At 39.3% G+C, this 126733-nt stretch overlaps 1 protein-coding gene across 1 annotated transcript; it reads right to left on the bottom strand.

Annotated features, from left to right (window-relative positions):
• Positions 1-6671: 6671 nt before the first annotated feature.
• On the bottom strand, positions 6672-56538 carry SGMS1 (sphingomyelin synthase 1). Its single transcript, XM_049764673.1, is given in 9 exon segments — positions 6672-8276; positions 9299-9465; positions 12024-12177; positions 38029-38146; positions 52368-52381; positions 55887-56006; positions 56008-56058; positions 56060-56086; positions 56088-56538. Coding segments are annotated over 9 exon segments (1242 nt in total). The 5' UTR covers positions 56499-56538; the 3' UTR covers positions 6672-8096.
• Between the last annotated feature and the right edge of the window lie 70195 nt (positions 56539-126733).

Genomic DNA, 126733 nt, shown 5'->3' with positions numbered 1-126733 from the left:
ATCCCTGGGAGTGGTATTGCTGAGACATATGGGAGCTCAATGCCCAATTTTTTGAGGAATATCCATATTATTTTCCAGAAAAGCTAGACTAGATGGCATTCCCACCAGAAGTGAATGGGAGTTCCTTTCTCCCCACATTCCTGCCAGCACTGATTATTCTTTGTGATGTGTACCAGTCTTGGTGGCATGAGTGATAGCTCATTCTTGTTTTGATTTGCATCTCCCTGATTAGTGATGTGGAACATTTTTTAATGTGCCTTTTGGCCATCTGTATTTCTTTTTTGAGAAATGTCTGTTCTCCCCATTTTTTGATGGTGCTAGATTTTTTTGTTGTTAAGTTCTGTTAGTACATTGTATTCTTAGATATTAGTCCCTTATCTAATGAATGTGGGTGAAGTTATTGTTGAATTTAATTGATGATTTAGGCCTGAACACTTTGAGAAATTCAGCCAGTGTTGATAACCCAGATCTACAGGAAGCTGAATTGTCACAGTTCTCCGTACTTGTCATGTGTTAAACTGACATTTCAGTTACCTTCCAATCTAATTCTGGGAACTTTTTGTTTGAATTCACACTTGGTGAATGTTAATAGTATGTGGGGGTTATGTTTGTAGAATATATTGACATTTTCTTTCCTGAAGAACTGAATTCCTTACCACCTCGAACAATATTTGCTGTGTGTTGAGTATGATTGGTGCGAAGGATTGGGCAAGAACAAGAATGAGGAACCAGACCCCATGGGTGTATAGTCCTTTGCTGTGTGCTTGGTTCTCTTTAAGTGGCAGGCATAGGCCTCAGAAAACATGGGCCCTTGGGAAACCTCATGAGGTAACCACTTGATTTGAGAGGTTCTTAGTGCTAAGCTGTAGGTAGACAGATGTCAACCTTTATGGAGACTCCGGGTGTCAGCTCATGAGCAAGACCAGCTTCAGAATTGAGGGCTAGTGACATTCTCTTAGCAGATATGTACCAGCAGTACTAATTGGTCTCAATTCCTTTCCAAGGTATTTGCTTTATATGTTCATTTTAGAGCCTGTGATAAAGTGGAAACACATGCAATTTAAAAGCCTCTGCTTTGGAGACTGTAAGGCTCCAGAAAGTTGCTGTAATATTGCCTGCTGTGAAAAGGAAGTTTGTATAGCTAATAAATGACACACCATGCCCCAACTGTTATCAGAATGGAACACCAGCAGGAGGTTCCAAAACCATCTTGGCTCAGGCTGGAGGATACTACAGCAGGTAAGTGTAAGGTACATGTTGAAGCTGACATCAGTTTAACCCTTGGCATCACATATGGGCCTCTGATCCCTGTCAGGAATGCTCAGGGGGGCACAGAGCCAACAGTAAGCCCTGAGTACTGCTGGCTGTGACCTAATTCCTGCCAAATGAAATCAACTTGGTACATGATATCAAAACCAAACAAGCAAAGAAGCACCAAAAACAACAAAGGCTCCCTGGGTCCTTAGAGCTTGTAATGAACATATCCTGCCCCAATGATTTCAGTAAGGCTTTCCAAACATTCATTTTTAATAGTCAGATCATGTGATAAAATTTCAAAACATCCTTAAATATTAGAAACTGCTGCATGTCCCTCCAAAGAAATCTGGTAATGCCTTTCCATAAGGGGAATGAGAGAGAGCGAGAGAAAGATAGAGAGGAAGTGAGGGATAGAGAGAAAATGCTTCTGGCTGGAGAGAAAGCACAAGAGTCATGGTACTTGTCTGCATACCCAACTCCATTTTGAACCCTGGCACTGCATATGGTGACCTGAGCACCACCAGGAATAATCTAAGTTTACACTTAGGTGTATGATGAATATTACCTGGACTGATCCAATACACCTGTCCCCAAATTAAAACATTTAAAAGAATGTATAAAAGACAGATTGCTTTGACTAGTTTCTTGCCTGCCACTTCTACTACACACAGTACAAGGAGAAAGTGAAAACAATACAGCTCTTCCATGGAACACACATTAGCTGACTCCCAGTGTCAAAAAAATCATGGTAGCCCTGCATTTTCTGGTCCATGGTTGCCCTGCTCTGTCATCCAAGATGAGTGTCATGCTCTTTCAAGTTAGCCATCTTCCCAATCATGAAAAAATTTGTACTCGTGATTTAGAAATAAAAGGGTCTGCATCCTCTGTCATTTTGCGCATACTTGACAGATGTTCAGAATGCCAGAGCTCAGAGCAAATTTGGCGGTGGTTGGGCCACACCCGGTGATGCTCAGGGGTCACTCCTGGCTCTTCCCTCAGAAATCGCTCCTGGCTTGGGGCACCACATATGGGACGCTGGGGGATTGAACCATGGTCGGTCCTGGGTCAGCCTTGTGCAAGGCAAACGCGCCACTGATGCGCCATCGCTTTGGCCCTCAGAGCAAGTTTTTTTGTTTTGTTTTGTTTTGGGGTCACACCCGGCAGCGCTCAGGGGTTACTCCTGGTTCTATGCTCACAAATCGCCCCTAGCAGGCACAGGGGACATGTGGGATGCCGAGATTCGAACCACTGTGCCACACCCCACTCAGAAAGGACACACACCAAATAGTGTAGTGTCCTCCTGAAAAGGAATTATTTGCCAAAAAGGCCCGCTTAGAGCAGTCAAAATCACTTGACCCTTTGCGTGGAGGGTTTGGCAATAATTCTAAATATGTGGCTGTAACTATCTCTCTCTTTATTTTTAACCATTATTAGAAATCAGGCCTTAGTAAATTCTTTCTAGGACAGTACTAATCCCGCCAAAAATCTCCCACTTAACAGCTCCCTGTAATTTTTGCTACCTTGGCGCCAAGAAACAGATTTTTCCATAACTTAGCTCAAAACAAAGTAATTTTCAGTCCCCCCCCCCCCCAAACTCTGAAACATTCCTCACATTCCACCTGATAATTACCTTTTCCTTCTGTTTTACCCAAAGCAAAGCGAACCCAAAACAAGCTGCCTTGTCACCTTCAGTATTCAGCTCTTTAATATGCTAATCTAAGCCATAGTCCTCCTTTCTCTCCCAGTTTCTTTGATGTCTAGAATTTGCACCCGCTTTTCCCTGCCTCTACCTTTTAAAAGCTGCCAGCTTAAAAAATAAAATTGTCTCTCGTTCCTTGTAAACGTGAGTCCCCATACTATCTGTGTGGTTTCATTCATTTTTACAATATATTTCCGTCATTCACCATTCCGCGTGCCCACCTTTTCCCGTGGAATTTTTCCCGAACTCCACGAAGGATTTGTTTGCAGGTGCTGTAGACTGCAAACAAAATTTGGCTCGCAGCACCACTGTCCTTCTGCCTTACCTCCATGCTATCTCTCCGGCCCTAGAGCAAGTTTTTTTGAAAGGCAATGATGCCCATACTGTCAAACTGCTATTAATGTCTATTCTGATAGTCAAATAAAGGCTGAGTCTGGACTTGACTTCTTATCCAAGACATTTTGCCTTTGAGAACATTTGTCAAGAGGCAAAGAGCTAATAAGCAGATCTGAAATTCCCAACCCTGTCCTAAAAACATCATCCACAAGTCCCCTCTCTCTATTTAATATATACTAATGGTTGTATATGTTCACATACATGTACATAAGACTATTCATTTATTGATTCTTTCAATGATTAAGCATTTCAGCACTCTACTGATAGCATCTTACATATTTCCCCAATTTGACTATAAAACTGGTTTATCAAGTTTCTAATTTCAGTGTCAATGTAAGGAGCTTGGGAGTCACCATTCCTATCCTTAGAACTAGAAAAGGCTGGGCACACTAAAAAGCAATTTTTCTTGGTCCTACAACTAAAATTGGGTGACAGGTCCAAAAGTCAGTTTCGGCTCTGGAGAGGCAGGTATTCCCTTCCCAGCTCTTCAGCTCCTCCGCTGGGATTTGCTTGGGTGCTGAAGCAACTAGAGCCATGGGCTGGTAGGAACACTTGCAATCCCATCTCTTGCGGTTCCATGGCAACTATTTCTCAATAACTAGATGGTAAACAGTACACATTCATTGTGCCGTGCCAGAGCTCAAAAGCTAAATAGATTTCTCAAACACACATATGAACTCATGAGAAATCCACAGCAATAGTTATTCTCCTAATATGCTACCTTATTCACTATCTAAAATCCTCTTTATGCTGAGTGAAATAAGTCAAAAGGAGAGAGATAGAAAATGAATAGTCTCACTCATCTATGGGTTTTAAGAAAAATAAAAGCCATTATTGTAATAATGCCCAGAGACAATAGAGATGAGGGCTGGAAGGACTGGCTCAGGATATGAAGTTCGACACAAAGAGTGGTGAGTGCAGTTAGAGAAATAACTACACTGAGAACTATGGTGACAAGGTCAATGAGTATGAGAAGTAAAATGCCTGTCTCGAATACAGGTTGGTGGGGAAGGAGTAAGATTGGGGGCATTGGTGATGGGAATGTTGCACTGGTGAAGGGGTTTGACTGAAACCCAACTATAATTATGTCTGTAATCAAAATGCTTAAAGATGTTATTTTAAAAAAATTCCTCAAGACTAGAGTGCTTCCTATCTACTCTTAGTAGCTGTCTTGAACACACCCATCTCAGACTTCCTCATAGGAGTTGATATTTGGGCCCTAGTTGGACAGAGGTAGCTTAAATTTCTTGAGTTGTACTGTAAAACAGCTGATAAATATTCTAAGGTTTTGATAAGCAGTTCTTCAAGTCAGAAGTTTTGATTTTCTTTTCCAACTGAAGAGGGAAGACAAGAGAATCTCTCTCAGTTTCAGGAAATTGAGGCAGCACATTCTGCATCCTAAATTCAAAAGTTGATTTTGTAAATGATGGTCATATAAAGCATGTATTCTCATTTTCTGCAATATCAAGTTTGGAGTATTTATTGACTAAGTTATTTGTTTGAGATGAGGAAACTGGCAAAAATTATCTCTAGACTTCATGGTGTGAATTGCTTGGCTCATTTCAAGACTCACTTTCCCAAGCTTTCTCTCTCTCTCTCTCTCTCTCTCTCTCTCTCTCTCTCTCTCTCTCTCTCTCTCTCTCACACACACACACACACACACACAAAACAACAACAAAAACACTTGAGTTTCTCTCACTGCTCATTCTTCCTTAGGAGTTTTTGAAAGTTCCCAATATAGAAAAGTTAAGTCCTCTAATCAGATTTTCACCTCTTAGTGGTTTCACACTAGGGATACTTTTTTTTTTAAACATTTATTTAGTTAGTTAGATTTTGGGGCCACAACTGGTGGCACTCAGGGATTACTTCTGGCTCTGTACTTAGAGGACCACGTGGGATGCTGAGAATTGAATCTGGGTCTGTCTCAGGTTGGCCACATGCAAGGCAAATGCCCCATCACTCTGCTTTCTCTCCAGCCCTGGGAAAGATACTTAACATATTTGAGTTACTTCCCTTTCAGTGGGGCTCATAATATCTATAAAAAAGTCTAACGTGCTATAAGAGAAAAAGTGAAAAAAAAAGCCATATTACTGTCTAGGGTTTTGCAAAAAATGCCCACTTCCTCAGGTGCTATCAAATGTACCACAGTTCTCCAGAACAAAGACTTCTGCTTTATTCTTCCTGGGTCTTGCCGACTAGACATAAGATAGGTCAATTAATAAAATAGTGCAGTTGGACAGGAAGAAAAAGCAGCAATTGAAATTCTTGGTACTTACAAGTACATTTGGAATACTAGCAGTTATTATTCCAATTATACTTGGAATAATAAATTCCTTTTTTATATTCAACTCTTTAAAGGTGGGGTAGGAGATCTTACAGCATGCAAATATTCCCTATTCATTGCTCATGAATATGTAGTAGTTACTAAAAAATCTGGGTAAGTTGCATACAAACCTATCCCTTTGCTTTAAGAAGCTGCTATATGAGCCAGAGATACCACAACACGTAAGGTACTTTCCTTGCACATAGCCATCTGGGTTCAACTTTTAGCACAGCATATGGTCTGCTAAGCCCCATCAGCAGTGACCCTTGATATCCTGAGTACCATGGATGTGGCTCCAAACCCAAAGCAAACAAAAAAAAAAAGGAAGTTAACACACTTTCTCTGAGTTCCAAATACAAAGGTTCACACAGGTCATCTCAGTTCTTTTGGATTGCTAGCTTTCTTGAGCATATTATTTGATAAAGGCAGAGGATTACTATCAATGTTTCCTTCCTTTATCAAATCAGGGATGTTTTTCTTTTGCATCACCAATGATTGCTAAAGTATTGTTGTATTGTTGTTATAGGTTTCACTTCAGATTTAGTTTCATTTCCCTCTGTAACAGCAATTACCACTTTCAGTTGCAAGGATAAAAAGAACAGCTAGCAACTAAGAATTAGAACATTTACAATTAGTGGTAAAGAGTCCTGCAATGTAAACTTACCTGAAATTCTTTTTATACATTTAAAAATATTCAACTGCTAAAGGTAGATGAAGCTTTTAATAAATATAATTATTAAAGATACCCATAAAAGGTGCATGTCAAAAGCACTATCTCAAACTCAGTTAAAAAAATGCAAGGTCTAATTTTTGAAGTTGCTTGAATGACTTCATTTATAACTTTCATGAAAACTGAACATACTAGAAATAATAGCCAGTTATTTCTGATATCAGTTTTTATTAAAAAGTGCATATTTATTAATTTATGATCTAGATAAGCTGTTAAGATATCAGCATACTCTGTCATAATAACCTTACAAAGATTTAAACAAACAAAAATTTAAAAGCCTTTTTTATTTCCTTCACCATTATTGTTTTACAATACAAATATCACCTTGTGAATATACACACACACACAAAAAAAACCTACAGAAGATAAATTCTGCTGCACATAAAATACAGAATGGATATATATATATATATTTCTTCATTCTTAAAAAACTATTTTGATCTCCATATTGGCAAGTATAGAATAGAATACTTCCCCCAAACATACTTATGTTAGGAGTAAAACTTAGAGTTACATGCAGTTTCTGCACAAATATATTTTAAAGAAATAGATATCATTTTTGTTGTTACCAACAAAATTGTCATGAGAGTATGGAATAACTAATGTATAGCTTTCAAGTTTTAGTTAAGTAATCATTTTCAAAACTCTCTTTTAAAAAAGTATTCATGGCTGTGTTTATTGTGTAGTTAAAATCGAACTACCAAATAGATGATAAAATAATCGAGTGGAATTGTCACCTGCTCACAATATGGGAACAGGCTCGGACTTACGAATTAACTCCCTGTTATTTAATTCATAGCGATCGAAAAACCACAAGCAGTCTTCTGATTTAACTCAGCTACCAATGTGAAATTTAGTTGTGTATACATATTTATATTTTTATGGAATACTTTATTTTTAAATAAAAACATTTAAGATTGCCTACTGACCATACAATCAAGACAAGAAAGGCACTAGAAACATAGACAAATTTCTCTCCCAAAACATCTTTCAATTTCAACTCTCTTCTCTCAAACACGTAAAACCCCTTAAATTTGGTTTTCATAACATCATTTTGAAAAATAAAGTTAGGAAATACTTAGAAAATCACTTTAGAACAGAAATATTTTTTTGCACTTTTGGACACACTAGCTCTGCTGATTTTTTACAAAAACCCAAGGTTACCAAACCTTTCTGTGTCTATCATTTTTAGTTGAATAACGGTGCAATAGGTAAAAAGATTTCAGAATTGAACCCCATTCAGGTACTTAGAAACCTTCATAGAGACATTTCTAGAAAATGGCTTACAGCCCAATCTTTGGGGCAAGAGATATGAAAAGTATGTTTTCCCAAGAAAATAAGACGCTTTATTTCCAGGTGTGACTGGAAAGACCAGAACTAATAATATAAAAGCTTACATTTATGTGTTGCATCATATACAAAGGAACAAGGTGGTCTGCAGGGTATGTAAATCCCAAACTTATGAACAGGAAATGTGTACAGTGCATGATAAGTTAAATTTTCTTTATTGTTGTCCAACGCAGGTCCTTTGGAGAGAAAAAAAGATCACAGTGCTGATCAGGTAACTCAATAGGTTAAGTCAAGGTAACTGTTGAAAGAGAACGGGATTGGGGAGGTGTTTATTTTATGGCATCTTCTCTTATGGAGTTCTTAGCACTTCGGACAGTTCTTTCCCTCACTCTGTTCTGCTGTTATGTGTCATTCACCAAACGGCTGTATTTAACTTGTCTACCGAGGTGGACGACCGGCCAGGGGAAAGGCCAATGGTAAGAACGAGGTACAATTCCTTGGACATTCTTTTCAAAGTACTGAAACGGCCTGTACCACCACACTCTGGCCAGGAGGTTCATCTGGGAAGCTTCTTTTAGCACCTAAAAAGGGAGCGAAGGAAGAAAAATCAGGTTTAAAAGAACCATTTAATTGTTTCAACTTTAAGAGAAACAGGTATATATGCCTTTCAAATGAGGTGTCACTTATTATTTTATGAAGTTCAAATATTTTTTCCTTTTTGGGTTCTGGGCCACACTAGTGGTAGTTAACGGGTGGTTTCAGCAATCCTTGGGGGGTATCTTGCTATACTGGGGGGTCAAACTTGGGCTTTCTTTGCATAGAACATGAAATCAGTCCGTTGAGCTGTCTCTCAAGCCCCAGTTTAAATATTCTTCATGTTGAAATTGATATAAAATAAAAAACCCTGGTCCATCCACATTCACTGACATTTCCTGGACTCTTTACTATGTCTTCATCTGCAAAGTAGGCTCCTCCCTAGTAGAAAAATCACCCAATCTCAGGATGTATAGGGCAGATATGTCTTACTCTGTCTCTTTTCTATAAATAAAAACCTCAATTAGTTTTTTTTTTTTTTTTTTTGGTTTTGATTTTTTGACTTTGGGCCACACCTGGCAGCTCTCAGGGGTTATTCCTGGCTCTGTGCTCAGGATCACTCCTGGCAGGCTCTGGGGGCTACAGGTTGCCAAAGATCGAGCTCTGGTTGGCAAATGCTGTACTATGGCTTTGGCCCCACCTCAATTAGGTTTTAAGTTACTCACTTGTCTATAATGAAAATGAACAATTAAATATGATACATTAAGCTGCTAAAGAACCAAAAATAAGTGTAAGACTGATCATTACAGCTTAGAAACTAGTTTTCAGAGACAATGAGAGTATGACACTTGTTTCAGAAAAATGGAGTCTCCCATGTCTTTATGCTAATACATTTCTTATTCAATTTTAAATCAAAAGTGGATCAACATCAAAGTCAACATACTGTTAGTTGATTGCCCCATAGGAGAAAACAGACATTTGGGGGGATTCTTTGTCTAGTTCCTATGTCATTCCAGCTACCCCAGGCCAGGAGCAGTAGAAGTGAAAACTATCCAAAGGAGAAACTCACTTGCTGATTAGCCATAGTGTGGTACCACCAGAAGAGTCTTGTGGTGATGTAATATGCCACCACCACGTCCACAGTGTAGTGGTCATGCGCTAAAAGAATACAGAAGATTCCTACCACGCTGAGAAGCCAGCAGATCCAGTGGTACCACCAGAGTCGTCGATGAGAATCTGAAAAAGACACATTTTTAAGAGTCCTATTATTTAAGATTATCTTTAAAGGAACACACCATACTTCTACTATTTCTGAATCCAAATTGCTGTAGTCTTTTTCCTTGGATGGACATTCCAAATGATACCAAATCTAAATTTGTATGTAACCACGAGCAGAATTTGGAAGGAGCTTATTTTATGAAGTGTTTCTATTCACAACAATAATTTACAGCTGATTATAAATTGGCTCATATAATAAATACATTTTAAATGATAAATAATGCTGGAATGATAGTACAACAAGTAGGACTCCTGCCTTGTGCATGGCTGACTCAAGATTTCAACCCCAGCATCCCATATGGTCTCCTGGGCTAGCCTACTAAGGGTTAATTCCTGAGTGATGAACCAGGAGTTGCTATGAGAACAGCTAGGTATGTCCCCAAAACAAAATAAGTTTAAAAACTTCACTATTTAAGTCAATTTAATAATTCAGTATTATTACATTAAATAATTTGAGGTTTAATAATTATTTTAAAAATTAATATTTTGTTTGCTTGTTGGGGGGCACACCTAGCAGTATTCAAGGCTTACTCCTGTTCTGTGCCCAGAAATCACTATTGGTAGGATCAGGAGACCATATGGAATTGAACCCAGGTCAGCTGCATGCCAGGCAAATGCCTTACCAAATGTACTATTGCTCGAACCCCCAAATTAATAGTTTTTGCTAATAGATCCTTATACTATTATAGCTTAACAGTATACTGTTTATATTCTGTTTAACTATATATAATCAATAATTTTTATGTATCAAATACTTATATATTTAACATATAAATATGTCAAATATATTTCATATATATCAATAGTTTTTGCTAACAGATCCTTATAAGGATATATATTTGATATATATAAAACTATTGATATATAAATCTATATATAAACAGTATAAACTTATACTGTTAAACTTGGTAAATTGATACATGTGTCCCATCTGTTTTCCAATCATGTAATCATAGTATCTGAAAGGCCTTAAGAGATTTACTTCTCAAATATAAATGATTCAAATACCTAAATTTAGTCTAAAAAATCATATAAAAGAGTATCTAAGTATATTCCCAAAGGCAGGGTAGTATCTGCGAAATACTTGTATTTCACTGGAAAGTTATCAAGAGCACTCTTCTCTCTCTCTCTCTCTCTCTCTCTGTTATCAAGAGCACTCTTTTCTCTCCTCTCTCTCTCTCTCTCTCTCTCTCTCTCTCTCTCTCTCTCTCTCTCTCTCTCGTACTCTCTCCATCACCCAGTAAAATGACACTGAATGACACTGCTCAACTAGTTAGAGCCCCTCAGTGGGACTCTATTTCCATCAGAAGGCAGTTTAGACTCCATTTCATGGCTCAAGACTTGTTTCACAATATGATCCCCATGTTAAAGTTCACTAATCTTGTTTTTCATTCTTTTTTTTTGGAGGGGGGGGCACACCCGGCAATGCTCAGGGGTTACTCCTGGCTGTCTGCTCAGAAATAGCTCCTGGCAGGCACGGGGGACCATATGGGACACCGGGATTCGAACCAACCACCTTTGGTCCTGATCGGCTGCTTGCAAGGCAAACGCTGCTGTGCTATCTCTCCGGGCCCTTGTTTTTCATTCTTAACATCACTCTCTAAATTTCAACAACATGATTCTTTGTCCATGTTCCCAAGATACTGCTAGGAAGCAATGTGTGTCCCTCCTGGTGGTCCTAGAGGCTTTACTCTCAGCAAGAACTACATTAAAATTACCCATATAATTTCACCAAGTAAAACGTTGAGGACAGCTGAATTTTCTAAAAGTAGAGAAATGAATAATCTGTAGTTCATTTATAGGAATGAGCTACTAATAGCAATTAAATTGAACCCATCTCATATCTCAGCAATGGACTGAGATACCATATAAATAGTATATATACATAAATGTAAAAAATAAAATCACTGACATCACAATCTGATGATAAACAAGTACTAAACCCATGCGTGGAGATAAAAGAGAAAAGTTGAAGGGTAAAAGGATGAATGTTTTTAATCATATCTTAACATTTAAATTAATTTTTAAAGGGTTTTCTGAAATAGATATAGTAAATTCTAATACGGATTAAATCTGAGTGAATTTGCTATAGTATACAAGGGTATCTGTAATATTATTTTATATGTTTCATAATAAAATATCTGGAGAACATGTCTGAAAGGAAAGTCCCCATAGAGAGAGTTTCCATCACTAAATGAACACCAGTTGCACTTAATATCCCTGAGTCTGTACCTCCCCGAGGAATGAGACATCATCAAGTCACCACTTTCTCTTCAGTTTGTAGCTGAGTGCCAGGCACTTGGGTAAGTGGCTAATGTGTGAACACAAGATCTACCACCACCCAGGCCCAGCGGCTTTAAAGCTCCCAAATATTACACCTGACATTTAAGAAAATAATCCTGCCAGAAAGCAGTTAATTCTTCTCACCAGGGTTTCCCAGATGCCCTGTGCTGCCCTCTACGGGCTGTGGGCAATATGTATATATTCCACATGCTTCCATACTAGTTAGGACTTACACTCTTTGATAAATAGGTAGGTAAGCGTGAGCATGACTGTGTGACCACTGTACAGATAGTCTCCACACATGTTGTGTGAGCCAGTGATAGACAGGCCTCCACCAGCAATGAGCTTCATGATTCTCCGCAGTTGGGCTTCCCAGTCTCCAAAAAGCTGCGGGGGAAGAGAAGACAAAAGTCATGATTAGCCCACAGGAATATGCTCTGTGACTACTATTTTTAGGCTTTGTGACATTGTGACATAAGAAATACACATCTGGCTTTTGTCCTTGTTAACTAGCACAGAGCTTCCCCAACTTTTGGAATTTCCAGAGAGAGGAAGGTGGCTTGTTGTGGTTATTTATAACAACCCCTTTTCGCCACACTTGAGTTTACTGAAAATAAGGGTGACTTTTGGAAAGACCTTAAAGATGGGACTAGCTGGTGAGTAAGCAAACAGGTTACTAGAGGGTAGACACTTTCAGCTCCACTTCCCTCATCTGTAGGGAACAAGAGGTGCTGGAGGTACAAGCACTTAGCAGGGGTCATTACTTTATTAAATCTTCTTATCTAGTGAGGCTGCTATAAAAATGCTAAAAGAATGGGGTTTGGAGAGTGTTCTGGGTGGCAGACATACGATTCTGGGGAACACAGTGCCTGTAAAGAGAGCATGCAAGGTCTGTGCAATTTCCCCTTATCTTGCTCTATGCATCTTTTCTGTCTGTTCCTCAGTTACAGTCTTTTATAACAAACAGGTAATCCAATAAGTAGAGTGTTTTCCTGAATTCTGTGAGATGCTCTAGCAAATAAGTCAAAGTAGATGAAGGGGATCATCGGGCTGGTACCCTCAGGCTGGTAGCTAGTTGGAGAGAAGTGCAGGTGACATTCTGAACTTGTGACTGAGGTCTGAGGTGGGGATGGAAAAGCAATAAGACCAAGGAGACCTTAATTTGGGAAATGTGATGCTCTTTCCAGTCAGATGGTGTCAGAATCAGTAAGAGTTAGAAAGAAATTTATTGAGGATCCTGGAGCTATAGCACAGCAATAGGGCATTTGCCTTGCAAGTGGCCAATCCAGGTCTGAACTTGGTTCTATCCCTGGTGTCCCATATGGTCTCCAAGCCAGGAGTGATTTCTGAGCACATAGCCAGGAGTAATCCTTGAGCATCACTGGGTATGGCCCAAAAACCAAAAACCAACAAAAAAATATTGAATCACTGTGAAATACAGAGACAAAAAGTTATTGATAGTTGAGTTTCAATCATACAATGTGGAAAAATATTTTGGTATGTAAGAACATACAGAAGGGGTTTTTATTTACAACCTTATTTATCAAATAATATCTTCATCATGAAGTCTATTTACTTTCCCTATAGTAATCCTTGAAATGTTCTTAGCAAGAGTATTGTCCTAGACATAAAGCACAGGTTTCAAAGAGGTCAGTTCTAAATACTCAAGCCAAAGTCAATGGCAACAGAACCCAGAGAACCAAACTATATCAAACTAAACACAAAATGGACCTGTTACATGAGTAGTCCAGGGAGCTTGGTGTGGGTGGAGTTTGGGATGCATGCTGGGTACTATGGTGGAGGAGGTCAACACTGGTGGTGAGAATGGCCCTAATTCACTGACACTAAACACCTGAAATACAACTGTGAAAGACTTGTAATTCACAATGACCTCAATAATAATAAAAAAGTTAAGCACACAGGGCCAAAGCAATTGCACAGTGGTAGGGCATTTGTCTTGTACACGGCTGACCTAAGAAGGACCTCAGTTCAATCCCCCGGTATCCCATATGGTCCCCCTAGCCAGGAGCAATTTCTGAGTGCATAGCCAGGAGTAACCCCTGAGGATTACCGGGTGTGCCCCCCACAAAAAAGCACACATCTCAAAACCTTCCTCAGATGCCAACATGTTTTCTAGAGCATGTCAACATGTCAGCAGGTATTTTACCCATATGACAAATAAAATGACTATCATTATGAAAAGCAGCTCTAGGTAAAGCTCAGATATTTATTTCATGGTTGACCATAAAGAACAACTATTCTACTAACTTAGCTAAAGAGGTGGAGATTGAGGCGATCAGATATATGATCATTTTCTGCCACGTGATTTTGAAACCACATTGACACAAAGGACTGACGAGATTATGTCTTAAGTCTTCTGAGATTATGTAGAATTGTCTATTTTTCCTTTTACTGAGACTGAAAAGAAGCAAGCTCTGCTACTAATTTGGGCTCAATATTAGAGAAACAAATGACTTGAACTTTTAATTTAAGTTCATTGTGACTTTCAGTTGCTCTTTGAAACAAAGCATGCAACTATGATGGTCTATTCTTATATATGTTAGTACTCTCAAATTCCGATGAGCCAATATGACTGATCACCATTTTCAATATTTCCTTTTCAATATTTCCAATCACCTGGAATGACAATATTCCAGGTGTTGGGAAACAGGTTTCATTACAATGTCCCTTGGATTCCAACCTTGATGGACTAAGCCCACACTTTGCTTATGGGAGGCCCAGGTTTGATTTTTAGAAGTGCTTTGATCCCTAGAGATGCCAAGCACAGATCTGGGAGACCCTGAGGATTGCTGGGTGTGACCCCCATATGTCATTATCATCATAAGTAAAGATAAAATAAGGATAAAATTAAGCTATGAAGTGTTAAGGATAAAATTAAGTTATTGGGAAGTGAGCATCCTGCAGGGGAGCCAGCGCTCTGAGGAATAGCTAGAAATGGGGGTGCATGAGCAAGAGGCACAAGGAACAGAACCCCCATGAGGCTGCACTGACAGGAGAGTCACAGTGAGAAAAACTAATAAGGAACAGTAAGACCATTAACGCTCTAGGAAGCAAAAGGAAAGGGAGGGGCCGGAGAGATAGCATGGAGGTAAGGCGTTTGCCTTTCATGCAGGAGGTCATCGGTTCAAATCCCGGCGCCCCATATGGTCCCCCGTGCCTGCCAGGAGCAATTTCTGAGCCTGGAGCCAGGAATAACCCCTGAGCACTGCCGGGTGTGACCCAAAAACCAAAAAAAAAAAAAAAAAAAAAGGAAAGGGAACCTCAAAAAAATTATGGCTCTCTCACTAATGATCATGCCACCCTTGGTCGCTGAATGAACCAAGGTTAGCCCCAATTTTCTCATCTACAACATGGGGAATAATATATTTCTCACATCCATCAAAGATCTTGGCAAAAAAACCATTGACATTAGCTGGTTAGTGAGCTGACAGTCAGAGCCTCTGACTCTGCTATATTGCTGACTCAAAGAAAGGCTAAGGAAAAAAAAAACAGTGAAGAGATATGGAAATATTTTTTAAAAATCTGTATTTTTTCATTTACAACATTATAAACAAAGCACCACAACTTCATTTTTGAAAAGCAGTAAAGTGGAAACTACCTGAATAGAAATTGTTAAATAAACATTCCTTGTCGTTCCAAGCCAGGAGATATCTCAGGGACATTTGGAGTGTGCTATGAATACACTCCTGAAACTGACTGCACAAGAGAGTCTGAGGACAGTCAAAAGTACAGAAATATGATTTAAATGCACAGACATAGACTATAATGGAGGGAACTGAAGAAGGGAGCATCTGACAATGGTGGAGGGAATGAGTCACCCTGATAGAGGGTGTGGGCTGGAATGTTGTATACTCGAACCCCTATTATAAAGAACCAGTATTGCAAATCATGGTACCCTAATATAAAGAAAAAGTATAAATCAAGGTAGCCTTAATATAAAGAAGCAGTTATTATAAATCATGGTACCCCTACTATAAACAACATTGTAAATCATGGTATCTTAAATAAAATTTAATATAAAATTAGAAGAATATACCACAAGTACCTTCAAACTAAAAAACAAACTAAAACCAGTTCAGGATAATTACTGAGTTCAAAATATATATTTTTTGCAGGGGGCACACCCATTGACACTCCTGGCTATGTGCTCAGAAATCACTCCTGGCTTGGGGGGACCATATGAGATGCTGGGGAATCGAACCACGGTCTGTCCTAGGCTAGTGCTTGCAAGGCAGATGCCTTACCTCTAGCACCAGCGCTCCAGCCCCTAAAATATTTTTATTAGGAGAAAAGAATTTTAAAAATCTTGGTGTAGCTACTACTTTTAAAAAACATGCACAGCAAAGGTCTTGAATAGACATGTTATAGGTTAGCAAGGTTTGTTGGAGATAGGCTTTGTCCCCAGCCCATTCAATTCCAGCTCATTGGATTCAAGAGATCTTCTCAGGGGTTCCACAGCTGTGGGGTTTAAGTAGCTTTGAAGTGCAAGGAGACAAAAGAAACAGTCACCACTGTTGGATTTTTCACACTTCTTTGGTTTCTTTCCCCAATGAAACCTTTCAGAGTTCTCAAATAGTAGCAACAGAGGAACACACACACACACACACACCTCTAAAACCACACATTCACTCTCTCTCCTCTCTCTCTCCTGTCTCCTCTCTCTCTCCTCTCTCTTTCCTCCCTCCCTCCCTCCCTCCCTCCCTCCCTCCCTCCCTCCCTCCCTCCCTCCCTCCCTCCCTCCCTCCCTCCCTCCCTCCCTCCCTCTCTCTCTCTTTCTCTCTCTCTCTCAAACCACACATTCTGCCTAACACTTATTCTGGGTAGCAGAGTAAGAAGTAAGAGATGCTTGGTGGTCCTAATAACCTTATTAACCTCCTCTCCACTGAAAGTGGACTGTTAGTGAAAGTCCCTTTTCCTGAAAACAGAGCTATTTGCTGGGCATTGACATAAATTCTTTCTCAGTGGAAACTATCATATTATGTAACAAGGTTTCAGCTCTAAGTCGCTATTTGTCACAGACAAATCTGCTTTCAGGGCAAAAAAAAGAAGGCAATTTTCTTCCGTTTCGAAAGAATGGACAAGAAATTATGTAAGCTGGTCAATCCGTTCAGCAATAAATACATAGAAAGAGAAAGCAGGAGAGGCTTATTTTGATTCAGACCCCAAGTTCAATCCTCAGCACAACACGGTTCCAACAAGCAACAGTGGGTGTAGTCCTGGCGTAACCCTCCCTCCTGCCCTTCTTCCTACCATACACTGCAGGAATCTGAGCACAGAACTGTCAAGGTCCATACTCCTGGGTCAGTATCACTGGAGCTGGTCTGAAGCCCCTCAGCTCTGTAAGGGGTGCTGTGCTCCTCCCCCTCCCCCAAGCAAAAAGCAGGTTCCCTGGAGTATCTGAAGCAATGGTCTGACGAGTCTGTTTACCATCACAGTTTGCTGGTGGCCAATGGTGCTTGTGCTTTCTTCCAAACAGTACTAGCAGAACAGGGATATTCATTTGTGTTTGGCTGATGCTTGCAAGAGAGGGAGAACCCAGAGCTAAAAGCACAGTGAATAAAGTCAGACAATTCACCAGCTGGTATATACCTTCAGTGGAGCTTGCAGAGGAGTGCTGCAAGAGCAGAAATGCTCTGTAATATAGTCCTTGCCCCTTACTCACCCTTCATCATTGCAGGAGCCCTGAAAACGAGCAAGATAGGGCTGAAACTCATCCAGAGTGCAGGAAAGTAGTGATCAGATGCCTGGTTTCTGCCTTCCTGTGAGTGTTCTCTGCCACCCGTGCACTGCCAGGCCCTTCCAAGCTGGCTGAGCCCAGGAACTGGATTACATAGTAAATTGCATGAGCATTCGGGGTGCTTTTTAGAGGTCCTACCTGGCTCTCACACTCCATTCCAGCCACTGTAAATGGCCAGGTATCTCTTAAAGTCCTCATCCATTCATTCAATCTATCTATTACCACTGGACTGATATTCTCTTGTCTTGTTATGAAAGAAAAATCTTCCTCCAACACGGAAAATTCCCATTCTCAAAGACCTGCATACATCCCGACCACATCCAGAAGTGAGAATCAAGCATCCAGGAGCAGAAAGGTTAATGGATTCCCTGCCAATCCCACTCTGAGAAGCTTGCAACTGAGAAACACACTCTGCACACTAGGTTTTCTCTCTCATCTTTAGCAATCCCCACCCCCTCCAAATGACCAAGGCCCAAACCAGTGAAACGACGATGGCACCCCCACTGCATTCCAAATAGCATGTAATCCTCCAGAGCAACAAATTATGACACCAAGGAAGAAATGGCTTCATAAGGGGCTGGAGCGATAGCATAGCAGTAGGCCATTTGCCTTGCATGCAGTCAACCCAGGGCGAACCTTGATTCAGTTCCCCGGCAACCCATATGTCCCCCGAGCCTGCCAGGGGCGATTTCTGAGCACAGAGCCAGAAGCAACCCCTGGGTGCTGCCAGGTGTGACCCAAGCTCCCACCTCCACCCTCACCCCCCCCCAAAAAAAAAAAAAAAAAAGAAATGGCTTCATGTGTTACTGTGAAGTTCCCAACGTAGGCAATAGTGTTTCCAAGTGTGATGAATTCATAGTGGAAGCAAGAAGCTAAAAACTATCCCTTATAATTTCTCATTCCCTTTACATTGTCGAGGATGGAAAGACAAGGATAGTTTATTTTTTTTTTAACATACTGAACATAACCTACCATTGGAATGGAGATTCCAATTTATTTTTAAATAGAATTTTCCAATAACTTCTCCATATCCTCAAAAATATGTCCAGTGGCTAGAGCAGATGTTATTATGACCATTTTATAGATGGACAAATAAACAGAAGCTGCTTCTCAGTTTCACCCCATGACTCAGCTGGGATCAGATCTATAAATGTCTAACCTCTAGGAAAGACTCAACTTCTATCAACAAACCTCTTCTCACAAATGACAATAGTTAAGACAATGTCTCCAGGCTCATATCATATCTGCTATTGTAGTTAGTTCTAATAAAACTTGAATCATATATTAGTTACAAAAACCACCTTAATAGCTAAAATAGTATTTATCTATTATTCATTAAAGATCGATTTTTCAAGAATTTCCCAGTGTTTTTGTATTGTTTTGTTGTTTGTTTGTGGACTACACCCAGGAATGCTCAGGGGTTACTCCTGGCTCTGCAATCAGGAATCCGGTTTTTTTTTTTTTTTTTTTTTTTTTTCAGAAACCTGAATGATTACAAAAAAAAAAGGGCAGAATATATAATTAAAGAAATAATACATAAAAGTTTCCTTAAATACAATTTGAGTGTGAGAGTTTGGAGAGGTTAATTTTTGTTTTTGAAATAAAGATAAATTATAAAAAACCCAAAAATATAAAGATAAATTATAAACAAATGCCAAGTTAAAAAAAAAAGGTGTTTCTCTTTATAGCTGCTTAATATTTTTTTCAATTTCACAAAACCATTACCCAGTGTTGTCATGGAATAGACATTATAGATTCTAGACAGCAAATATTCTTTCTGAAACCAATGTTAAACCAAAAAATATAAAATAGGAAATTATATTACATTTTTGGATCTAATACACTAAAAAGAGTAAAACCTAGACAAAGCAATCTACCATTTTACAGAGGAAATTCAAGACCTGAAAAGGCTGATTTTTAGTTGTATAATATTTTACACATTGTGGATTTGTGGCATCTGCTAACCTGAAAGCAGACACATACTGTATTTAGCAGCTCTACCCTTATAGCCTAGATTTCCACCCCTCCATCCCCAACAACTAACCAAGTGGATATAAGAACAAGTTATCCCAGAAAATTCAGTGAATAACGTCAGTGTAATGCACCAGTATGAAGTGTGGAATTAAAAAAAAATTAAAAATTTACTCCCAAGACAATGTAAGTAGATCAATGACATTTAAAGTACACATTAATTTACTCATGGATTAAAAAAAGAAAAAACTGTACTCAAGATTAGTACTGGTTACGAGTCTCTTCCCTATAAAAGTGATAAAAACAGTAAGACCCAAAATAAGAAAAATTCCAAACAGGAGATGCATAGGCAAAGTATCATAAATGGTACAGCTCAAAATGTCTTGGGACCATTAGATACACATCCTTTTTCTCTCCTTTAATGATGTGGTCTGTTTTCTCATCAAATAATATAACCAAAGCAAGTGAGGGACACCCAAAATACAACTAATTAGACTTTGGATATTGTAAGATGGAAGCAGGAATAGCCAGAAGATGGGACCATTTCTAGATGATTCAACTATACAGAATATAACGGGAATGTAGTCCACACTACATTTGTAGCGTGAAACAACTTGACCTTTATGATTTAATAGTTAGGGGCTGGAGAGATAGCATGGAGGTAAGGTGTTTGCCTTGCATGCAGAAGGAAGGTGGTTCGAATCCCGGCATTCCACATGGTCTCCCTAGCCTGCCAGGAGTAATTTCTGAGCGTAGAGCCAGGAGTAACAAAAATTATTCTTCTGGATGGCAATCACTTCATTTCTGGAAATATTTGGCTTCAACCACAAATATTCTAACCACTCAAGTAGAGTCACTACGTACAACCTCTTAGAATTTACATACACTCCACTATATTTATAAGAAGTTTTTTTTTGTTTTGTTTTGTTTTGTTTTTTTGCTTTCACTAAACTCTGAAGGATTTGATTCTTGGAAGCTCTGTATCCACTTACAGGCATTCTAGATGGGATAGAAGTGGAGGTTTCAAAGTAATCATCAACAACAAAAACTAATCCCCAACCAGATTCTTTTCTCTCAGTAAGAACTTACAGTTTTCATGGCATCCTATAAGGAGATTTATCAAAAACTTCATAAAATCCTGTCAACTATGCATTTCCATCTATTCCTTCCTGTCCATGTTTGTCATATTAAAGAAATCCAGCATTTGTCCAACAAGATTTCCATTTACCAAAATTATATTAGCTCTAGAGTTGAGAAATTCTGGGTCAAAGTGCTAGTACCGCAAATAGGGTACTTGCCTTGCAGGCAATTGATCAGGGTTGGATCCCAGTATTCCATAAGGCTCCCAAGTACTGTCAGGATTAATTTTTGAGTTCTGGGTCAGAAATAACCCCTGAGGATCGCTGGGTGTGACCCAAACCCATCTCCCCTTGAAAAGAGTTAAGAGATTCTTTAAGCCTACTTGGTCATTGATTAAAAATGAAACAAATAAAAACTCCATATACAAAATATTACGTAATCTTTTTCCTAACCTGAAGAAGAGAATAATGAATACCCATACACCCTTTTCTTAGGTTAAAAGATGTTACAAGCATTCTGTTTCTCCTCTCTCTCCCTAGCATTTTTCCAGGGACCAACTGAGAAAAAGCTGGACATTTCACTCACAAAGAGAAAAGCAAAGACATCAACTTCTCTAATCAGACATGAAATTTAACAATATAACACTGTCTCAGGTAACAGACATTCTTATTCAGACTTTCTAATGGTCTCAACTATGTCCTTTATAGAAGACCCCTCCTCCACGTTCTAAGATCCAATCACAGAAAACATGCAAGTTATGTGTCACTTTCTTTCCCTTTTCTTAATTTATTAGTTTTACAGATCCTTTTCTTTTAATGAAATAACTCTTTTTGTAAACTCCAGTCTAATTTCCGTAAAGAATGACCCTCAATTTAGTTTTATCGAGTTATTTCCAATGTTTAAATTCAAGTTAAATTTTTTTTTTTTGGTTTTTGGGCCACACCCGTTAGACGCTCAGGGGTTACTCCTGGCTATGCGCTCAGAAATCGCCCCTGGCTTGGGGGGACCATATGGGATGCCGGGGGATCGAACCGCAGTCCATCCTACGTTAGCGCTTGCAAGGTAGACAACTTACCTCTAGTGCCACCTTCTGGCCCCAAGTTAAGTTCTATAATCACAGAAATAATGTATCCTGAAATCTTTCCAGGTAGTCTGATTCAGGTTGATCCCTGTGGGAAGTTCTCAGAATGGGTGGGGGCAAATTCCCTTTCACCCAAAGCTAAGGCAACCTACAACCAAACACAACACCCCCTGACAGAAATAAGGTCTAGCTCCTCCACTAAACTGAAATAATATGAGTACCTGTACCTTCAAAGGTAGGACCAGACTGTAGACTGAAAACTCTGGGATATTCTTGGAGTGGGAGCCGGCTGAAGCCCTCCCGTCAAACCCTGCCACCAGAAAACCAACAGCCTTTGTCCACATTACCCACACCCACCATTTTCCTGGAAGAGAAATAGTCCAGTTCCTCTGCCACGCTCAACTCTAAAAGAAAATAATGGCCATGATACCCCCCAAGTAGACTTGTCTGGGCTGATACCTCTGGAGTATTCTCAGAATGGGTGGAGGCAGATTCCCCTTTCTGCAGGAAAGCACAGCAGCCCAGTGCTATACCCTAAACCCTCCAACAGAAACAGCCAAACTCCATAACTTAAGCTCATCAATTTGCCAAACCACCAAATTTTTTTCAGACCTATAGGCCCTGGGCATTGGCCTTGAGCAGCCATGTGACACCTCAAGACTTTATAATAGTGTCAACCCAAAATGATCACAGGAAATTTGATGGAAAAGCTACAATGAAAACCACCAAGCTCCGTGAGCCTAAACAGTAAAACAGAAGACTCAACTAGCACCAACTACAGCCCAGTAAATCCTTAACCTTGGTGAAATATAACAATGATTTCAATTTGACTTTTACTGATCTAAGTCTTGCTAATTCCATTTGCCTTTGTGTTATAACACATAATATGCAATGGCACAGGCTAGGGTGGTAGGTGGGAAGTTAGGGACAGTAGTAAAGGAAAGGTCACACTGGTGGTGGGATTGGTGTTTGAACACCTAAAACAACTGATTATGACATAATATTATGGCACATCATGGTATTATAATAAAATATTAAAAATAAAATAATGTGGGGCCCGGAGAGATAGCACAGCGGCGTTTGCCTTGCAAGCAGCCGATCCAGGACCAAAGGTGGTTGGTTTGAATCCCGGTGTCCCATATGGTCCCCCCGTGCCTGCCAGGAGCTATTTCTGAGCAGACAGCCAGAAGTAACCCCTGAGCACTGCCGGGTGTGGCCCAAAAACAAAACAAAACAAAAAAAAAACAAACAAAAAAAAATAATGTACCCATCTCAGTGTATCACGTTATCTGATGTCTTTTGTCCCTCTGTTGCTTTTATCTTTTGTCTATGAAAACGTCTGCCAGAATTCTTCACTGACTATATTCCTTTGTCCTTTACAATTATTTTTTTGTTATTACATAAACAGTATGCCGTGCAATCTTTCATTGTTCCAAATTATTATCATGGTGGTTAGGGTAAGTTCCTATTTTCATATTTCTCTGATACCTATAAGTTTCTTCTCCACATATAATATATGTTATATATTGTTATAATCAGTTACTGTCATTAGTCATTTTAATTAAACATATTTGAGTCCTCAGATATGGACTCAAACATAACCAATAGGAGTCACTTAAGGCAATGACATGGCTTTTGGATGGCATCCACTGACTGATAATGTCTCTGTGGCCCTAAAGCTCTTATTCTAAAGGAAGTCCCATTGTCCACATGCCTGTACCCCAACAACTGCAAAGTGCTTCCGGTGGGGTTGAATACTATCACCCCTGATGCTCACAAAGTAAATGTTTTCTCTTCTGATAACTTCATACTACAAGACTGATGTCATTAGAAACTCTTTAACTACTACTATCATCTCCCTTACATAGTTTATACCCTGCTGAGGTCTTGTTCATCTCTAATTCAAACAACCATAAAAAAGCACTCTCAACTATCTCCCTCAAACCAAGCACAAGAATACATCCATGGCCAAGCTTCTCACCTCTGTCATTTAATACCATTAATTCTGGAAGATAACTGACAATTCTCAACAAATCGTCATTTCTTCCCACACTGTTTTGAGAATTAAATGAAAACAAAAATCCAAATCATGTCTTTCACAAAAGAGGTACAAATAACTGACACCACGTTGAAGATATCTTGCCTTCCTTGGCCTCCCAAATAGTCTACTTCCTGGACTTCTGAAAAATATCTTGCTTTTTCTTTTGGATTTTGGGTCACAGTCATCTGTGTTCAGGACTTACTCATGATTCTGAACTCCGAAATCACTCCTAGTGGGATTTAGGGGACCATATGTGGTACCAGGGAATGAACTCAGGCTAGCCACATTCAAGACAGGCACACTACTGGCTGTACCACTGCTCCAGTTTGAGAGGTGAGATCTTTATTTCTTATAATAAAGTATTAATTGAATGAGATACACAGTTACAAAGTCGTTTATGATTAAGTTTCAGTCAACCAATGAACAACACCTCTCCCTTCACTATAGCACATTTCCCACCACCACTATCCCCATTTCCCTCCCATCTTCCTCCCTGCCTGCTGATAGGGTAGGCATCTCTCTCCTTCTCTCTCCTCCTTTTTCCTTTTAGACACTGTGGTTTGCAATATTATTACAGAAGGGTCATGATGAATATCACTTCACCTCCTGTCAGCATCCAGTTCTTGTCCAAAAGGATGATTTGCATCTATCATTGTTACAGTGGTCCCATACAATCTTGCCTTTTCATATTCCATAAATGAGTCCAATCATTCTGTCTATCCTTTTTTCCTCTGACTCATTTCACTCAGCATAACACTCTTCATACCCATCTATTTAGAAGCAAATTTCATGACTTCATTTTTCCAAACAGCTCTATAATATTCTATTGTGTAGATGTACCAAAGTTTCTTTAGCCACTCATCTGTTCTTGGGCACTTAAGATTGTTTTCAGATTCTGGCTATTGTGAATAAAACTGGAATGTACATAGGTGCATAGATGCTTTTTCAACATTGTTTTTGGATCATTAGGGCATATTCCAAGAAGTAATATCACTGGGTCATATGAGAGCTCAATTTCTAGTGTTTTGAGAAATGCCCATGTTATTTTCCCAAAAAAGCTGGACCAGTCTACATTCCCAACAGCAGTGAATGAGAGAAATATTTTAAAGAGATGATCACAAAATACTTTCTACAAAAATATTTTTCTGGATTCCTATACTCAACTTCTTACTAGACAAAAGCCCTAATTCCTTACAGGGGCTACAAACCCCTTAAAATATGCCCATGACTTCACTTTCTTTTTTTTTTTTTTTTTTGGTTTTTGGGCCACACCCGTTTGATGCTCAGGGGTTACTCCTGGCTATGTGCTCAGAAATCGCCCCTGGCTTGGGGGAACCATATGGGACGCCGGGGGATTGAACCGCGGTCCTTCCTTGGCTAGCGCTTGCAAGGCAGACACCTTACCTCCAGCGCCACCTACCCGGCCCCATGACTTCACTTTCTGGCTTTATCTGTGATTACTTTCTCTTATTCTCCACTTGTCAAACTCTTACTCTTTTCAATTCTACTTGACAAACTCCTACATATCCTTTTGAGACTTGGCTCAGATGGTATCTTCTTAATGCAGCCAACACTCCCAGAGGAGTTTGCTGCCTTCCATGCGCTTCCATGGCAACTGAGAATCACAAGCCTATTGCAGAAAGGACTGACAACTTGGAGCAATCTGTTAGGTTACGTCTGTCACGGCTACCGGATGTCCATATAGGAAAGGCGCCCTCGTCTTATCATTCATGTATCCTCAAATTTTACTCTGCATAATGCATAATTTTCTAAATTCTTTGTCCAGAAAATAAACAGCCTCCTTGTTTAACAAAATAAGTCTAACCCATAATTTTCTGATCTCACAATCTGGAAGTGTGACTGTCCCTGGTTTCTTCCCTAAAAATTAACTGTTTAGAATGCTTAGGGTTTATAAAAATCATGTAAAATTTCAAATATCAAATGTTAAAACTCTCAAATATCAATAGATAACTCTAAACAGAAGTAACTACAGAAATTATAATTGGATATAGGAAAATCATGCATAGGGCTATAGAAATAGTATAAGAGGGATTAATGTACTTGCCTAATACCTGAATGTCCATGATTTGAATTTTCAGCACCAAATATGGTCCTGAGCACCTTGTAGGGTCACTACTAGACATAGATTTAGGAATAGTTCTGTACATCACAGGATATGGCACAACTTCTCCAACCCTTGCATCATGGATGGAGTCTTGAGTATACTGGAACATAAACTGTCTATGAAGATTGTAAATATTTTCCAATCTTGTATTTTCCAACTTATCATTTACAATGAATATAATTTATTCATTGCTATGAGTACAACATATATTTTATTATTTAGTTAATATTGAATTATATTACGAAAATATACATAATAAATGAATGGAATATTAATAGTAAAAATAATAAACTTATGCTGATAATAAGATATTAAGGCAAGCAGAAAATTAGATAAGATCAAGCATGGATATTTATTTTTTATTTTTATTTATTTTTTATTTTTTGGTTTTTGGGCCACACCCGGTAATGCTCAGGGGTTACTCCTGGCTATATGCTCAGAAGTTGCTCCTGGCTTGGGGGACCATATGGGACGCCGGGGGATCGAACTGCGGTCCGTCCAAGGTTAGCACAGGCAAGGCAGGCATCTTACCTCTAGCGCCACAGCCCGGCCCCAAGCATGGATATTTTTAAGTTCCACAGAGTTCAATACGATGACACGAAGAAATTTGCATAATATAATGGAAACCATATTCCAAAATAATGATTAGCTGGAACCAATCAGAATATCAACATGTATCTGGATGAGGCCAAAAGAACAGCCAATCTGCTGACCTGAGAATATAAAGGAAACTAAAACAGGTCTGGTTTATAAAATCCAAAAAAGCTATGTCTTTTATTTAGGCTGAATTCATGCCATAAAAGAGACTTTTCAGGTGATGATTACAACACTGCAGTTTAGCAGTGAATTAAAGGAAGTGCTTTGATCTCTCTTAGTGTTAACTAAAGAAAAGCTGGCAGAGGTAGATGAAAATATAGAGGTCTTCCTTTTATTACATTCATTTTCAGTTTTCTGTGAACAATTAATCTCAGTTGCCATCCAAATATACCTCGTCTGATAGAATATGTACACATATTTTAGAGATCAAAATGAAAACACCATCTTTCAAGATCAAGATATCATTTCCATCATAAACACCATATTAGATCAATGTGATTGGCAACTAAGTACTTGACTCAGTATTTTCATCAAGAGCATTATAAAAAGGATATTAACAAGAAAAATCCGATGGGGCATGAAGGTAAATTAGCCAAAGAATTTGGTCTGCTCATCAAAACCATGGGAAATGGATTTCATAGAAATATTAACCCTGAAAGCTTCAAAGTAACAATTGGTTTACTTAATGACCAGTTTTCTAGACACAATCAGCAGGATCCACACGAACTACTGATGTTTCTAATAGAGGGACTACATCAGGACTTTCTTACTGTAAAACTAATGACAGACAAAACTACACATCTTATGGAAAATGAAAATTATGAACAATTTAGTCCAGAACACCAAAAGGCTCACAAATCTATTATTTATGATCTCTTTCAAGGACAATTCAATCTATACTACAGTGTCTCACATGCCACCAAAAGTCTGAGGTTTATAAGACATTTGTTCATTTGTCTCTGGCTGTTACATCTACAGATAAATGTACATTACAGGAATGCCTCTCTGAATTTTTTAAAGAAGAAGAGTTAAGGGATGACAACAAAATTCAGTGCAACAGCTGCAAAACTAGAAGAGATTTTTCAAAGAAAATGTATTTATGGAAACTGCCACCAGTATTTATAATACACTTGAAACGTTTTGCTTTTGATGGCAAACAAATAAAAAAATTGCACACTTATGTGGATTTTCCTTTAGAAGATGACCTCAATTTATTAGAATTCACCTCAGAGAATAAAAGCAAGATTAAGAAATACAACTTATCATCAGTGTCAAACCATTATGGTAAAATTCACTATGGACACTGTACTTCATACTGTAAAATTGCTGCAAAACAACACTGGATCAATTTTGATGACAAGAAGATCAAAAAAGTCCCTAATACATTGGTAAAATCCACAGCAGCATACATCCTGTTTTATACTTCTTAAAGATCTAAAATGAAAACCAGATAATCATTTCACTTCCTTATTGGTTGCTATTAATGCTCTATGATTCTTTCCACAAGCATGATCAATGAATAGGATTAAAAATCATGGACCCCCAATGTGTTTCCTTATATGGTGGATTTATGTATTAATTTCATTATTGCTCTAGGCCTGTTAATCATAAAATATTACAATTTAATTTAGTCAAGGTTCACCTGAAAGAAAAGTTTCTCATATTAATGTTTTTTCTTTCTAGATATACTCATTTAACGACTTTCACTTTTTATTTTAACATCACATTGCTTTATTTCCCTCAATTTAGGTTTTAAGACGCTGACATAATGATAATTTTTAGGTGGACTTTCTTCACAGTGCTTCTCGCCTATGATTGACTATCATAGAGTTGCTGTTATACAATAACTTTGTATATATACTGTTATACACTTATAGTAGTTTTCCATGTTTGTATTATGCATGAAATTCTCTTTCAGATCTGCTCTGCTCTGCCATTAAAAAATTTTTTTTGAATTTGAAATGATTCATCTAAACAGTTGCTAGCTATTACATTTTAAAGTGCTTTTAGTTGATTCAGCTGAATTCATTTTTTCTTTTGCTCTATTTTGAATCCTTTCCAACAAATATTTTTTGGTATGAGTGAGTGTTATGGCCATATTTTTTGTGAAGTCTGTATGTGTATGTCTTGTTCAGTGTCTGTCTGTTTTGCATATTTTGTATATAGTTCCTTTTTTCCTAACTTTATCTTCCCGAATTTAGTCTTCCTTATCCTTCCTTCTCTCTTCCTAGTCCTTAAAATTTAATTTTCAGGATTTCCTTCCCATTTGCAACTCATCTCCTTCACCCACAACTACAAGCCTCCTGATCTCGGTCTGAGGAAGAAATCCATGACTGTTGGAGTTTTCTACCATGTTTGCTGCAAACTTGTTGGAAATGAAGCTAAATGGAATTTATGTCACAATATCACCCCAGAGTAAAGATCCATGGATAAGACCCACAGTCTCTGGATCCCAGTTAAACTGTGCTATCTAAATTTCTGGTTTTCCATCCACATACACAATGCTATTGTTGACCATTTCTACAATGGCTACCCCAAGATTGCACCGATCCCAAAGAAAATGTAGAAGCCCAACCAACTCATGATGGTAATGATGTAACGCTTGGGGATGCCCCAACACATAGATGACTGTACTGGCCTTCCTTCTTCATTCAGCTTGATGTTATCTTCTGTACCAGGCTTCAACCCGCTTTTCCAGACCCATCAAGTGTCCTTTGCCAGTCTTTTCGGAGTTCCAGACCCCTCATCTTTACAGATTGCTATTGGACTCTGTAGAAATTTCACCTTTTGTATTTTTCTTATAATTGTAATCCTTTAAATTTATATTTGGTACTACACTTCTTTTGACTATTGTAATTAATGTTTTTATATTTTAGTTTTTAATTTTAGGAATTGATGTTGTGGGGCCGGGCGGTGGCGCTAGAGGTAAGGTGTCTGCCTTGCCAGCGCTAGCCTAGGACGGACCGCGGTTCGATCCCCGGTGTCCCATATGGTCCCCCAAGCCAGGAGCGACTTCTGAGCGCATAGCCAGGAGTAACCCCTGAGCGTCACCGGGTGTGGCCCAAAAACCAAAAAAACAAAACAAAAACAAAAACAAAAAGGAATTGATGTTGTATTACATTAGGGTTTTGCTTTCTTGACTTTAGGTTAGTGGGTTAGATATTGTTGTCTATAATTTCCTAAATGATATTTTTGTCTGTTCTCAGGGTTTTTTGCATGGGCGCATCATAGGCAAAATACTAGGTTTATAGTAGGTTCCATCCATTTTGGATGGATCCTCAAGTTGTTTATTTACACAGGGATGGTCTCTGCCTTAAACATTTTGTTTTGGTTTGTGACTAAGTTCCCATCTATAAATAATAGACGGTATTGGTACATCAATTTTGAACATCATATGGACTTCAGCCTGGATTAAGAACTTGGATTAAGTTCAGAAGCCTATTGATCATCATTGCAGTGGCCCTCCACTGTGCAGGGGGTATATGCTTCTTCCTCCAAAATAAGGGCCTAATTCAATGCCCTCAAAGATGGGCTTTCTGGTATACCTGGACTTGAATGAAAATGGGTCCGGAGAGATAGCATGAAGATAAGGCATTTGCCTTTCATGCAGAAGGTCATTGGTTCGAATCCCAGTATCTGCCAGGAGCGATTTCTGAGCATGGAGCCAGGAGTAACTCCTGAGCACTGCCAGGTGTGACCCAAAAACCTAATACCAAAAACCACCACCACCAACAACAACAAATAAAAAAAAGGTGCTTCTTCTCGCCTGCTACACAACCTTTCTGGCGTCTCTTCGAAGGATCTATGTATGTCTTAGATTTATTATCTCAGGAGCTTGTAGTTGATTCCTTGATATATGTTTCTGGTTTTAGACACCCTGTGTTTAGAAGTTTTTCTTTACATTTTCCTGTGATGCGCTTATGCAAACAGCTGCTCTTTTATTATTGAATAGTTTTTCCTTTAGTAATTGTAGACAATATTGTTTGTTTACTAAAAACAAACAGAGGGATTGTGTATGTAAACATTTTTTTACTCTTCTTTTAATTTTTTATTTTTAATTATGAGAACAATGATGCAAAGAGGACAAGGTAAAGTTATAGTGAAGGACAATCGCCCATAGAGTTCTCAGAAGAAATCCCCTTGATGACGCCTAAATATTGAACTTACAGTCAAAGAATACTAAGAAAAATAAGGCAGAACCCATGTACAATTACTTTGTCCACAAGTCCCCAGATTGTAAAACATGATAACATTTCTTAGCAGTACACAAAGCAATCTAAAGCCATGAAATTTATGTGACTCCTTAAACATTGAAGGCATAGTATTTTTCATATTTTCATGCATATGCATATTGGTTTAAGTTAACATCAAAAGTTTAAGAGGTTTTTTTTTGGTTAGAGTCAAAGGAGCATAGTAAAAACAGTGTTAGAGTGGCAAATATTGTTTGCATAGGCCCACCAAAATATGGGGGACATAGAAAGGAAAAGCCTTGGTCTAAATACAAGGAGACCCTACCCCTGAAGTTTCCTGGCATAAGACCAACTCTAAGCTCCAGGCAAACTAGTTTATTCAATCCAAGTCATTGTCTGTAGTGCCAATACAGTTTTATTTTTCACGCAGTCTCTATTGTTGGCATCAGGTTTCTGTATTAAAGATCCTGGAATCTGCACATCCTACATTGAAGTCAGGCTGGTGTGGAGTATCCTCTAGCATCACCTCACAATTAAGGGGCAATACAGAAAGCCCAGTCCAGTAAGCAGGTCATTGTTGTTGTTAAGTCTTCTCAGTGTTAAGGGAAGTCTCTTTTGAGTAGGTCGATGTCAGAGCAGCGGTAGGGTCCTCCTTAATGGACAATTGCCTCCAGGTGATGTTATAGACAACCTTGAATGTTTGGTAGATGTCTTCCCCAGATCAGGGGTGAATGGAGAATGCCCATTCTTCTTAGGCCTGTGCCAGGTCATTATGTCAATGTTCAGGGTGTAAGGTCCCAGTGCACTACAAGATTTGTGTGTTCCCATCTCTATTAGATAAGAACTTATTTGTATGTATAGTATATTCCCGTTTTAATGTGCCTAAGCAAACAAGAAATAAAGCCACGTGGCATTATCGGAGTATATGGGGGTGTAAGAACACGTCCAACAATACCCATGACTTGGTTCAAACATAAGCATTAAACTGAGGGACTCTTTCACCAAATTCCCTATTGAACAGTTCACAAAGAGAAGATATAAAAAAAGAAAGGGAAATCGTCAGTGTATAAAAAAATATTCAGCAAGAGTTATAGCCATCAAAAAAAAAACACGCACACACATAAAATGTTGAAAAGACATATGTGTATATTCTATGCCTTTTTGAATAGTTGGGAGGGTGTTAACTCCAGGGCACCACTATGGTCTGTGACTTAGGATTCCACAGTACTTAAGTTAAAGAGGGTAAATGTGGAGTAATGATGATAGGGGGTGAGAGAGTTAAGAGAAAAATGATCTTTTATACGGGTGTGCAAAAGGGCAGAGTACAAAATGGACATTCTGAATACACAAAACCATAATTTAATGATAGTGAGAACTATTAATGTATCTTGTGCTAGCGCCCCCGTGCGGTTTTGAAATTTAGACTGGTAAGAGATTACCAGTGACTGCTTTAGTGCAACCCACAAGTAAAGCCTAGGGTAACCTTCAGGCTCCGCTGAGGGACCCACCTCGCTGGCTTGCCCAGGCATGTGGCCCGGGGAAGCCCTGGAGATCTGGAGCAAGGTGGTAGAGGGGTGCTGGGGTTACCCAAGTCCCGCACCCCTGCTAGGCCTAGTTAAAAAGGCCTCTGGCATGGCGGAGGCCTGTCGAACCCCATGTTGGTAGAGACTCCTGGCTCCCAGGAAGGAAAGAGAACCTTCAAGAAGCTGGGAGGCCGGTATGTAAACATTTTATGGGATTATTATGTTACTGATCCTACCCTGATCTGTGATTGTGCCCTACCCTAGGGTGTGACTTGGCATTCTGCCCCACCCTAGGGTGGTACCTGATTCTGCTTCCACCATTGGGTGGTATCTGATCCCACCATTGGCTGGTACCTGATTCTGGGGGATAAAAACAAAGGTCTGTGGAAGGCGAGGGGCTTTTTGGCTGGAACTGATGCTGAGGCTTTGGACTTCAGTCTTGTCCACCGAATAAAGCTAATATTTCCACAAGCCTGACTGTCTGCAAGCTGTTTACCTGCCACTTAAATCAGAACCACTGGTTGAACAGGGTGGCAGACGCATGCTCCGAGCTGGAGGGGAAATCCTCCATCCCTCCATCAGTCAACCTCTTCAGGGGCTGACTTGCAACAACACCCAAGCACTGCCGTGCAGCCCCAAAGTCCAAAAAATATAAAATAAATAAAATAAATAAAATAAAAAATAAAAATGAACCGAGGTAGTCTTCTGGTTTGTACACATTTTCCTTGGAAAGACAACTGCTATGAGATTAATAAGGGCTAGTCAATGTATCAAACACTTGTCAGCTTATACAAAAATACACTGGGATACAGGACATGTGCTTCCAGAAATCACTAATCAAGATACTGAATACTTACTGGTAGTTCTCTTTCTACATTATATAGTAGCTTACTACTGCTGGCGTACCATTTTATAGAAGGCTCATTGTCTTTTTGCTTAATCAGTTTATATAATTATTTTGGTTTTTCTTTTGGAGGGAGGGCTATATTTTGTTTGGAGGAAGTCACACCCAGCAGCACTCAGGGGTCTCTTCTGGAGAGCTTGGGGGGATATTCAGTGCCCTAAGTTTAATTCATGTCACATGATTTTCTCTACAATATTACACTATTTGAAGAGTACTTTGCCATCAACTGAACAAACACCCCAAATAACTTTTAGAATTACTGGGGCCGGAGCAGTGGCACAGTGGTAGGTCATTTGCCTTGCACGTGGCTGACCCAGGTCAGACCACGGTTCAATCCCCCGTGTCCCATATGGTCTCCCAAGCCAGGAGCATAGCCAGGAGTAATCTCTGAGCATCACCGGGTGTGGCCCAAAAAACAAAACAAACAAACAAACAAACAAACAAACAAAAAAGAATTACCACTGACTAGCTGTTGGAACATTTTTTCATTGAAAGTACATATATAAATTATTGGTATTAGGGAAGGAATCAAGTATGTCAATCGTGGGGTTTAATATCACGACAGACTCAAATTTATGTTCCCATAACCCTGTTAAATAGAAAATCACAATCTAAAGCCCAATCCCATTTTTCTGTTTTTGTTTTGGGAACATACCTGGGGATGTTCAGGTGTGTCCACTCCTGGTTCTACACTCAGGAATTACTCCTGATGGGTGCAGGGGACATCATGGGGTACTGGGGAATGAACCTGGTTTGGGCACATGCAAGACAAATACCCTACCTACTGGATTATCATCTTACTTCCTCAACCTTTATCTTTTACAGCTAATGATAGTTGGTAACTATCAGATTATCCCCCAACTGAGGTGCTGTACTTGCTGTCAGAAATCAGTTCTGAAAGCACTGTGTTTTTATGTCCTCTCTCTGGCTTTTCATCTACACCCACAGCTTTAACATCAGCCAATGTGTGATGAGTAATAGAAATTATATTTCTAGCTCTTATTTTTCCGTTAAATTTCAGACTTTATAGCTAGCTATCCCACAGGTATTTCAAACTGCAATATTTAACCTGAAGTCAGTAAGTATCCTTTCTTCTCTATCATACGATTACCCTCTGGTAAAACTCCATGGCTTTGAAATCCTTGTTCTTAACAACAAATGTGCTAGCAAGTCATACTGACTGCTCAAATTTATTTCATTCTTTCCATCTATCTGAGGTAGCTTAGCTTATGGTTCTTATTAATTATCCTTTTTCATGTTTATTATATCAGATGCAAATTTGGGCTGGGTGGTCGTAAGGTCCTTTCCACCTTGTTCACTCTTTGTTTTCAAGTACCTCATTCACTAAGTACTTAATGCCTATTTGTTAAATAAAATTTTGTGGGTTTTTGTTGTTGTTGTTGTTGCTTGTTTTGGTTTGTTTTTTTTCTTTCTTTTTTCTTTTTTTTTGGTTTTTGGGCCACTCCCGGCGGTGCTCAGGGGTTACTCCTGGCTGTCTGCTCAGAAATAGCTCTTGGCAGGCACGGGGGACCACATGGGACACTGGGATTCGAACCAACCACCTTTGGTCCTGGATCGGCTGCTTGCAAGGCAAACACCACTGTGCTATCTCTCCGGGCCCTTCTTTCTTCTTTTAAATTCATATTTATAGCTTCTAGATGGGTTCCTCCCAGCCTTTTTTTCCCAATAGAACCACTGAACTTAATCATCTTGTTCTGCCTCATAAATTGAGGGGGGGGAAAAAAAAGTGGATGGTACCAGGGCATGAACATTGAGTGGAAATAAAAAATGACAGGGCCTAAATACCAAACCTAAAGTCAATGACACAGAAACAAAATCTACAACAGTTATATACAAAGGGAATCTGTTACACTAACAGTCCAGGGGGCCAAAGCGGGGAGGTACGGAATGCATGCTGGGAAGAGGGGTAGAGAGGGAGAACAGCACCCTTGGTCAGAATGGCTCTAATTCACTGTCACTATATACCTTAGATATAACTTTGAAAGACTTATATTTCACATTGGTCAAATTATTTAAAAATTTGTTTTCAACAGATAAAAGAGTCTAGAGGCTGAGTCATGATACAAACCAACTTTTTTTTTTTTAAAAAAAGAAGAAACATTTTGGAGCAAGCTATAACATGAACTATCATATTTCACAACATAGTCATTGGCACCACATAATCGCTGCATAGTGGTTTTATGTAATACCAGCACAATTAAAATGTTTAATAAACACTGTTTGCACCATAATTTTTGGAAGCAAAAAGATGGCATAAAATCAGCAAATTATGTGGTGAAATGTACTAAATGACATGAACGAATATTACTTGTTAAATATGTCAATAGCATTGTTACATATGCATAAAAAGAATACAAATAGTTATTATATGTATGTATATATATATATATATATATATATATATATATATATAAATTTGAGAGAGAGAGCAGGAGAGAGAGAAGGAAAGTGTCTGCATATGAGCAAGCGGTGAGTGGAGTTGGGTTAATGGGAGGGAAACTGGAGAAATTGGTGGAGGGAAATAAACACTGGTAAAGGGGTGGGTGTATGACTGAAATTCAACTATAAACATTTTTTTAAACTTTGTATCCCATGGTGATTTAATAAAAATAAAGCAAAAAACTCATGCTGTTGGTATATTGGGCATATATATATATATATATACATGCATACATACATTTATATCATACAACTCATCTAAAATTACATTTTCTGGGATTAGTTTTAAAATACTTCATCAGCAACAAAAATCTCAAGTCCAAAAAACAGGAGATGAAGCAAATGCAGAGAATATAGATATTTACTGCACCTAGGTATCTGGTACGGAGTGATTCCTGATACTAGTTATTCACTGTTTGGAATACATTTGCAATTGTTCAGAATGAAAGATTACTTTCTGAATCTTTCCCCTAAGGGTTCCATTCTACGAAAGAGGTAGCTGAACAGCATCCGTTTGAACTAGTAGTTTTGCTAATGGTTCAGCCTCTCCTGCATTCTAGTTTCTAGAAGGCCAGCCTACACTGCTGTTCCTAGTAAGGTTTTCTGGCAAGACAGTGAATGAGTGACATATTTGAGATACTCTTTTTGTGCCTAGTTCTCACCATTATTTCTATCATGATTAAGAAGCCCAAAAGTAGAGCCAGAGTGACAGCACAGTAGGTAGGACATTTGTGTTGCCTGCAGCTGATCCCTGGCATCCCATATGGTCCCCTGAGCATCACCAGGAGTAATTTTTAAGTGCAGAGCCAGGAGTAAACCCTGAGTACCACTGGTTGTGGCCTCAATCCCTCTCCCCACTAAAAGAGGCTCCAACAGTTATTTTTATCCAGGGGATCTTGATTAGATAATGTTGATGACTGAAAATGAACTGTTAGTACCAAGACTGATTCATACTAAGTCTTGATTTGTTGGCACCTGGATAGGGCTGCAGAAGGCCTAATAAGAAATTGAGTTCATACAAGCCAGAGCCAAAAGAAAGAATACCAAGCACAACCCTCAGTATTGGCTCCATCTTCAGCTGGTGTTGAATGGGCCTATGTGCATGTCTACTCAAGCTTGTATGTGACAGAAAAATTTTCTGATGCACAGCTAAATTTTTTTTAAAAACAGTTGAACTGAAACTTAAATGAATATCTTAAAGCATTAGCTACTACAGAGAATATACTGCCTCTCAAGCCAGCTTCTTTGTCTGACTCTACATCATTGGATCCTCAGGAACAAGCATTTCCTCTAAGTCAGAAGCTGCAAGCACAAGTTTGAGAACATTTCTAGAGAATAAACAAGATCTGGGTCTGGCTTCTTTGCAAAAGCTGAATAAAGAAAGGTTCAGGGAAGGGAGACTGCTATGAGGAAAGGAACATTTGTTCTTTATGGTGTCTTCCCCAGAATTAGGGAAACAGTTTGCTGCAGCAATTGACAGTGAAGTACAAAACTTGTGACTTCTCTAAGGACATTAGGAAGGAAGGAGAACCATAGAAAGCAAAGAGCTTAGAGAGCCAAAATCTCAAATGATAAAGACATCTCTTAAAAATACAGAATGACGTTATCAGCCATCTTCCAAGATTCCATCACAAAGAATTTGTCTTCTAATAGGAACAAAGTCCAAAGGGATAAAACTGAAAGGATATGGATGGTTCACAAGCACAATGCCAAGAAATGACTGCTAACGCATTAAAGAATATTGCATTTTCTCCCACCCAAATGAAGAAAATGAGTCTTTTTTCCCCTTCTTTGCACTAGGGAACATTAATATAAATATAAAACAGATTAAGTAAAAATCTGCTCGTTATTTTACAAGTTCTAATGATCTTTCAGGTAAAATTATTTCAGATCAGGAGTAAGGAGTGTTATGGAAAAGCTGAGACAGTAGGAAAAATAAAATAGTTATCATTTAAATAAATAAATAAATAAACTTCTATGCAACTAGAAAAGCTCAGTAGAGCAAAATGTCTCTATAGAGCAGGAATCTTGTTTGGGTGTGATAAAAGGTTCAAGAACACAGGAATAGTGTTTTCTTCCTGGGATGCTAAAGATAACCAGCAATGGGATTAATAGAAAGAGGAACAGGATAATTTTTTTTTCTTCTATCTTAACAACTGAACTTTCCATCTAGGTTAGGGAGAAAGCTTTTGGATCTGTGTCAAGGGAGCAAGCAACATTTAAAAAGTTTGACAAGAAGCCAAAGAAGCTACACCCATACTCAAAAGCTCAACTGCTTCCAGCATACTCATTAGACCACATATTTTTTCAGCTTGGAAGTCCTGGCAGAGTTGGAAATGTTGAGAAGGGAGGGACTCCTAGGAATACTGCTCAGTAACATTCCCAGATGTGGGTGAAGGGGGGCTTGAATATGGTCTGAGGACATTCTTAGCTTTTGCCTTAGTCAAAGGAACCTTGGGCAAGACAAGAAACAAATAAAATGGGAAATTATATTGAGGAATGGTTTACCTTCGGAGAGCAGTTGAAATGCATACCAGGTACTGGGAGTGTAGTTACATACATTGTAATACACCGATACAGGTACAGCGTGCCAACTATGCAGAAGAATCTTCTGCTTATAATAGACCTAGAAAAAGGGAAAAACAGGGCAGACACTCAGTCAGGAAATTCCACAGGTTCATTGGTTTCAGTTTTCGATGACCCAACAAAAACAAATCCCCAAACTACCTGAGAAGTTGAAACTAGAGGATTATCACTATAGAAGATTATGGCCAGAATATTTGAAAAGGAGGCAGTGGTTTTAATTTTATATTTTAATAATAACTGGAAAAAAGGAGTTAAAAATAGTCTTGGGAAGGGCTTACAGCTGGGTTGACATTCAACTGATGGACAAGAGGGCCCTATTGAGATTGATCACAAATGATCTTGTCAAGTGTCTTCCTGTCACAAAAGAGAAAGTGTTGAGAATATTAGAAAATATAATGTAAAATGGAAATTCAACATTTTTCTGACATTTGATGAATAAAAGGTATAAAACAATTTTACTGGTACAGCACACAATCTACTTCTATTAGTTCATTTCCAAGGAAGAATTATGCCAAGAAAAGAGCACGTCAGAATGACAGAGCCTAGCCTCACCTCTCTCTACTTACTATGTGGCCTATTGACATCTGTGAATTTCTGAATGTCCTAATCTTTAACACAGGGATAATAACATTTGAAATATTGTAGAGAAAATCTTTCCATACATGGACAATAAGTGTCAACACTTGTGTGGGTTACACTGAGGAGTAATGAGAGAACCAAGAGTTAGAAATAGAAATCTTTCATTTTAAGATTCATATTTCTAAAGTTATGATTTGATATATATATGATGTGTATAATAAAATCTAAAGCTTCTAATAACAAGTTCTACAACTATTTATTTTGAGTTGTGTGAGCTTAGGGTATCCTTAGGCAAAAATTTTCTATTCCTCTTTACTTCTATCTTGCTCTACCCTAGGCTAGCACCACTGTTTGCTGTGTCTCCTCTTTCTCAACCGACAGTAAATCAAGCTTCTCTGGTCTGAAGCAACCTGAGTTAAATATACAAAGCAAACAATAAAACAATGCAAAGACTTTGCTCCGAGAATCTTTTATATCTGATCACCCTGTAATTGTAGAGTGCAGTTCAAATTTTATGCAAGATGGTCATTCCTAAGTGTGATAGCTGGAAGAGCATTTGTATTGTTTGTACTTTCTGTCTCAACAAAAGAAACTAAGGATGTCATCTGGGTGATTAAAAATAATTTAAGGGCCAGAGAGTTATTGCAGAGGGAAGGGCACTTGACGTGAATGCAGACAACATGAGTTCCATATCTGGGCAAAATAAGCTTAGCACTACAGCGCCGGAAGTGATACCTGAGTACAAAGAGTACTGAACGCTGCTGGATTTGGTCCCAAAACAAAAAAATATTTCAACCCCCCACATAATTTTTTCTTTTATTAATTTTCATTTTATTCATAACTGCATCCAGGCTATTTTGAAAAAGTTTAGGTGTCTTGGCACCTCACCTAGATTTCAGAAACTGGAACAGATTTACTTATTACACAGGCTTTCTTTTCTTTTATTATAAAGCTTGCGTGCTACCTTCAAGGATAGAAATTCATTCAGCATCAAGCTGTCATGAAAGGCACATGTCTCTAATTTCAAGAATGATGAAAAGCGGGGCCAGAGTGGTGGCGCAGGGCGAAAGGCATCTGCCTTCATTGCACTAGCCTACGGACCGTGGTTCTATCCCCCAGCGTCCCATATGGTCCCCCAAGCCAGGAGGGATTTCTGAGAGCATAGCCAGGAATAACCCCTGAGCGTCACCAGGTGTGGCCCAAAAACAAGACAAACAAACAAACAAAAACAAGAATGATGAAAAGCACAATGACTTGAAGTAAGGACAGTATCAGAGACTACCCTCTAAAAGTCTTACCTAACGAATATTTAAAATGATAAGATATGTATCTTTCTTTAAAAGAAGATACCCTTGCTGTCCATTTTGCTCCAACAGAAATGGCCTCTACTTCATTTGAATTATACATGTAAAAAAAGATCATACAAGAAATACCCAAGATATAAAAGTTAATTATATATGCATCAATTAATTTCTTTAAAGGAAAAAATGACTGTCACTGTCCAATTCTGGTAAATATTATTTCAAAATCATTTCAATTTTGCTTCTTAGTACATGAGACATTCACATAGACATACACACACCAGTAACTCTATATTTCAAATCTGAATCAAATACGAGAAGCACTAAAGATTGAAGCCAGAGTGATAATACAGCAAGTAGGGCATTTTGCCTTGCACGCGGATGACCCTGGTTCAACCCCCAGCATCCCATATGGCCCTCCGAGCCTGCCAGGGGTGATTGCTGGGCACAGAGCCAGGAGTAAACACTGAGCATCACCAGGTGTGGCTCAAAAACAAAAACAAAAAAGGAATTACAAGATTATCTGAGAATAAGGTATATAAAAATAACTAAGGATGAGAAAATAAATCCTTTTACACAAAGGATTTGAAAACAAAGACATTCACAATTCAGTCATATTGACTCTTTGAGGGAAAGTAAAAGTCAACTTACTATCCACGTGGCTTCATCAATATGACGAGGTGACAAATTGGAAGTGGCTGATTATAAGGATCTTTTTATCCTTTTCTGGCATCTACTTAACTTTTTTGAAGTCAAGTTTAGACCATCTTCAGTGTTAAATACAAGATCTGACCATAAACTGAGAAGCGTGTGAAGTATCTCAAAGAACTGTGCGAGGTATTTATTTTCTCTTAATTAAACAAGTTCACTTTGAAGAATAAGAATTCTTCAAAGATTAGAGTTCAGCGGCGTGTTAGTAAAAACAGCAACAAAAATGTTCAAGTAGGTAAAGATGTTAGTAAGAGAAGGCAACCCAAAAGCCACAGAAAGGGATGTGAGTTATCACAAGAGATGGCGTGAACTCCAGAACAAGATGAATGTCCTAATACTCCAAAGTCCACTGATGTTCTGAGACCTGCCTCCCAGTTGCCCACACTCTGTACTGACAATCACCTCACAGACACTTAGACTTGATCAGAGTTGTCTATTCCTCTACCAAAATAACTGAGTTATAGGCTCATATCTCTACTTTTTCTGAAAGAAACGAAATGTAAATTTAGTCTGTTAAATTTAGTCTACGATAGCTACGTTAAATTTGATTATGATACAATCTGAACAGCAATGTTACTGCTTTATAATTTATTAAGACTTTCATAGGGCCATGCCATAGTCTGAATAAGTAACTATCACATATTCAAATATCAATTTAGAAAAGGAAAAACTCGGAGCCAGAGCGATAACTCAGCGTAGGACATTTGCCTTGCACGAAGCTGACCCAGGATGAACCTGGGTTCTATCCCCGGCGTCCCATATGGTTCCCCCAAGCCAGGAGTGATTTCTGAGCACATAGCCAGCCTGAGTATCACCAGGGTGGGGCCCAGAAACAAAACAAATGAACAAACCCCCCCCCAAAGGGGAAAAAAGAGGCTGGAGTATGTATACACCGTATGTAGGGTGTTTGCCTTGCACACAGCTGATCCGGGTTTGATCCTGGGCACCCCATATGGTTGGTCCTCTGAGCCTTTCAGTAATGATTTCTGAGTGCAGAGCCAGGAGTAAACCCTGAGTCCATTAGGCATACCCAACAACAACAACAACAACAACAACAACAACAACAACAACAACAGAAAAAGCCCTTAATTAGGCTTATCATAGGGGCCGGAGAGCTAGCATGGAGGTAGGGCATTTGCTTTGCATTCAGAAGGACGGGGGGTTCAAATCCCAGCACCCAATATGGTCCCCAGTGCTTGCCAGGGGTGATTTCTGAGTGCAGAGCCAGGAGTAACCCCTGCCTGAGCACTGCTGGGTGTGACCCAAAAACCAAAAAAAAAATAAAAATAAAAATAAAAACTAGGCTTATCATAGTAATCTGAAATTGCTCCCAGCATTCAGTACAGTAGTCTTAATTACTGAGTGGTGAAACAAATTTATACACTGGAAAGCAAAAAAAAAAATACAGTATTTCAGATTTCCTTTGTTTCACACAAGTTGTTTCTATCATTAAGTCAGAGCCAAAGACACACATCACCTCTTTCTGAGGTTAGTCCTAGTCTGAAAGCTTTTATGGAAATGACTTTCAGAAACAAGTTGTGAAGCACAGCAGAAGAATTAAGCATCTGACCAAAAACTAAGGAGTTTAAAAGGGGAGAGTGCACTTAGGTAGAAAGAGCAGAGGTATGTTTCTCTGCCGCAAGTCTGCAAGCCAGTGTGCCCCACTGAGCTCATCTTCATCAAGGTGCTAACTCAACCTTTTACAAAGATTCAAGCTGTAACCTAGACCACCTCAATTAGCCTTAGACTAGAGGTCCCTTTTCCTCATGAATCAGAGAAATGATGATTGGTAGCATGTGGTACCAATGGTAGCAGTGGGGTTGCCAATATCTCCTATAAGTCAGCTGTGCTATTCAGAACTTCAAACGACCTGCAATGGAAGGCTCTGATCCTTATTTTACAGATGAAGGAATTGTAGATCAGAGTTTTAAGCTGTCATATAAATGTGTTATAAAAGACAGAAAGATTCAGAAAACCTCCAATTGTGCAAGAAATCCCAGCTGTCTTGAGAGCACGCTGTGGTGTATCACTACAGAAGGGAACATTTAAATTACATTTCAAAACCTAAGTAATTACTTTGAGGTTGCCACACCAGAGATGCTGAGGGCTTACTTCTGGCTCTGCACTCAGGAATCACTCCTGGCAGGTCTCAGGGTTGCTGGGGGATCAAACTCAAGTTATCTACATACAAGGCAAGTGACTATCTCTCTAGGCCTTCAAAACTGATTTAAGTCAGATTTTCACTGTTTTGTGCTTTGCCATATTTCCCATTATTCAGAAACCCTACAAAATAAGCATCACAATAATAACCTAAAAACTCTACTTGTTTATAACGCATTTAAAAAGTGTATCCGACCATTCAGCACTAAATATATTCATTTTTTTCATGACAGTCTATCCAGCCTGCATCCAGTTTAATTTGCCTACAATTCCTCCAATGTTTAATCAATCATTGTGAAATATCACCCAATATTCTACCAAACCAAACTAATATAAGGAACTCATTCCTGATTTTACATGAGACCTATTCTACATGAAGCAGCCAGATAATATGCTCCTCCTCCATCATGAAAACAAATATATTTTTTGGCTATTTAAAACACTCCAATTCTTATCAAATAGATTATGAATACTCTAAATCATTTACCAAGTTCTGGAGCTACACCCTCTACCCTCTCATCTTTCCATTCTCACATTCTGTTGAAGCTAACTCCAACGCATTTATTCAATATTTTCCTCCCTTTGATTCTTTGCCACTAGCTTTTTGTGTTACTTGGATTATGGCCTTTGCTCACCACTACCTGTTAAATTCAAAAACACCCTTTGGGTTCCTGCAATATTGCATCAAATGACACTACCTGTTCTAAATGTGAATTCTCCTGCTCTCGACAGAAAGAGCCACCCCTTTAAAATTCTAGTTCTTAGTTTTGCCAGCACATCTCTTTCCCTGTTTTCTTCCATTATCCTCTTTTCTATAATATAATTGTATCCATCTACCCACGTACTACTTCTGCAGCAACCTTCCAGCAGTCCTTAGCTGGAAGATGATATCCAAATCACCTCAGAACTCTGTTTCTATTTTATAGCATTAGGAAAACGGGTACCACTCTTACCAACAGAGGGTACCATTGTTTCTAGCAGAGGACTGTTTCATGGTCCTACCCAATCTATCATTCAGACACCATGAGATGATGGTCCCTAAAAACACCATGTTGTCTTGTACTTCAGATCTTTACTTCTTACCTCCCCCAATACTCTTTGTTCTTGCAACCTTCTAGAAACTTCATCCTTTTTTCAATTCCCTGAATTGACCTGCCCGGATACAAAGCAATCCTAGCCCGTGCTCTCACTGCATTTCCATTTCACTTCTAGCATTTGATAAGATTGCCAAATTCACCTTACTAGGGTCATAAACCCTGGAGACTCCTCAGTGCCCTGCATGGGTTGAGTCTCAGTGTTCCCGATAGGGAATCATGAAAGCCCAGAGTCCAATCCAATATTTGGGAAAGAAAATTTCAAGAAAGGCTCTGTAAAACAGATCAATGTCAAAGAAATGCTATACAACAAGCAGAAAAGTGAAAACAGGTATTCTGTAGCAGAACAGTAACTCAGTTACTATTTCCTGGGTGCCACACAGAGGAATGCACAGCTGGATGAGAAAATCCACGCACTGGGCCAGAAATTTGTATGTACTTGCATAGGGCCCATTACCTTTAAAAAAATCCAACTCAAAGAGATTTGACATCATAGGTACTAATTATTCTAACCACATTCCTGTTATTATATATTATTATCTTTACAGAGGAAAATTTGAGGTATAGAGAGTTCAAATATTAGCCTGAGGTCACAAAGTCAGTGAACAAAGAGTGAAAGCAGGACTCCAGAGTCTAGACTTTAGCTGTTCTTTTCACTAAAAGAAACTATTGTGTTAAAAAAAAAAAAAGTTGAGGTTCAGAAGTGAAAGTGATAGTACAGTGCATAAGACACTTGCCTTGCATGTGTGTGACCTTGGTTCGATCCCTGCACCTCAGATGGTCTACCCAACCTGTCTAGCTGTTGTCTTTGAGTGCAGAGCCAGAAGGAAGCTGTTAGCCAGGCAGTGTGGCTCAAATAATAACAACAAATAAGGTCTCAAATTATTTTCTAGGCCCCATGTCAAAGAAATACATTATAATGCATTAGTTGATAAAGCTCAGATCACATTATGTAATGTTTGCATCCTTTAAAAATATTATTTCCTGGGATCATTAGAAATTGGAACATAAGGTAAAGAAAACAAAGTTGTTCCTCAAGATGTGAAAGGCAGACATGATCTTTTTGAGATAGTTTTAAAGAATTAAAATCAAGTTATCTTCCAAAAATGTCTACATACATATGTACAAAGAGAGTTACATTTCTTGTTGGCATTTTAGGCTGTTACTGATATAGACACTATATGTGTACATAGCGTTTATACAAATATCTGTATTTATAAAATACAACTTGTATAACACAAAATAAGCATATGTGTATTCAAATCTTTTCAGACTCCTTTCCTCCACCAATTTACCCACTTTAAACCACATTCATAGGGCTGTGTATAGTCACAATTAGCATGAAATTCAATAATTAAAATGTTTGGGAAAATAGATTGGTCTTAAAAGTCACACACTTAGATTTTTAACAAGGGATTTCTACAATATAATAAGAATTTTGCAGCAGTGGTTAACATTTATTGAATTCTAGGTGCAGTAAGTAGCTTTAGTGCCATACTCAATATATGCTAATACTGCTATTACTATTTTTTTAGTCACCCACATATACACATATATGCTAGGCATATTGTGGATTCTGGAATATATTAGTGAACAGGACAGAGCAAAGAGCTTCCCCTTGGAATGTTTACATTCTAGTGGAAGAAATATAAAAAAGAAAAGAAAGAACAAGATAATTAAGCAAAATATAGAGCCAGATATCTAAGTACTGAAAGCTAAAATGAATAAAAGTTATTGGGGAAAGAGGCTCTAGTCTGGGGCTAAGTGGGACAGAGCTGGCACACCCGTGTATGAGTGGAATGACTACGGATCTCTGAATAGGAGGCCCAATAAAGGCTAGCCTGAGTGAATTTTTCTGGCCAGCAAAGGAGTTTGGAAGCAGGGTGCAAGATTTTGAAAAAAGGATCTCCTTGGCCATCATAAGCATTGTAGACCTGAATGCAACTTGTATGAAGAAGAGTGACAATGATAGGGAAGCGAGAGGCTCCTGAAATAACCCAGGAGAGAGAAAACACTGATTAGATCTCGGGCAGCTATAGAGGTGGCAAAAAGTAATGGAATTAGCAAGAAGACAGCTGTGAGATATAAGCATCTGTCAGAAACAAAATCAGAAGAGGGCATGAGAGTGACAGTATGGGTAGGGCACTTACCTTACATGCAATCAACCAGCGGATTTGATCCCCGGCACCCCACCTGGTCCCCCAATCACTGCCAGAAATGATCCCTGAGCTCAGAGCCTAAAGTAATCCCTGAGCACTAGTGGGTGTTCAACCCCAACAAATCAAAACAAAATCCAAAACAACCAAAATCAAGATGCTTGCCTGAAAGTGGCAAAGAACAAAGATGCCACTTACCAAGCCAAAATGAGGAGAATGGGACAGACATGGAGGACAAGAGGTTGCTAAGGACTCAGCCAAGTGTTTTCATACATATTATCTCTATTACCTCATGCAACTCCAGCAACAATGCTGAGGTTAAGATATGATTATCATTACTACTTTGCAGGGGAAGAAAACAATGTGACTATAGTAGTCAATAACTTGAACAAATTCCCCCTTTAGCAGATGGCTTACTACAGAGGTTAGATGCTCCAGAGTGAGTACTATTTACATGATATCTTACTGTCTAACTGCTTCAGTCACTGTACCAATAGGCTGCTGGGCAACAGCTGTGGTAACTTTTATTGTTTTGCCACACCCATCGACACTCAGGGGTTACTCCTGGTTCTGTACTCAGAAATTACTCCAGGCAGGCTTGGGGAATTGTAGGGGACCATATGGAATGTCGGGGATCGAACCTAGGTCAGCCCTATGCAAGGCAAATTTCCTACATGCTTTGTTGTCACTTCAGCCCCTAGATGTGGTAAATTCTTAAATCAACTTGTGAATTAGTAAATAGACATCCCTGATGGTTTTGCAGAAACATTAAAAAGTGACAATCTCTGGGTGTGTTATAAAACAGAAGGCAAAAATGATACTAACAAATATATATGTATATATATACAATTACAAATATGAAGACAAAGAAAAATGTCAAAAGCAATGAGTTAAAGCATCATTTATCTCTGGCAACATAAGTCACATTTCTTTTTATCTTCTAGCTTGTCTCTTAGCATGATGCATCACTTAATTTTCTTTAGTGCTATAAATAAAAATTCACTCACAAAACTGTAATTTGTTGTACCTGTGCTTTTCTACTTTCTTTCCCATTTGTTCTGACTTTCAATTAAAAAGCCTCTTATAAAACTAAATTGTTGGGGCCAGAGTGATAGCACAGTGATAGGGCATTTGCAGGTGACCCAGGATGGACCCTGGTTCATTCCTGGCATCCCATATGGTCCCTTGAGCCTGCCAGGAGCAATTTCTGAGTGCAGAGCCAAGAGTAACCCCTGAGTGTCTTTGGGTGTGGCCCTAAAACTGAAAACAACAATAACAACAACAACAAAAACTGAATTATTTGGTTAGTGAAGTTAGGGAGCTGCACTAGGAACAAGTTAATAGGTTAGTATTTGATTAGATCTCGAGACATAAATGGGTAAAACTGGAAACAGTGAATACAGATAAAAAACAACTGTTAGCAAAAGTGGTAAGAAAAAGAAAGTCATGGCACTGAATCTCTCATATTTTTTTGATTGTTTTTGGGACACACCCGTGATGCTCAGGGGTTACTCTTGGCTAAGCGCTTGGGGGACAAGACACCGGGAGATTGAACCTCAATCCCTCCTAGGTCAGTCGCATGCAAGGCAAATGCCCTACCAATACGCCCCTGAATTTCTCACTTTGCTTGACAATGTTCTTCCCATTCCAAATAACACTCCAAGTGAAAGGAGATGAAACGGAAGCTCACACAAGCTGAGGAGGTGCAGACACTGTGAGAAGATAATGGAATGGAGAATATTCCATGATGAGAAGCAAACAGTATCTCAGTCCAGGCCCCACAGCCAGATATGCAATGGGTTGGAATCAAAGGGAAGAAGACTTGAAGACTTGTAAAGGGGGGTGTGTGTGAGAGAAGACTTGTAGAAACAGCAAAAAAAAAAAAAATCAAGTTGAGGGGCTGGAGAGAAAGTCCAGAGAGAAGTGTCCTTGAACTCCATGTGGCCCACCCTCATTTGAATCACCATCAACATCACGGGTCACTCATGAGCACAAAGCTCTGAAGAGCCCCTGGCTCTACTGGGAGGGAAGGCTGGAAGGAAGAGAGGGAGGGAGGGAAGGCTGGAAGGAAGAAAGGGAGGGAGGAAGGAGCTGGGAACCCCATGTCATTTGGCCTCAGTGAAAAAGCATTAGTGGAGCTGGTGGCAGAGAGGAATTTGCAGACCTGTGCTTGAATACATGTCATGCCTCGAAGGCTACTAAGTCAATTCATCTACAAAGTAAAGTAGAACAGCAACATAGGACAACTATTTTGGCTGTTAGTAATATCCTGGGGAACGTGCATCTTTGTTGTAGATGAGATAAGACACATAACAGTGAACTGATGATCGAACTCTGAATGCAACACTTTCATTCTATCTGCCCAAGGTACGTCAATTCTGTGCCACTGTGTCTGCCATGAAATTCATTTCTGGAGGAAACAAGTACCTATTTTACCAGGATCTTTTTAGCCTGGGTTTATACCATTTTCAATGCTCAACATATTCCATTTTGAGAATTCCAAGAGTTCTTCTAAAGTCTGTCATCTTCACTGAGAGTGATAATATAGCAGTACTAATTTTTAGTGTTGATTGGACAAAATGACACAAGCATGTTAAAAAAAAAAGTGTTACTCGAAGAGCTAATTTGGAACCTGTCACTGGGTATGTGCGTGTGTGCGCGATAATGATTTTTATCACAGCTGAAAAAGCAAAGAAGAAAAAGGACTGAGTGAGTAAGGAATGGATGCAATTCTATGTATAGAAAGAGAAAAGCAGAGAAGGTACAATTTCACACTTGCTATGGGAAGAATACACAGTTTACCAACCAATTCAATAAAGGCCCCCCAAACTATATTTTCCACTTATAAAAACATTTCCAAAAATAGATTATTCTCAAAAACGCTTGAGAAATAATCAAATGTAAAGATGTGGTGACTGATGGTGTAGAGCCCAGCAGTAGGACACTTGCCTTGAATGTGTGAGGACATAGGTAAGATCCCAAGCACCACAAAATAAAGTGCCAATAAGCTGTATTATAGGGGCAATTGTCAACAAAGCAAAAAGAATCTTGAGAAAAGATTCTTCCAGAAGGAAAAAAGAAAAAACAGAACCATTGAGTAGGAACCTCCAGAGATCTGTTTCATAACAAATGCATATCAGGAGCTTTTAAGAACTTGAATTATGGGGCCGGGCGGTGGCGCTAAAGGTAAGGTGCACCTGCCTTGCCTGCGGTAGCCTTGGACGGACCGCGGTTCGATCCCCCGGTGTCCCATATGGTCCCCCAAGCCAAGAGCAACCTTCTGAGCGCATAGCCAGGAGTAACCCCTGAGCGTTACCGGGTGTGGCCCAAAAAACCAAAAAAAAAAAAAAAAAAAAAAAGAACTTGAATTATTCACAACTTCTTTTTTTTTTTTTTTCCAGCCACACCGGGTGACATTCAGGGGTTACTCCTGGCTATACGCTCAGAAATCGCTCCTGGCTTGGGGGACAATATGGGATGCCAGGGGATTGAACCACAGTCCATCATAGGCTAGGGTGTGCAAGGTAGATGCCTTCTGGCTTGCGCTACCACTCGAGCCCCTAATCACAACTTTTAAAGACAGAAAAACAACTGAAAAAAAGATAAGGTTTGTGGCTACAAACATCTTGGATATTAGAAGAGGAAAGAGATACACTTTGGTCCAATCAACTACTGTAAAAAGAAACAATGATGAAATTAAAATGAGTCAAAAGAACAAAGTTCAATCTGTTTCATAACACACACATTAAAGATGAAAGAAGAAAATCAGATGAGAGCAGCAGCTGCCAATCAGGAAAAGGATGCAAAAGGATGGTGTTCTTGAAAACTAGATCCCATTCACAGAAAAATAAATGCTACAGATTAACTTTTCTGTTGTCAGACAGTCTAAGAAACAAGTTTCTACAAGGTCAGAGCATTTATGAAGGAAAAAAATACAAAGTAAGTTTGTTCCAAAGTGGTCTCTAAAAACTAGATTGCTTCGAAATATCTAAAACTCCGTTTTCAATAGACTCAGATATAATATACTCAGTGTAATTCCAGAAAGTCACACTGGTATATTCTTTTTTTTTTTTTTTTTGTTTTGGGGCCACACCTGGCGTTGCTCAGGGGTTACTCCTGGCTGTCTGTTCAGAAATAGCTCCTGGCAGGCACGGGGGACCATATGGGACACCGGGATTCGAACCAACCACCTTTGGTCCTGAATCAGCTGCTTGCAAGGCAAACGCTGCTGTGCTATCTCTCTGGGCCCACACTGGTATATTCTATCTGTTCCTTCCTATGGGATCAACAAAGATCCCAGAAATAGCTCTCAATACAACTGTCATCTTAGAATCTGTCATGACAGGTAGGAACTGCCATCAACATTTCCCTTCTTAGTTCCTCTCCTTTGTTTTCAAGGAACCCCTCAATGACTGCTCCACCAGTCTCTTCATACCTCTGGTCACCAATGGAATAACAATATATCCTGTGATATTTAATCTGTCTTGACACATTCCACTCCTCTTTCCCCCCAGTAGACTTTATATTACTCCTTTGAGGCAAATATTGGATCCAAAACAAGCCATGGTAGAAAACAGTCATCTGGAAATATATGTGACTAGTCTTGGCTCTACAATTAAAAAAATATTCATAGTGTAGTGTAAGATTTCCCTAAGCTGTATACTTCTCTCTTCTCATTTAAATAAATCATAAAAAATTCATGAATCCAGAAGGTTAAAAAATAAACCACACACACCAAAAAAACCTTGCATGAGAAGATAGCACAAAAAAAACAGCTTTGTTTATGGCTATCCAAGATATGAGGCTCTGATACACTGTGACAGTGACTGCTTCTTAGGCCAGAATGACTTGGTTTAAAAAATAAATATGGGCAGCCTGACGGTAGCACAGCGGTAGGGAATTTGCCTTGCACACAGCTAACCCAGGGACGGATAGGTGTATGAATACCTGCATTGCATGTGGTTCCCCTGGGCCTGCCAGAAGCGATTTCTGAGTGCAGAGAGAGGAGTAACTCTAGCACCACTGGGTGTGGCCCCCCAAACTAATATATATTGGTCAAAATGTTCTCCTGACACATAATCTACATCTTGCCCAAGTCCAAGGGCACGGCTCACTCTAGCTCCTGCGATTCAGGTAAGTCTCAAACTCTACTTTTATTGTCATTTTCTAACCTTCTACACTTTTTAAATTTCTCTTTACTCCTTTATAACACTATCTGCTCTTAGTATTTAATTAATATATTAATGTATTTCTTGCTCTTTTTTTTTTACTCTGGTTCAGGATATAAGCTCATTCAGAGATTCGGGGGTCTCTGGATACTCTGGCACATAGAAAAAAATTTTAAGTGAACACATTCTACTTGGTAGACTCTGTCCCAACTCTGCAATGGAATACAAAGGTGAATGATGATTGGGATCTAGTTTCTTTGCCTTAAAGAAATGACAATCTAGAAGTGAAGGAGATACATGCTCAATGATTGGAATAAAATGTGATAGGAACTTGAGGAAAATGGTGGAATTGAGCCAGAGAGGAAGTAGGACAGATTGGAGAACTTGGAAAGGGGTAATGGAGGGAAAATCAGAACTTACACAGCTCAGTGACTATTTGTATAAAAGGAACTGAGGAGTTTAAGGTTTCCAGGAAATGCAAGTGCTCAGAAAAAAAAAAATGGTACAAGAAATTGGAAGATAAAGATGGTAACTCTGGTTTTAGGTACCTCTGATGACCATCTTAGGTTACAATGATTTCTGGGTAAAAGATTCTTAAGTGGACATTCTATACTCCTGGCTCCTTGACCTTTTTTTTTTCAGGTAATGAGACAGTTCTGAGTCATACATCTCACATAGAGGTCGTGCCATGGTACAGGCCCTGATTTAGCCATGCATGAAAGGTCCTTACCAAATCTGTAAGTTTAACATATTCTTTATCATGCTTTCTGAAAAGGGATACCTGTTTTGCAGAGAAGTCTGACACAAATGCAGAGGTTTCCCAGGAAATTTTCCTAGTCAGTGGCTTGAAAGTCCAACTCTAAATGGGGAGGACAACATTATTTACAAATTTAAAAAAAAAAAAGCTTCTTTAGGAACAGGCAATATTTTATTTTAGTTTTCTTGCTTTCTCCTTCACAGCGTCTTGGAAATCCCATGTGGAGAAATGTCCTGTATGTATGAGAACATAAGAGGATGATTAACACACATGAGGGGGAGAGGATACTAAAAACTAATGTTAAGAAAAAATTTAAGTATAAAAAACTTAAAAACTTATAGTGAACAAGCTAAGGAGACAATTATATACAACATAAGGATAGAACCCAAAAGATAAAATGCCACAAAATTAGCATTGGAATTGATGGTTTTGTTGCTGAGAGGAATGTGACCCAAATGTTCAGTGGCTTCTCTTTGTCATATATCAACCTTCAATACAGTTGAGCTTCTTGATTATTTTTTTTTTTAAGAAACAAAAGCTACAGAAGCAGACAGAGATAAGTTGATTTTTTTTTTTAAAGGGCTCCAAGACATTTTATTTAAATCAAAGTGAAACACCTCCAGGGAATTACCAGCTACACCAGACTTAACTCCTCTGAGGCAATGTAAAATGTGTTCCTGGTGGAGGGGGGGTGGGACTAGACTCAGAGTCCAGCACTAAATACTAGGAAGAAGGGCTCATTGTTATGAAGATCGATTCCCATTACCTAGACTAATCCATTTCCCAAATGTATTTGAATAACACTACCTCGAGCCACGAAAACAGCCAAATTAATTCATGAGCGAAAATGAGGCGGTCTCTGCACGTGGGCTGCTACACAGTTACATTTCTCAAGACACCAGATAAAGGCTGTTCGTTAAGCTACCGTATTGCCCACCATGTCTAAGCTGTAACTTTCCCTTCTGACTTTTCAGGGTGCCTGCTGTGCCTCACTGAAAGTCGTTGGCGAGGGAGCCTCGGAAACGCTAGCTAGACTCTCATAAAAGCAGAGAGTTATGGGGTTCTTTAAGATGATTACATAAACAAATCAGCTTGTTCTTTTCCTAGACTGCGTTCTTCTGACCAAGGTGAAAACCAGAGAGAGACATTTAAAAACGAATCGTTCATGGAAGATAATGTGGAGGGTAGGGGAGAGAAGCTAATAATATTCAAATGTAATGAGCCCAATCAGTAATGTCAGAATCATCAGAAGTGTAGTTGTACAGAACAGAAATCAACCATACAAAGAGGCCGTTACCTTGAAAAAGCACAAGGCTTCTGACATACGGAGGGTCACTCACATTACCCAGCACGAGTGCAAAATGGTTCCAAACCCAGACTACCCACCTTTCTGCTCTGGATTCACTGCACCCAAGGCACTAATCAATCAATTTAATGTTGCCAGCTCATATATCACTGCCAAACAATTTAAATACATAAACGACTCCAGCATTAATAAAACATAGCAGTCACACACAATGCTAGAAAGCTCAACGAGAAACTGATTCCAGGAAAAGTTCTGTTAAGAGAAATATAAATAGTGATACACTTTATAGAGAAACTAGACCAATGGCTAAGATATTTCTCATAGTAAGAATAAAATTATTATAAAGCGTTCGGTAAAAAAACTTGACCTCACACATAGGTAGAGCGTCACATAATAGTCTATGCTCTGGAGACCAGTGAATTGTTTGCTTCCAGGTAAGAATTTTTAAAGAAAAACTGGGAAATCAACCATGTAAACAAGACAATTAAAATCAGTGCAAATTTTTCAGGAAACAACTTGAGCTGACCTTGCTTCGAAAAGAAAAACATACTGTAGTTTTCTCAAATAGGCCTTTAGAAAATGAAGCTTAAAAAAAAACCAAAAGCAAAGCAAGGAGACAGCTTCAAAGGGCTGCAGTACATAATACTATGCAGGAGACCCAGGTTCAATCCCTGACACCAACATGGCCCCTCAAGTTTCACCACGGAGTGGCCCCAAGCATCACCAAATTTTGTCCTCAAACCAAATCAAACAAAACATAAGTAATTTTGCATGCAGAGCTCTGGGGTTTGTTCCCTAGGGTTGTTGCATGATCCTGTGTGCTTCTGGAATGAATCCTGAGCACTGAGCTGGGTGTGTCCCTAAAACCAAAATAAACAAAGTAAAAATTGAATTTCAGGACTGATAAAAGTGAAATTGATATATTTTAAACATTTTATACTTGTAGAGCTGATTCCTATCTAATTAAACTTTGAAAAAGTAGAGCCAACAAGAGGAAAAAAAAACACACCTTAAGCTAAATCAATGACAGCTCAAATTATTGTTTCCTTTTAAAATTCCATTTTAAAGGCCAGAACCACACAAATAATACAGCATGTAGGAAGCTGCCTTGCCCACAGCTCACCTGCGTTCAATCCACCGCATCCCTCTATGGTTCCCTGAGCCCCACCAGGAAGTGTTTCCTGAGCATAGAGCTAGTAGTAACCCTTGAGCATTGCTCGGTTGTGGCTGCCAAAAACCAAAAGTATGTAACCAGAGTGAGAGCAGGTAGGGAGCCTGTTTTGCATACAGATGACCCCAATTTGATCCTTGGCACCCCCATGGTCTCTGGAACCTGCCAGAGTGATCCTGAGCACCACTAGGTGTGCCCCAACCCCCAACAAAACAAAACACAAATAAAAGATAAAATTCAGCTTAAATTCTAGGGTTGCCAAATACACATGCAAATAAACACTGGCCACCTAAAACAAGACTTAGATAATCTTTCTTGGCAATAGGTTATAAAAAAAGTACAGAATCGATGAAACCAACCCAGAAAAAAACAAATCCTGCTGCATCAATATTAGACTCTGACTCTACTAACTTGCATTTTTTTCTTTTGATTAGAGCAATAATATTCTCAAATATTCACTAAGATTGTAGTTAATATTTAACACCATCATGGGGATTAACGAATAGAGCAAATTCAGTGGCCCTTAACAAAAAATTTCATGAATCCATGTATTGAACCACGAAAGATTCTCGCTAACAGTGGAACAAGACCACATAGGTGCTGTGCTTTCTGCAACAATTCCCAAAAAAGTAGCTGGCCTTGAGGGACTCTGTCAATGAGTTTAGAATTTGGGGGACTGAAAGCTACTTTGAATCTACCTGAGATGAAAACGTCGATGCTACTACTAGAAAAATCTTGAGAAACCGTAGCGCAGAATAGCACAACATGCTGCTTTGCTCTCTAGCAAAGCGCCAGGCCATGGTTCATCAGCTTTGCACCTACCTCAAAAAAGTCATTTCCGAGAGCCGGAAGCCACTCTGAAATAGCTGTTCTAAATTCTGTCTGTGGAACATCTTTAACCCACACACAGCTATGGTTCTAGATAGTCTGACTCGGTGGGAAAAAGTCATCATGGGACATGGGCAACTGTCAATGGCTTGTTGATGGTTATGATGCCATGAGTGCGTAGCTCATCTGTCGCTCAATAGCCCTTTGTGCTCTACAGCTGGCCTCAGGGTTTCTGCTGCTGTGGCGTAAAAACAGAAGACCATCTCTAACGATCCAATTCACCCCTTGAGTATGAAACTTTTGTATAAAATGAGCAATAAATAGGAATTTTCTTAAATGTCAGAGATTTAAGTTGGTTCAAAGGGTATGTGGGAAAGAAGGAAAGGGGGGAGAAGAGAGAAGAAGGGAAGGAGAAAGGAAGGGAAGACTGGTTTGAACCCATCTGAAGAATTTCAATTCCCGAATAAAGATGATCAGACAACACTGTGCCTACTGTCTAAAATCACCTGAATCCAAAACCTGGGTTTTACTTACTTGTATTTTAAGAGCAAGCCACTGTATTACAGAGTGAACAAGAATCATGCCGTTGATTTCGCAAATAGAAAAGGCCCACCTGCACACCGGTTAAAAATGATCAAAAAATGTGTCTGGTAGTGGAGGCTGCACCTCCCTTAGGAGGTACTCGTTCATGGACGACCGAGATCATCACTGTGGTGAGAACACAAACAGGAAAGCGCATAAAGGAAGGCACAGGAAAGTCTTGCCCCATTCCACTGGGTACTGGGAGCGCTCTGGTTCAGGCATGGGGATCTTGATCATCTCCTTCCTGTACCCATTTGGCATCCCCGTTGGGTTTGACCTTGAGATTGAAGCTGTGATCAAGGGCAGAGACATCAGGCCCATGCTGAGGTGTCCGTTGGCGTGGCCGTTTTTGTGTGCTTCTATGTGGTGCTCCATTTTCAGGGTCTCGATCATGTCCAAGAGTCGCTGCCCGTTGTCAGAGGTGACTCGGCAGAGTGGGGGCTTGGCGAAGTCCTCTCGGGTCAGATTGATCAAGTCCTGGCCGGTGAAATGTTCCAGAGGCTCACAGTACTCTGGCATGGCATTCTCCAGAAGCCAGTCTGCCACCTTTTTGGGTGACCAATAAACCACTTCCTTCATGATACTTGCAGAAACATGCAGTCCCCAGTTTGCTCCCGCAGGTCAGCAGTCACTGTTCCCCCACAGCAGGACACTGTCCCTCCTTGGCACCTTTGTCCTGTCAGGCCTCATGGCAGAGACCTGTGTAACAAGATGGTCAGGGCGATTTTTAAACACTTCATGAAGCTGTCCAGGGTTCTTGAATGACTGAGCATAAATTCACCTCATTTTGGAACTGGAGTCTTCTTTCTGCAGAGGCAAGAAATAAAAAATTAAGAGACAGGGACTTCTAAGTCGATCCCTTCAAAATACGAAACCTTAGCAAGCATCAAGGAAAAATGGAAAACCAGTTATTGGTAAACAAACTAGCAAACATACATGACTTTCAAGTGTGCATTAAAGATCACTATAAAGCCCCTGGCCATTCTTCACTAAGAGCTTAAAATGGGACTTAAAATGGATAAAATAGAAAAGAAATTATTACATCTATTCTTTTTGACCTAAGAAATAGGTCAACTGTGTTTTGCACACAGCTCCATATGGCTCTATTACTCTTGGTGTGGATATGTGTCTGGAGATAATCTGGAAGAATACAGCACAGCTGCTTAATGCTATTGTTTCTAAAATATATGAAGTGTCTTTAAAAAAGCAATAACACACAACCACTTAGTAGATATCATTGAAGATTATAGAATAGATGACTCTCAAAACCGTCTGAGCCAACATTATTATATTCTTTTACCAACATAATTAAGTACCTTTTTACAAACAGGCTTCTACCTCAAATTATAGTTATAAACCAGTGGCCTGGGTAGAAACAAAGGTCTAGTGAAGATAGTGACTGTATACTGATAATTACTGAGACTTCTACTATTATATTCTAAGATTTCTACTGGATCTATTAAAGACCATTCTACATCCAAGCCTCCAGGTAGCTTTGTGGACTCACAGGGTAGACTCGCAGGTTCAAAATCAGCTTCAAGAGCCTCTTTTACAAATCAGAAAACTGAGTTCCAGAAAGGTCAAGGAACTTGCCATTGGCCTCTGAATTGAAGTAATACAAATAAAATTTCTGACTCCCAGTCAAATTAGAATATTTAAGTACTATTATTAGTAATATTTAAGTAGCAATGAGGCAATACCAAAATCTGCATCTGTGAGACTGACAAGCTGGATTCAAATTTCATACATGCATAGTTTATACACACATATATTTAGTCTACTATTTATGTAGTAATCAAAACACTGCATAAAACAATGGGAATGAAATACATCATGTAGTAAGCGAAGTTATATTTGATGATGGCCTGGGTGGGGCCCCTTTTATACTCTTTTGCCACCTATATAAAATAGGCAGTATTAATTTTTATAACAATAAATTTATATTTTTAAAAAGAAAGTTTAAGATTAAAGATCTACTTTCAGTATAAAGCATTGTGGTTAATAATACAGCCGTTGGCAGAAGTCAGACCATATACACATCTTCTATATAACCCTTTAGGTGAGACTTAATGTATTTATCTGTGAGACAGTTATGGGCAAACCTCTCATTTACAGTAGTCAGCAATTACAGACTCCTGTGTGAAAGCTAATGACATACAACTTAGTACCTAAAAGGGATCTGTTAGTACCCAAATCCTTTCCTTCCCTCCTTTCTTCAAATTCCCTGTCATCTTCAATTTAAACTGTTCACTGCATCCCACTATTAAAAAACACCATACCCAATAATGCCTACTTTTCCTCAAAAGATGAATATTCTATTAATTTTCCAAAAAAATGATGTGCAAATATACTTAAGAGAAAGAAACTGGTGATGACAGTGTTTCTCTATGTAGGCTATGTTCAGTAATAGACTAATAAAATCTTCCGAGCTTTAAAAAAAAAACTTCAGACAAACCTAATTGCAAATTAGAATCTCTCTTAAAAATAGGAGTATAGTTAAGACTAATCGGAGCTCCAAAAATTCTCCAAGAAAGGCCAGGGTGATAGGGTGGCATTTGTCTCACATTCAGTCTGCCCTGGTAAGATCCCTGTCTTGGCTTTACCCCTAATCAATGCCAGGTGTAGTTCAGAAGGCTCCTGAATCCCAGTGGGTGAGGCTCAGGTAATGGTCTAGTATAGCATTCTTGGAAACTTGCATTAAACTGCTGGTTCAGTGGGCTGAGACCCACAGGCCTCCTCAGCACTGCTTTGGAGACCGTCTCAAAGCACTGAGCTGGATTAAAAGCATTGTAGCACTGTGGGGAGGTTATCCCCCAAACCAACAACTTGGCTGGTGAAAGACACTAAGATGGTCATTCTCCAGAAAATTATGACATGGTTCACTTTAAAATTCATTATGAAATGAATTATTTAAAAAATTAAGTTACTTAAAAACTATTACAAAGGGGCCATAGCAGTAGTACTTGTCACAAAGGTAGGATAATTGCCTTGCACACATTTGATCCAATAAGGTCTCCCCCAAGTTTGTCAGGAGTGATCTCTGCACACAGAGCCAAGAGCAATCCTGAATAAAGCCAGATGTGAACCCCAAAACAGAAAACGAAAATCCCACTTAAGAGCTTCAATACTGATCATTTAGTATTGCCCAGAATGACAAGACACATGCCACAAAGGAGTCCTGCAAAAGGTGCTGTGGGATGGGGGCCGGAGTGACAGCACAACGAGAAGGTGTTTGCCTTCCATGCGGACAACACAGGAGGGACCCTGGTTAGAATCCCAGCATCCCATATGGTCCCCCGAGCCTGCCAGGAGCGACTTCTGAGCGCTGCCAGGTGTGACTCAAAAAACAAAGCAAGCAAGCAAACAAACAAAAAAAGTGTTGTGGGGAAAAGAGGACTGAGCATGAGAGTCCAGGCTTCTCACCTAATACACCTTAAGCAGAACAAGGATTTGCTGCAAGATCATTGTCAATAACTTAAAGTGGCCATGAAAACTCCAAAGAAAAGTTCTCAATGGAATATTCAGACCCAAGGCAAAAAAAAAAAATGCATTTCAAGTAGGTTGTTTCCCCACTTACCCAAAGCAAAGAGTTTGCAGATGGGAACATCCCCTAGAACCATAAAGACAAAAGCACTATTTCACTTCTCTCTGATGGGGAAAGTGTTGCTCTCCTCTTACATATGCAATCTTTAAGATAGAATAAAAAATAAAATGGTAGGATACAATATAAGGTTTTTCCCTCTCCTCGTCTCCCACACAGTACACACAGGCCTCTGTCCAAAGGAAGGGACACTAAATTTTTTGTTTGTTATTTCTTTTGGGTCACACCCTACGGTGTTCAGGGGTTACTCCTTGGTCTGCACTCAGGAATCACTCTTAGCTGTGCTCAGGAAACAACATGGGATGCAGAAATAGAACCTGGGTTTGACAGCATGCAAGACAAGTGCTTTACCCCCTGTACTATCTCTCCAGCCCCAGGAACCCTCATCTTGAAAACTAAGTCCATCACATTATTTCTTCTTCTTTTTTTTTAACTTTATTTATTTATTGATTGATTGATTGGTTTCTGGGCCACACCTGGTGGCACCCAGAGGTCACTCCTGGCTCTGCACTCAGAAATCACCCCTGGCAGGTGGGGGACTATATGGGATGCTGGTACTCAAACCAGGTCCACCCCAGGTCAGCCACATGCAAGGCAAATACCCTACCGCTGTGCTATCTCCCCAGCCCCATCATGTAATTTCTGATAGTCAACTTTCATTTGGGGCTTGAGGGGACACACCCAGCTGTGCTCAGGGCTTACTCTGGCCTGCACAGTCAAGAATCACTTCTAGTGGGCCTGATGGACCATATGGGATGCCAGGGATGGAACCCTGGTCAGCTGAGTGCAAGGCAAACTTCCTACTCACTGTACTATCATTCTAGTCCCCAATGTAGTCAATATTTTTAAAAGATTATGAGATAAATGAAAAGAGGAATCTTTTTTGCGGGGAGTTTGGGACACTCAGGGGTTGCTACTGGCTTGGGGGATCATATGGGACTCCGGTGATCGAACCAAGGTCTGTCCAGGGTCAGTTGCATGCAAGGCAAACGTTTGCCCACTGCTGTGCTATTGCCCTGGCCCCAAAACAGGAATCTTTTATCTTGATAAAAAAAAAGTTGAGTTAATGCCCTTGTCCTTTCTCCCCAAAGAAAGGCCCAGAGCTCTCCACACCTTGGAATCTCTAAGAGCCATCAACTAACTACTCTTTAACAAGTCCAGATTCTTAGACTTTAAGGCCCTTTCCTGCATCTTTCAAAATACTTCTTCACAATTCCCAGTCCTCAATTCCTATCTTGTTGAGAACCATGGCATACCATATTTTTTGTACCTTAAGTGTGTCTTATGGAGCGAATGGTGCGTGCAGGTGAAGCCTGAGTGCAGGGAAGGAAAGGATCTAAAAACTATGTGCATCTTATGGTCAGGTACATGTTATAGAGTGGAAAATACAAAATACGGTAAGTTAATTGTCTTGTGTTTAAGGTGTGGTATAAACAAAGAGCACCATCTGTGTGAGCTGAGGTGCATGCAGTTAAAACCCAAGTAGTTACTTCCCTTCTTGGCAAACTTTTAATCTCCCTTAGCCTCAACTTCCTCTGAAAAAAAAAAAGAGAATTAACTACTTTATCTACCACATACATCTGCAAGTACCAAGAGGATCCCATCATGCAAAAAAGGAATGAGAGGCATTAATTATGTCAAGAATGATCTTAATCTGTTCACAAAGTGTAGACTTCCTTTTTCAATATCCAACTGGGCCTCTAATGACTTTTCGTAAATATTTACAGAAGATGCCACTGCCAAATGGCATTTTTAGGAGCCCGGTCATTCTGACACACATGAATAAGAACAAGTTCAAAATTTCACGAGGAAAAAAAAAATAAACCTTTATCTTTGAGGGAGGCCTTGAGCTTGAAAATAAGAAGATAGATGCTGTGTTCCTGCAGCCAATCCTGAAATCCTGCAAAAGGGATGTAGCTCATTTGTAGGGAGGTGAGTGTTGGACCGCTGCAAGAACTTCTAGGGTAAGTGCTAAAAGGTGATTACAATTATAGAAAGAGAGGTGATAGTGACTTTTCCCTGGATTCCCAAACTCAAAGCGGAATAGATTATGATGTTTCTGCAAAAGAAGAAAGAAGACTGTTTATTACTTCTAGACCTAGAAGACTGAGCATAGGCTCAAAAACATGGACTCTCACATCCAAAATGACACCCAGAAGCCACTACTAGATTGTTAAAATACCGAATAGCTCAAATCATTAGGTTATTTCTCAAAACTGAGAGTAGACGAATAAAATAAAAACAACTGTCTTGGCTTCAAAATACCATAACATCTGGGAGATGGAATTCTCATTGACTTGGCATTTCTTTTGTTACATTGGACAACTCAAGTCCAGTGAGGCTTTGAATTGCCTAAATGGAGTTTAAAGTTTCCACAGCTCTGCTCCTCTGCAATATTCAAGTGTCTCATAGATTTTGAATGTATGAAAGAAAGCTAAAAAAAATATTTTTCAAAAATATTCTAAAAATATTTCAAGAAAAAAATTTTCAAAAAAATTCTAAAGTCCTATTAGATTAATTTCAGAAATAAGAGCATATATCAATTATAGAGTTCAAACTTTAGCTGCTTTTAGTAACAGGACCTCAACTAAGTTAATCTATATGAGACAATTCAGTTCCAATTCTCAAAATAGATATTTTAGGCTTTACTATTATAAAGGCATCATATAGCATGTCAAAATACATATTAACTATTTATTGTGAACTGTCAAAGTAAGATTTCTAAAACCAGAAAATAAGGCAAAACAATTATTCTGCCAGAGCAAAAAAATTACAACAAAAACCCAAAAAGTGCTGCCAAGCAATATCCCTAAATAATGATGAATATTTTATTTATTCTTTACCCAAAAATATCTATTATCTTGTCACCTGGAAATGTCTAGAAATAAGATATTGTTGTGATAACAAAAAATTACCATGTGAATTACATGCTGAACGAGTTTTCAACAACTAGGATACCATAAATGAACAATAAAACTATCCACAAAGCAACTGTTCAAAAAATTGAGCTATAATGCTTTTGTATCATTCAGTGAATTATTCTCCTAAAACAAATTTTTTATTTTTATTTGCTTGTTCTACAAGGGGACTTACATATTCCCGATAGTGCTTACAGTAACACAGCAAAGTAATAATATAACATGTTAATATGATAAGCATAAATTTACTCTTCCTTGAAATTTCAATGGACTTTTATTTATTAATTTTTAGTTTGGGGGCCACATCTTATTGTGCTCAGGGCTTACTCTTGGGTCTGTATACAGGTTTCTGTACTCTTTACCATTACTGGTGAGCTCAGGGGACCAAACATGATACTGGGGACTAAATCTAGGTCAGTTATGTGTAAAGCAAATGCCCTAGTCACTGTACTAGATATCTGGCCCTTTAAATATATAGTTCATATAACTTTAAACTTTAAATATATAGTTCTAAATTAAGAACTGAATTGAATTTTTATGATTTGTTTTAAAGGCACAAAGGATTTGAGATTAGTAAAACATAGCTAGCATGTCAGTAATGTTCAGATGTTTCTATAGCTGATAATGGCAAATGAGAGAAGTAGTTGATATTTAATTAGTCTTTTAAGGATAAGTAAGCTGAAATTCCTACTTCATTAATTTTATATATATATAAATTAATATGGTGAATATACATAATTCTCTTCTACTAGCTTATGTAATCAACTAAATGCAAGATCAAAATTTGGTGAGCAAGTAATATTTAGCTCAGGCTATAACAAGAAACTGCCTAGAGGTACTTTCCTAAAAAGGAAAATAAATCAAGAGACAGATAAAACTACTTTTTCATAAACACTTCAAATCCAGATAAAGGCCTTTACTTCTACTAGAATTTTTCATTAAAGTAATAAATAAATGGACCTTTTTAAGGCAATGCAGGCTATAGAACAAATATGAGGTTGGTGTTTAATTCTTTCTTAACTCCATTTGGATAGATCCTAAATACTTTACTCCAAGCCAATCGGTTAGCTATATTTTTTCCCCTAATTTGCCATGTCAAGAGTTAAATGGACAGAATTCATAAAAATTATATTCATTTGAAGAAAAATGCAAAATAGAAAGGGTAAACAGTAAATAAATCTCTTTGGCTTTATAGCGGAAAAAATTTTATATTACATCTAATGCCTTAATCTTGAAATTGTCCTTCAGTTTGATTTGCTACTACATGCAATGTTCACAATTCCATAGTCCAACCCTGTGTTAAAAATTAAATTATCATTCTTAAAAAATGACTCCTTGAACTATGTATATTTTGCTCAAATACAATTTTTTTTTTGGTTTTTGGGGCCACACCCGTTTGATGCTCAGGGGTTACTCCTGGCTAAGCGCTCAGAAATTGCCCCTGGGTTGGGGGGACCATATGGGACGCCGGGGGATAGAACCACGAACCTTACCTCTAGCGCCACCTCAACGGCTCCTATTTTGCTCCAATACAAAAAAGAAAAGGCTTGTTGAAAGTATTTTATTTGCTTGTGACCTACCTAACCTATCAGATTCAAGCTACTAGAAGAGGGGAGAGCACATGGTAACAACTTTTACATTCTACATATTAGTATTTCTACTAGCAGAACACCAACGTTAACTCATCTTGTTTACTTGAATGATGTTGACATATTCAGTCTTTGAAATGTATTTGTTCTACCCTTCCTGACTGACGGCTTCCCATTTTTATTTATTTATTATCTCATCCCACTCTATGATATTCCAGTGTAGGCAGCTCTCAATGTTCTATCAGGGTAGAGATTCATTTTGGCTGGCAAACTGAGTAAATATGATATAAAGCCAGTTTTGTTCATTATATATTATTTCTCATGGTTCTGTTGTCCTTCGACAGTATGAAATAGAAATGTGTCTCACATCTCATGAACAGTCCCACCACCAGCAGGACTGTCAAATTCCACTTTCCATTTTCATTACTGACTGAATCTAAATATTCAGTAAACAGAAAATTCAAGAACAACTATGGCAGGGATGGCTAGAAAACTCACTGGCTAAGAACACTTGGCAAACAGAAATCCTTAAGTGCATATCCAAAACACATGGTCCTCCTACAAGCAATGCTAGGGACATCCTCCAGTAATGGATCCTTGAGTAGACCCTGAGCCCAGCTGGTGAGACCCCCAAACCAACTCTATTCCTCCCAAGATTATAAGAATTACAGCAAAACTCATAAAACACTTATAAGTTTTATAGCAACAACTGATTAAATATAGCATTACATAAGAGTATAAAAGCCCATAAATTATGTATTTCTATACATTTATATTCCTGTATTTGTATTCCTAGATTTGTCAAACAAGTTATACAAGAAAATGGATACATTTTTGTAGATACGCATATATTACAAATAGAAAGGGGAAGAGGACGCCTAAGATGTGATGAAGTTATCAATTGCTTATGTTGGAGTGACAAAATAAATTTTTGCTTATTTTTTCAGTATATCTGAATTATTCTAATAAACAAAAATTACTTATATTTAGAAAAGGGCTAATTTTTTCCAGCAAATCCTCTGATTTTAATATATACAGATTAGATGGTAAAATTAAAAACAGATGCTTCCGACATTAGCTTTAAGTATGAGATGGACTTGCAGATTTTGCAATATAATTAGATTTTTTGCTCTGGGGTATAAGTAGGTTCCTAAATTCTTTAAAAATAAATAAATAAAACAATCCCAAGATATGAGCCAAACCACAACAAAGATAAAGCTGAAATTCGAACCTACATGCATAAAAAATTCAGCCTCAAATATATTCCATCATTTTAAAGCAAAACCTATAAAACACTAGAATAATAAATACTAAGTCTATTGTCTATATGTTCTTCAATGTTCATCTACTCAGTATACTGCCAAAGGAAAAAGATCATTCAAAAACTGTATCTTGTCATCACAATAAGATACTGCATTGCTCTAAATGACAACTAATCACTATAGTTTTTTCCCTCTGGTTTCATTCTTCACAGAATCCAATTTCTGAAACTCGAATATGTTCTATTCTTATCCAGCTTGTTAACTGCCTTTCAAAGCTTGAAACCAGCTCAATTATTTTAATATTTACCTACTTATTCCAAAGTTCTTGGACAGAGACTTACTCTACCAGAATTCAAGAACATTAAGACATAATCAATGTTTCCAGATTTGTTTGGCTCTCTTGTCAAGTTCATGAGTATAACAGTGATTTCATCTGGCCCAAGAGGCCTGGCAAAAATGAACACTGACTTATTTCCATCACACACTCTCCATTGCTTTTTTTCTCATCCATTTTTAAAATGAAAGCTAAACCCTTCTACTTTACTGCTTTGTTCAGCTGGAATAAAAATGACAGCATGCACCCGAAAAGTAAACAAGAGCTATGGAAAAATATCAATGGCTTGAGAAGTGGGCGAGAGTGTGCTTTTACTATTCTGTTTTCAAGGAACATCAATGCCATATTCTAAAATGTTCTTTTCTCAACTTTCCTTTTACCTTGGTCTCCTTTCAGCCAAGTCTCCTTGCTGAGGTCCCCATCCTATTCTAGTCCTGTGCTTCCTCCCTCCCTCCCTCCCTCCCTCCCTCCCTCCCTCCCTCCCTCCCTCCCTCCCTCCTTCCCTCCCTCCCTCCCTCCCTCCCTCCCTCTTTCTTTTCCTTTCCTTTCCTTTCCTTTCCTTTCCTTTCCTTTCCTTTCCTTTCCTTTCCTTTCCTTTCCTTTCCTTTCCTTTCCTTTCCTTTCCCTCCCTCCCTCCCTCCCTCCCTCCCTCCCTTCCTTCCTTCCTTCCTTCCTTCCTTTCTTTCTTTTTTTTTTTTTTTTTGGTATGTGGAGGGCTAGGAGGTACACCAGACAATGCTCAGGTCTTATTCCTGGCTCTGCACTCAGGAGTACCACACAGGATGCTGGGCGTCAAATCTGGGTCTGCAACATGCAAAGAGATCAACTTAGCTGCTGTACCATCTTCTCTCTGGCCCCTCCATCCAGGTATTTTTGTCCCTGACTAGAGGACTCATTAAAGCCCAAAGACAGTGTTCTTGGAATGGAGGGGCAGTGTGCACATGCAAACACCGAAATATGTAACTGTGGAAAAAAAGATTCTTTCAAGCCAAAACTAAGAATCTGCAGTAGAAACAGATGAGTTCACCATCTCGCCCAACCCACGCCCCAGTGTGCTTACAAGTAAGACAGATTTGTCAAAGGATTTCCACTCTCCTCCAGTTAAAGGACAGACATTAATCACTAGAGATGCCTCTAGACTCTGCCAGCCAGTCTTTATCACCCCAACAAACCTGCACATAGCAAAACTTACTAACACTGACCCTTATCTACTCTTGAAAGTTTGTGCTTTTCACTTAACTACCTTCTCATGTTTCCTTTAAGCCCAAAGATCGCCCTTTTGTCTTGCCACTGTTCAAAATATATAAATTCAAGCTCTGACCATTATGTTGAGCTCATGACTGTGTCCTCATGTGATAACACCATCCACCTGAATAAACCTCATTGTTTCTTGCTGGTTAATCTCTTTAACAATTTTATTTACGGGGACCTAGCCAGCAAATCAGAGAACCTAAGATAAGTAGGAAAAAATATAACCCCCCCCAATAAGAGAAGAAAATTTGTACAACCTTTACAGTCATAGCTTTGTTAGGTATAGTTCTGCTATTGGAATAAATAATGTTTATCTCTTTAAAACTATGAAAAAGAAAAAAAGAGAATGTTACCAAAAAATTGGATATGTTTTATCTATAACAACTATTTTCCTAAGATTTTTCTAAGGAAGTTCAGATTTCAAATACATTTCCCCCTTATCTCATACAGCTTTAAAATGTCCTAGGATTCTTAGTACTGTGTTTCTAAGTTATTTCTTTCCTATCTGTTATTCAGCACTAAAAAAAGTCTCGGTTGTGTGGTGATTTTATTCAGAAATATGGCCACGTTTTCTGAGTGACTTCTCAATTAAGTTTTAAAATTAAATGGAACTAGCATTAAGTATACCTATGCTAATTTAAATTCAGGACTGCCTAGTGTTGGTGACTGATAGCAGGCTGAAAGAAAAGAACAATTTCTTGGTTAATATAAAAAAAAACATAAGCGCTAATCCACAGTTAAATTTGTTTGTAGTTCACTGAGATTAGACATAGTCATGAGCTGCATAATGAAAGCTTCTCCATTTCAGTGAAAAAGAGTCGTCTACAGAGTGTCTTCCCAACCTACACTTATTAAAAAGAAATTTAACTCACCGAGGTAAAAGAAAAACTAATTTATGGAATATGACCCTGGGGACAAACACCATGGTTCTAAATTAGCAACAATTTACAGATAGGGGAAAGCAAGTTAAGTCTATTTCCCAAAATAAATTTCTAATACTTACATTGATAGTTACTTAAGTTCAATTTTAAGACTGCAGAGCATTCAAAGGGCTAACCTCTACATGGATGGCACTTTGGGCAGTCTGGGCCTTGAAGACACTCTCCACGCTTCCACCATGTTCTGCTTTGTCTCTCAAACATGGTCCCCCCTGTCTGCCTCCTTACTTGATTCCTAGAGGTAAAGAGAATCAATCAAGGCTTTCCAGGAAAGCAAGGACAATTCCTTTCTACCTCTTTTTTCTTCCGTTTTTGGGTCACACCCGGCAGCGCTCAGGGGTTACTTCTGGCTCTTGGGCTCAGAAATCGCTCCTGGCAGGCTCAGGGACCATATGGGATGCTGGGATTCGAACCACTGTCTGTCCTAGATTGGCTACGTGCAAGGCAAATAAATGCCCTGTGCTATTGCTCCAGCCTAATCCCTTCCTACTTTTATCTCTATGTTCAAAGTATTTTTTTAAAGGTGACATCAATACGCTGACTCTTAAAAATGAATATCATCATTAGCTTCTCTCCAGTCACCACTGAACATGATCATGACTTCTTTGTTCTGTTTGATCACAAATTTCCAGGGCCCACCTTAGCTAAGCTTCTTTGTCAACTGACCAATGATTAGCAGCACCAAAGTCCATCTGCCTACAAGAGATGTACCCTATCCATAACCCTTGGAAGTCACTCAGAACCCAGGCTCAAGTTATAGACTATTAGTGGTAACTTTGGACTACGAATACCACTAGGGGGCAGCAGAAAGTCTATGAAATTACACACTCAGCACCATTCTCAAGATACCTAGGCTCTTGGACACATCTAAGAGAGATCCTAATCCAAGCAATATAACCTGGAAACATAATTCTGAGAACACAAGACTTCATCTTTTGGATTTATTTTGGTTACACATGGTGTTGCTCAGCTGTGCACTCAGGAATTCTAGCTGTGCACTCAGGAATTATTCCTGGCAGTGCTATGGAGGTCATCTGGAATGCTGGGGATCAAACTGGGTCGGCCATATGCAAGGCAAGTGCTCTGTATGCTGTGCTATCATTCCAGTCCCTAATCCTTACTTTATAAACAATCAACTATGTTTATACATAACAACTAACAGTTTATTTGTTGTTGTTATTGTTGCTGTTTTAGGGTTACACCCAGTGGTACTCAGGAGTTACTCCTGGCTCTGTGCTCAGAAATTGCTCCTGGCAGGCTCAGGGGACCATATGGGATGTTTGTTTATTTGGTTTTTGGGCCACACCTGGTGATGCTCAGGGGTTCCTCCTGGCTATGTGCTCAGAAATTGCTCCTGGCTTGGGGGAGCTTATGGGACACCTGGGGAAAGAACCATGGTCCATCCTAAGCTAGCGCGGGCAAGCCTTACCGCTTACAACACCGCTATGGCCCCTATAAGATATTTTAAATAATGAATACTAAAACAAATGTGTAACTGAGAATTACTATAAATTTGTAAAGTTTGAGAGACATGTACTTCCTAAAAAAATATCTTTGACTTGCACACTGACCAGAGTTCAATCCCCGTCATCCCTTATGGTCCCCCAAACCTGCCAGAAATAACCCATGAGTGCCAGCAGGTGTGGCCCAAAAAACAACCCTTCCACAAAAGGGGGAAAATTCTGTTATATATGTTTATCATAAAATGTTTTGAGAAAGCAATTACATACAATTAAAATCATTGTTTTAGGAAGTGTTCATAGGTATAGAAATTGCATTTGATATACTATGTAGATTATTTGTTTTCGGGCTATTCCCGGCAGTGCTCAGGCATTACTCTTGGCTCTGTGCTTAGGAGTTACTCCTGGCAGACTCAGAAGACCATATGGGATGCAAGGATTGAACCTAAGTCAGCTGCATGCAAAGCAAATGCCCCACCTACTGTGCTAATGCTGGCCCCTATCTAGACAATTTAAGTTATTTTTCTTATGTATAAAGACTATAATGTCACACATATACTGACCAGAAACTTGCATGTGTATATACATATACATGTACAAAAGGCTATACTCAGAGATGTTTCATAGGTAGAGCCTGTCCCTAATGCACACACAAATACAATCCATGTCCCCATTCCAATCAAAGGAGCTCTTCTAAAATCAACAGCAACTACATGGAGAAGCCCAGCGAGCTCCCAGACTAAATTTAGCAGACAGCTCTTACTTACACTTCCTTTCAAAACAGCCCTGAAATAGTCTGCTCTTATGAAACTACACTTCCTAGGCCTGTCACCCTGGACTTCATTTTATGAGTTTCTAGTTTTATCAGATGGCCACAGGAATGACAGACTATTAAAAATAGCACCACCGCAAGCTCACTGATACACTATCTTAGCAAACTGCAACTTGTTTTTCTATATTTCTGTGAAACACCTAACATATGCAAATCAAAATAACAAAGGTTTTTAGGTCTTTAGGAGTAAGTTATTAAACTCTAGGAGTCATACATAATAGACAAGATTCCTATGAAGAAGGAATGTTAGTGTTATCCCAGGTTTATTATGTTATAGCTAATCTTGTATTGTCCCCCAATCACTACTGACTGAGAGTGTGTCAAGAGCCCTTTTCCAGCTCAGGAAGGTCACAATTTCTGCTGTGCCCAACTTCTGGGTTGCCTTTTTTTCTACTTTGGATTATTTCTCTTCCTTCTTAAGGGCAGAAAAATCAAACTGAGGCATTTTGATTTTTAACAGTCCCTACTAGCCCGTGCTGACCTCCTTAGGGCCAAAACAAGGCCTTATATCATCTGGACTTGCTGAGATGACAGATTATAAAGGATATATATATATATATTTGTATATGTATATATATGTATGTATGTATGCATGTATATACAGGTGTGCCACTTTGAGAAACTGACCTGGACACCTTGGTAGATGGTTCTAGTTTCTCCTGCAAGAGCAGTTGTTACCCTTGGCCCAGAGAGAAATAAATCTGCTTTTCACAAGCTAAGCTCTGCTGTGTAATTCTTTTGGCACCGAAGACCAATGAATGACCCACTAGCTGTGGAAATGTTCTCATTGACAAATCTGGGGACATCGTGAACTCAAAGTCACAGCAACCAGTATCAGCAGCCCTGGGGAACCAGTGCAGAGCAAATGGGCTTTCTGCAGAGACACTGGTCCAGTCCCCCAGTCTGGTCCCTACAGTACCAATTTAATGACTATCTGATAGAAGATATCAGTTTTGTCACTATCTGATAACAGGTGGTGAAATCCTGCAATTTGATCCAAGCCAACAAGTCTGTCTGTTCTTTGGTTTGCTGGCCTGTTTTCTCTCTGCCTGCTCCATCTCTCTGGTTCTGATATCTGGAAAGTTCTCGTGAGTTCTTCTCCCTTCTCTCCAATGGAGCTGAAGTTTGACCAATTTTGATGAAGTAGTAGATGGGTTAGGGTCAACCTTCCACTTCCCTTATTCTGGAAACCCAGAGAAACCTCTGTAACCCTGGGCAATGTGATAGAAGGAAGTGCTGAGAAGTGATTGGTCTCAATTAGGAGAGGCACCTTTAAGGTCCCTCCTGTAAGTCTGGATAGAGGTGCTTCCAGACTCCCCCTTTTCCAATGGTTTCTGACATTAGGGGGACATTGATGGAGGTGCCTCATCATTTGCTCATTCTTCTTAGCCATGTTAGGAAGAAAAAAGAATGAAACGGGCAGCTGGAAGAGCCCCTTCACTATAGTAGGCTGTTGCCCTTGTCTCTGGTCATTTCCCTCTGGTGTTCCCACTCTGCCTAAGGAGCCAGAAGCTCTGTCCCTACTCTTGCCCTATTGTCCCTAGTCATAGGACTCAGGCAGCCAAGCCTGAGGTCAGTAACTCTCCTGAGGGTTTGTCGGGGCACCCTGGAAATCACAGGCTGCACACAGAATGTAGCCAGTACTAGAGTTTGGCTGAGTCCACCACCATTTCAAGCAGAGCCTAAGATATGGGGGTACTTCAATTGAGAGTCAAAACAGCGTTCTGGAACTGTAGGTCCCTTTCCTCTCTCCCTGAGATTTGCATTCTCATGAAGTCCTGAGTCCTTATCACATAAGCGAGCCTCAGTTGTCCTAGATTTGGCCTTTGCTTTTTGATAAGAGTCTCACCTGGATGGACCTAGTCAAGTCACTCTGGCTTCAACACTGGAGGGCCTAAGGGCCAAAAGGTGACTAAGCTAAAGTTATTTATGACAGCTACCCTACAGAGCAGGCTTTGTGCTGAGGAAATGTGATGGAATAACTAACTCCCTTCTCTTTCTGGGTTTAAAACGAACAGACAAACTGGCCCGAGGCCTTTAGTTTAGAAGATGCAACTATTTCTTCTGGGGCTTTTTGTTCTGATTGGTTCACTAACAGTTACTATATTGTTATAGTCACCCAATCTGCAGAGATTATAGGATAAAGGTTATGTGCTAATAAGAATGGAAGATTCCTGCAAGGGCAGTATTGGTCACTAGAGACAAACTCTTGAGAAAAAAGAATCAGTGACAAGACTCTTGACCTCTGAAAAGCCATTAGGAGCACAATCTACAATTCTTTAATGGAAGAATTCCACCTCTGCGTTTATGCAAAATTACTGGCCACCCTTACAGAAGTAAATTTAATTTGTCACTATAATTAGGTAAAATAGAGGTGAAATCAGAGAAAAATGTAACTCGGTACGATGGCCTTCTGTAATAGCCAAGATCTAGGTATCACTTTTAAAGCACAGGACTAGGAATAGGCCCTCAGAAACACCAGGTGTGGCTCCAAAACAAAAACACATCACTTAAAATTCAAAAATCTCTATCAATTTGATGCTCACACACACACACACACACACACACACACACACACACACACACACACATATATATATATATACACTTCATTTTTTTTTTTTTTTTGCAATCTTGGTTTTTAAGTCACATCTGAAGTGTACTTGGAAATCATTCCTGATTTGCCTTGGTGTTTAGGAGATGGTCTTGATGGTGGCTCAGGGGACTGTGCAGTGCCAGGAATTGAACCCAGGATTCCACATGTAAAGCATGTTCTCCATCCACCTGAACCAGCCCCTTAACCCTAATTTCATAGTTTTTTTTGGAGGGGGAGCTACACCAGATGGTGTTCAGGAGTTACTTCCTGAACTACAGGAAGTAATTGGGAATCATTCTTGATGGGCTCAGGAAGACATATGGAATGCTGAGGCTCGAACCTGGGCAGACTACATTCAAGGCACATGCTCTATCCCAGTGCTATTTCTCTGGCCTCCCTAATTTCATAATTTAAAAATAAATTTTTACATTATCTTTTTTTAACATAAAGTTACTTCCTTCCTTTCAGTGTAAAGGTTATTAGTAGAAATGGAAGTTTAGTTCAGAATTAATGTTTCTAACATATAAATTTGAATGTGAGAGAGTCAGTGACAGAGGTTAAAATTAACAGTGAGTTAATATTCATCCTCCTTCCTTTACTATTAATAACTACCATTTGATTGATCTGGGTGAGTTACTGAAAAGCTGAGCCACTTGTTTTTTTATCTTTAAATATTGATCTCAGTTTCTAAAAGCCTTTCTAAAAAAACTTTTCATGTCAAAATCATTTATAGAAACAGTGCAATTGAAATACAGAAAACTAAGATCAATGCTTTCAACCTATGTTAATAGCTTAGATAACTGAAGTTCAGTTACCAAAACCGGGACATTAATACTGTTAGTATTTTCATGAATAGAAAGATTGTATTTAAATTTCATCAATTTTCCTCCCAAAGCCTTTACATGTTCTGATAATAATTTACTTGATTTTTTCCCTTATAATCTTCCAGTTGTGTCAATTCCTCAATTTTCCCTCGATTTTTTGTTTTCCTTGACACTACTGATGGGCACTATTCTGAGGTATGTCTTCCATTTTGGGTTTCTTGGATATTTTCTCATCGTCAAAGTACTTTGAGTAAGAATACCCTGTACACTGTGTCATGTTACATCTGCTTAAGTGTCTCAAGACAAGGTGGGCATGATGCCTAGTGGTTTCATTTCTAATAATGGTTACCTAAATTTTTGCTAAGCTCAGGAAGTTGTCTAAATAATAGTTCTGGAGCTTTCTATGCTAAACACGACAGCCAGAGTTAGCTATCCATGACAGCTCAGACTAAGAAGAGAACTTCTGAAATCAGGTTAGACTCGTTCGGACCCAAGACTCATTCCACTAGTATCTGTCATGTGATCTATCATGGGTGTTTTAACTTCCAAATTTCCTCAGTGTGCCATAAAAGACAAAACTTTATGAGGAAGTTGTTATAAAGTGGTAATTAAGTTAAGGCTCTGAAGACCAGAAATGTATACATGCAGTACCTGGAATTTATGAGGGTTCCATGAAACCACTATCATTACCTTTTTAAGTGAGTGAGTCTTTTCCCTCAAAGTAAGCACCAGGATTTATAGAAACTCAAATCAAAGAAAGAAGGTGAGCATTGGGGCATTCTAGGAGTAGAGAGACAAGATGCCTGAATGGGAAGGTACAGGAGAGCCCAAAGCAGATGGCTTACTCCAGAGAATCTTTCCTTTGGAGACACTGACACCACAGAAAAGTCTGAACATGTGACCTGTCACACTTGATCTCTAACATATTGACCATATCACTCAAGAATGTCTCACTCAAGAGTGTCTCTCTGCCATATGCCCTGGAGTTCTCCCCATTTGTTCTCTTGTAAAATCAACAGCTTCTGCTTGCTGACTCCTACAGATTTGTAGGCTGTGACATAGTGCATCAAAATGGACATGGGAACTATTATGCTGAGTGAAATAAGTCAGAGGGAGAGAGACACACACACAGAATAGTCTCACACGCTTATGGGATTTTAAAAAAAATAAAAGACAGTATGGTAATAATACCTAGAGACAATAGAGATAAGAGTGGGAAGGACCAGCCTATATGAAGCTTACCACAAAGACTGGTGTGAATGCAGTTAGAGAAATAACTATGCCAACTGCTATCATGATAATAGTAGTGAGTGAGAGAAATAGAATGCCTGTCTCAAAGACAGGCAAGGGGTGGGGGAGATGAGGGATGATGGGGGCCACTGGCAGTGGGAAAATTGCACTAGTGAAGGGGGGTGTTCTTTTTTATAACCGAAACCCAACTACCATAGTGCTTACATAAAGATATTGTTAGAAAAAAAATACATTCTTCTGTAGTTGCCTCTGTTGTTCTACCTGGAGACAGATTTTATTAAGAGGGCAATTGTATGATGCCTCTAACATGAAAATGATCAAACAACACTTTCTTTAATAATATAATTCTAGGCTTCCTCTTCAAGTCTATGTTCTTCCTTGAACACATGTCTAATTTGTCTCGGTGTTTCTTTGTTTGCCTATTTCCACTGTGGAGTAGCCTATGTTCTCTCTTGAACACACACTTCTTACTTTCTCTCCATTCACATCTCTCCAAAGGGGAAAAATATCTAAATGTAAACATACTCCTGAAGAAATCAAAAGATAAGGTACCATATTTTCGGCATATAAAATGACTGGGCATATAAGATGATCCCCTACTTTTCCTGTTAAAATATTGGGTTTGGGCTATATCCGCTATATCTAATGCACACCAAATGGGAATTAAAAATGTAATTTTTAATTACATGTAAGAGAAAAAGAGTAGAACCCTCAAAGGTGAACAGTATATGTTTAATAAAGAAAGACTTTGGAGTGCCAACAATCAATTTACATTTGTCATTTGTAGTGAGTGACCATGATTTTTTTTTGGGGGGGGGCACACCTAGCGATGCTCAGGGGTTACTCCTGGCTGTCTGCTCAGAAATAGCTCCTGGCAGGCACGGGGGACCATATGAGACACCGGGATTCGAACCAATCACCTTTGGTCCTGGATTGGCTGCTTGCAAGGCAAACGCCGCTGTGCTATCTCTCTGGACTCCAATGACCGTGATTTTTTAATTGTGATCTACATTGAGAGCAGGGAGAGGGGGCTCCTCCAAGAGCAGCTGGCTGGGGTGTAGTGATTAATAGGACAGCTAAAGGAAGACAGAGAGCCTTCTCTGTGACTCATAAAAGCTGAACAGAGAACTGAGCACCAGTAAGCCACTTATACCAGCGATGACACCCGGTGGCTGGATGGGCGCAACACTCGGTAACTCAGCTCCTCTGTGTGCCCTGAAAAATTAATCAGGACAAGAGAGGACTGAGTGATGATGCCTGGTAGCTGGATGAGATGCAGTAGTAAGAGGGGGCGGATCACTCATCCCTGAAGGACCACTATTACTTCAGCATGCTGTATATACTGGCATATAAGACGACCCCGGCTTTTAAGAAGCTTTTCATGGGTTAAAAAGTCGTCTTATATGCTGAAAAATACGGTATGTTTCAAACTGACCCTTAGGGCCAAGACTATGGCTCAGTGTTAGAGCACTTGTCTTCCTTACATGTAAGAGGCTCTGTGATCAATCCTTGACAAAATTTCATCTGGGTTTCTGAATCTGAAGGCAAAAATTTTAAGCACATCTTCACTAGAGTGTATGAAGAATCATAAAGCTAATTATGGCACCGCTGCCTGATTTGGAAAGCCATGCCATTATTTAGCAACATGGAAGACTGGATGGTTATGCTACAGACTCTATTACTTCACAGGCACAGTATTAAAAAATAAATGAAAGCATTGCCATACATTCCAACAATTAGAAAATCCGTATGTACATAATAGCTTTCCAGAGAATACTATTATTACTCAGGAAGTAATATAAAACTTTTAAACCTCAGGCACTAGGACATTAACAGCCACCTAAGGTCTCTCAGAGCCGGAGTGAAACCTGTGTGTACTGCAGAGCTAAAATAATCTAAATGTACATCTCCTGGAATAAACCATCTAATAGCTCCAGGGCTTGATGCTGCAGGGCCAGAGACTGGTGCTCCAGAACTGTTCAACTGATTTTCCAGGTTGGCTGAGGACCCATCCCTGCGACTTCGAAGTACACTGAATAGTCAGAAGGGGAAGGATCATGTCAACATGGCCACCTTGTATTCCACTGCGAGAGGGAGGCCTTGTTACTTTCCTTCTTTCTCACTTTCTGTTCCTCTCAACAAGGAGGAAGATGAGAAGAGCAAACGATTCTTGACAGTGGGTTAGAATCTAAGCTTTCCAGACATAACTGCTTGCAGAAAACAGAGTAATTCTCTGATAAGGGCTGAGGGTCTCTACTGAAAGGAGGGGACCTAAGCCCCAGAAGTGAAGTGAGGCATCAGGCCAGGTGTTGTAGGCAGAGATACACAGAGCATCCTACCTCCCAGTGGAGTTGTGCTGTTGTTCATCACTTCCCTTCAAACCATGGGAAAAGCTGACAGCCACCGCTGACGCCTATTTTCAGTTCCTCAGGATGAGGTGAGCAATTAACACTCAGCTTGTTGTCATGAACCAATTCTCCCTTCTTTCCTGTTGGTTTCAGAATCCTCTTATTTTGGGGTTGAAATCTTTCTCTTCTAGGCAAGTCCCTCATGCAAGACTCCCCTCACCTCCTCTAACTCCTTGGTCCATTGTCCACGGTCCATTAGGCAGGCAAGAAGAGGGGACTTTTCTTCAGAATTAAGCTGCAGACTTTCTAGCCTGTCCCTGAGTGCCTGAGGAGCCTGAGGCGGCTTCAGCATTTATCTTACAGAAAATTCCTGGGCACAAGTCATGTCTGCAGCCATATATGATGGCCTCCAGGAATGACCTGACAGATGAGAAAGCTGTATATAGTTTTCTTTTCTTCAATATTTTAGGCAAAGGTTAAAAAATATTACCGAGTATTCCTTTAAAAATAGAAATTCCTTTAGAAATCATTTCCCTAGAAATGATCGTTTCCTTTCCTAGGTCAAAAAGCATCTCCCTATACTAGAAAACTGCTGGCTTCCCTAGTTTCAAGTCCTCTGGATCTAGTCAAAGGATGACGTTCAAATATTTGGTTTATGTATGCTTGGCTGAATTGAATGACCATTTGCGATTTCTGTCTTCCAAAGAATTTCTGAACCTGTAAATAATTTTTGAATGTATGTAGACAGTGCCCTCCTAACAGTTTATGCGTCCTGAGCTCTGGCCTGTCCAGACTCATAGCCCCTGACCTATAGATGCCAGCCTCATAGTTTCCAAGCACCAGAGAGAAGTTAGACAATGTCCAGAGATATATTTAAAATATACTTAAAAGCTGAATGCCCTTAAGGCATGTGACTCCAAATGTGAAGACAGAACTGAATCCCAGGTAAAAAAAAATATGTCTAAAAAGGAGATTTATGACGGAACAATCGACCAGAATACTGGCATGCAACGTGAAACCGCAGTTTCACACAAATAGGTTAGAATGGTGGCTTTTAATTGCAGGGATTATGGCTGGGGAAAGGGGAGAGAAGTAGGGTGAAAACCTAAGCTTTCAGTTCTAAGAAGAAAAGTTCTGAGGATACAGGTGGAAAGAGTGACCACTCAGCAGTTAATAGCACAGCACCCTCCACTTGACAGTTGGTGAGATATGGAGGGATTGGCTTGGGTGGTCTTCCAAGAGGTGTTCAGGAAGCCTGGGGCCACACCTGGCAATATTTCCCAAGCAGGCTGTTAGCTCCGAGCCAGAGCCCTACGTGCATAGACCACCACAGCCAGCCTGGCAAAAGCTCAGGGACCTCCAAGGCCACACCTGGCAATGTTGGGGTGCCTCCTCACTGCACCTAGCAATGATCAGGAAGATCTGTGGTACTTGGGATGGGACCCAAGTCAGCATATACCTAACCCCTGTACTACCTCTGGGCCCCAAGAGTAGATCTTAAAGATTTTTTATTACCCACAGAAAAGAAATTGTGTGACATCACAGACATATTCACAATGTACATTCCACAATGTACACATACATCAAATCATCACATTACATACACTGAAGATAAAATTATTTCATTTTTTAAAAGTTTTTTAAAAATTTTTTTAAAAGTTCCCCCAAATTTCTCCACTTATTATAAAAGCAATACTATTCTCCATGTTAAAAAAAAAAAGTCAAACAATAGGAAAATATATTCAAGTTAGACAAGCAGAAGAAGGAAGGAAAGGAGAAAGTGAGCAGAGCTAGGAAGTTTCAACCTTATCCATGTTTCAGAGATAACCAAGGTTAAAATAATAAAACATTCTGCAGGGCTTTTATAAAATGCAAATCTTATTGCTAAATAAAGTAGAAAACAAAGGAGTGTACTTATATGTATTATATGATATCCTTGGAAGAGATAATGAGGAAAGGAGCTTCATAAATTTGCTAATATACATACATATATACATACATGTTTTAATATGTGCATATATATATGTGTGTGTGTGTGTGTGTGTGTCACTTAAAGGCTTCAGAACAAGGAATGAACCTGGGTGGTAAGCATACTTAGCAAGGAGACAACTGGAGACAAAGTGATAGTGAGTAGTAGAGTGTTTGCCTTGCACATTGCTGACCCGGAATGGACCTGGATCAATTCCCAGTATCCCATTTGGTCCCCCAAGCCTGCCAGGAATGATTTCTGAGCACAGATCCAGGAGTAACCTGAGCATCATCAGGTATGGCCCAAAAAAACAAAAAAAAACAAAAAAACAAAAAAAAAACAAAAAAGAGAAACTGAAGCCATGTAAGATATGCTTTCTATTCAAAATGCTACCTATCTAAATATTAAGGTAGAGGAAAATGCTCTTACGAAAACAGAATGTGCAATGAAGTGATAATGTAAAACTAATCAAACAGATAAATTTATCTACCTTAACCTAATAGGAACCAGGCTGCTCACATGGCACATGCTAACTTCAGTAACCAACCACATACAATCAGTGACACCCAATAATTGACAAGGAAGGACATCCACGATCAGTTCTCGCAGGAATTGTACAAATGGCATAAAAAAACATCTAGGAGCCGACAATGGTATTAATTATCATTCCAAATATTTTCTAGCAAGACTCAAGGATAGGGGACTGGAATGATAGAACAGTAGGTAGGACACTTGCCTTGCATGCAGAAAACAACCCCCAGCATTCCATAATATATGGTCCTCCAGGGCCAGCAGTTGTGATACCTGAGCCCAGAGCCAAGACTAAGTCCTGAGCACTCCTACCCCGGAAACAAGCAATAAAAGATTCTTATAGACTGAAGGTAAACATAGTTACCAGAAATCTTCAGTGCATAAACATAATGGACTCATTAAAATGAAAGAGAAAAATGTGTAAGCTATAAAATTTAAACTTAAAATGACATGCAAATTTTATGGCTTGCTCTCTATAAGTCATGGTTTAATCATTTAAAAAGAAAATATTGTATTGGTGATGGGAATTGACACTGGTGGTGGGGTTATATTGAAATATATATATGTCTAAAACTCAACTATCAATAACTTTATAAATCAATGTTCTTTAAACTAAATACTTAAAAAATGGTTTTCCCATTTTTTCAAGAAATAGTTATCATGCTACAAGACACCTCTTGGCCTACCATAATCATCCTGAAAAAATTCAAACATCAGTTTGAAAGTCAGATTCAAGTTGAATCTTCAGATACATACAAAATGTGGTCCATATAAAAGCAAAGGATTTATATCAAGGTCATCCGATAAACATTGGTAAAGCTGAGAGCAGGTCATGCAAGAACTATTTTCAGTGAAATCATAAGATATGAATGATTGTCTTCTGGGATAGTTTTTTCTACCCACAAAAGCCTACCCAGTATTGGCTCCCTAAGTAAAAGCCCTCTGATTCAGCATCTGGATTCAACGATTTGTGCTATTTCAAAACTCTTTTTATGTAAGTCCTCTATCCTATCTGGTAACATAAAAAAAAAGAAAATCTAACAAGCTCTGTATCTCATTAGACTTTGTATAAAATTGTTTTGTTTAGAAGCAAACCGTTTCTAAGCACTTAATAATTTTAGGTTATGCTATTTGCATATTAATGTATAAATTGAAGATGTCTTTTATTTATTTATTAAAATGAAATTCTTAGTGTGAGGGTTGATTAATCATTTTGATGAATTTATGTTTAGAAATAGAATGCCTGAAACCTAATCACAATCATTTATGTAATCAAGATGTTTAAATAAAGAAAAAAAATGGGGAAAAAAAAAGAAATAGAATGCCTGATGATTCCCCCCCAGTTTTAGGTGACATTTTCTTAAATTTTTTTCAATGAAACATATTAAAAAGCAGTGTACACTGGATTGGAGCAACAGAAAAGAGGTAGCGTGTCTATTCTGCACATGGCTGACCCGGGAGTGACCTGGGTTTGATTGCCAGCATTCCTGCTATGAGCAATTTCTGATTTTTGAGCCAAGATTAACCCCTGAGTGCCACAAGGTGTGGCCCCCCCCCCAAAAAAAAACGAAACAATTTTTTGGTGTATCTACATATATAAAGAATTTATTTTAATAAAAAATGCCTTTAATAAAAAAGCACTTGAAATTAGAAAAATATTAGGTACTTAATATGCATAATAATTAAAATCAAATGCAAAAAGGATGTTTTATGAAGTAATTCTTGGCAGCAGGCAAGACAACTGAGCACAAAACAACTTTCAATAAAGAAAATACTATCTCTAAATGGGGAGAAGAAATGGACAGACACTTTGACAAAGAAGAAATACAAATGGCCAAAAGACACATGAAAAAATGCTCCACATCACTAATCATCAGTGAGATGCAAATCAAAATAACGATGAGGTACCACCTCACACCCCAAAGATTGGCACACATCACAAAGAATGAGAACAAGCAGCGTTGGCAGGGATGTGGAGAGAAAGGAACTCTTATCCACTGCTGGTGGGAATGCCGTCTAGTTCAACCTTTATGGAAAGCAATATGGAGATTCCTCCAAAAACTGGAAATCGAGCTCCCATACGACCTAGCTATACCACTCCTAGGAATATACCCTAGGAATATTAAAATACAATACAAAAATCCCTTCCTTACACCTATATTCATTGCAGCACTATTTACCATAGCAAGACTCTGGAAATAGCCAAGATGCCCTTCAACAGATGAATGGCTAAAGAAACTGTGGTACATATACACAATGGAATATTATACAGCTGTCAGGAAAGATGAAGTCATGAAATTTTCCTATACATGGATGTACATGGAATCTATTATGCTGAGTGAAATAAGTCAGAGAGAGAGAGAGAGAGAGAGAAAGAGAGAGAGAGAAAGAGAGAGAGAGAAAGAGAGAGAGAGACACAGAATGGTCTCACTCATCTATGGGTTTTAAGAAAAATGAAAGACATTCTTGCAATAATAACTTTCAGACACAAAAGAGAAAAGAGCTGGAAGTTACAGCTCACCTCAGGAAGCTCACCACAAAGAGTGATGAGTTTAGTAAGAGAAATAACTACGTTTTGAACTGTCCTAATAATGAGAATGTACGAGGGAAATAGAAAGCCTGTCTAGAGTACAGGCAGGGGTTGGGTGGGAAGGAGGGAGATTTGGAACATTGGTGATGGGAATGTTGCACTGGTGATGGGTGGTGTTCTTTACATGACTGAAACTGAAACACAATCATGTATGTAATAAAGTTGTTTAAATAAAAATATTAAAATAAAAGAAAATACTATCTCTGGGAGAAATAAAATTTTAGAGGGTTATTATAGAAATTCCCCCCCAAAAGCATAAACTCTGAAGAGTCATTCAGTTCCCTCAGGAAATTTGCATCAATAATGTTTATGTCTAGATTTTTCCTTTAAAAAAAAATCCCCAAAACCAGAAATTTGGTGCTTAGACCAAAATCCTTTGGGGATTGGGAGAAGCGAGGACTGCCGGCTAATTTCTCTACTGGTTCAATATCTCTGGTTCCTGAGGGAAGTTTTGGTATTTTCCGATCACATAAATTATACTGTGTCATGAAAAATAAGAAGCATATGACAAGAAAGGAGGCTAGAAGGAAGGACAGGACTTGAGAAAACAGTGGAGAGAGGTGAAGACCTGTGGAATGCAGGGGAGATAGGGATGTTAGGACAGAGGCAGTTCTCAGAAAGATCCTCTGCCCTTTCCATGGCAACACTTTCAAATAAGGACACCAATAAGAACAAGCATTTCCAGGATCTTGCCTAAGGTGGCATGAATTTCCCAAATATTTAATACAACAATGTTCACATTCAAAAGTAGAATTTCTATTTCACAGCCCATTCCAAAGAGTCAAAAACCGTTCAGAACAGGAAGCATTGCATTCTGACTAGAAGATAACAGGAAAACCCAAAGCAGATGTACCAATTATTTTTCTTTCATCCTCCAAATCCTCTTTCGATATAATTGGGCAGAATTTTCTATCTTTCCTCGCTCACTGTGCCATTGTGGAACTTGAGTGTGACAAACGATATAAACTTTCAAAGACCAAGGAATGCTGCGTAAATGGATTGTGATAGTTTTCAAAAGATGGTAAATATATATATATATATATGTTATAAAAATAAAATGCAGTGCCAATATTTTCTCTTCTCAAAAAACAAACAAATAAAAAAACCCCCCACAGAATAGGACTTTGCCACATCTTTAAGGGAGTCGTATTTTCCCAGGTTATGGTTTCGTTCTGTGTTTAATGCAATGTGAATCATTATGACTTAGATTTGGGGTTACTTCATCAAAACACACCATTACAAAATAAATCCTTTAACCTAGCTCAGCAGGCTATGAGTAGTCATCATACCCCTGGGATCTGCTAATATCTGTCTATGAGCTTCACATCAGCAAAGCTGTCCTCAGATCCCTTAAGACCAGCACAGCAAACACCAGCTATTGATACTTCTTCCAGAAGAGCACAGCTTTATGTATCACTAGGGGACAGTGAGAGTGTTATTCAATACAAAAAGAGTCAGCAGACAAAAACAAATAATTAAGGAGCTGACATGAGAAAAAAAGAAATTAGCTAAAAAATGCTCTGATGTCTAAGGTTTGCCTGGAAGTATTATGCCTCCTCTCTGCCTCTTCCAATGCTTGAAGAACAAATGGAGAAAGAGAGAGAGAATAAGAACACAGTTAATACTGTGTTAACTGAACACAGTTAATACTGAGCCTTTTACTTACTAGTTCTGAACATTTTTATTAATTAGTTAATTAATTTTGGTTTTCAGGCCACACTGAGCAACACTCAGGTTAATCCTGGCTCTGCACTCAGAAATCGCCCTTGGCTGGCTGGGGATCCTGGGAATCGAAGCCAGGTCTGTCCTACGTCAGCCACATTCAAGGCCCTACTATCTATTCAGCTATCTATTCAGCCCCATAGTTCTATACATATACATATTTAAAACGTGTTCTTAAAAACTGTCCTGAGGGCCCGGAGAGATAGCACAGCAGCAGCGTTTGCCTTGCAAGCAGCCGATCCAGGACCAAAGGTGGTTGGTTCAAATCCCGGTGTCCCATATGGTCCCCTGTGCCTGCCAGGAGCTATTTCTGAGCAGATAGCCAGGAGTAACCCCTGAGCACCACCGGGTGTGACCCCAAAACCAAAAAACAAAAACAAAAACAAAACTGTCCTGAATGATGAGGAAACAAGCTTATTTATTTTGTCTGCAAGAGAGGCCCAGATTCAAGTCCTAGAACTGTATGATCCTCTGAATACTATTGAGTGTTACTTCTGCTGTACAAGCAGAGAGCAGTACCTAAGTCTTGTAGGCATACATCCCACCAAAACAAACAGTAACAACAAAAGACAAAAAAATTAATAACAACAAAAACTGACCAATATTTCTCTAATAAAATGTTTTCTGAACTATAGTTTGATATTATGAATTCAATTAGTTTTCAAAAGAATACACACCTGAACAAAAACCAGTCAGAAAACAAACAAAACATTATATTATGTTTTTTTAACTTTATTGGTTGATTGATTGATTGATTTTTGGACCACACCCATTGGTACTCAGGGATTTCTCCTGCCTCTGCACTCAGAAATCACTCCTGGCAAACTGGGGGACCATGTGGGATGCCAGGAATCAAACTGGGTCTCTCCAGGGTTGGCCACATGCAGGGCAAACACCCTACCACTGTGCTCTCTCTCTCCAGCCCTACAGTATACTGATGTTGGGTGCTGGACTGTTGACACCAAAAGTCAGCAGATTTCAAACAACTGAGCAGCAAGCCATTGTTCACAACAAATAGAAGCTCTTGTTACCATGTCTCGTGCAGTCATTGATTTTTCCTAAAGCATGACTTCTTCTCTTACTTCTTTTGAGAGTTGTGCAACTAGATGATTTAATGAACCGTGCAACATGAAACGATTACTTCCTAAATAACTTATCCATACACACCAAGTTCTCTGAACAAACTGCTCCAGAAAAGCACACTGAAATGTCATTTGCTTACTACATTCCACAGCTGGGAGCTGCAATTGTTATGCAATATGCATAATGAAAATACATATGTAAATGTTATGCATTAACTATATGCATTAGGACTATGCCTAAAGAAATCAGACCAAGTCCATAACATACCTAGAGATATGGCAAAAATATTCGACTCCGACAAATAAGGATATTCCTGCTAGGTTAATGAGCACAAACCAAAAAAGCCCAGCACACTGCAGGCCACCTTTGAGGAAGATGATATCTATGCAAATGCTCCCATACTGGTACTTTCTTCACTTCAAGCTTCCCTGCAAGCTCAAAAGGAGATAAGCGAGCCAAGAAATATCCCCCAGAAAACAGCACAATGGGAGATGAGTAAATTGGTTAAGCAACTTGAGGCTGCTCTTCTAGAAATCTCAGTTGGGGGACCAGAGTGATAGCACAGTGGGTAGGGCGTTTGCCTTGCACGCGGCCCACCCCAGCACCCCATATGGTCCCCCAGCCTACCAGGAGCAAGTGCAGAGCCAGAAGTAACTCCTGAGCGTTTCTGGCTGTGGCCCAACCTCCCCTCACTCCCCAAATCTTAGTTGAGAGTGGCGTGGAGTTCTGAGACCAATGACTCAGAGTAACTGTAGAGATCATTGTTCTTCTCTGTATTTGTCCAACAACAAAGATTTTGGTGGGGATGTTTTGGCCATACTCAGTGATGCTGAAGGATTCTCCTGGCTCTGCATTCAGGATTCAATCACTCCTGGTGAGTGGTGGGCTTGGGGGACCACACAGGATGCCGGGGATCAAACCTGGGTCAGCCACAGCCAAAACAAGCACCGTACCTATTAGACTATCACTTTGAACCCTGAAATGATTATCTAATAAAAATATCTTTTATGAGGCCAGAGTAGTAGCATAGCGGTAAGGTGCTTGTCTCGGATTGACCCAGAACAAATGGGAGTTCGATCCCTGGCATCCCATATGGTCCCCAAACCAGGAGTGAATTCTGAGCGCCTCTGGGTGTGGCCCCCCCTAAAAAAAACAAAACAATAACAAAAATATTTTTTTTACATCAGAATGGATAACCATGATACAGTATTTTTTGAAAAAGTATTGGTTGAGCAGTACAACTTAAACAGTCCTTGCACATGAGGCTGAAAAAGGTTCAATTTTCAAACATGAGGTTTATTTTTCATCTGATGTGTCTGAGGGACAATTCTCAGTTCATCTTCCTTGAGCAAAGGTACTAATTACCTAAAATAGACCCTGACCTTTGCCACTGTACTATCTCTATTTATGGATTACAAAAGTGGAAAAACTACCACATATATCAGCTCTCTGGTAAAATGGGGGAAATTATTTACAAACCTTTTTTATTTTTAGTCACATACTTTTTTCATATTTTTCTTCTCTTTCTCTTAAAAGAAAACTTGTTTTTCTTAAAAACTGTCCAATTTCCATTTTATGGAGAACTTGAAGTCTCATTTTCTAAGCTATGGTCACCATACATATTAGGCAGAAGTTACCCAGACTTGATCAAGAATCACACCTATTAGGAAATTCTTTTGCCATCAGTTATATATAACTCTCAATGCTTTTCTGAGTTTTCTCAGGTTTTTATTTTGGTGGTGGGGGGGGGGGCGTTTCTAGGATCACAGTAGAGCTTATTCCTGGCTCTCAGTGCTCAGGAATCATTCCTGAAAGTTCTTGGGAGACTATGTGGAATGCCAGGGATCAAATCCGAGTCACCCGTGTGTGAAGCAAGTGCCCTATCCACTGTTCTGTCCTCTCTAGCCCTATGAGAATTTGGTCTTAAAAAGTGATCTGTAAAAACTCTGGTGCGATGGGGCCAGAGAGATAGCACAGTGGTAGGGTGTTTGCCTTGCATGCAGCCAACCCTGGTCGGGCAGTGGTTCGAATCACAGCATCCCATACAGTCCCCCAAGCCTGCCAGGAAACGATTTCTGAGTGCAGGAGCCAGGAGTAACCCCTGAGCGCCACCGGTGTGAGCCCCAAAACAAACAAAATTCTAGTGCAAGGCACTTATTAAATAAAAAATAAATCTAAAGAACCAGAGAGATAGTGCGATGGGTAAGGTGCTTGTTTTGTACATAGTTGACCTGGGTTTCAATTCCTGGTACCAACATAATGGCCATGATGATGCCAGAGCACAGAACCAGGAGTAAGCCCTAAGCACCTCTGAGTGTAGCACCCCAAACAAACAAACAAAAATAAATCTGAGGGATGTAAAATAAATATCTAGCAGTGAGAAATTTTTTAAACTGTTAATATCTTTTAAGTCATATCTAATTTTTTTGTTTTTGTTTTTGTTTTTGGGTCACACCCGGCAGCACTCAGGGGTTACTCCTGGCTCTATGCTCAGGAAATGCTCCTGGCAGGCTCTGGGGAACCATATGGGATGCCGTGATTTGAACCACGGACGTTCTGCATGCAAGGCAAACACCTTACCTCCATGCTATCTCTCCGGCCCCAAGTCATATCTAATTTAATTTTAAGATCAGGAAAACAAATTGAATTTGACTCAGATTCAGAAAAGATAATCAAAGTTGTTTTGTTCTAGGTTTCTATTTTCATTCAACACCAAAGCATTTAGTGAGGAATCATTGGTTATAAACATTTTCAGTCTGACTTAAATATAAAAATAATGACATGACATTATCATGACTTCTTAAAGTTAAGTAATGAACCAAATTAACAAATCAGTATCTAAGCTTATTGTAGCTTATGAATCAATTAACATATACGGAGAAAATGCCATATGCTATGTGGACTCATTTTAGCTTTCATGTAGCAAGAAGAGTTTAGCAGAAGCATCTGAATGAACCGGAAGTTTTAAACTCACAATAACAAAAGAGCTTCTCTCTTTAATCAAAAGATATATAGATATTAAAGTCCCAAGTTGATGGCAAAGTTCAAATTCTCTGTGTTTTGCTCTCTCAAAATCACATAGCAATTTTTTGTGTGTGATTAGCATCCGTCGTCCCCCAACACCTTATGAGTTACAATCAGGGATAGAAACTTATAATGGAAACATCAAGCTAAAAAAAGTTGTGTTAGTCCCTGGGGCATAGGAATAAGTAGTTCCTTTTATCTATTATGGAGATAACTCAAAGGGCTGGAGCAAGCTTTGCATGGGACTATATGGCTTCCGGGGCTTGACCCTGGAATGGTCCTGAGTATTATTGGTCTCAGTGACCCAATAATAAACAAGCCATTAAGTAAGCTATAAAATATAAATATTTATATACATATATATGTATATATCACTGCTAACAGTCTTTTAACAAATCTTGCTTTGTCTCGGTCTTGCTTAATGATGAATATGATTAATGACTCCAATGCAGCCCATTCATATGTGCAAAGCTCAGCAACTGCTCGCTATCCCTGGTATTAACTAAAATGTCTGATAACTCTCTTCTCACTAACTGCTTCACATGCAATGGTTACAGAAACCCAGTTATATCTGTCTCTACCTGCTAATACAGGCTGAGCTTGTTTTGCTATCCTATAATCAAAATAAACACAAGGTAATTAATGAAATTTAAGCCTGTTGAGGCCAGAGAGATAGTAAAAGGGTGAAGGCACTTGCCCTGCAGACAGTTGACCCCAGTTTGATTCTTGATACCACAGATGGTCCTTTGAGCATTGCAAGGAGTGATCCCTGAGCACTGCTGGGTGTGAACCCAAAACCAAAACAAATAAAAATGTAGATCAATTCAGTATAAAACTGCTTTAGGAATTTTGGTGTTTGGCTTGTTCTTCAAGTTTGTGTCCTCTTTTGAACAAGCATCTCATTTGTCTGTCTCTTTGCTCTTTCTACTCTAGAGAAGCCTGTATTCTCCTGAATATATATTTCCCTTCCCCACACTGCCCCTCCCTCCACATATATCTAAGCAAATTTTGCAGAATTAAAAAAAGACCTTACGGGGGCCTGGAGAGATAGCACAGCGGCATTTGCCTTGCAAGCGGCCGATCCAGGACGAAAGGTGGTTGGTTCGAATCCCGGTGTCCCATATGGTCCCCTGTGCCTGCCAGGAGCTATTTCTGAGCAGACAGCCAGGAGTAACCCCTGAGCACCGCTGGGTGTGGCCCAAAAACAAAACAAAACAAAACAAAACAAAACAAAAAAAAGACCTTACTGGGCCGGAGAGATAGCATGGAGGTAAGGCATTTGCCTTTCATGCAGGAGGTCATCAGTTCGAATCCTGGCGTCCCATATGGTCCCCCGTGCCTGCCAGGAGAAATTTCTGAGCCTGGAGCCAGGGATAACCCCTGAGCACTGCCAGGTGTGACCCAAAAACCATAAAAAAAAAGACCCTTACTTCACTACAAATATTTTTCCAACTGTTAAAACACCATTGTTTACAAACAAAGCTACTCATAGATGGGTTTTGGACATAGTGTTTCAGCACCAATCCTCCCAGTAGTGCCAACTTCTCTTCATCAATGCTAACAATTTTTTTTTTAAATAAAAGTTTGATTTTCTGCCAGTACTTTAAAGAAATAATGATGCAAACAAGGGTAGAACAATGTCTTGCATGTACCCAATCTTCTTTGTTCCCTGAACCCCAAACACTGCCAGATTCTGTGTTGGAGAGACTCCTGAAAACTATTGGGTGGCCCTAATTGTTCTCCAATATCACAGAGTCCTGCCAGTCCTCAAGCCTCTGCATTGAACTAACTAGTTTATTGGGGCAAGATTACCCAGTTAATGTGGACCACAAGAGCAGTGCTTGGGGAGTATGCTCCCTGCCCCCCAATAACCAATACTGAGCGCTGACAGTACCATGAGTGTGGTGTGTACTGGATACACAATATAAAATGCACAACTATGTTTAAAACACACCCTGACACTAATGTAAAAGAATGATCATTTTAAAATATTGGCACTACTACGTTAGTCAAATTTTTATGGTGGACATGAGCCTTTTTTGTTATTTCCAATGTAACTGCTTAACATTTAAGTATGGGTCCCAGTTGTTCTCGATAAGACTTTCTCTAAATCAAGCTAGAGCTATAGCACAATGGGTAGGGTGTTTGCCTAGCATGCTGCAACCCAGGTTTGATTTCCAGCATTTCATATGGTTCCAAAGCCTGCCAGAAGTGATTTTGAGTGCAGAGCCAAGAAGTAACCCAGTGCCACTGGGTGTGGCTTAAAAACAAAACCAAAATAGACTTTCTCAAGAAACGAAACCAAGGTGTTGCTGGAACTATTTTCTTCTTTCCTGACAAAGAACCTAAACCAAAAATGAAAGGTGTAGGGGCTGGAGAGGTGGTGCAAGTGGTAGAGCATATGCCTTGCGCATGCTGACCTAGGACGGACCACAATTTGAACCTCCAGCATCCCATATGGTCCCCCAAGCCAGGAGCAATATCTGAGTTCATAGTCAGGGAGTAACTCTTGAGCATTCACTGGGTGATGTGGCCCCAAATCCAAAAAATAAAACTATGAAAGGTACACCTTGAAACTTCATTCCACTCTCAGTGACCATAATCTCTAGAGCCAGCACATCTAGTTTCTTTATAGAACGGGGGGGGGGGGGGGCAATAACACTCATCTGGTTGTCAATGTAAGCATCCCTCTGCCCTTTCCTTCATGTCTGTAATCTCCTTATACTCCAGGGTGAGGGTCACCAGTGAGCAGAGATGAAGTAAGCAAGGCAAAGGAAAGCTAGCACACTCAAGGCAAGATTGTCTTTGTTAGGTTGTTTGAGTTTCTGAATATTCTTGTTCACCTATGTGATAGACATGAGGAATATATGAAAAATTACAGACCTAGGAATGAGAGCCATACTGAAACCAGAGATAGAAAGTTTAGTCTAAGACAGTAACAAGACAGAAAGGACTTTAATTTAAAGGATGTCTAAAAGATTAATTCCTCTTGTTACTTCGAGAAAGTTAACAAACTTCCTAAGCTCATTTTCCTTATACATAAAAATAAAGGTAATTGGAGTTGGAGTGACAGACCGCAAGGCGTTTGGCCTTATACATGACAGACCAGGGTTCAATTCCTTGCATCTCATTTGACCCCCTGAGCACAACCAAGAGTGATACCTGAGCACAAAGCTTGGAGTAACTTGTGAGCACAGCTTTCCACTCCCTAAAATATTTATTAAAATAAAGGTAATACCACCTACTTAATAGGCTATAAATGTGATGAGAGAGTTGCAAAGGCCTTGGAAAGATCCTGGCAAACACTATGTGCTCAATAAATCATTGCTGCTTTTAGCAGTATATGGTTTTACATTCAATATCCCTCCTCTAATGGCATTTTCTTTTGTCTTATTGCTCGGGGGTCCTTCTGGCAGTATTCTAAGGACCACGCAGTGCTGCACATTGAACACCGGCCTCCAGCATACTCAGCCTGCTAAGCCAACGCCCTGATTCCCCCTCCCTTTGGGGGAAATGAAATTTATTTTTCACAAAGACTCTTTAAAGTAGCTGGGTTCCCACACCTCAGCAATTCTTTTTATCACAGCAATGCAGAAATAGCAGCAATCTGAAGAAAGTTGTAGACGGCAAGAACATGATTCTTGCAAGATATCTAACCCTCTCTAATGCTTGGAATGTATGGGGCATACAAATTATTGATGTATAATTTTTTATATTTCCTTAATTAATGTGATATAGATTAAGAATAAAAACAGAAACAAAACCCAATCCATTTATCTTATTACAATCGGTAGTCGCAACCTAGAGCTAATACGATTCATCTAATTTGATGAAGCTGCAAGATTTAGACATCCAAGCTGGGAATACTTTGAATACAACTTACTGGCATGCTTGAGCTGATTTGCTGCCCATCTAAAGACCTGCAGTTGAAGAAATAACTACACTAACAACCACCATGACAATGTTAGTGAGTGGGAGAAGTAGAATGCCTGTATCGAATATAGGCAGGGAGTAGGGAAGGATGGAGATGGAGGACATTGGTGGTGGGAATGTTGCACTGTTGAAGGGAGGGTATTCTTTTTATGAGTAAAACCCAACTCTGATCATGTTTGTAATCACAATGTTTAAATAAAGATATTATTAAAATATAAAATTAAAAAAAATAATGGATCAAACTCCCCCCCAAATAAAGATGATATTGCTTGGGTAGGGCCCTCTGCAGGTTTCCATTATGATAACTAGGTCATCCTCAGGGTCTGTCTATGCTTCAGCCCTCCAATTCAAGATAAGGATCTTCATGAATCATGCTACACACATTTAGTCATGGTATAGGTATTGAAGTGCACAGGAAAGATTATACATAGTTGGCTTTCGTTGTTCTTGAACAAAGGAAGACAATAACAAAACCAATGCAAAGAAGAAAGGGGAAAGGGGAGTGATAGCTAGTTGACTTTTTAATCAGGCTCTAAATATCATGCTCTAAATGCAAATATCAGCTTATTTCTACAGCTTATTTCCCTTCAGGGAGAGAAAGTTAGTATGAAAAAGTTCTAAAAAGTGCATGTCTAATGCACTTTAACATGGAGTAGTTATCCAATGTAGGTGTTTGTTAAGTCCCATTTTACAGAGCAAGAAGTGAAAGCGATGATAATTCGTCATTTTACGGGGCTGTTAATTGGCACAGTGTGAATTCGAGTCTTGGGAAACTGGTCTCATGGTCCCTGTAGACCACGTTAAGTATCTCAGTAGTGTGCAGCCCCATCAACAGGCTATGTGGCCTAGAATAGAAATATTTTATTTATCGTGGTAAAACTGGTAAGAGCTCCTCTTTAGTAATGGGCTATTAAGCCTGTTGCTTGCAGTTTTGAGAATATGGAGACAACAGGAGTTACAGGAGTTTATGAATATATAGCTTAAGTGGATATTTTCATCTATAAGTCTCAAGTGGCCAGTGGCAAAATAAAACGTTCAAATTTGATAATTCAGATTTTTAATATTAAAGTTTGCAATTAAAAGGATACTTATAGTTTATAAAGGAGGTGTGATGATGCTATTTTTTATATATTCAATTAATGACAAAAAGGAGTAGCATTACTGTACTGCCTATCTCTTTTGCCATCTGTATAGAGTTCTTTAAGATGCAACTACTGTGTAATTCTTGGACTTCCTTTTTGTTTTATTTTCTTTTTTGGTTTTTTGGGTTTTTGGGTCACACCTGGCAGTGCTCAGAGGTTACTCTAGAGGTTACTCTTGGGCTCTGCACTCAGAAATCGCTCCTGGCAGGCACAGGAGACCATATGGGATGTCAATTTTCGAACCACCATCCATCTTGGATTGACTGCTTGCAAGGCAAATGCCCTACTTCTGTGCTATCTCCCTGGTCCCTGTGGAATTCGTTTTTAGAAGAAAATATGACTTGGGAATGCTGCCTTTCGCATTTGCCAATGTAGAAATGAAACAACTGTTACCCAAGGAATAATAAATATATTGATTAATATATTAACTACACTTGTAAAATCAACTATATATTGATTTATAGTTATTTTACTTATATTTATATAAGGTATATATACTTATATATACTGTAAATACAACTATATATTGATTTATAGTTTATTTTACTTATATATATAAGTAAAATAACTGTAAATCAACATATATTGATTTAGTTATTTGACTTATATTTATTTAATGTATTTAAGTATTAATCAAATTATAGATTTGATTAATTTACTAATCATTTATAAAAATATATACAATTTATATATAAATTTAACTATTTAATATTACAATATTAAACCTCATTATTATAATATACTAGATATAGATTATAAATATAAAACATAATGTTAATATAATAATGTAATATTGTATATATTATATACAGTATAAATAAAATATATATGATATAAATATAAACATGAAATTATTAAAATTTATAAAAACTAATTTACAAGTAAAATGATTCATATTTTATTTATATTAATTATTAATCACTTGCTATTTATATTAATTTATATTTTATTGATTTATATTTCAATATATTATAATGAATAAAGTGTTCAATATAAGTTTATTATTTCCTTTAAATAAAAGTTTCCCCCCTCCATCATTAGTTGCTGATCCATAAAAAGGTACTAAAACCAAGAGAAATGGGTCTATGAAGAGATGGCGGAGAACGAATGCATCAGGGAGTGTAATAGTGAACTTAATTAATGCCAGTGTAGGGACAATGGAGTTCTCTTCTAATTTATGGTTAAGTTCAATTCAGAAGAATATACAGAGAAGGATCTGCTTTGTTTGCTGGTGTGCTAATGCTTTCCAATATAGGTAAATATACTATTTTTTCCCTCATAAATGGATCAGCCTTGTTTATTTTTTATAATCTCTCTGAGACTTAAAAAATGAAAGCCTTGGCGCCAGAGAAATGGTACAAAACAGTAAGTGCTTGCCTTGTGTGCTGCTGTTCTTGATTTAATTTCTGGCACCACACATAGACCTCAGCGCTTCCAGGGATGATCTCTGAGCAGAGTCAGGAGTAAGTACTAAGTACTTCAAGTTGTCACCAAGCAAATAAACAAAAATAGAGATCTTGGGGGCCATAGGGACAGCACTTGCCTTGCACAAGGCCAACCCAGGACAGACCCCGGTTCAATCCCTGGCATCCCATACAGTCCCTAGAGCCTGTCAGGAGCAATTTCTGAGTGCAAAGCCAGGAGTAAGCACTGATTGTCACTGGGTGAGTCCCAAACCTGAGAGAGAGAGAGAAAGAGAGAGAGAGGAGAAAGAGAGAGGAGAGAGAAAGAGAAGAGAGAGAGAGAGAGGAGAGAGAGAGAAAGAGAGAGAGAGAGAGAGAGAGAGAGAGAGAGAGAGAGAGAACCCTTGGGCAGAGAGACAACACAATGGGCTAGGCATATGTTGTACACACAGTAGTCTTGTGTTCAATTAGAGAGGAGAAAGAGAGAGAAAGAGGAGAGGGAGGAGAGAAAGAGAGAGGAGAGAGAGAGGAGAGAGGATGAGAGAGAGAGAGAGAGAGAGAGAACCCTTGGGGCAGAGAGACAACACAATGGGCTAGGCATATGTTGTACACACAGTAGTCTTGTGTTCAATTCCTGGTACCAACACAGCTCTCCAAGCACTGCTGAGATTCTAACTTCTAAACACTGTGCAGAACCAGGAATAGCCACTGAGCCCTGGTTCCTTTCAAAATATTTGAATAGTATTAACTATTTTCTTGAAATGAAAAGAAAAAGAAATATGTATGTGTTTTTAAATTAGAACCCTAAAGTAGACTACAGAAAACCCATCAGGTTGTCTAATCTAAATATCTATCAACAAATGTTGATAAAAATGAAGGAACAGGTTTTTCAATAACTTTCAAAGATGATACTTGGAAGTACATGCAATTAAGTACTCGGAATAATGAATTGATTATATTTATATGTCTTATAATAATCTTTTAAGCTGTTTCTATTTTCCTATTAGAGACAAACATAAATTGGGTGGTCAAAATGATTCAGATTAAGACTGATTCAGAATTAAATCCTGGCAATTTAAAAAAGAATCCTGGCTATTCTTTATTGGGAAAATGAAGTAATGAAATTTGCCTACTAAACATGGAAGGACATGGAGACTATGAAGCTGTATGAAATGAGTCAGAGGAGAGGAATAGACATAGGATAGTATCACTCATCTATGGGGTATAAGAAAAACAAAGATAATATGGTAGTAAGCTCCAGAGATAATAAAGATGAGGGCCAGAAGGACCAGCCCAGGATAGGAAGGTTGCCACAAAAAAGCAGCAAGCTCAGTCAAAGCAACTGTAACTGCACCGACAACTACCATGACAATGATGGTGAGAGAGAGAAGCACAATGTCTGTTCCAGAGATAGGTGGACACAATGGGAAGTGTGAATGGGGACATGGGTGGCGGGAAAGTTGCACGAGTAAAGGATGACATAGAACATTCTATGACTGAAGCCCAACTAGGGACATTTCTGTAGCCATGCTGTTTACATAAATAAAGTTAAAAAATCCTGGTTATTCTGTTTACTTGCAATGACATCTTGATGTAATTAGTCCACCATTCTCTACTGCAGTTTCTGGCCTCTGTAAACTAAGCTAATCACAGCTCCAACACCAGAGCTTGTGTAGATTATCTAAAGCATGTCGTATAAAAAGGGCTTAGAACAAACTCTAGCATATAGTTAGTAGGCTTATTCCACACACTTCAATCAGTATGTGTGCAACTCTTTATTTGGAAGAAAACATGAACTAATTTTTTCCTTGGGGGTGTGTGTGTGGGCAAGAAGCATGAAGCCATAGGCAGTGATTCTGTCTTTCATTACTTCAGGTTTATGTAATATCAGAAACAGGAGCCGAATGTATAAGGCACTAATTAAAGTCGGACAGTTTTAGAATCTGCCTTAGGACCAACACTGATGTAACCAATCTCCCTGTGGGCCACACTAAGGACAGAGGGTACCTGGGCTGGAAGTTCCCAAGTGTCCTGGCTCAATGCGTTGTGACCAACTTATAATGTGGCCGCTGCCAGGGCAACCAAATTCTTCTTGGTGATAATTAGTGTGTGTGTCCAGACCAATGGCTGAGGACTCTAGAAACACAAATGCTCCAATATAAACACTTAGGGCCAATAATTGACCTCAGTGGGACTTGTGGCCTCATCTTGAGACATACAATATAAACTTGGATCAATTATCTGACACAGAAGCCAGCAGTGGGAAAAGTCATCCATCGTCACATTCTAATAATTTAGCTCAAAACTGTGTCTTCCTGAAGAAAACAAAAACCAAGAATCATACCTTGTATTAAGCAGCACTTCAATTTTTAGTGATCCTTAAGAGATGCACTTTTTCCAGTTAGCAGGGAAAAGTGATTCTCCATAGTCCTTAGGCTTGATTCTCCATCGTCCTTACTATTTATATCAATTATGAAGTAAATACTTATACCACTTAACTAAAAGTATCTCATGAAAGCTCTTAAAATCTCCATGGTCTGTATTTTAGTCTTCATTTCCCTTGTTTCTCTAAGGCAGCCTGGTTTCAACTTTGCACCAGGATTTCACCAAGCATGCTCACTGAGTTGAATAAACATCTCTGCTTTAAGAAACTAATTTCTCAAAAAAAAAAAAAAAAAAAAAAGAAAGAAAGAAAAAAGAAACTAATTTCTCATAGATTTATCTTATTCATGTATCTTGTTTAAAATGGCAAAGACAAATTCACAAATAAATTTCTGCCAGCCCTATTTAGTCAACTTGATTCATAAGTAAAAGCTAAAGATAAAAGGTAGAAAAAGTGGCAAGAAGATTATCATAACAAAAACTTGTGCTCAAGAAATGATTTGTGAGCTTTCCTTTGAAGAGCCAGATAATTTTAGTATCTCTTTTATTTTCATTTCAATACTGATTAGGAAAAAACTGTCAATATCGAACCAAAATAAATTTGTCTAGTTTAGAATAATTAATGACATCATTCATCAATTACTTCATTAATCTACACTGAAATGGATGCTTCCTAAGTGCCATGGATCATTCAAAATGATAATAGCTGGTTCTTTGTTATTCTTATGTCCAATTATTTTTGCACTGAATAATAACAGAAGTCAAAGCCTACCATTAGCTTTCTCAAAAATAAATCTATTTTTGATTGTAGACTATTATTTCAGCAAATTCAAACTAATGGAGTCAATTAAACTATGAAAAGTAAACAAAACCCTAACACATCTCTTCTCAGATTCAAATGTCAAGGGAAAGAGGATATGACCCAACTGAAAATTGAGATTTATTGATTTTTTTCAGGTAGCAACTCTGTGTCAAATCAAAAATAATATTTTGATTCACAGAGTTACTACAGCACTTTCCCTTATAAAAACCAATCAAAATATAATTTTATAGAAATTAATAACTGTATAGAGATTATTTGCACTGTCAGGAAAGCCATTAAACCTTCTCTGAAGATATCTATTCAAATAAAAGGCTAGCCAGCTCTTTTTCTTGGCTGAACATTAACAAAGCACTTATAAAGAATGTAACAAACTTTCATATTCTTACTTTTAAAACCAAAATCTTCCAATTTTAAATGTTCCAAGAAGTTAAATCTTTAAAAATATTTGAAGTAAAGTCTACTTTTCTTCAGTTGTAGCCATTGTTTTAAAATTAAATTTTTATAAAAAAAATAACAGTCTTCTTCTAGGAAAGTAGGTATGAATATCTCTTACTGTTACTGTCCTTCTCAACAGGTTATCATTGGAGCTCAAGGAGGTTGAACTTAACACTTGGAATCATGGCACATTGAACATCAATATTTTCACATTCAATATTCTATAAGTTTTATCATGAGATAAATTATACACAGTACTATCTTAGAACTACCACAGCTAATAAAATAGGGTTATAGTCCTACTAGAAATTGAGGTGTTCCAACCTCTAGAGATATCTCCATTGAATATGCATATATTTAAGTTGACTACAGCACTTCAAAGTGGAGCTCTACATATACCTCTTCATTCTCCGTCTAGCACTTTTTTCTTTTCTTGTCTTCATCTATTCATTCAATATGATACACTTAATTCCAACCACTTCTTAGGGACTCTCAATACAGCAAAAAGCATTACCAGCATATTTAGCTACCAGGAATGATCTTGTCATGTGGTTAAATTCTAATGATTATAGATATGGCTATTCAGATGCTCTCAAATACTCAATAAATTTCTGATGGCCTGGGCCAGTATCACGGGGAATAACACCACTGCCTATGATCCCTTCCAAATAGTCTTGATATGAATAAGATGTTACAGTTAATGAGGTATATAAGATTCAGTGGGAAGAAACTTTTTCAACTTATAACTAACTGGCCTTAAAAAAAAGTGAAGAATTTGGCCAACTTTTCCTGACTCAGTTCTTCTTAATTTCTGCTTTAAAATAACATGTTTAGGGGCTAGAGCAATAGCACAGTGGGTAGGGTGTTTGCTTTGCATGTGGCCAACCCATGTTCAGTCCCCGACATCCTATATAGTTCCTAGCCTGCCAGGAGCAACTCAACTCAACTCAACTCAACTCAACTCAACTCAACTCAACTCAACTCAACTACATGTGTTAAGAGGCTGTGCAGATAGCTCTGTCAGTTGTATTCTCTTCCAAAAAAGAACACATATTATACTTCTTACATCCAAATAAAAACAATTTGAATCAATATAAAGATAGGATCTAACATGAATAAAAATGGACCTAATTGCCCTACTTTAAAATGGGTATATAAATCACAAAGAACACTGAAGAGCAGAAAAGGAAAACAAAAGAGTGCAAAGCAAAGCAAACCACAGGATCAGTCACTTTGCAGCAAGAAAGTCACATGACCAAAGACTGTATGAAAAGATCCTTAAGATAAACAGATCAAAATACTGAGACAATTTTAACCTTATAAGATTGGCAAAATGTTAAAACTTGGTTATTTATAGTGCAGGTGGGGAAACAGGAAAGACATACATAATGTTAGAACAAGCTTTCTAAAACACAAATAAGTAATGTTTATCACACTTTAAAATGCATTTGCTCTGACCTAGCAATATCATTTTTAGGAAGCTAACCTCCAGATATATTCAAAGAATGCTTATTTACAAAAAGGTATACTGTTGTAACAATTCATTTCTCTCCAATACCTGTTAGTAAGTAAAACGGACAGAAAAAAAAAAGGTCAAGGTGAAATCAATTATTGTGCATATATTACTATGTATATATTATATATCATATATAATATATATACATTATTTTATAAAATGATTAAATATTACATTAAAAAGGATAGGACATAACTGTTAATTATAAAAATCTCTAAAAAAACATAATAGAGAGCAAAATAGATGCTGTCTGCTAAAATCATTTGTTCTGGAAATGCAGTAATAGTTATATTTAAATGAGACTTTTACTTCTCTTTCTGTACCTTTAGTTACCTGTTTTATGATAAGCACACATGCAGTTTAGAACTCATTTTCACTGTCACCATGGATTACTTGAATGTTAAAATTGTGAGCAATTATTTTCTTTGTAAATTTTACAATAAAATCTAAGTTACAAAGGAAAGTCAAAAATTTAAAGTATCTGTAACTCTTAACAAGTGAAATTCCGGGCCCGGAGAGATAGCACAGCTGCGTTTGCCTTGCAAGCAGCCGATCCAGGACCAAAGGTGGTTGGTTCGAATCCCGGTGTCCCATATAGTCCCCCGTGCCTGCCAGGAGCTATTTCTGAGCAGACAGCCAGGAGTAACCCCTGAGCACCGCCCGGTGTGGCCCAAAAACCAAAAAACAAAACAAAACAAAACAAAACAAAAAAAAGTGAAATTCCAAAAATAAATTTAATGAAGTAAAACTTTTTTAAAGGAGATATCTGAGAAATAAAAAATACACACACAGACACACACACACACACACACACACACACACACACACACACACACACACACACAGAAGTAGAGAAAAATGGTGGCAATGCAGTTAGATCAAGTTGGGTTCAAGAAGAAGGATGAGAATTTCCCCCTTTCTAATGTCTTAAACAAAGTGATATGCATTGTAGTTAAGGAGCAAGATACTAAAAAATATCTAGTAGTTCTAAGCTGTAGGATGTAGAAAGCAACCCAGAGGAAAAAAATTATTTAAAAGCTCTTCTGGAACAATACTTCTTCCCAATTCACAAGAAAGCAGTAAATAATACTGATTTTTAAAAAGTATCACAGGAACTAGAACATGCTGCAAGCCCCACATCATATTATGAAATCCTTTGGCAAATATTTATAAATAAAACCTAAGATAAGGCCAGAAAGATAGTACAGCGATAAGCCATTTCCCTTGCATGTGTCAACCCAGGACAGACCCAGGTTTGATTCCTGGCATCCCATATGGTCCCCCCGAGTCTGCCAGGAGGAGCTGACTTCTGAGCATAGAGCCAGGTGTAACCCCAGAGAATTACTGGGTATGGTCCCAAAACAAAATAAACAAAAACCCAAAGTTATAAAATCCCAAAATGAATTAAGTCACATGCAATGATAATTCTAAGTTATACCAAATAACTTTAGCATTAAACACAAAGCCAGAAAAGTTAATGTGCTGATTAGTATCTTATAAATATGACACCAATTCTGATTTTTTTTCAGTAATTAAAACTATTCTCCACATATACGAAAATATTTGGTCATCTGGTAAGGATTTTCTGGCTAGGTCCCATCTGTTCAATAATTATTTCTTTAATTGTTTGGGGGCCATATCCAGTAGGGTTTAGGGATAATTTCTTCCTGGCTCACTGCTCAGGGGTTATTCCCAGTGGTACTTGAAAATCAAGTGATGCCAGCAGCTGAACCCCCAGGCCAGGCCTCCAGCACACAAAATACACATCCTAGAGCTTAGAGCTATCTCACTAACTCTCAATCTGGCACAAACTTTGGTTAAATTCCATAACATGATAAAAAAGACAAGATAGTGGGGAGGAAGGGACAAAATACTTGGTTTTCCCCAATCCATCAACATGGTCATCAAATCCCACTGATTCGATTCCAAATACTTCTAAATAGAATCTGCCTGTTTCCAGTTACTGCTTACAGACTGGCTTTCGTTGGGGTACAAGACTTTCTATAATCAAGGAAAAGTTTCTTGGTTTGCAAAAATTAAAAAATTTTCCTTTTGGGTACTGTTCATAACTTCCTAGTACAATGCTGCCTATAGTAGATGACTCTTCTCGGTACTGCACATTTTGGTCTTCCTTAGCAACTCAAAAAAACCCCAAAACCCAAAAGTGCCCGACCAAATTCAGGCTCCCACCTCTTCAAAGCGGCTCTGAACAAGACACAGAATGACCTGCAAGGCCCCTGATCCCGTTTCCAGTAAACCAAACCCCTCCTCATCCCAAAACACACAGGAGAAGTATTTTGAAAGTGAGGATAAAATCCACTGAGAGGGACGCAAATGCTAGGTCTTGAAAGCTGTGGCAAAGGGGTGTGTGTGTGTGTGTGTGTGTGTGTGTGTGTGTGTGTGTGTGTGTGTGTGAAATTATTTTTTTCATTTATGCTCCCTTTTATTTTAAGATTAGGTCCATAAAATGCTAGTGTATACTCCATTTATATACCAGGATACTCCATTCTATATCAGTCTCAAGCTCACAAACCTAGGATTACTACAGGATGCCCATTTCCACCAATCCTTAAACAATATCTAAACATAAGCATCGAAAGGATTTATAAAAAAAAACCACAGGAATTTCTTTATATATTACTTTTTATTACCCATATCAACTCTCACTATTCTTACACACATGAACTTTCTCCCCCCCTATATAGAGTAATACCTACATATATATACATATGTAAAGTCTTTATATTAGTACCTAGAACTATCCTAATTATCAATTATTTCCTGGGGTACATAAAATTATTCACTAACTTGAAAAATCAAGTTTTATTTAATTATTATTTTTTAATTCTCCAAAATAAGGTCAGTTAAAAGCATATAAGAGGGAAAAATATAAGTTAACATCTGACAAAATACAGATACACTTTAAAACTTTTGATAACTACCTACAGTAGAATTTTTAAAACTTATAAATACTTGAAATTAAACTATGAATAATTATGTTAAACCACATTGCCTTTAAATTTTAAAAAGAAATAAGAAAAGCCACTCAAAAATCATATCTTTTATGCCCATATTAATGTATAACTATAAAAAACAAATAAAAAGAGACAATACAAACAACAAATGCAAATAACAGGAAATCCTGAGTAGTGTAAATCAATGATTATGGTAACATCTAAGTTGTTTTTTTTTTGTTGTTGTTGTTGTTTTGGGCCACACCGGTTTGATGCTCCTGGCTAAGCATTCAGAAATTGCCTCTGGCTTGGGGGGACCATATGGGACGCCGGGGGATCGAACCACGGTCCTTACTTGGCTAGCGCTTGCAAGGCAGACACCTTACCTCTAGTGCCCTGTGTGTGAAATTTTACTTTTATTATGAATTATCATAGATCAGAAAAAATGGTGACTTCAGATAGGAAGTGGGAAAATTAAACAATATCTGAGACTAGAGAAAGTATAAGGAATAGTGGGAGAAAAAAAATTAATGATCAAAATTGACGAAATTTATCAAAAACAGGAATTGAGTTATTTTGATTTTTGTTTAGCCCCTAGCCTTTTCATCCACTGGCACCCTTCCACTTCTCCATAATTTTGGGTCAAAATGACCAACTACAGGGTAACAGACACCCAAGAAAAGAATTCTGAGAAGAGCTGGGCTAGCCCTGACACTGTTTTATTGGACCCTAAAGAACTGCACTCCTACAATATGGTTTTCCTGATCAACCTTGAGGCCTATCATCTCTACTCAATTCTTGCTCCCAATACTGCACACCTTACTTTCTTTACTTTCTGTTAGCTTGCAGAGAACACTGGTATTGACCTTTGCAATTTGATGGGTACCCATAAAAAGTGATTTCTTTTAAAAACTATGGAAAAAATGTTCTGTTTAAAAAAACCACGCCTGGCTGAACTGATCCCACACATCACAGTTCAAATTCTTGGCACGACATACATTCCTGTAAGGTATAAACACCATCAGGCTCAGTCACTCCTGAGCAAAAAGCGAGGAACAGCCCCTGAGCACCATCAAGTAGGGTCCCCAATCCAAATAAAATATAAAATCTTCCCAACAAAGTACTTTGAAGAGGTTTTAAACCATTTGTTCAAAGAAAAAAAAAATGTACCTACCATGTTCCAGGACCTGAAAAACTAGGTGCATGTAGTACAATTTTGTGTGCAAAGACTTGAGAGTATATCTCAGGAAAGAAAAACGTTTGATGTAACTTGCTAAATAAATCATAAAGAAATAAATTAAGTATGCCTAAAGGGGCAAAGGCATTGGGCTTTTGCCTCCAACACAAGAGGTGCTCTTCTCAACAGACAACCAGCTTGTTGGGCCCAGGTTTATTAGGTCGCAGATCCCAGATTTTAGACTGTACTTTCATAATCCTTACTAGATTCAGCCAATCAGGATCCCTGACAGAAGATACCAGGGGGCTGGGGCTGAAGTGCAGATGTGGAGGTGGAGGATGATGAAAGGGGTGAGCGTGAGGCAAGTGGGTGGGGAAAGAATGAAGAGGCTGTTGCTAGGAGCCAGAGCTCACCTGCCTCTCTGCTGGCATCTGAGGGTCTCTGCTGAGGTTTTTCACTCTACCTGACCCCGAGCTCCGCAAGCAACTTCTAGGGCTTGTCCCTCCAGTGTAAACTGAGAGCACTTTCCTGGGGCTAATCCCTGGGCTCCCTGCTGCACCATCACTCATGGCAGTCCTTCTGCGGTAAATAAAAGAGGCTTCAGAAATTCCTTCTGTGGTAAATAAAAGAGATTTCTTTTTTTCTATGTAGGCCCTGACTAAGCAATCATACTTCTTCCTGGCTGCTTGCTCTTGTGCTGCTGATTCCATTTGGACGCTCTCCATAACCAACACTTGGATTCTGTTAGGATCCAAGGTGCAGACTTGAGGAAACCTAAAATTGTCAGTATCAGACCTTCAAGAGGCCTAAAAGGGCCAATATAAGACCCCCCAACTGTTTTCATTTATAAAGTAATTCTTTTTTGGGGGGATTATTTATTTTTTGGGGGGAGTCACACCTGGCAGCACTTAGGGTTTACTCCTGGCTCTGTGCTCAGAAATTGCTCCTGGCAGGCTTGGGAGACCATATGGAATGCTGGGAATCAAACCTGGGTCCGTCCAAACGCCGTACCACTGTGTTATCTCTCTGGCCCCCTATATAGTAAGTCTTGAAAATTGATACAACACCTTTACGCCCGTTTTCTGTAAGGTTGAATCATCTTTCTCAAATGAGATGATGAAAATATTTGTACTACTTTGCTCAGCATGTTAGTCACTAAGAACAGGTGGTAACTGGCTCCTGAACACTTGAAAGTAGTAGTACGATTCAGAAAGAGAATCTACAATTTTATCTGAATTTTCTTTAGAAATTTAACTCATTAAAATAGCTATCAATGGACTGAACTAAAATACTCAGGTGTTGAATGGTGGGTTGTGCATTCCACAAACCCCAGAGAAGGAGGATTCCTATGCCCCCTGCCCAGGTAGGACAAGAGACACAGGCCCAGCAGCAGCTCTGATGAAAGAAATAATCCACAACAGTTGGGGAAGTATAGCAGATCAGAAACTCACACAGAAAGCTGTGTGAACCAAGATGGCAACTCCTCCTCCAGGCCTCCAAAGCAGCCTTTTTTGAGATGAACAAAGCCCACTCCAAGGGTAGGGGAAAAAGCCAGAAGAGAAGGAAAGGGGGAAACACCTTTTTAACAAGAAAACCAAAGGAACCAATTGAGAGACATCTAATTAGACATCTAATTCAAAGACCTCTACCAACACTCAGAGACCATATGGTGGGAGGAAATCAAACTGGAGTGGCCACAAGCAAGGCAAGTATCTTACATTTTGTATACATTCTGTAATCCTGAAACAAATATTTTTAACACATACACACACACACACACACACACACACACACACACACACACACACACACACACACCCAGGTTAAAACAATACACAGTCTCCCTGACTCCACCCACAGACACAGTTGGTGAAGAAATTCTCAGAGAATGAAATGCCTTTGAACAGAACGGTAGCTTAAAAATGAAGAGAAAATGGTGGTGGACACAGAAAGGCCTAGAGCTGAGTCCACAGAGTACCTCTCCATAGGCAGAGGTAATACTAGCACTCTTGTTTTGCTTTCCTAGTCCTCCAGTCTAGAGAGAATAATCACCTGCTAATGTGCCATTGAACTGTCTGGCCCACTCCACATTCTCGGTCCAGGACGATTCCCAGAGGGTCTTACTGGGACTGTGTAATACATAGGCTCTACTGCTATCTGTCCCAAAAGTGCTAAAACTAAGTAAGAATTCCCTTAGGCCTAGACAGGATTCCTAGACACTGGCTTCAGGATTAGAAAAATTGAATTTCACATCTTGACCTTTATATTTGCATGACTAAAGTAAATGGTATTAGGTTCCTGACTCTCTAGAGAACTGCTCTGAGAAGAAAATGCTGTGGATCTAAGGTGATTCTTACAAGCCTCGAGACTGACATTTACAAAAAAACAAACAAACAAAAACCTACTTACAGGTTAAAAAAATCATAAATGTATTAGCGAGAATATAAAAGCAGCAAAAAGACTACTGGCTTTGATTGGAGACTTTAGCAGCTGTTTTGTAATAAACAGAATTTTAAAGAGAGTGGTAGGGCCTTTGCCTTGTAAGCGGCCGGTCCAGGATGGAAGGTAGTTTGAATCCCGGCATCCCGTATGGTCCCCTGTGCCTCACAGGAGCAATTTCTGAGCACAGAGCCACGAATATCCCCTGAGCACGGCCGGGTGTGACCCCAAAAGCCAAAAAAAAAAAAAAGAATTTTAATAAAAACGATGGGATATGTTACTGAGCAAAGGAGTTTATTTACATTATAACTACAACAACATGCTCTAGGTTTCTTTGTTGTTCTTGACATCGGTCACTCACAGCAGATCACCACATTTCCAGCATGACTAAGCAGGATTACACTCATTTTTCCTTCTTAATATATTCTAAAAAAAAAAAAATGTATACTATGATGAATTGATTATAGCAGCCATCCATGTGGGAAGGACACTGACGCTATTGATTCTAGATAAGTTTGTTAGAGATCCTTGATCCTTGCAGTACACTATTGCCTCACCACAGTCCAATTCTTAATTGTGTCATTTTGATCCTACAGACATGCAATTCTGTGTAACCAGTTTAGGATTTTTCAACAGGATCCCTGAGCTTTTGTCAATATTGATAACTAGCAATCTGGTGGCAACTTGGAACCGAGTCTGGAACATCACATTCTATTTCTATATCACAGTCAGAAAAGTTAAGTAAGCATGAAGGTTAGCTCTGTGAAGAACTCCATGAACTAACAGGGCAGAGTCTGTGGTATAAATTGCTCAGAAGTATGCTTTGGTCCCCAGGTCATTGCATTCTGCTTAATACTTAAGCTATGGTGGCTGCATCTCATCCTGGAGCCACTCCCAATCCAATTCAAGAGCAGAGATTTCCAAAAGCCCCCAGAACAGCCAGCCACGAGGGGGGTGGGGGGATTGGGAAACTAACAACTGGCACTACAAGAGTTTAATTCTTTCTTCTATAGAAGATTTTAGCAATGCCACTTAAATACAAATACCCCCCCCCCCCCCCGGCCCAGAGTGATAGCACAGAAATAGGGCATTTGCCTTGCACACAGCTGACATGGGACAGATCTGGGTTCAAAGTCTGGTATCCCATATAATACCCTGTGTCTGGCATGAGTGATTTCTGAGTGCAGAGCCAGAAGTAATCCCTGAGTGTTGCCAGGTGTGGCCCAAAAACAAAACAAAACAAAACAAAAACTGGAGTTATTGCACAGTGGTAGGGCATCTGCCTTGCACCCACTGACTTCTGACCCATATGGTCTCCCGAACCTGCCAAGGGCAATTTCTGAGCACAGAGCCAGGAGTAACCCTTGAGCACTGCTGGGTGTGGACAAAAAAAAATAAGATAAATACAAATAGAGGCCTTGAAGAATATAAAATGCAGCCTCTCTTTAAAAAATCACTAACAGGCCAGAGAGATGGCTCACAGGGTCAAGTATTTGCTTTGCATGCACAAAGTTCAATCTCTGGCACAATATGGTCCCCTAGGAGCTACCCCTGTGTTTATCTGGGAGTACATTCCTTCTCTTCTCACCAGCCCACAATCCCTGTTAGGTCTGGGCCAAGTATCAAACAAACAAAAATAGATTGTTTCACCTTCAAACCAGAACAAAAAGCTTCTTCCTAAACTAGGGAACTTACATTATTCTAGGTCTCTTACTGCTACCAGCTTGAAAGGTGAAAAAAAGCTATAAATTCTGCCCTTACAGAAAGCATGTAGTGAGTAAGGTATGTACACTTAAGCTATTTCTACCTAATTCTTATTTCCATAAAAGAAAAAGAGAGCAGGAGTAATAGCAAAGCAGTAGGGCATTTGCCTAGCATGCGGCCGACCTGGGAATGACTGAGGTTTGATTCCTGGTATCCCCCAAGCCTGCAAGGAGCAATTTCTGAACACAGAGCCAGGAGTATCCCTTGAGAGCTGCCAGGTGTGGTGAAAGGGAGGGAGGGAAGGAGGGAGGGAGAGAGGGAGGGAGGGAGGGAGGGAGAGAGGGAGGGAAGAAGAAAGGAAGGGAGGGAGGGAGGAAGGAAGGAGGGAGGAAGGGAGGGAGGAAGAGAAGAAGAGAGGGAGGAAGAGAGGGAAGGAAGGAAGGAAGGGAGGGAGGGAGGAATAGAGGGAGGGAGGGAGGGAGGGAAGGAAGGAAGGAAGGAAGGAAGGAAGGAAGGAAGGAAGGAAGGAAGGAAGGAAGGAAGGAAGGAAGGGAAGGGAGGGAGGGAGGGAGGGAGGAAGGGAAGAAAGGAAAGGAGGGAGGGAGGGAGGAAGGATGGAAGGAAGGAGGGAGGAAGGAGGAAAGAGGGAGGGAGGGAGAGAGGGGGGAGGGTGAGAGGGAGGGAGGAAGGAAGGAAAAGAAAAAGAAAAAAAGAAATAGTAAAAGAAAAGAAAGAAAAATCACACTCCTAAGTCAAAGACATAAACTTTCAACAGATCTGATGGTGGTGCTACATGCTTGCTGGAGGTTGCCATAGCAGCAAGGAAACAGCGGGACTCATGGACAGTTTCCAGACTTCTAGTCCTACAGCTGATAGCGGAGGGGAGGGGAGGTGACAGGATGAATGAGCACATGAAAGCTTTCTGTATATTTCGGGCGAGGCTGAGAGGGCACAGGAAATCACTGAGACTGCGAAGTTGACACATTCATTTATATACACTCACTGGGTGTGTCGCTTACATTTTAAGGCACTGGGTAATGAATTAAGAAGGCAAGGTATCAAGAATATGGTGAAATCATAGAATGAGTTAGAGTGCTACAGAAAACCAGTACAAGTTTTATAAAGGAGCAATTAGCAAGCACAAAAGTTATGTTCCTGCTTAGTGTGTTTTAGACGATTGCGAAGTAGGTGACTCTTGTTTGCCAAATAATTCAGTTCCTCCATCTATTATTTCCACTTGACTGTCCACATAATACTTCCCTATAAGGCCAAAGGAACAGTTTCAAAGATATTTACCTCGCCTAAATTCTAAAGAGAAAAATATATTTTGGGGTCTTCTTTCCAGTTTTACACTTAAGTAATGAAAACTCAATCCCTGTGCTCCCTCCCAAAAGTTAGTTTGAATAACACTGGCTCCCTACTGTGCCTAAAAACTATGTACAAAACCTACACTCAAATCTTCATTACTTCTGCGGAATCTATAAAATATGTTCTGGATTAAAATACTCAAAGCATAGGACAAAGTTAAATCAGTAGTGCTGAGATTCAATAGGTTTATTTGTCAAACCACTGTAAAATATCTCTCTGAAATATAGAAAACATGGTACTGATATATGACGTATATGTGAAGACTTATAATACATATGCTCCCTGTTTCTATAAATTTACAAATGTACTGATTTTGGGAGCACAGCAGGTAGGGCACTTGACTGGCAAATGGCAGGTCAAGGTTCATTCTCCAATATCCCATATATGGTGCCTTGAGCCAGGCAGGAATTGATCCTGAGTACAGAGCCAGGATTAAAAGCCCTGGGTGTGGTCTAAAAACAAAACAAAACAAAACAAAACAAAGCAAAAAATAATGCACTGAATCAAAAATATCTTTTTTATAAATATAATCTTAGTCATCATTTTGTGATTTTGCAAAATAAAATAGTATTTACATTTCACAAATCTAAGCACATTTATTGAAGAGTTAAACCAGGATTGTCAAAATTAGTACTGCTTACATTTAGAAAGGCTAATTCTTCATTGTGAGGCTGCCTGTGCACTGCAGGGCAGTAGAAGAATACCTGTCCTCCACTCACTACCTGTAGCATCTTTCCCATCCCAAATATAATCAGGCATCACCAAATGTCTGGAAGGGGTAAAAATCACAGCAGAAGAGAACAACTGAGTCAAACTACAGTATTTTTCACACCATAAGATGCACCTGACCATAAGACACACACAGTTTTCTGACAAGGAAAACAAAAAAAAATTCTAAAGCAAATATTTAATAAACTGTAACTATAGTTTCAACTATATTTCAACCATGTGAAGTGAACAGCAGTCAACCTGACATAAGAATCATTATGACATTAACAAATGGAGAGAGTTTAAGTTTTGAGTACCCTTCTAGTTTTCTGGGAACCCCAAGAACATCTCAGCTCTAGGTGGCATTCGTTCCATAAGATGTACAGATACTTCCCCCCATCTCTGGGGCAGGGGGTTTCATCTTATGATACGAAAAACATAGTAATTGCTTAAAATCACATAACTGGTGACCAGTAGTACTGGTACCAGGAAAGACTGCTTCTAAGGTTAGGTTAGAGCAGATGCCTTTTAGCTATGGATGGCTCTTTAAGAGAAAGCACATTAGAGATATGCAGACCCAGTGTCTTCAGCCACTGCTCCAGTTCTGAAACTTTCCCAAAGCCTGATTACCCCATCTGGACGCAGATCAAAGAGCAGCTATGTGTACATCACCTCCAGCAGCAAAAGTAGAGGGAAAAGAAAACCCAAACTAGCAACTACCATATAGAACTGACTGCCGGTCTCTGATTTTAAGTGCCAAAGAAGCTATTTAATTCACTAAGCATCTTCAGCTATTATATGAGGCAAGAATTATTACATATATTTTATGAAAAAAGGAAAGTAAGGGCAAAATTATAGTAGAGCAGGTGGGATGTTTGCCTTGCATGTGAACAACCTGGGTTTGATCTCTGTCATCCCATATAGTCCCCTGAGTACCTTCAGGAGTGATTCCTGAGTGCAGAGCCAGAAGAAGTCCTGAACTACCAGATGTGCCTCCTCCCCCACAAAAAAGAGGTTATGGTTCAGAGAGTTCAAATAACTTGATCAAGTCAGGCTCCAGAGTCCCTAGTTTATATTAGTATTTTATTATTTCAGACCAAACCAGGTGGTGCTCAGGGACTACCTAGGGGAACCATAGTGAGTGCCAGGGATCAAATCTGGGCCGGACATATTCAAAACAAGTACGTTACCTGCTCTACACTTTCTCTAGTCCCCTTCATGGCGACAAATACTAAACTCTACTACTGCCTGAGGTGTTTATTCTTTTTTCCTACTCTACTAAGTATCCTCATCAAGACACTATTGTTGTTTTTTTTAATCAAAAAACTTGATTTTTATTGATCTATGTCTTTTATTTTTAAATAATATCTTTATATAAGTACCATGATTACGAACATGTTTGTAGTTGGGTTTCAGTTATAGAAAAGACACTATTGACATTGCAGAGATCTTGATCAGGTCTGATATATACCCTCTTCATCATTCTGCTATGGGTATGACACAACACAAGCTATATCTCCTTCATCTACACCCATAACTGTTCATCTTCAGTCAAGGGCACATAGCACTTGCATCTAAGGTAATCTGAGGTAGTTACTTATTCAGTAACTACAAGAACAAAAGAAAAGGCATTGAAATACGTTCAAGTAGAGATGAGTGACACCAGATCTCAATCATCACTTTTTTCTCCAAGTCTGCTGGATACTTAGATAAACTCATACGCTTAAGTTTTCAGAATCGCCTCAATTCTGAAAATCATGTTGTCTTGACATACTGCTCTCCTACTCATGACTGTCACAAGATTACCCTCCATCTCCCATGTGGTTTTAGCATCACACTGGCATGAATTTCAACATCCAGAAGTATCCAAGTCATGTAAGGCATATAAGTCATGTAAGAAGTGATAGAAGTTTAAAAAAAAAAAACAAGTGATAGAAGTTTAAGGAGAAGGCTAGGACTTCCTTGGCTGTCCCGTCCGAAGAAGGTGGTCAGGAGTTCTGTCCAAACAGATAGATGGTAAGAATTAGAGATAGGAGTAGGAGCAATATAGAAGCCTGGGACAGATGTGTAGTTAGTTCATGATCTTCTAAGAGGGTGGCACAGTTCTATTTTATTCTGCCCTACCAACAGATGATCCAATGGGTGGACATTCTCAGAACTGGCTGCCCCCTGGAGAAACACATTGAGATTTTCCCACTTCCATCTAGCAAGCAAAGTTTAGCACTCACAGAGTGTGCCTTGTATGACCTCACCATTCTTAACAAACAGGTTCAACACCAACCTAAGTGCTAATGGAAATTTAAGGACATTTCACATAGCATATAAAATCCTGCAAGTGTGCGCCCACACACAGAGAACACAACCACCACATGTCCACAGACCCTTGGCTGGAGAATGCCTGGATTGCACTTTTTAAGGAGGAAGAACACAGATATCCACAACTAAAAAGAGTATGGTAGAGAAACTAGAAAAGACACTCCAAATAGGATGCAGCCACATGTAGTAAAAGGCTCTCAAGAGAGGACTTTCTGGGGCTGGAGAGATAGCACAGCGGTAGGGTGTTTGCCTCACATGCCACCAACCCAGGACAGATCCAGGTTCAGTCCCTATATCCCATTTGGTCCCCAAGCCTACCAGGAGCGATAGGAGTAACCCCTTAGCACCACCGAGTGTGGCCCAAAATCTTTAAAAAAAAAGGGGGGGGGCAGGATTGCTCGGTTAATATTTGAAAACTACAAGCTTCCCAAATAAGTAGGTTATTCCTTGAACTTTGAATATTGGCCCTGGACCAATTCGGAGCTTATGAACAATGAGGAGCTTGTGAAATCACTTCAAAATCTGATTTGGAGGCTGGATCGATAGCATCCTGGGTAGGGCATTTGCTTTGCACTCGCTCACCTGACTTTGATCTTTGGCATCACATATGGTCCCCAATCCCATCAGGAGTGATTTCTGATGACAGAGCCAGCAGTGAGCACCACCAGGTGTGTCCCCAACACCAAACAAAGCTAAACCCCCCCAAAAATCTACTTTGAACCAAGAACCTCCTCTGGTTTATTTCACACAGAAAATTCAAAACGTTAGAAGCAACTGGAGCAGCAGTAGAAACTGCAAGGAACATAAACTAAATGAACTAGCTACAAAACTTGGAACATATTTTGTTGTTGTTGTTGTTTTGGGGCCACACCCAGTTCAGAGATTACTCCTGGCTCTGCTCTCAAAAATAACTCCTGGCAGGCTGTGGCGGAGGGGGACCATATGGGATGCCAGGGATCAAACCCAGGTCAGATGCATACAAGGCAAACACCCTACCTGCTGTGCTATTGCTCTGGCCCCACGGAACATATATTTCTATATAACCATGCAGAGGCTGTTTCTTCAATTATTAAACAGATATAATACTACATCTCTACCTCGCAACATTATTGTGAAAACTAGATGAAGCTGCAGGTGTAAAGCATCTCAGAGCCTCATAAAAGCAGGCCCTTCAAAATCTAGCTCAGCTCTGACTAGCAGGAGAGACTGGCATTAAAATAAAATTGGGGGCCACAGCAATAGCACAGCAGCAGGGCATTTGCCTTGCACACGGCCAACCCCCAACCCCGAACAGACCCCGTTTGATTCCCAGCATCCCATATGGTTCCCCGAGCCTGCACAGAGCCAGGTGTAACCACTGAGCACTGCCAGGTATGTGGCCCAAAAACCAAAATAAATAAATAAATAAAATAAAATAAAATTGAAATATACCTCTAGATTTGACACATCTTAGAGAATCAATAAAATTGCTTTTCATTCTTGCCACCTGAATATACCTTTCCCAACTACATCAGAGCAATTCAGGCCATTTCGGTTCTCAGGCAGAGAAACTCTCACAGCAGTAGTTTGGTAAATTCAACTTAGAACAACAGAACTTAACAATTAGCCCAGTCATTGGAACCAGCGGCACAATGAGTTCAAAGCGCACCTAATTAAAAAAAACCCAAGACATTTTCATTTAACAGTGATGCCCCTCTAGAAAAATCTCCTTCCTCAACCTAAGAAAGGCAACCTCAGAGAACTCACTCTGTTACTGAGCAGCCTGTGTCGTGTGTAGCATCACAAAAGAAGCATGATGATAATCCTGACTTCCTAACACATACCCTCATGGTCTTCATAAGAGCAGGTTCGATTTTCCTGTCACTTATACCACTTGGAAGCCTTCCGCCAGACTTCACCATACAGTATTCCTGATGGTAAGTGCTTCTTGCCCTGTGTCCTAGCAATAATCACAACAGTGGGCAATCTGGATGCCTCCCTCTCATCCTCTAGCAAGAAAAGTCTTTTGCCATACAAATAGCTTTGCACTTGCTGACTAATTTCTCACCTTGAAAACACAACACACACACACACACACACACACACACAATTTTGAAAGAAGCACAAGGACAAGATTTCCACATACATTTCAAAGTGGCCCTCACTCCAGGGGGTAGGAATAGATAGAACTAAAGATCTTCCTCCCAACCTCCTGGGGGCTCAACTTCAGCCACAAGCAGGCACAGGAAACAGCAAAAAAGCTCAGCAAACCAAGGGGCATGCATTCTTCTCGGTTCTCCTAGGTGTGTTTATAAACACAAGTTCCACAAGAGGAATTACCCAGCAACAACAAACAGAAAGCCTAGCATAGGAGCACATGTTGATTTGCGCTCCGAAACATGGACAAGCACGTGTCGGCTTCTGGCATTCAACCTGCCAACTAGCTGCTCATTTTTTTTTCCTTTTTTAAATATCTTTATTTAAGCCCCGTGAATACAAACATATTTGCAGTTGGGTTTCAGCCATCAAAAGAACACCCCCACTTCACCAGTGCCACATTCTAAGTAGAGCCAGGAGTCAGCAGCTTAGAGTTAGCAGCTCTAACCTGGCTGGAGGCATAGGGGCTGGAAGTAAGCGGGGATTGGGGGGGATTGCTCCAAACTTTAGTCCCCCCACATGTAAAACATCAACCAGTCTAAGCCCATCAGAAAGAGAGAAGCCTCCTTTAAGAAAGTCTTGATCACCTCCCCCAAAACCGAAAGCACCCTGATCTGATGCAAGCAAAGAAGGCTGGATGGAAAATGCAGGCAGCCCGGCAAAACTCAGGGCGTCTGTAGCTGCAGCTTCTTACCTAGATGGTGACCCAGGGTTGCTGCGGCTGTTCTGAGCACTCTGGGGCGGAGAAGCTCTGAGCACATTCTAGGATCAACGCGGGAGGTTCCGCCAGAACCAAGACACCCTTGGGTGGGTGGGTGAGTGAGTGAGTTCGCTGGCAATAGTGGCAGGAACAGCCGTATTCACCCAAGCGTCTGTCTGTCTGGGGTGCTTTCAGCAAAGGCAAAGAGGCAAGCAGGAACTCCTCCGGGCTCTGGTCCTGGAGTGTCAGATCTCAAGAGTGCAACAACAGAGCCTCCTTAAATTTTTTTTGGAAAGAAAATTTCCCAAAGGAGCAACACTTACACGGTCTCGTCTTCTTCCAATCAAGGAGGTGGAGTCGCAGCAAGCAGAGTTCTGGGTTTGCGCGCAAATGCAGTCAGCCCGGGTGCGCGCGGGTGGAGAGGCTCCAGCAGTTTTGGGCGATAGATCCCAGCAGTTAGGGGCTTGCAAATCTCCCTCCCCAGCTCCCTGAGGTGTTCCCCAGCTTTGGGAGCCCCAGCCCTGGCCGCCCCTGTCCCGCGGGGCTGGCCTGGCCTGGCCTGGCCGGCGTGACAGCGACAACTGTCGGCGGGCCCGGACCAGCTGGTGGAACCTCTCCAGCGGGGGCAGCTGAGAGCAGAGACGCAAAGTCCAACCAGGGAGGCTCAAGCAAGGAGCCGCGGGTGTGGCAGGGCAGCAGAGGTTTTTTTTTTTTTTTTTTTTTTGGAATGCAGGGTGTGGCCCTCTAACAGCAAAAGAAAAAAAAAAAAAACAGGAAAGGAAAGGAAAAAAAAGAAACAGAAAGAAATGAGTCATTCCCCTTGTGCAATTCTATCCAATAAGCGCATTCACTGTTAAGGCAGAACTTTTTCTTTCTAGATTTCTATCAGGCCTGGGGAGCCTGCTCCAAAGCTCGTTTCTAGAGCTTGGGGCTTTGAACCACATTTGCAGATCAGGCATTTACAGATCTAGGCGTCAGTCAGCTTGTTATTAAGAAGATTGGGCTCTATAGATAATTAATTGTTCATTTCTTTTCTTTCTTTTTCTTTTTTTCTTTTTAGGCCACACCCTGTGATGCTCAGGGGTTACTCCTGGCTATGCGCTCAGAAATCGCTCCTGGCTTGGGGGACCATATGGGACACCTGGGGATCGAACCTCTGTCCGTTCTAGCACGTGCAAGGCAAATGTCCTACCGCTGTGCCACCATTCCGGCCCCTAATTGTTCATTTCTGAGTTAAAAAAAAAAGTTGGTAGGCCAGGCAGTGAGCTGAATGTCAGCTCAGCAAGAGAATCTGCGTGGGAAGCCAAGATGCAAACCAGATCTGAACCAAGCATGAGCCTGGCAAAGATGACATTAGCCACGCCGGAAATAAAATTAATGCCTACTTACCTAACAGAGTTTTGCCAGGCAGATGATATATGATAATATGTACAGCATATGTGGAAACAGTGTTTGATGTCAAGTAAAGCACTTAGAGTTCCAAAATGAAAATCTCCAAAAGGGTGTACAAACTAGAAAATATTTTTCAAATTATTTTCCGAGTTAAAATATCCAAAGGCTTGATTGACATAATTCTTGGCTATTACATTGTTTGTGTCCCTTAAGTGAAAAAAACAAACAAAAATAAACAAACTAAAACAAAAATTAAAAAAAAAACCGGGCCCAGAGAGATATAGCACAGCGGCGTTTGCCTTGCAAGCAGCCGATCCAGGACCAAAGGTGGTTGGTTCGAATCCCGGTGTCCCATATGGTCCCCCCGTGCCTGCCAGGAGTTATTTCTGAGCAGATAGCCAGGAGTAACCCCTGAGCAAAGCCGGGTGTGGCCCAAAAACAAAAACAAAAAAAACCCAAGAAGCATTTTATTTAGGATGTTTGGATTTGCTCTTATAATCAAATAGAAATCTTATTAGCACATACATATGCACACAAAGCTTAGCAACAGAAGGATTTTGTGTATATCACAATTAAACCAACTTAAGTAGGGCCAAAGTGACAGCACAGTAGGTTGGGCGTTTGCCTTGCATGTGGCCAAATACAATTCAAACCCTGGCATCCTATATGCCTCCACCCCACCCCACAGCCTGCCAGGAGTAATTTCTGAGTGCAGATCCAGGAGTAACCCCTGAGCATGGCCAGGTGTAGCAGAAAAACAACAACAACAATGAAAAGCAACATAACAAAATGAACAAGTTAAGAGTAATTTTTTCTCTTTATTCCTTTTTATTTTCATTTATTTTGATTAGATGACTATGAGATGCTGAGTGAAAAAGTTCTTGGTAGTAGAGTTTCGATCATACAATGTTCCAACACTTATCCCTTAATAAGAGTAATATTGAATATGAGTCACTGTCTCTTGCCTTAAACATCATTGGAATAAAAAAATGTTCTTTTTAAAAAAAAACACTCACGGGGCCGGGAAGGTGGCGCTGGAGATAAGGTGTCTGCCTTGTAAGCGCTACCAAGGAACGGACCGCGGTTCAATCCACCGGCGTCCCATATGGTCCCCCCAAGCCAGGGGCGATTTCTGAGCACATAGCCAGGAGTAACCTCTGAGCGTCAAACGGGTGTGGCCCAAAAACCAAAAAAAAATAAAAATAAAAAAAAAATAAAAAAACACTCACATGCCATTGGGAATCAGCAAATTACAGATTGTGGAACTTTGAGGTTTTAAAGACCAGTTATGAAATGAAATGGTTATTTGAGGTTATTAAGAGAATTTTTCCAGAGGATTAATTATGTTTTAAGTTACAAACTGGTTTTGGAGAAAACTTTTGAGTTTAACTTTTTCGAATTTGTTCAGCATTATGTTAGTCTATAGGCAAGATTTCCTCAAAGTGCCCTCTAGGTAATGATATCTAAAATAAGATCAAGGGCCTTTCAAAAAGGCAGCTTTTTTTCTGCAAAACTAACAGGAAGATTACTGGTCCCTCCCCCCCTAACCGCAGCTCTGTCCACTGGTGACCAGGTAAACAGACATATGAACAAGAGACATTCATCTCTCTAAAGATACTGATGAACTCTTCCAGTAGGAAGACCAAATTATGGTCAAGAAAGGCATATGCTTAAATGGCATAAGTTTATATCCTAGATCATGGTTTGCAAATATTTCCTGCTGGTCTGGTTGTTTTATTTATTTTAATTAGTGCAAGACTTAATTCAAAAGGTAGAAGAGGAGGACCGGAGCTGTGGTGCAAGCGGTAGGGCATTTGCCTTGCACAAGCTAACCTAGGACAGACCTGGGTTCCACCCACCAGCATCCCATATGGTCCCCCAAGCCAGGAGTAACCCCTGAGCATCACTGGGTGTGGCCCTAAAAAATAAAAAAAAAAAGGAGAGAGAGAGAGAGAGAAGCAAAGACACGCCTAGTCTGGCTATTTTAAACTGAAAAACACTATAGAATTTTCATTTAATCATAACATACATTAAAGCAAATACACAAAATGTTTTGCATGAACTATCCATGAAATATTTCTCCTACTTTCACTACCCCATGAGTATAAGACTGAAAACCATTGTCCTAGATGGTGACATGCTCTTTATTCTTATGCGCTTCGTAATGCTAATTTTATTGTCCAGTCAAGTTTTATTTAGGAATCATCAAAACTCTCCCTTGATCATTCACTATCATTAGTGAGCAACACACACACACACACACACACAGAGCCCCTCCTAGATAGACATTCAACTACTTTTGCCTATGTCACTGTGACTGCATGTCTCCTAACTCCAGTTCCACCTGACAGGTCCATCCCTCTGTGCTCCTACCACTTTACCACCACATGACACATGTCAAAGTCCAGCAAGTCACCAAGACATAAGCCTTTGCCTCTCTATCAATTAAATAATAATTTAATAGAAGGATCCAAAGATGGCTAGGAATAGGGTTCAGTGTTAGAGCACTTGCTTTGAATGTGAGACTGTGTGATCCATTTCTATCTCTCAAGCACTGCTGGGTAAAGTCCCCAAATTAAAAACAAACAAAAAAAAGATGAGTGCTAAAGATAAACATTTATTTTACAACTTTCCTCAAACCACCATGTAAATGAATAATTTTAAAGTAATTTAATTTCTAGGCTAAAGAAATATTATAGTGAATAGAGTGGTAGTTTTACTTGTAGTTGACCCAGGTTTCATTTATATGATTCCCCAAGCCTGTTAGTACTGATCTCTGAATGCAGAATTAGGATCAAGCTCAGAGTACGGCTGAGTATGGCCCAAAAGTCAATTGATAAGTTATATAAAGTAGATCAATTTCCTATTTACAAAATGATTATTTCCAAAAGGAAACATGCTACACTGAGAATAACAAAGTTTTATATAGTTATATATAAAATATAATATATAATACTTTTATGTGCATGAATTCGATAAATTTTCTAACATGTCAGCCTGAAAATTGCAGTTGTACATGTGTGTAAACATATACAGAAATAGAGAAATACATGAAATAGGCAGGAAAGATAGCACATACAGAAAAAAAAGTTATCTACTTGTTTCTATTGTCTAGGGTTCAGTCAAGCTAAAAATTCCCTGAGTGTGTGTGTCTCTTCTAGAAGAAAAATAATATTCATCTGCAATCTTAAATCACTTAAGTGATGTTTATAAGAATCCTTATGCTTTGGAAAAAAGTATGTAATTACCAACGTTGCTAGGACTTTTTTTGAAGGGGAAAAAAATGATTGTTTCTAGAATGTCTTCGTTGCCTAGAGATAAAATGCAAAGTACAAAGACTTACCCTACAGTTTAAAACTCTGCACCTACCCTACAGATCCACTGCCACAATACTCCGTTATTCAAAGCTGGTCTCATAATAGAAATGAAGTCTGGAAGAACTGGCCCACAATAAGAAGCTTACCACAAAGAGTGGTGAATTTAGTTAGAGAAATAATTACACTAACTATCATGACAATGGTATATGAGTGAGAGAAGTAGAATGCCTGTCTCGAGCATGGGGGGTGCGGAGGAGTGAGGATGGGGGTGTTGGGGGTGAGTATGTTGCACTGATGAAGGGGGGTTTTCCTTTTATGACTGAAACCCAACTGCAAACATGTTTGTAACCATAAATAACAAAATAAATATATTATTTAAATAAATAAATATATAAATAAAGATATTATTAAAAAAAGAAAAGCTGGTCTCATCTTTCCAAAACCCTATCTTCAACTTAAAAATACATCTGCCCAATAATCCAACCAAGTAACTTGTTCTTCCCCTAAAGCAGTGAGTGATGACCATCTTTATTCAATGCCAGATGCTTTCTTTCTGGAACCCTCTCTTATCAGTTACCACCTTGCAGTCCCACTCCATCCCTCCCATCCCTTTCCACTTTCCAGCACTGTTTTACTGGTTCAATCCTTGGGGCTTTCCCCTTCATATGTCCAACGAAAACCAATTTATAGAACCTTAACATTGTGTTCTTCTTGAGATTTCTGACCAGCCAGATGACAAGACTGTATATGAGGCAGAGACTATGTTCAGAGGCTATCAATCTATAAGGAACAAACTGAATAAGGAGTCACTGCAGAAATAATTAGTTTATATATCAATTATTTATAAATAGTCACATACTTAATTCCTCATAGATGTGTTATTTTCACTTAATAGAGCCAAAACTGGAGAGATAGTATAAAGGTTGGGTACTTGCCTTACATGCAGTCAACCCAGTGCCACACATGGTAAACACTACCCCTGATCACTAGTAGAAACAACCCATGAGCACAGAGATAGGAGTAGTCCCCAAACACTGTTGAAAGTGGCCCAACTCCACCACAGCTATGTTTTATACAACCAGCGGCCATAAGGAGAAAGATCGATTCCTTTTGACTTGTTAACATATCAAGAATAAGCAAATATTTAAGCTGTTCAAACCAGTTGGCCAGCAGAACTCTAGCATCAGATGTGTTTCTTTGCTCCTGATGACATGTTCCAACAATACAGAATACTACTACTGAGAAAGCATGTCTGACACACTTCAGCAGAGTTTACAAAAGAGTGTCCTCACATAAAAATCTCAGTTCTTCAAACATTGACTTGCTGAGAAGAGGTGGGAAGCCATCCTATCTTCCCTCTGCAGTTAAGGAACACAAACATACATTAACTGACCATCTTGTCCAAGTCCTGATTCCTCTTTCAATTTAAGCATCCCTCTCAAAGTACACTAGATTATCAAGATTATCAAGACTAGATTACCAAAACATCTAACTCCTCCTTCTCTTCCTCCTCTCCCTCCCTCTGCTCCCCTTCCACCTCCTCCTCCTCCTTCTTCTGTTTTTGGGTCACTCCCAGTGGTGCTCAGGGGTTACTCCTGGCTCTGTGCTCAGAAATCGCTCCTGGCAAACTCCGAGGAACATTCGGGGTCCATCCAGGGCTGGCTGTGTGCCAGGCAAACACCCTACTGCTGTGCTATTACTCAGGCCCCAAGAACATCTAACTTCTAAGTGCTTCAGAGCTCAGTTCTCCAAGGTAGCTCACAACTTTTAGAACCACCTTAAGTCCCCATTTGCTTAGATGGCTTAAAATCAACTAATTAAGACATCTGTATCCGAACAAGCCTCTGTGGAAAAAATAAAAGAGCCCTCTGTTGGTCTCTTTTGGTCTCACACATGCACACATACACACACATATACAGTATCACTGATATTCTTTAATGAATGCTAATACATGTCTACCCTAATTAGTTGTGAAAGCACTCATACCACTTTTCTCAAAAAAAAAAAAGAAAAAAGCCACGTTGTAAATCAACTGTCCTACAATGCAATTATTTTTATTATAATTACCTATGACCAAGACTGAGATTCTTAAGTATTCCGAGGAGAAGCAATCAAATTAATGAGCCAATAATGTTACTTTGAGAGAACGGAAATAGCACATGGAGCCATGCAGGTAAGACACTGATATATTAGTAAGGGAAAATTTCAATTGTCTGGAGCACATTCCTTCAGGAAGAGGAAGTCTGGGTTCAATCTCTGCACCACCTGGCACCCTCTGGGAGCAACCCCCAAGCAATGAAATGGTAATAGCATTGCCAAGTACAGCTGCCTCCAATCCCAAAGAGCAGCAACAGAAAAGCCACCGGGGTAGATGTTCCTTAAGAGCAAATGAAAATTGGGGCTGAAGAGATAGCACAGCAGTGGGGCATTTGCTTTGTTTGAAGCTCACCTGGATGAACCCAGGTTTGATCCCTGGCATTTTATATGGTTCCTGAGTCTGCCAGGAGCGATTTCTAAGCACAGAGCCAGAAGTAACCCCTGAAAACTGCCAGTTGTGTAAAACAAACAAAACAGAGCAGGGGGTCAGAGAGATAGCACAGTGGTAGGACATTTGCTTTGCACACAACGGACTGAGGATGGATGGTGGTGCAAATCCCAATAACACATATGGTCCCCTGAGCCTGCGAGGAGTGATTTCTGAGTATAGAGTCAGGAGTAACCCCTGAGCGCCACCAGGTGTGACCCAAAAACCAATAAAAATAAATAAATAAATAAATATAAAATAAAAAAACAGAACAACTGAAAATGAGGCCCACCAGGATATTTAGACTTTATGTATAAAAAGGCCTCTATCTCCTTTCCTGATATTTAGTCTTCTACCACTTAGCTCCAAACTCTAGCATGAAAAGGACTTTTCCATACATACAATTCTCAATTTATCCTCAGTTAGGGCAAAAAAAAATATCTTCCACTTGGTCCACCTTGAAATCGTGCTACCCAACTAGTCATGCTCCCGTCATTTGCTGATCTACATTAGAAAGTCAAGCTGTAACTGTTGTGAAGAGCAACAGTTCTCAATGAAGGAGTTTTAGTTCCTCAAAGAGTGATGCATGGATATTAGGCATACTCTGGGGTAAAGCTTATCTGCCTCTCCAAGGAATTTCCTTTTATGTCTAATGCCAGAATGCCTTTAAACAAACCTCAAGTGGTAATAAGTTCTATTTTAAAAGTTTACTTGTAGAGACTAAAAGTTAATGAACAACCTGTATATGATACTTGGAATACATTTTTGCTAGTGTCAAAATATAGAGACTGACTTCTCTGGCCAGTCTTTAATGCTCTTGTGAGCTTGTGACTTATAGGAGGTATAACATTAATATTATTTCTAATACTATACTCAACCCCCTGCTAAAACATTGTTCCCATGGGAAAATGTCCTTGACATGCTACTCAGAACAAGAAAAACATGCTGGATTTTAGTCATTTACTGAGTCTCTAAGTAATAACATAAGCTTCCATTGCATACCCATTGCAAGGCAGGTTGTACAACTCTCCTGATCCCATGAGGAAATTTGGTTTGGATGCCTCAGGGCAGTTGTGCAGTCAAGTTAGAGCCAAGTGTCAAAGCCATGTATATCTGTATGACCCCAAAGTTGGAGGTGTTATGTCTGATTCTTATAGCATCCAGACTGGGGTGGACTTTAAAGTGAGGAAGACTGAAAACTAAGGGTTTATACTTTATGTAAATATGCACAGTATTTTATGCTGAGAAGAGGTGGGACTAATAGGCAGTCAGTGACTAGCCAGATAACACTGACTTTCTATGAATTCCTAGAGGGATTTTGTCTATAGTGGAACAGAAGAAACTAGTTCCTGAGCAAGTCTCAAATAGTTCTGATGCTTGCATTAATATACAGATTATCTGAAAATTAAGGGTCTATCAGTGACATCTTCCTAAATTTTTTTCCTTTCCAAAATGAAGTCATAAAAAACAAAAACAAAATGAGGTCATAAAATTTGCTTATACATAGATGGACACGGAGTATATTATGATGAGTGAAATGAGTCAGAGAGTGAGGGATAGACATAGGATAATCTTACTCATTTGTGGGATATAAGAAAAATAAAAAATAGCATGTAATAATATCCAGAGATAATAGAGATGAGGGTCAGGAGGACCAGTCCATTGTAGAAAACTTGTCACAAAGAGCAGGGAGTACAACTAGGGTAAAAAAAAGGTCCACTATGACAATGATAATTGGAACTGTTCATTACGGACAAGAACTGGGTGCTGAAAGGGATAATGTGATATGCATAAAAGTGATATCCCGGGCTGGAGTGGTGGCACAAGTGGTAAGGCATCTGCCTTGCCTGCACTAGCCTAGGACGAACCGCGGTTCGATCCCCCGGAGTCCAAGTCAGGAGTGATTTCTGAGCACAGTGCCAGGATTAACAACCCCTGAGCATCACTGGGTGTGATCCCCAAACAAACAAACAAACAAAACAAAGAGTAGTTCAAAATTTAAAAAACAAAGTGATATCCCTCATTAACAATAATGCAAACCACAGTGTCAAAAAAGGGAGAGGGGGTATAAAATGCCTGTCCCAGAAGAGGATCGGGGAGGGGGATTTGGAGCTGGAGGGGAACTGGAGACATTGGTGGTAGGAAATACTCTGGTAAAGGGTGATGTACATACATTCTATGACTGAAACACAATCATGAACAATTTTCTCATCATGGTACTTAAATAAAGTAATTATAAAAAATTTTCTTTCTATTAGTAATGGGAGCATTACTTATGAAAACACTAGTGTAAGGTATTGTTATTAATTGCAAAAATAATTGTTTAAAGTGACAGTTCTGGCAACAGAAATGCAAAGAATACATTCAACAGCATAAGCAGTTTTCAAACTGAAATTGGGAAAGGGTGTTATTTAATATATACAAGATGCTACATTGAAGCCTCATCCCATCATTAATTATTTAATGCAACACTACATGTCACATATCTACAGGAATAAAGAATATTACAGTCAGCAATCGTGAACTTGCCACCCAACTAACTATGTGAACCATTCCTAATAAACTATTGTAGAGCACTGAGTGTTCCTTTATTTGTGGCCGAGGCTGACAACCCTTTTCCATCTGTGTATGAGTGGCAAAACTTCTACACATGATTTTACATGTATGAGACATTCAAGGTTCAATCCTTGACAAGGAAGAGAGTTTTAGAGTCCTAAGATCATATGGAATCTTAATTATAAACTAACCCAGTGCCTCTTAAAAGTAAGAGTAGAGAGGTAGTTAGAAGTAATGAAACAGAAAATAGCTGAATTCAGCTGCATACAAGGAAAGAGCTAAACTGCTAGTCTGACCTTGAGTTCTTGGTTTCCCTTCAAGATTCAAAGTCTAAGGAATGTGAACAAAGGAACAAGAAACAAAATGTGACCTCCTTAATACCTTCATATCATCACACAGACTGGAAAAATGACAGGTCAACTCCAAATTATTCAAAACTGAGGTAAAGTATTACTAAGCTAAGACAAACTGGATCTTACATGCAAAGTCAATCAGCATATATCATGACAAACACTGTAAAAAAAAAGGAAAAACAAATGTATATTACAATTAAATGAAATTCATTTCACATATTGGAGGTCTGGGTATTAAAATTGAAAGAAAGGGAATAAATAATGATCAGTAATTTACAAAAAGCTAACTTTGCTATAATAGTGCATTAAACAATCTATATTATGGGTGGTGGGAGCCCAAGATTTGTGAGGTTTAAAAGTTCTCAATGTGGGGGTCATAATGATAGCACAGTGGTAAGGTGTGTACATCTTGCATGTGGGTAACTTTGGATGGACCCGGCATCCCATATAGTCCCCCAAGCCTACCAGGAGTGACTTCTGAGCCCAGAGTCAAGAGTAACCCCCGAGAACTGCCGGGTATGGCCCAAAAACCAAAAACATTTTTTTCAATGTATGTTTAAAGAAAGAACATAGACATTACACTAATGAGTGAGCTGGAGTAAATCATTTCACTAAATATACAAATTCAGAATTAGAAAATCTAACATGAGAGACAAATTAACTAGTGTGGTAAAAAAGACACTAATGAAGAGAGGGTAAAGGAAAGATAAGTGAAGACAACTTAAACAATAACCATAGAATGACATTCTACCAAGTGGGGATCCCTATATGAATGGATACTCTTCGGATGAATGTCAAAATGATACCTTTCAGGACCTTATTTATTGTCAACATTATTTTGCAGCCACATCAGATTCTAAGATTTCGAAATTATAAATTTACTCATAAGCACTCTTGGTCTTGTGATACTTTCCACACACACATATACACACACTTTCCCCATTGACTTCTATTTGAAAAGCAGAACTAATAATTTTCATTTCTTCCCAAATAAGGAAAATTAAGGAAATGACTCACTCCATCTTCACATGAAGTATAATACAGATCCCAACATAGTTCCCCACTGAGAAAGAATAAAGGACACAGCAAGAAAACCTTCTATCTGCTTTCTCCAGCCATAACAAACAACCTTTGCTTCCTACCACAATCTTCTCTTTTTTGCTTCTTATGACAATTCCATTCTTTCTCCAGAATTAGGTATTTCCTTTCTCCCTCCTGCCTCTTTGCTCAAACTGTTTTTCCTGCCTTGTTAGTAGAAGAAAACTACACTGCCCCAACTGTGTATGAAGAGCTGGTTAAGAAAGGCATAATGTATGCATAAACATGTCCACCATTGTACGCTTTGTAACATGAAAAGCAAAGAGCCATTAAATGTCCACTAGTAGGAAAGTGTTAAAAACATAATAAACCACA

The sequence above is a fragment of the Suncus etruscus genome, chromosome 17 (genome assembly GCF_024139225.1).
Source record: "Suncus etruscus isolate mSunEtr1 chromosome 17, mSunEtr1.pri.cur, whole genome shotgun sequence".
NCBI classification, from domain to species: domain Eukaryota; kingdom Metazoa; phylum Chordata; class Mammalia; order Eulipotyphla; family Soricidae; genus Suncus; species Suncus etruscus.
This window is presented reverse-complemented; position numbering and strand designations above follow the sequence as displayed.